Genomic DNA, 144,179 nt, shown 5'->3' on the forward strand with positions numbered 1-144,179 from the left:
GAATCTAGAATACATACAAAGTAGGCCAGAGCTAGGTCAGAAGAGTTTTGAATGTCAGATAAAGAAATTTGTATTTTATCCAAGAGATAATTGGTGCTTACCATTTCAGGGAGAGGAGAGGGAAGAAAGGGAAGGAGAGAAGAATAGAATTGGAACTCAAAACTGTTTTTAAAAAATTATTTTTTAAAAATTGTTTTTACATATAGTTGAGGGAAAATAAAATATTTTTAAAGGGATAATTGGGAGTCACTGGAGTTTCTCGAGCAGCAGACTGATATTGCTAGACCTCTGCTATAGGAATACCATTTTAGCAACTCAATGGAGGATGATTTGGAGATAGGAGGAACTCAAGGCAGGGAGACCAATCATTCAAGTAAGAAGTGATGGGAACACAAGCCAGGGTGGTTGTGGTGTGAGTACTGAGGAGAGATGGATGCAAGATGGAACTGGTGTGTTAATGCAAAGTTGGTGGAGCTGCTAACTGGTCTAGCCAGTTTGGAAAGCAACTTGGAACTGTGTTCAAAAATCAATTAAACTGGGCATGCCTTTGGCCCAGCAACACCATTACTAGGTCTGTATGCCCAGAGAGATCCAAGAAAAGGCCCACATGTATTACAGATTTATAGCAGCTCTTTTTTTGGTAACAAACACCTGGAAACCAGAATTTTTTCAGCCATTCCCCAACTGATGGGGAAATGACTGAACAAAGTGTGGTATTAGAACGCAATGGAATACTATTGTGCTGTAAGAAAAGGTGAAGGTGATGGTTTCAGAGAAACCTGGGAAGACTTATAAAAAGAGATGCAGAGTGAAGCAAGCAGAACCAAGAGGATGATTTATACAACAACAATATTATAGACAATTTAGCAATTCTGATCAACACAAAGGTCAACCATGATACCAGAAGCATGCTACCCACCTCCTGATAGAGTACAGGTTGAGGCACACGCGTGTGCGCACACACACACAGTCACACACACAATTGGACATGGCCAATGTAGGAATTTGTTTTGTTTGACTATCAACACTTGTCACAAAGATTTTGGTTTTCCTTCTTTCTCAGTTTGGGTATAGGTGAGGAGATGGAAGAGAAGGCAGATTTTCATTGACTGAAAAAAATAAGACATATCATATTTGTTGAGTTGATGAGACTTGACAATTTATTGGCTACGAGAGGTGAAGGAGAGTGAAGGATGGGTGAGTGGAAGGATGGTGGTGCTATCTATGTGTATGTGTATATATATATATATATATATATATATATATAGATAGATAGAGAGAGAGAGAGAGAGAGAGAGAGAGAGAGAGAGAGAGAGACAGAGAGAGAGGGAGACAGAGACAGAGAGAGAGAGAGAGAGAAAGCGGATACAGGGTGAGTTGAAGATGAAGGGAAGATACCTAAAAGAAATAAAATCAAATTAAGGGATGAAAGAGGAACATATTGAGAGAGGGAGATAGGGAGAGATAGAATGGGGTGGATTATCTCGAATAAAGGTGGCAAGAGGAAGCAGTTCTGTGGGAGGAGGGGAGAGGGCAGGTGAGGGGGGAATGAGTGAATCTTGCTCTCGTCAGATTGGACCTGAGGAGGGAATACCATACATACCCAATTGGGTATCTTAACCCATAGGAAAGAAGAGGGAAGAAGATAAAAAAGTGGGGGGATGATGGAGGGGAGGGCAGATGGGGGTGGAAGTAATCAAAAACAAACACTTTCGAAAGGGGACAGGGTCAAAGGAGAAAATTCAATAAAGGGGGATGGGTTGGGAAGGAGCAAAATATAGTTAGTCTTTCACAACATGAGTATTGTGGAAGGGTTATACATAATGATACACATGTGGCCTATGTTGTATTGCTTGACTTCTTGGGGAGGGTGGGTGGGAAGGGAAGAGGGGAGAGAATTTGGAACTCAAAGTTTTTAAAAACAGACGTTCAAAAACCAAAAAAAAAAAGTTTTTTGCATGCAACTAGAAAATAAGATACACAGGCAATGGGGAGTAGAAATTTAGCTTGCCCTACAAAAAAGCAAGGGAAAAGGGGATAGGAGGGGAGTGGGGTGACAGAAGGGAGGGCTGACTGGGGAACAGGGCAACCAGAATATATGCCATCTTGGAGTGGGGGGGAGGGTAGAAATGGGGAGAAAATTTGTAATTCAAACTCTTGTGAAAACCAATGCTGAAAACTAAATATGTTAAATAAATAAATTAAATTTAAAAAAAAAGAAATTGTGAAGTTAGGAATGGGGAAGGTTTTGGAGGAAAAATAATAAATTCTGTTTTGGATGTGTCATTAAGATGTTTAAAGGATGCTGTCTGGTAAGCGCTTAAAAATGTTTGTTGACTGACTGATAACCTGTTAGAAATGTCTAATAGTTGGTGATTTGGATTAGAGGTTAAGAGAGAAACTAGGGCTGGATATCTATCTATACAGACATGTATGTATGTATGTATGTACGTATGTATGTATGTAAATATAGTACATATATATATATATAACTATATATAAAAACAATCACTAGCATGTAGATAGCGCCTTAAGGCTTGCAAATCATTTTACATATATTCTCATTTTCTCTGGGAATTATCATGCTTAGAGATGACAGTTGGGTCTATGGAAGTTCTTTTTTAAAAACTTATTTTATTTGTTTATTCATTTTTGGTTTTCAACATTTGCTTTTATAAGATTTTGAGTTCCAAATTTTTCACCCTCCCTCTCCTCCCTCCCCAAGACAGCATGCAATCTGATATAGGCTATACATGTATAATCATGTTAAACACATTTCCACATTAGTCATATTGTGAAGGAATCAGAACAAAAGGGAAAAAAGAAGAGAAAGAAAACAAAAGAGAAAATAGTATGTTTCAATCTGCATTCAGACTCCATAGTTCTTTCTCTGGATGTGGATAGCATTTTTCATTATGAGTCTTCTGGAATTGTCTTAGATCATTGTACTGCTGGGAAAGTTTAGTCTATCAAAGTTGGTCATTGTCCAGTGTTGTTCCTGTGTATGATGTTCTCCTGGTTCTGTTCACTTCACTCAACATTAGTTCATGTAAGTCTTTTCAGGCTTTTCTGCAATCCATCTGCTCATCATTTCTTACAGAACAACAGCTTGTTCAGCCATTCCCCAATTGATTGGCATCCCTAAATTTCCAATTCTTGGACACCACAAAAAGAGCTGCTGAAATACTTTTGTACCTGTGGGTCTTTCCCCTTTTTTATGATTTCTTTGGGATACAGACCTAGTAGTGTTATTGCTGGATCAAAGGATATGCACAGCTTTGTAGCCCTTTGGGCATAGTTTATGGAAGCTCTTAATGTCAGCAAGATAGATAGATAGAAAGATAAAGCACTTATTAAGCACTTATTATGTTCCAGGTACCATGCTAAGTATACAAATACAAGCAAGACAAGTCCTCTGACCTCAAAGAATTTACATTCTAATGAGGAAGACAACACATATAGGGGAGCTAGAAAGGGGGTTTGGAGGGCATGTACCCCTATAAGTGAAAGTGTCCATGGACAAGAGAAGGCCTAGGACAAAGTCCTGGGGTATACTTTTACTTATTGGATGGAATATGGGTGATGATTCAACAAAGAGTGGCCAAGAAGGTTGGAAAAACAAGCGGGAGCAGTGCAGAGATGTTAGGAAGATCCAGAGGAAAGAGAATCCAGCAAGGAGTGGTCAGCAGTCAAATTGTGCAGAGAAGTCAAGAAGGATGAGGACTGAGAAGATTGCCATTTGGATCTGGCAATAGAGAGATCAGTGGTAACCTCGGAGCCAAAAGCTTCAGATGACTGGTGAAGTATGGTGCCAGATTGCAAAGGGTTATGAAATGAGAGAGGAGAGGAAACGGAAGCAAGGAGTGTAGGGAACTGTTGCTGTAAGTTTGGCTGTGATAGAAAATAGAATGATAAGCAATAGCTTGAAGGAATAGTAGGGTCAAGTGAAGTTTTTTAAGGACGTTGGAGATTTGGACGTTTGTAGGTAGCAACAAGGAGTCGGTAGATAAGGAGAGATTGAAAATTAGAGGGGTTGCGGGGGTGGAGGGTGGGGATAAAGACAAGCTGCTAGAGCAGCAGGGAAGGAATGGGATCAAGGGCAAAAGTAGAGGGGGGTTGCCTTGGGTTGCTGTTCTTCCTTCCCTACACGCTGGAGCTGGCATAGGGACCATATGGTCTAGCCCAGGGAAAGGTCGGAGGGTCTTAGCAGGTAGGAGAATGAGTACCCGCTTTCCAGATGTCTCCGTTTGAAGAAGAATTAGTTCCAAGGAGCTGAAAACAGAGACTGACTTGTGGAGAGATGAGGGTGATGATTGACTCAAGTGAAGCCACCCCCTTCCCCATTCTTACAGTGAAGGTATCAACTCAACCTTTCCTTAGCTAGGCAGTCTAGCTAGGAGCTGCCCCTCCCCTACGAGTCAGTCCAGTGAGTCCTGAAAGGTGCTGAGACGTCTGACTTAGCTGCCTCTCTCCTGGCTCTCCCAGCTTAACTTTCCAATGTCTCTAGGGAGGGCCTTCCCACCTCCCCGACCCCCCTCCCCAGTGCCTACAACAGAGTGACAGTCAGGAGACCTGAGTTCTAGCCTTGGTCTGACTTTCTGTGACATTGAACAAGTCCCTTCCCACCCACTCCCCTTCTAGGCATCTTTCCTTCTGTCTAAAAATGAGGGGTTTGGGCTCTAAAGTCCCTTCAAGCTCTTCTACATCATACGATCTCCAGCTAACTAGGTCTGGGAGCAGCTGGAGAGGGGAGGAGCGAGCAGCTGGCGGAATAGCCAGTAGAACGCAGACCCAGGAACAGCCCCGCCTCGGAGGTAGCTGCAGCTGTAGAGGGAAGGCACTCCAGCTGATTCCGGTGCCGGGAGGTACAGGCTCTGTACTAGGCTCTGCGCTCCCGCGCTGCCGTCGAGGTTCGGACTGTGGATGGCCGCTGAGCAGATGCTTGGCTGGCTGGGGCAGAGAGCTACGGACCACTGGGCGGCAGACTAGAGGCGGGTAGCCTTCTCGTAGCCTGGCTACTTGAACAAAGTCGAGGGGTGGCTAGAGGTGTGATTGTGAGGGGACGAGGAGCCTCCGCACCCCAGATCATGAGCCTTCTCCAGTGAGACAACCCCCACTTCTGGCGCGAGCCCGAATCTTAGCTCGCCATGAAGAGGCAGAACGTGCGTACCGCGTCGCTCATCCTCTGCACCTTCTCTTATCTGCTGGTGGGTGCCGCGGTGTTCGACGCGCTTGAGTCGGAGACGGAGAGCGCCCGGAAGCGGCTCTTGGAGCAGAAGCGCAGCGAGTTTCGTAGGAAATACCGTTTCTCGCCCGAGGACTACCGCGAGCTGGAGCGCCTGGTGCTGCAGGCGGAGCCGCACCGTGCCGGCCGCCAGTGGAAGTTCGCGGGCTCCTTCTACTTCGCCATCACGGTCATTACCACCATCGGTGAGCGCAGCCCCGAAGCCCCCCTTAGTAGGCCTGGCCTCCTTCTCCTGCCCCTCAGGAGCCCAGCTCTCCCACCTCTGTGACCCGGCTTAAAGGCGCTGGAGTAGGAGTGGAACGGGAGGAGGGGGGCGTTGGAGGACCGAGTGTCCGAAATTATTTGCAAACCTTGGCCCCAACGCACATTGGTTTAGCCGAGAGTCCGAAGACCGGGATTTGAATACGGACTCCCATTTATCAAATGTGTATCCTCAGACTAGTCGTTTCCAGATTACACTAAATGAACATTAAGTTTCCCATCAGTGCTAAATACTATGGTTCCTGTATGAATGGGTCGGTTTTTTGTTTTGATTGAGGAAGGAGGAGTGTAAGGGTCTGGAACCTCTCCTTATCCCTTAGCTTCTTTCCTTTCACAGGGCTAAGACCGAACACCTTTGTAACTTCATTGCTATGCAGACCAGGGAAGCCCAACTCAGCTCAGGATGAACACCCAGCCACTCAGTAGTGACTGGAGAAGCTGGCGTGGGTAGAGTAGGGGTGGTGGGAGGTGGAAGACTTTCATTAGAGCCCAGCAGGAAGGCAAGGCACCTCTCCTCCCCATGCCTTCAGCCCTGGAAGTCCTGCCTCCTCTTGCCTCCCGCTCCAATCTATTCCTTGGAGAAAGTTTCCTTTTAAGGGCAGTCCCCGTACCCTGGGGTCGCACTTTGGATCCCAGTCAATACAGAGAGGACAGCTTCAGTCTTTACTCTTTCCTTCGGAGCCCTCTTCCAGCTTCAGCCCTCGGATGCCCTGTGCCAGTCAGTCTCCCTGAGTTCAAAAATCTTCCTGAGGATATGGACTCTGCAAACTTATTCCTGAAACCCAGGGCAGAATAATAGGATACTAGAGCTGGAGAAGACTATCTGGTCCAAACCCCTATTTTTACAAACAAGGAAACTGAGACCAAAGAGAAGAAATAACTTCTTTTATCCAAAGTAGCAAAAATTGGGATGTGAATCAAGCAAGGTCCTCTGATTCTAACTTCAGAGCTTTTTCCACCCAAAACTTTGTTCCAGGCTAATTTTGCCTATCCATTCCACGCCTTGTGGCCCTCCCTCCTTCACCTTGGTCAGTGTCATTGGCTTTACTCCTCACTAGCTTATCAACACCTCCTAATTACCCAGCCTCTGCTCTACCCCGAATACTTGAGATCCTGAGACCTTAGGGGTGTGTGTGTGTGTGTGTGTGTGTGTGTGTGTGTGTGTGTGTGTAGGCCTGTCAAATAATAGGGCCTAGCTAGGGTCTTAGAAAAGAGATAGATGGGGAGTGGCCCAAGTGAAATGGAGGCAGGAGGAATGTTCTGTCTTAGCTTACTGTGGACACTGGACATTTGCTAATGATCCTGTTGGCATCTAGCCCTTCCTAGGACTCTGCCCCCTTGGGAACCATGAGAGCCAACCATCCAGGCCAAGGGAACCCTGAAGGAACAAGTGTTCACAGATTTTTTTTTATTCTCAGTGGGATGAGGGAGGCATGGGGTGGGAACAGGGTGGGAAGGACATCTATAGAGACCAGAATTGTGAAAGGTCAACTTATTTATGAGGAAACACATCAATGACACTAGAAAAATGCTTTCTTGCCCATTAGCTGTTTTCTGTATGCTTATATCTGCCATATTGCACCCTCCCCAGCTCAATCCACCCTGTCTCCCTGTCAGGGCCTACCCCCTTTCCAATTTAATTCAAAGAAAATGTATTAAGTTCTTAGTTTGCTAAGGGCCCTGGGTTACAGGTTGGAGATATGAAGGAAAAATGACAGGCCCTTAAGGAGCTTTTTTTGGGGGGGCAGGGCAGTTGGGGTTAAGTGACTTTTCCAAGGTCACACAGCTACTACATGTGTCAAGTGTCTGAGGCAATTTGCTAAGTTGAAGTTGAACTCAGGTACTCCTGACTCCAGCGCTGGTGCTCTACTCACTGAGCCACCTAGCTGCCCCTCCTTGAAGAGCTTTAGATCTAATACAGTAACTATGCAAATTTAAAGAAAAGAGAGAGGTCAGATAGGCGTTCCACGGCATTTTGGAGTGGGACAGCACTTTTAGTTGGAGAAGAAGATTGGAAAACAGGATTTTTGAGCTAAAGGAGATTTCATTTAGTGTCACCCTTTTGTTTCACGGATGAGGAAAATGAGGTGACATGCCTGAAGGTACACTGTTAGTAAGTGGAAGGGTCTTATTGCACCTGGCTAATGTGACTCCGAAACTAGTTCGTTTTTCAGTACCGCCACTCAAGGTTTCATGGGATAGCACCTGGGCACCCTCATCACCATGCCCTCCTTTCCCTTCCTCATATTTGCCCCTCCCTCCAATTTCTCCACATATCCCCTCTTGTCTAGGTTTTTCTCTCCCTCCTCACCTCATCTTCCTCGCCTGACATTCCTAACCTTCACCCCCCCCCCCCAACCTCAAGTCACTCTTCCATTTCCTCTTTCCTTGCGCAGGGTACGGCCACGCGGCACCAGGCACGGACGCGGGTAAGATTTTCTGCATGTTCTATGCCATCCTGGGCATTCCCCTGACACTGGTCACGTTCCAGAGCCTGGGAGAGCGCATGAATGTGCTGGTCCGACGGCTGCTGCAGCGTCTGAAGCGCTGCGCGGGACTGCGAAAGACTCAGGTGTCCACAGAGAACATGGTGGTCGTGGGGCTGCTGTCGTGTGTGGGCACACTGGCCATGGGGGCCGCGGCCTTCTCCCACTTCGAAGGCTGGACCTTCTTCCACGCCTACTACTACTGCTTTATCACGCTCACTACCATCGGCTTCGGCGATTTCGTGGCTCTGCAGCGGGACGAGGCGCTGCACAAGCGGCCACCCTACGTAGCCTTCAGCTTCCTCTACATCCTCTTAGGCCTGACGGTCATCGGCGCCTTCCTCAACCTCGTGGTGCTGCGCTTCCTCACCCTCAATGCCGAGGACGAGCGACGAGACGCCGAGGGGCGGGCCTCTCTGCGCCGGGTCCGGCCAGGGGACCCCTTGAGACCATCGCAGGAGGGCTGCAGAGCCCTGCCTTCCTCGAATCCCACCCTGTACCCTTGCCTCAGGGCTCGGGGCTGCAGTCGGCTGAAGCTGATCCAGCCTCCCATTGAGGCGGTTTCTCCACCCAGTCTGCCTGCGCCCCAGAGCCCTCCTGAGACTCCTCCGCCGAGCTGTCATTCCAACCCCGTCTTTTGCAGCTCCATTTCCTATAGGATCGACCAGTTGGCCCTGGGTGCCAAGGATAACCTCGGCTTCTCGCCTCCTGGGAGCACCACGTCCTCGGGCAGTGCTGTGGGCCCGCTTCCGACCCGTCGGAAGTCAGTCTGAGCTGTGGGCGTTGAAAGGACCGCTGTATATTTGGAGGCGGCAGAAGTGTGTTGGAGTCTTACTCTGTGTGTGTCCTTGGGCGTCATGCTGAACTTGTTACCTCATCTATTAAAATGAGGGGGTTGTACTAAGGTCGTAAAACATATTTAGAACTACAAGAGACCTTAAAGGTGGTCAAGCGCAATGTCCGTATTTTATAGGTGAAGAAGGTGAGGCATATAGAGTTTAAGGAACTTGCCTCCGGTCACACAGTTATTTAGTAGCCTAGCAAGGATTCAGATCTAGGTCTTCTCACTCTAACATATATTTTATTCATTTATTTTAACATTTTAAAAAAATTCTCTCCTTCCCCCACCCATTGAGGACAGCAATACTATCAATTATACATGTGAAGCCATGCAAAACATTTTTAAAATACCTACTTTAACATTCATTAAAACTTTTTAATTGATCTCACTCTAAATTCAGTGTTCTTTCTACAATATAATGCTGACTAAGGTGCAGTCCAGTTCTAATATTGTATGTACTATACCTAGTAATTCATTCTGTCGTCTTTCAGACGTCACTACTCACTTTTTTTTTTTTTAAATCAGCCCATCCTCAGTTGAACCTGCCTTTTGACATTCTGCCTAGTGACTGTTTACTAGGCTATCTGGGCCCTGCTCAATCATCCCTGTGAGAATGGAGCTGGGCATCCTGCCAGTAGCATATCAGGCCCCAATTCAATTCAGCAAACACTTATTAAGCATGTGCTCTATGTGATGCATTGTGCTAGGTGTAAAGTAAAAAAATTAAAAACTGTCCTTGCCCTCAGGGAGCTTATATTTTACTTAGAGATGCAACAAGTAAGCAGATAAATAAATACAATTTGAGGAGGGAGATAGCCCTAACAACTAGGAGATCTGTATTTTAGGCACCAACCAACTACACTGAAGTTAGTGGTAATAGTGGAAATGGTATAGAAAAAAAGGCACGTTCTAGTTCTGGCTCCTGGCTCCTGGCCCCATGCTCCTGTGATCTTGGATGAGCTATTTCTCCTTTCTTGGAGTCAGTTTCCCTTTCAGTAAAATAAGCTTTTAGGACTATTAACCTCTACCATCAATTTCAGCACAAAGACTGGAGGATCATTAAGCAATCAGAAATCCTGGGTGCTTTGTTACTTTGGGTAAATCGCTTTGCTGTCTTTGAGCCTCAGTTACTTTAAACATCTACAAAAATGGAAAAAACGTCTGTAAATCACATCTCTCTCTGTTTCATTTTCCTCAGTTTTACTTGGACCGCTGTGAGGATCCAGTGACAGAATCATGGATGTAGAAGTTCTTTGTAAACTGGAGAGCTTTGTACAGATGGGAGAGAGTAGTCTCATTATTATACATTCATCTGGGGCCCTAGGGAGCCAGTGGGGAGGTTTGGAGGAGGATTTGGGGGCAGAGAGAAGGGGGAGCCAAAGTATTTGGATTGATGGTGAGTAGGTGGCTGGTTAGCTGGCAGGGAAAAGGATGGATATATCTCAGATTTAATGTGGCAGGGAGCCTGCCATCTGGTGATGATGATGTCACTGATACATGCCCCTTGGGAGGGGTGACAGGGAATGAGGGTGCAGATCAGGCTTCTGAGATCTTATTCTCTGCTTAGTCCTGGGCTCTGCTCTTCCCAGATTCCTGAACTGTTTTAATTTTTCCTTGGGTTGAGTTTCTAGGGATATTTCCTCCCTCTCTTTGCCACATCTAAGGTTCAGCTCCCACTGTCGATGCAAAGGAGCCCTGCTGGCATAGACAAGAGGCCAAGGCTGGCCTTGTGTGCCATAAGATGGATTATGCCTTAGAGAAGTAAGACTTGAATGAATGGAAGGGAAACTTAACTGGAGATGGAGGGGAAATGCTTTAGAGAGTAGAAGAAATGGATTGAATTTTTGGATAGGGCCCTTCAAAGAGTATGTGGACTATGCCAGAGGCTAGACATGGAGAGTGGGGTCCTAAATATCAAGGCATTATTTCATGGAAAAAGCACTGGGCTGGAAATCAGACAAGGAGCCTAGGTTTTCGGACTGGCTCTGTCACTAACTTGCTCTGTGACCTTGGGTAAGTACTTTTCCCTCTCTGGACTTCTGTATGATGAGGGTAGATGGTCCCTAAGATTGAGTCCAGCTCTAAAATTTTATTATACTACTCAGCACATAGTCTGGGGGCTCAGGCCACTCCCTCTTCACTTGAAAGTGTAATCCAGTTCCTAATACCCTTGAGGGGAAACCACATTGATCTGCCTGATGAGAATCCTACTGGGGAACTTTCGTTATGCTTTGTAATTTATAGAGGAGAGGCCAGGGTATCTCCTTGCAAAGGAGACACTAGGAGGTTTGCCTGGCCTCTCCCATGTTATCCCTTAGGGCTCGTAGGCAACATTCATTTATTAATCTTCTCCTATGTACTCAGCACTGTGCTAAGGACTCAGGGATACAAAGAGAGACATTATCAGTCCCTGCCCTCATGGAGCTCACTATCTAATGGGGGAGACAACATGCAAACCACTGTGTACAGACAAGACATGTGCAGGATGACTTTGATGGTGTCTCAGAGAGAAGGCACTAGCATTAAGGAAAGCCAAGAAAAGCTTCCTGTGGAAGGTGGGATTTGAAGGCTTGAAGGAAGCAGGAGGTGGCATCAGGGCAAGAATTCCAGGCATGGGGGTTGGGCAGTGAAAATGGAGTCAAGAGATAAAATGTCACCACCAAGGAACAGCAAGATCAGTGTTGCTGGATCGAAGACTACTTGGAGGTAAGGTATAAGAACACAGGAAAAGTAGGAGGGGCCAAGTTATGAAGGGTATCAAAGGCCAAACAGAGGATTTTATATTTGATCCAGGGGGTGATAGGGAACCTGTGGTGTAGAACCCTGGGCCCAAAGCAGGTGGGGTTGGGATGCTGATATTCTGTCTCATCCCCCTTGAGCCAGAAACTGAAAACAAGTCTTTCCAGCTATAACCTTGATCTGGTGCTCCCAGGCTGTCAACTCTTAAAGTATGAGATCCTGATCAGACTGTAGGATGTAAAATGTTCCAGCAAGAAGGCGCTCTATAGACTATGCAGTGCCCGCCCTGTTCTTGCCTCCCATTTTACTGCTAAGGAAACCAAAGCCTTGAGAGGGGAATGGTTTGCCTGAAGTCATGTGGCAAGTTAGAGGCAAAGCCAGGGCTGAAATGAAGTCTCCTGATTGTGGGTCAGGCCTCCTCCCACCGACTCACTACACCAGGCTGAACAACGTTTTGTTTGGAAACACCATGTTCAAGTGCAGTATGTGGGGAGAGGTGTTAATATATGCCTGGAATGTCACCCACCTTTCTCTCCCTTTTACAATTATTCAAGTCTCACCTTCACCATCCCCCACCCCCCTCAGCACTCCTTGATCATCACAGGGATCACTCTTTCCTTCAAGTTCCTTTGACATTTTATAGCTAGTACCTTAGAGTTCAGGGCAGCTAAGTGGCTCAGTAGATAGAGTACCAGGCCAGGAAGATAAAGACTCATCTTCCTGAGTTCAAGTTTGGCCTCACACACTTACTAGTTGTGTGACCCTGGACAAGTCACTTCACCCAATTTGCCATGGTTTCCTCATCTGTAAAATGAGTTGGAGAAAGAAATGGCAAACCACTCCAGTATCTTTGCCAAGAAAGTCCCCAGAAGGGGTCACAAAGAGACAGACATGACTGAAATAACGAAATAGCAACAACCTTAGAGTTTACTACTCAAATGTAACGGATGGATGTTCTCAGTTGGACCTTTCCCACTCCTGCTGCTTTGGATTGTGGGCTCCTTGAGGGCCAGGCCTATTCATGACTTGTGAAGGACACCTGAGGGAGGTTAGCCCTGGCTTCCTCCAGGTTATCCCTTAGGGTGACAAGTATTTATGAGTCATCTCCTACAAAAAGAGCCTTGGAATCTTAGCAAATTGGGTTTTCAGTTGAAAGAACTGGGGATATTTCCTGTGGAGAAAAGACTCAGGTGGCATATGACGGCTGTCTTCAGGTATTTGAAGGATTGCCACATGGAGGGATTAGACTTGTTCTGTTTGGCTCCAGAGGACACAATTAAAATTAATGGAAAGGGCATTTTAATGGACTTCCATATTGTTCCATTCACCATTTTCATGACTTCCCAGATAATAATTTGTGTTAAAGCATTAAAATTTCAAAATATGGGGGAAAAAGCAATGGGTCAAAGTGGCAAAAAGACAAACTTAGGCCTAATATCAGAAAACCCTTTCTAGCCATTAGAGTTGTCCAAAAATGGAAAGGGCCACTTTGAGAGGAGATGGCAACCTCTTCATGGGGGGCCTCAAGCAGAGAGTAGATGGCCATTTGTTGGGCGTGTATCATAAGGATTCCTTTCCTGTATGGGCTTGAAGTAGATGGCTACTGAGATCCCTTCCGTATCTTAAATTCTGTGATTCTGGCCTCTTTGTAAAGGTCTCCAGAATAATGGCAGGTCCTATCATTTTCACCAGTGATTTCTGAGGTTAACGCATCACATGCATATGAAGACAAGTTGAAGGAGTTGTCAATGTTTAGCCTAGAGACCTTTCATCTGGTATATGGTGGAGGGTTCATTCTCATTCATGTATGCATTGGACTAAATGGCCTCTGAGGTGAGACAGAAGGCCTGAGTTTGAATCCCAGCTTTGCCCCTTTCTAGCTTTGTGACCTTGGGCAAGTCTGAGCCTCATTTCCTCCAGCTGTAAAATGAGAAGGTTGGACAAGATGATTTCTGTGGTAGTCTTTTATGCTTCTTAAACAAGGCCTCAGTAAGTACTTGAGGGATAAGCTGTGGGAGCTTGGCTCCAGGGAAGACAAAGAAGGAGGGATGAAATCCTCAGGGACACAGACAAGCCTGTCTCAGGCTTAGGAACAATCATGAGCATTACATTGAGTTCTGAGCTTTGCTGGGCCAGGCCAGGCCATTGCTGAATTCCAGAGAAGCTGAGCTGCTTTTAGGGTCCAGGGTAATTGTAATGGTGTGATCTGGGAATGGCTTGAGCTGACTTTTTTAACCTCAGTGGGGGCCTCACTGGTGGAATCCTGGATGAAGCCTGCTTAGTAACCATGGACAAGTGACTTAATTTTGTTGATCCTCAGTTTCGTTAGCTACAAAATGGAGATGATTACACCTGCCCTGCCCACCTCACAGGGTTATGATGAGGTTCAAATGAGAACGTGTTAAGTATTTTGTAAACTCTAAAGTATCATACAAATGTGTGAGCAATTATTATCTTCCAAGTTCCCAACACATATCTCTATGTTGGGCTGGGGGGAGGTGAGTGAAATCTGTGCGTACATCTTCTTTCTCTCTAGAGATCACAGCACACTTCTGCCTCGTGCCAAGGATTTGGTGGCAAGCGTTCTGTACTGGGAGTCAGGAGTACTTGGGTTCCGGCCCAGCTCTGCCTGTAAGGTACTGTGGTACCCCTGTATGGGGCTCAATTCCCCCATGTAAAATGAGTGTGATAACAGTTACCCAACACCTCAAGGGAATGAGCTGAGAATGGAATGCATTGTGGGTGCAAAGATTTCTGGGCTTTTAAGAGCAGTAAAGACTCTTTGTTTGAAAAGTCCCCAGACCTGAAGTCTGGTAACTGCCACATGGTGTTGGCTGATACTCACGGCATAGCCCTGTGATAAACCACCCCGTGGTCATAACATAAGAGATGAGGGACAGGGCTTTGGCCCTTTGACCCTTCTGATTTATGCTGTGTCTTCATTCCTAGTAGAAGCAGCACAATGTAGATTGGACTGAGAATCAGGAGAGATTTACTGTGTGACCTTGGCAAGTTCCTTCCCTTCTCTGGTCCTCACTTTCCTTCCCTGGAAAAAGGGTGGCTGGACTAAGTAATCTCTAAAGTCTCTTTCTATAGGTCTGGTGCTGGAATAGCTTCTGGACATAGTGACCCATTGAAAGAAGTAGCCGGGGTTTATTTTAGAGAATCAAGCTGGAAGAGCAAGGAGGCCTCCCATGCTTTTACTCCTATGACTAGTTCTGGGGACTGGCTTGAGCTCCTGTTGCTAGGTGACATTGAGGATACTGATATGGTGGTCACTGGTTGCTTAGCAACACCCCCAAACCAGTCCAATGGTGATGTCTTTAGATGCCATAGTTGTGTAAGTAGGCTGTTTCAGCCTCAGGACTGGGGGCTACAGGATACTGTGGTATACACACACACACACACACACACACACACACACACACCCACTCCATAACAGTTCCCTTCAGGGTTCTAGATCTGATTTAGGCCTGACCAAGGATACATGAGTGCCAGAGGTTGTTAAAAGTGGAAGGGACCTTTGAGGTTCATCTAGTCACCTCGTTTAACAGAAAGGGACACTGAAGATCAGAGGAGTGATGTCATTTACCCAGGATCACAGAACTGGTGACTGCTAGAGCTGATCCTTGAGCCCAGGTCATTAGACATTCTGTCCAATTTTTTTTTTCCCATTAGACACCCTCCAGGGCTTCCCCTGAGACTTCTGGGCTTACCTGGGGATTAAGTCCCAAAGGATCCTCCACCAAGTCCACCCTGTCCTAGGCTTCCTCGGCAAAGGGTTATCTCCCCGGGGCCAGGCTGAGTAAAAGGTGCTCCCCAGGAAGCATGTGGTGGGGGGGCAGAGGGGATGGAGTAGACACTGCCATGAGCATAGGACCAAGGGGAAGAGATTTAAATCAATAAGCAGACATTTAGAAAAAAACAAAAACATGTTTTTAATTTTTCACATGATTTACATGAGCTCAACATAAGACACTCCAACCCCGGGGCCTGGGCCCCATTCTGAAACCCTTGCCATTTGGCCTAGCTTTACCTGACAGAGAAACTTCCCAGCAGGTCCTCACCACCCCATGACCAAAGGCACCCCTGCTCCCAAGGAGTGAAGTGGAGGCATGGCAAGGGTGGGGATTACCCCATCTGCTGAAAACCTTCCAACTTAGGGACCCAGGCATCTACAGATTGGCAACAAAGCTTCCTCAGGGTTCCAAGGAAGTGTGTCAGGAGCCAGTGGGCTGCCAGGAAGTGGGGAACATGGGGAAGGGTAGCACAGTGTCAGATTCAATAAATAAATGCAGGTGGACCTTGCTTTATGCAACAACTGTGCTTTTGTAGAGAGTGTGTAAAAGAGCTTTGTGAATGGAATGGCATCTAGGAGATCTCAACAGTGAGCTGAACCAGTGAAGACTCCTTCACGTGAGGGGCAGAATCATTCCTTAATTTGTCAGGGGATCTGGGTTTGAGCCCCAGCTCTGCCACTAACTTTGCATGACTATGGGTAAGTCAGGCCCTTTCTCTGGCCCTTGGTTTCCTCAGCTATAAGATAAGTGTGATCACTGAGAGAAAATGGATTTGATTAAAATCTCGAAGCCAAGAGATAATTCATTTTTCATCAATTCAGATTATTCATCAGGCTAGATGTTTGTTTAAAGTGAGGAACTCCCAAAGCGGTGCTATGATGGGGAGGGGGTTCTATAGAATCAAATTGAGCTGAATGGAATCTTTGAGGCCATCTCTGAGGCCAACCCACTTTTACAGATGAGGAAACTGAGGCCCAAAGTTGTTAAGTAATTTGCACAAGGTCACCCAGGTTAAGTGGCAGAACTGAAATTAAAACTCAGGTGCTCCAGCTCCCAGCAGGGCACTCTTGATGACCCTGCCGATTCAGGGTTCATTTGTTCAAATGCTCCCCTCTTCCAGCTCACTTTGATATATCCTGCTGGCCTTAACCTGCCTGGCTTAGAGAGCCCCCTCATACCTGAGGGGTCAGCTCTACAGGGCAGGAAGGGTGACCTGGCCCCAGTCCCATGTGGTGAGTAACAGCATCTGATCCCTCAGATGGGGTGAACAGAGCTTCAATGGGAGCCAGCTGAACCTGGTCCAGCAAGGTGATGATGGAGCTTCCCTGTGAGATGCTTTGAGGAAGATGCCAGGCTTTTAATCTGGGCTACTTACCTGTATGTGTGTGTGCCCCACTCAGGGTGACTTGGTCCAATCCCACCCAATACCTATTGGTGCTGACTGGATTTTTTTCTACCCTTATTAGATTTCTGCTACTATGGGGCCTGTGGGGGTGGGGCAAAAGGAGCCGGCCAAGCAACTACCCAGCGGCCTTCCAGCCTGGGCGAAATGAAAATGGTCAACATGCCCAAATGCTGGCACCCCCAGGGGGTACAGGTAGTACTGCCACCAGTCCAAGGGACCTGGATGCAATTTCACAGAGCCCTGCACAGTTTTGACTTGGGGAATCATGGGATTTGGAGCTAGTCCAACCTGCTAATTTTACAGATGGGGAAACTGAGACCCAAAGAGGTTAAAGTGATTGCCCAAGGTCATATAGGTAATAAGTAACACAGTTGATATTCAAACCCAGTTCACGGAGGGTCTCCGACCCAGAGCTGAAAGGGTCCTTAGAGGACCTATAGGTTTTCTGACTAAGTCTAAATCACAACAATGAATTGTAACAGTGTGGCCTGAGGGGGTAGCTGCTTTGGCCTGGCCTTTAGTATTCAGAAATCCTTATTGCCTATGCTTGGATGCTTCCCCCAGGCCTTCACTCAACACGGCATCTGTTCTATATGTATGATGCGTAAGACCGAGTCCTTGTCCTGGCTCCGACACTGACTGGCTTATATAACATTGATTTACTTTAATCTCTCTGGGACTCAGTTTCCCTCTTTGTAAAAATGGAGATAATTCCTAACATACGGTTAAGGATCACACAAGAATAAATGGGAAACTGCTTTGAAAAGTTTAAAGTGCTGTACAAATGTGAGGAAAGATTAGCATTTCCAGACCCAACTGAAGGTACCTTCTCCTGTCCTCTGCAGGCTCAGTTGGAGGCAACTCCTGGGCAAGAGAGTTCACTCCAAAGCTAATTGGTGTTCTTTCTATAGCCTGAGAAGATTCTTGTACCTGATTCCTTCTGGCCAGAGATCCCAGTCTCCACCAAGGGAAAATCCCTAAGAGACAAGATGGAGCACAAATATCTCCTGGTCTGGCTTTCTGGGGGCCCCAGCAGGTCTGCAGATTAAGTGGGGGAAGACCTGGGGACATCATCGCACCCAGGGGCTCTGACTCGGCCTCCTTGCTAAGCCCAGAAGACCTAGGTGTCAACTCTGCTCTATCTGGGTGACCTGCTTTGTCGTGTTGTCTCTCTGAGACTCAGTTTCCTCATCTGTAAAACTGGGATCACTGTTACTTGAACTACCTAGCTCACAGGGTTATGTAGATCAGATGAGATAATGGATGTAATGCGCTTGGTAAATTAGAAAGTGCTATAGAAATGTCAACTATTGTTATTAATTACTCTTATTACTAGGATTATTCTCTTCAATGTAGAGAAGCCACATTCTATTTAGTCCCCACTTGGGGCCTGGCCCAGACAACTGGGAGAAGTCTGCCCAGCTCTGTGGGGACAGAGTTCATCCCACCCTAGGGGACCAGTCTCTTCCTACTGCCAAGCATCAGAAGGATAGACAGACAGGACATGACAGGTGGGTGGCAGCCAGAACCTCCTTGGGTCCCAAGTAGGAGCCAAGTTCATACAGAGTCTCTCCCAAGCTACAGTTTAACAAAAAGTTTACTACCCCACCCCACCCCTACATACACCCCAGCACAGAACACACTCAGGACACACTGACAGGAATGGACCGTTAATAGTGGGAATGAGGGGACAGGAGATAAGAATATAACTCAAGACCCCACCAGGAGGCCACTTATTTCACAGAAGTAACAAGAAAAGCAGCGGGAGGAGGGGGTCCTGAGGCCATGGCCCCCACCCCACCTCTGGATGGATTATTGCTTCGTACCCAGTCTCTTTCACAAAACAGACCTTTGCTGGAGACAGGAGGGAGGAGAAATTGGCCAAGTCATTTTCATCAACACGAGGTCTGGAGGGGAAAGTGATGAGACCATCTCACTACTCCCCAGGAATCCCCTTCACACAGCTCTCCTCTGCCTCTACCCCCTTCTCAGCCTGGGGGTGGGAGGAGGAGAACATCTGGTGCTCCAGGGAAGGACTTGGCCCAACAGCAGCCTCAGGACACCTTTCCTACTGGCAGCCCCAAGAGCTCTTCTCTTCCTAAGAACAAATGGCCACGATCTATAAATGAAGCACATGGTTCTAAGAGAAGTCTCTTGGTTCCAACAGTTGCTATTTCAATACATCAGGGGTTGATGATAATTCTGCTCCTGCCAGGGACTACAGCATACAGCCTCCCTTTACAGCTGTGTCTTTGCAAATTGCTGTTGTCTGAAACTTCTCCCTATGGCTAGGCCAGTCCTGAGACCACAGATACATTCTGTCCCCGGTCTTTGATCTGCCCTTGAAGCCCTACCTGCTAGGGCCAGTCAGCCAGCAAAGCCTTCAAGACCCCAAGGCCACCTCCAGCCCAGGATGAGGGGGTATCAACTATTAACACTAAGTAATAAACAAATGAGAAAGAAATCTTTTTTTTCACAAGAATCTCAGACTCCTACTATACCCAACCCTCTCCTGATCTTGTCCCCTCTCCTATGAAAGCACCTGCAATGACACACCCATCTCAGAAGATATCCTGGGGGAAGTGCTGAAGGCTCCTTCCCCAATCTCGGGGACTAGACAGTCCCCTTCCATCTCTGCCCCCAAAGGCCCAAGGCTGGAAAATTCTCTTACCTCTCCCTCCTACCCCAATCTGGCTAGAGGGCTGAACCAGGAGAAGCTAGAAACCCTTAGAGCACTGGGTTTGGGAAGCCCAGCTCCACCGGCTTTGGTATTAAGAGAATGGGGCTTTAGACCCAAACCTCAGGCCCAAGGCCTCATAGCCTAGGTCTGACTTTCCCTTCCTGCTCCAACTGCAGGAGTTCCCCAAACCTGACTGACCAGAGAGAGCCATAGGGTCTGAGATTTGGTGGGAGGAAACTTAGAGACCACATAGTCCAACTCTTGCATTTTACAGAAGGGGAAACGGAGGCCCAATAGTATGAGTCGTCTCCATTACTTCCCCCAGTCCAATTTAAAAGGATTCCTTGAACTTTTCACCCAATCTCCCCAAAAAGACTTGGTTTGGAACTCGTGTCCTGAGTGCCCTGGTCGGTCCTTGGCCAGGCACCAGGGCCCAAACACAGCCCAATGGCCCAAGAGGGCTTTGTAAATGTGTAATCATAAGAAGAGTATCAACAAGGATAAATAACACTATGTAATTCTGTGCCCCCAGCTAAAGCCTCTTTGGGCTGAGGGAGAGAGAGGGAAGAAGCCAGAAGGGCAAACCCCACCCCACTCCCCCCAAAAAAGGGACCAGCCCCAGCAGCCACACCCAGAGGCCACGGATTTTCTCAAGACCTCCCCAGACCCCTTTCACTCCTCAAAGTTCTGGAGGTAAAGACAGGCCAGCTGCCTCTGGGGCCCTCAGGGAGAAAAGAAGAGGGTTAGAGAATTTGGTCTAACCTTTCCCTGTCAGGCCCATCTGGCCCATCATCCTCACTCTCCATGCATACACACACCTGGGATGGATTTTATGTTTCCCCTCCTTGCCTTTATAAATATGAGAGGTTTAGGGGAAAACCCTGCTCAAGATTACTCCCTCTATGCCAGGGATGGGGGAGGTGAGGAGGGACCAGCCTCAGCACTGAGGTGGTGCTGGGGAGACAAGGGAAGAGGAGGGGCCCCTCCCTGCAGAAGGAGGCAGAAATGTGCTTCATTAAAGAGAGTTCCTACCCAGTATGCAACAGTTTGCCTGAAATTACCCCATGGCTAGGGTCAGGGATCAGGCCAGTGAGCCAGACCTGGAGCTAGAAGCCCCAGGACACAGAGCCAAACCAACATGCAGCTGGAGATAGGGGAAAGGAAGGGAAGAGGGAAGGAAAGGGAGAGAGAGAAGGAAAACACTCATTAGTTTGACCCTTTCTCTTTTTCTCCCATCCATTCTATTTGCTTTCCTAGAGTCCATATAAAATGACTCTTTTGCATTCAGTTTACCTATTTCAAGATGCTGCTTTGTGTGTGTGTGTGTGTGTGTGTGTGTTTTAAAGTAAAACCGAGGTTCTCTGTCCTTAGAGACCCAAGAAGAGGGTAGATTCCCATCTGCCCAGAGGCAGCAGGCTGGACTAGATGACTTATGGAGTCCAAGGGCATCAAGCAGAGAGAGGTTCTCCTCCTAACAGACTATCCCAGGTCCCTGGGACAGAGTCCATGACTGGCATGGAATGCCCTAGCCACACTTCCACCCCTGGCTCCTCCCAATTCTGCCTTCCTTGACATCCTGGCTTAGCCCACTCAGGCCCATCTGGGGACTGACAAGGCTTGTGGCAACACAGGCTGGGAGACCTTAGGAGATCTAGCAAGCTCAACCCAGCTCTCCTTGTCCACTGCCAGGGGCAGGGTGGGGAGACAGAGTTCCCTTAGAGTCTCAGTTGCTTCCACCTGCCTCTGAGCTGCTGAGACAAGCATCCCCAGGATCCGGAGGTGAGGGGCCGGGCAGCAACAGCCCCTTTGGGCACTAAATAAAGGCATCCTCGATTCCTACAATGGAATGTCTTTGAGTTCATCTAATCTAAACCCCTCATTTTTAAAGTAGAAAACAGATCCAAAGAAGGGAAGTGATGTGTTGGGATCACACAGAGCTAATGAGTGACTAAGTCAGGACTGAGGCCTTTGCCTCCTAGCTCCCAGGTGAGAGATCTTTTCCTTGTAGAAAGGAGGCACCATCTGCATCCTGAGTCATCACGGGTCAGGCCTGACATCCAAAGAGCTGTGCGAACAACTTGTGGCGGCCGAGGAGGACACATGCCTAGAAGGAGGTACTTAGTCAAGAGAAGGTGAAGCCCCTGATGACTGACAGGCAGACTCTCCAGGCTGCCTCAATGTTCTGGAGCCTCTCCGGGATGCAGATGGCCTTGACTAATGGCTGGCCCCACCATCCTCTTGGAAACTCCCCGGGCTCCTCTCAAACTGGCTGCAGGCAGAGTATACAGCCGCTGGAGCCAAGTGCCACAAGAAAGACACTTGCTGGTAGATCGGCACTATAGGGAAGGCAGGCCCCTGGCCTAGGATAGTGGAGACAGCTCCAGGCAACTAGCTCCCAGGAGGACACAAAAAGGGGAGAGGTTGAACAATAGGCCCACTCCCAAATCTGGGGGGCCTGGAAATAACCGAGTCAAAGGTAAAGCCAATTGCTCTAGGAGAGGGAAGGCCTCAGGGTGGGGAAGGGGGCCAAACAGGGGATGGGGAGGAGCCCACAGGGTAGGTCTCCCCTCCTTGGGAGGGAGCCCTGTCTGCTTCCATCTGAATGAAGTGCCAGGAGTTCCAGATCCAGGCATTGTCCCTGGGCAACCCCTCCCCAAGTTCAGCCACTATGAGCGCTCCCCACAGGGCCCCACGGTGCTCTCCAGGGACAGCTGAGAGGACTGGCGGAGTAGTGGGCCAGTGGCAGGATCCACCATGGATGATGTGGGGAAGAGCTTGTACCAACCCACGGCCAGGGTGGTCAAGTCCAGCTCCTCCAGAAGCACCCTTGCCACACCCATGAAGTGTTTGCGTTCCATCCGTCCATAGTTGCCCCACACGATCACCTGCAAAACGGAGATACAGAAGGCTTGAGCGTGTGTATCTTCTCCCCCACACCCTCAGAGTGATCACTGTTTATGAGTCCTTCCAGACATTCCTGGTCTTCTCCACCAGAGGTCTACCCCATGAGCCAGACTGGACTTGAAAGACCATCCAACCCCTGCATTTGATAGAGGGAGAAATGAAGTTCAGTGACTTATCTAAGGTCACATGGCTAGTAAGTGGCAGAGCGAAGACTCCAACTCATGTCTTCTGATTCCAAGTCCATTGAAGACTTAAACTGAGGCCTGGAGAAGGTCAGTGACTTGACCAAGGTCAAACAGGGGATAAGCAGAATAGAGCTAGAATCCGAGTCCAGATAATCTGAGTAACTTCTCTGGCCTTCAGTTTCCTTGTCTGCAAAATGGGTCTAATATTTGGATTACCTCTCTCTCTGAAGATTTTTATGAGAAAAGTGCTTTATGAACTGTAAGGTGCCACCTAGTCCTGACATTATATATTCTGGGATTCTAGGTGTGGATACAGAAAGGGGAGCTGTTTTAGTTATTATTGGGCTGGGAGTTAGAGCCGGCTTCTAACTGAGTCCTGGCTCAGCTCAAATGAGTACATGGCACTGGCCAGGTTGCTTCCTCTCCCTCAGCCTCAGCATTTTTAACTGTGAAAGGAGAAAAGTAGCTTCTAGTCAATAGATGTCTCTGAGCCTGGGTGTCCTTATATGTAAAATGCAGATAAAATCTTTGTCCTGTTGAGCTCCAAGGGCTCTTGTGCAGCTCAGACAAGAATAGTTTGTGTTTCCATAGCACTTTCAGGTCCGCAAAATGCTTTACTCAAAACAGCTCTCAGAGGCAGTCGGTAGCTCAAGTATCATCACAGAGGAGAAGTAAGGCAGTGTGGTCCAGTAGGAAGGGCTGGTTTAGGGTCAAGGAACCTGGGTTCAAACCTGACCGTGACCTGCCTTACTATTTGTGTGACCTTAAAAAAAACCAGGTACCTTCTCTGGGCCTAAGTTTCCTCATCTGTGAAATGAGAGGGCTGATGAGATGACCTGTAAGGTTCCCAGCTCTAAATCTGATGCACTTTTTTTTTTGAGGGGGAAAGGGCCCAGATCAATTATTTCATTAAGGAAATTCCCTCTACCAATATGGATCTGCAGCTGTGTGATTTATAGTATTGGAGAATTGTCTAAAGCACGGACACCTCAAGTGACCCATTTTTACCGATGAGAAAACCAAGGTACGGAGAAAGGAAGAGAGTTTCTCAAGGTCACAGAGCTAGGAAGAATGGAATCCTGATCTGTCCTTTACTCCACCCGAGACAATTCCACTCCTCAATCCTCTTCTTTTTTCTAATACAACTCTTTCCTTTCATAGTTCATAATTAAATTCATGCCTCTGAGGCCTATTGGGCATAGAAGAGCATCCCCTCTGCTGATCACCAATGACCCTCCCACCCTAGCCCAAGGAATCTATTTTCTTGGGAGAGGCATCACATTCATTAACAGAAAGCCCCAAGAGTTTCCAGACCGGTGTCATCCTGCCACAAGAGGGCGCAGAGCTCACTCAGTTCAACGGCTAGAGCAGGGGCCGGGGCATCTGGGAGAGCCCCAGCTCTACAACTGTCAGAGGTGGACAGGAAGGACCGTCAAAGCTGGAAAATAGCTTAGAAGAGCAAGGAACCTTAGAGATCATCAAATCCAGTCCTTTCATTTTACAAATAAGGATACTGAGTCTCTGGATTGGGGTTATGACTTTGCCAAAGTCACCCGGTAAATTAGTTTTGGAATTGAGATTAGAACTCTGTTCTTCTATCAGTTCAGTGCTCTTTCCAATATAAGGACATTTAAACTTGGCTGTGTAGGATTAAATAAATTATTCAATCTCTGGGAGAGGTCTCAGCTTCTTAATCCATAAAATGGGGCTGATTATGTACTCTTTTGTTTGTTTATTTTTGTTTTTGTTTTGTTTTATTTTGTTTTGTTTTTCACAGGTTTTTGTGAGTGTAGAATAAAATTTAAAAGGCAAACAGAAGTTGAGTAACTCGCCCAGGGTCATATGGCAAGTAGGTGTCTGAGGCTGCATTTGAACTCAGGTCTTCCAGACTCTAGGCCCAGTTCTTTATCTTCTGTGGCACCCAGTTGCCCCTAAAATGCCATTCACATGTGTAAAAATAGAGATGGGGACTGGACCTGTGATTTCATTGGCATACGGACTCTGGTGGAAAGGAAATTCTCACTACTTATGTAAATCAGCCCTTTCTCTGCCATTTACAACCCTAAAGAATTACCTAGAGCAGTGACTGAGAGGGTCAGTGACTTGCCAATATGTGTCAGGGGCAAGACTTGCACCCAGATCTTCCTGGTTTCAAGACCAGCTCTCTACCCACTACCCCACACTGCCTCTCACCCATATGTAAAGGATTCTTGACATCTTAACCACTGTTATTTCCTAAGCAGATCGAGGATGGTTTGAGAAATATGGAAATGGCGGGGGGGGGGGGGGGGCGGGGGTAGGACCAGGAGGGTTGGTCCTGAAGCTAGATATTAGGCTTAGCTGCTGACCTTTAATGCAGACTCAAATAGTTTGGGGACAAATTCCCTGCAGTATCTTGGGAGCTCCATGACAGGCTTTTGGGAAGTCTAAAAATTAGCCTAACAATTTACAGGAGATGTCAGCCCAAAAGGGCTGGAGTGCTCTTTAGAACAGAATGTACAAGACACACACAAAGGAAAGCAATTCCAATGAGGATAAAAAAAGGGAGTTATCTAAAGAGACCCATTTAAATGTATAGATCAGCAGCTGCCTTAAATTTTTAAAGGATATTAAGAGAAGATGGAAGCAAGGGTAGGTAAATAGAGGCAAATACAAAAGTGTGGAGAAGTCCTGTAAAAAGAATGTCTAATCTACAGGTTGTTCCTAAAGTCTGGACATGTAGGTGAAAATGCATATTTTTAAGAAATGAAATGATTGAAATTTTCCACAACATTTAATTTAATTGGAATATTAACAAATAACATCTTCAATATGATTTCCATCATTTGTGACACAAAGGTTGATGCGCTTTGCAAGATTCACTTGAACTCAATGTAATAACACCATATTGCCGTCAATTTTAGCACATTCACTCTTTATGCGTTCAATCAAGTGCATTTCATCTGTGATTTTCATTGAGTACACCTTCTCCTTCAGCACACCTCAGAAAAAGAAGTCAAGGGGGCTAAAGCCTGTTAATATTCCAAATATTTCCAAATATGCATTTTTGCCTATGTGTCCAGACTTTAGGGACACCCTGTAAGCGCACAATTAACTGAAGCTGGTTTAAAAAAAAAAGTGCCATCCAAAGAGTTTTTTAAATGCTGAAGACAAAGAGGATTTCTTTGATATGGTTCTATCAAAAATGATTAGGATCGCTGAACAGGGAGGATGAAATGATGTTCATGGATGATTGAGAGAAGACAGGGCTAGCCTCTTTTAATTTGCTTCTGGTTTCTCCGCTAAAGACAATGATCTTTAGACAGGAAAGGACAGAAAAAATGTGATTGATGGGGAGATGATACCTCAGATAAGTCAGGAGATAGCAAGGAGAGCACCTTGCTTCAGTGGTGGGATTCAAATAAATTAACAACCGGTTCTCCACGGAATGGAGCCAAGGCGCTGCCCAACTGCTATTGTGGTGGGCGCAGGCCCTGCTGACAACCTGTTTGGTGAGCCCAACCTAAAATTGGGTACTACCAAACCGGTGCAAACCAGCTGAATCCCACCACTGCCTTGCTTCTCCTGATAAATTCAAGTCACCAGACCTAGCTGAGTATTGAAAGACCCAGCAGAGTCAATTTCTGAGTCACTCAGTGGACTTCGAACGTTTAAGGAGAACTGAGGAGATACTTCAGGATGGGAGAAGGGCAAATGTCCCAAGATTTTCCCCCAAAATGGCAAAATCAAGGAACTGCAAACTACAGATTAATGACTTTGATTCCTGACAAAATATTATTAAGGGTGTGGTTAGTAAATGTGTAGAAAAGGAAGCCATGATCACAAAAAGCCAGCATGACTTCAAGGACAGGCCATGTCAAACTAACCTCATTTTTTTTAACAGGTTACTAGACTGTTGGAGTGGGGCAATGCTGTAGACATAGTTGACCTAGATTTCAGCAAAGTATTTGGCAAAGACTCGTGTTCTTCTTGCAGACAAGATGTGGTCTAGTTTGGTAGATTCAGAACTGGCTGAAGGGCAGGAATTAAATAGTAGTCATTAGTGGTTAGATGACAACTTGGGAAGATGGTTTCTAGACAAGTGCTATATAGGGGCCTAGGCTTGGTTCTGTGCTGCTTAATATATATATATTTTGCAGGGGGAGGGCAGGGCAATTGGGGTTAAGTGACTTGCCCAAGGTCACACAGCTAGTAAGTTTGTCAAATGTCTGAGGTCAGATTTAAACTCAGGTCCTCCTGACTCCAGGTCCAGTGCTCTACTCACTTCGCCACCCAGCTGCCCCGCTACTTAATATTTTTATTAATAAGAAACTTATACATACAAGGGTTTGCTGGTAAATATTTAACTACTAGCTCTCTGGAGGGGGAGAGATATATGTTTGACACACTTTTAAGTTTAATCTGCATTATTAACATTTTCTCCATCACTTTCTTAAGTCTAAACAGTCAACAAAACAATAAATCAAACCCTGATTTATAGTGTTTGCCAATTTCTGAGGTGTAAATGTTCACACTGAAAATTTAACAATCAGCTCTCAAGATTGTGTAGATGACTTATAGCTAGGAGGAAGAGCTAATAAATTCAGTGACATAGTTCCAATAGATGAAAGTTAATAAGATGAAATGGGATGAATAGAATATTACATTTGAGTTTAAAATGTGAGATAGTTGAGTGTTGTAGTGAATAGAACACTGGACCTGGAGTTAGGAAAACCTGAGTTCAAATTCTACCTCAGACCCTTACTAGCTGTGCGACCGTGGGCAGGTTGCTTAAATCGCTGCCTGCCTCAGTTTACTTATGTGTAAAATAGGAAAAACAATAGCACTCCTGTCCCAGGGGTTTTTTTTTTTCAGGACAAAATTAGTTAATATTTATAAAGTGCTTTTCAAACCTTGAAGTGCTACATAAATGCTAGCTATTATTATCGCTATTAAAAAACAATGTCATAAGTGCAACTTTGAGGAGGTACAGCTAGACAATTGTTTTTCTGTAAAAGATCTGGTGGTCCTAGTAGACTGCAAGCTTAAGATGAATCAATAGGGTGATATGGTGGCCCAGAAAGTTACTCTCAGTCATCATTAAGAAAAGCATAGTGTCCAGGACAAGGGAGGTCCTTGCTGAATTCTGGCCAGGTCAGCTCCCACCTAGAGCATTGTTCATCCATTCTGGGTACTCCATTTTAGGATGGACGTTGATTAGTTGGAGAGCAGCTGGAGGAGTGAGGACAAAATTGTGGATGACCTTGAGTAGATGCCTTTGAGGATGGGTTGGAGGAATTGGGGCGTTTAGTTTGGAAAAGAGGCTTTGGGAGCTGACAAGTTATTTGGAGGTCTGTCACACAGAGGGGGCTAAGATTGTCCTACTGGGCTTCAAGGGACAGAACTAGGAGTGATGGGGAACAGCAAAGAGCAGGGCTTATGGGTGATGTAGGTTAGAGCTTCCTAACAATCAGAGCCATGTCATAGTAGTCCTGGTTGAATCAGGAGGGGGTGGCTTCCCTCTCCCACAGGGAGGTCTCTGGGCTAAGCATGGGCAACCACTTATCAAGCATGTCGATCAGGGCATTCTTGGTTGTGTACTAGCTGGACTAGAGGGCCTCTGACCATCTGAGATTCCCCAGGCCTGGCTTTGACAAACTATGGCCCATGGGCCAAATCCAGTTCACTTCCAATTTTGGTAGAATGGTTTTTACATGCTAAGATTGGTCCTCAGGTTGTAGTTTGCCAACCCTTGGTCTAGGCAGTGGTGGACTCCCTTTGAGGGCAAGTGCCCATCCTGAGCATTTCCAGCCTTCTCAGTGAACTGCACTGGGTCAAATTTAGACTCTTCTGCCTGATATTCAAGGCCCACCTGGCACTACCCTATTATACCTCAAGGTGTCCTTTTCCACGTAACTAGATTCCTGCCAACTTTAGCCCAGGACTTGGAATGACATGGAAAATCCACCACAATCTAAACTTTCCCCCGTGGTAAACTTGAGGGTAGGGCCTGTCTATCAAATAAATTCTGTATTTCTTCTAGTGCTAAGCATAGGACTCGGCACACAGTAGTCATTTAGTAAATATTTGTTGTTGCTGACCACTGTACGTCAGCCTTGTTGACAATCATAAGCAGCGGTATAGTGGAAAGACCTGGAGTCAGGATGGAAGCTGGGATAAAGTCTCTACCCTGTGTTGCTGTATGACCACAGGCTTGTCTGATTTAACCTCTGAAAGCCTTGTTTTCCTCATTATTAAAATGGGACCAGGAGTATTTCTGGTACCTACCCCCCACGGCTATGGCGGTATCAAAGGTCATTCATGTAAAGCACTCTGTAACCCTCAAAAGTGCCCCAGAAATGTCAGCTGTTTTTTTAGTGTAAGCAATGACCTCAGGCTTGGGATGATGTCAGAGTGGGAGGAAAATGATCACCTTACCAGTAGAAGTGTTGTGTAATGGGGGCTGGGGAGACTAGAGCCTTGTATTCCTCTACAAGGCTGAGATTCCACCCTCTCTATGAAACTTTCCTCTATTATTCCCACCCAGATCCAGGGGTTTCATTTTTCCTAGATTCTCTCAGAACCTAAGAATTTTGTTAAGGCCTTTTAGACGCTGTTACCTCAAAGACCAGAGCCTCAGTTCTTCTAGCTGGGTCATCTTCCCAGCCCTCCAAAGTCCAGAGTCCAATCTTCCCCAAAGCCCAGATTCTTATGCCACCAAAGATCAAGTCCCCATCCCACCAAAGTCCAGGTCCTGGTCTTCCAAAGACCAGGCCCCCAATTCTTCCACAGGCTCAATTCCCATTCATTCAAAGACCAGGTATCCACTTATCCCATAGTCTAGGTTCTCATCTTACCCCAAAGACCAAGTGCCAGGTTCTCATCTACCTCCAGAATCCAGGTCCCCAGTTCTTCCATAGGCCAGATGCCCTTTCCCCAAAGGCTCTCCAAGCCCAGATTCTCCACCCCTCCCTACTCAAGACCAGGTGCTTATCCTGCAAAAGCTGAGTCCCCGGCCTCGAGCCATTCTCACCTGCAATACTTTGCCCTGAGGACTCTCAGGGAACAGGAGCACCTGGTTATACAGGGGATCCAGAGACTTTCGAGCTACTTTGGTCTTCTTCTTGGCAATGCACACACCATTTTCCAGCAGGTACGCCTTGATGTAGGCCGCTGGAAAAGAGCAGAAGGGCAGGAGGGTCTTATTGGGTTGCTTCCTGCTTCCCAGCTCTCACTGGCCTAGCCCAGGCTGAGGGTGTGGCCATGGTCAGGTATTAAAGGAAGGCCTAGGGTGAGGTATGAGAGTTTCATAAAGGCTAGAGGAATGATTGGGGATAGGAAATGACTGGGGTTGTAGTCAAGATTCGGAGGTATGGTCTGGGCTAGAGGCTGAGTTAGAAGGGTGCAGTAAACACTTGGGTCAAGCTTGGGTACAAGAACTGGAAATATGTTTAAGGTAGGGGTGTGGTCAAGGTCAGGCCTATAGTTTGGGCTGGGGATGTGACACTAACATGCCAGGGACCTAGCAGGGTGGGAACCTGCAGCCGCAGGGCCACGTGAGACCTGATTTGTTCTGTGAAGTTTGGATTCAGTCAAAGGACTGCACTTGAGGACCTAGAGGGCCACATGTGGTTTTGAGGCTGTAGGTTCCCCACCCTGACTGCTGTCTTGACTGGGTGGTGGTTAGAATCCAAACAGGAGAGGATGGACAGGTCAGGGCCTACACCAAGTCCTTGTGGGTCCCAAGTGAGAGGTTCTGTAATTCTCATGAGCCCCCTGCTTACCTGGAAGGGTCTTGGAGCCTGGCTTGGCTGTTAGACCTCGGGCTTGGATGATGTCCACTTCAAGCTGCCCATTCCTCTCTTGTAACCCGATCTCTACATCTCCTACAAGGTCCCCAAAGCAGAGAAAACAGATAGATTTAGGAGCATCCTTGGCCAAGGACAGGCCTCACTGTTCAGGTAGGTGTCTCCGAGGACAATGCCATCACTGTGCTAGACTTAGACTAAGGGCCTGCAGAGGGTAAGACAGGTATATACCGAACCTTATTTGAGAACTTCTAGCGGGAGTACTTTGGGGAAGACAAGGTAACTGTTGCCAGCGGTGTGAAGGGAAGGTTGAGGGGGCTAAGGAATGCAGTTTCAGGCCACAGGAGCTGCTACATCTGGACTTGGGGATGGACAAGGGAGCTCAGGATCCCGGCCAGCCTAGTCTGGCAAATTAGTCAGGGGATTCTCTTATTTGCTGGGCTGGCTTTCCATGGATCTCCCTGGGGTCTGAAGGTCACTCACCCATGGATGTGGTGGCTAAGGTTTGGCGCCCCACAAACTGCGCAGGCCCCATACTGCCCAGGAAGTCACTGAACTGAGCATCAGATGCGAGGCACACACCTCCGTAGGTAAGACTGGAAGAGGAAAGAACAAGGTTGAGAAGGGTCCCTTCAGCAGCCAAAGAGCCCTGATATTCCCAAGAACCAACCCAGCTGTCTGTCTCAGACTGTTTCTGCATTTTTTTTAGTCCTTGCTGTCTCTCTAATTAGATTTTGCCTCCCTATCAATCTGTGTTTCTGCTTCTTTATTTCACCTTTTGTCTGTCTGTCTGTCCATTGCTGTCTGTCTGTCTATCTATTACTGTCTGTCTGTGCTGTTGTTCTGTCACTGCTTCTGCCTCCCTGCTGGTCTCAGGCTATTGTTCTCTTCCCATCAGTCTCTGATGGTCTCTGCCTCTACCTTGGCCTTTCTCTCCATCAGCCTCCATCTCTCCGCCATCTTCCTCTATCCGTCAGCTTCAGTTCAATTCTACAAATACCTACCAGTTCTCCACTATGCACAACGCATTAAGGTACTCTGCTACGTGCTGGGGATACCGGGACAAAGATGAAACATAAGACCTGCCTTCAAGCATCAATTCTACTAGGGGTGGGTATACATGATATATACATATAAGTAAATATAAGATAAACTGAAGAGGGGAAAGAAAGCATTAACCAAAGGAATCGAGAGAGATTTCTAGGAGGTGACACATGAGCCAAGCCTTGAAGAAAGTGAAGGATTCTAAGAAGCAGAGTTGAGGAGAGAGGCATGGGAGAAAGCCTGTTAGGAGCTGTGGAGTGGGGCATTAGAATGACAAGTTTGGGAAATAGCTAGCAGTCCAGTCTAATTGAAACTTAGGTTTGGTGAAGGGGAAAAGAATGAAATTTGGCTGGAGATGTGAATGGCAGCCAGGTCATGGAGGGCCTTAAATGCCAAGCTGAGTGCTTTGTATTTTAGCCTCTATGCAATGGGGAACCACTGAAAGATTTTGAGGAGAGTACGAAGGTCCAACAAGATTATTTTGACTGCTGTATGGAGCTGGTCCATTAGACTGTAAACTCCTTGAGGGCAGGGACTATATTGTCTTTTGCTTTTTAAGAAATTCCTAGCACTTAGCACAGTGCCTGGCACTTAGTAAGTGAATAGTAAATATTTGTTGACTGTGCAACTGGAGTACAGATTGGAGGGAAAAGCTTGGAGGCAGGGAAATCTTAGGAAGATACTTTAGACAAGGGCTGATAGATGCCTGAACTAGGGTAGCGACCATGTGAGTGGCAAGAAGGCAGATTCAATTGATTTGGTGAAGGCAGAATCAACAAGTCTTGGCAACTGATGAAATATTTTGAGGAAAGGGAGAGAGAAGAGTTAGGAATGATGCAGAGCTTTCCAACCTGGGTGACTGGAAGGATGGTGGCACCCTCTCCAGAAACAGGAATGTTTGGAGGAAGGGTTGGTTTAGGGAAGAAGATCATTAGTTCTGGATTTGGACACTCTGCATTTGAGATTCTGATGGGATGTCCAGACAGAATTGTCCATCAGGCAGTTGGCAATGCTGGCCTGGAGTTCAGGAAAGCGATTAGGGCTGCATATATAGATTTGTGCATCTATATATAGATGATAATTGAGTCAAGCCTATGTCTCTGCCTGTCTCTCCACCAGCCCTTTCTCTGCCCCATTTGTCATTCTCTCCACCAACCTATCTCAACAGGTCTCTTTCAATTGGCTTTTTCTAGGACTCTGGACAGTCCTAAAATGTCAGCACCCTCTCCTTTGAGAGACTTGTGTACCTTGTTAGCCCTATCCCATCCTCAGACATCAGGAGCTCCTGCAGAGGGGATGGGAGTTGGGAGTCACAGCAAGTCCTTATACTACCCGAAAGGGGCTACCCTAACTACAAGGTCCCAATATCCTCACTACTACATTATTGCAACTCACAGGTCCCCAGGGGGAAAAAGCAGGATCAGAACCCAGTGTGGGTGACTCTCTGAGCACACCATTTCTGAGTCCTAGAATATCAGACCTGGAAGGGTTTTTACTGATCAGAGAGTCTGACCCCTTCAGATGATCAAGGTCTCACATGATTTGGTGGCAGAGTCCGAACTAGAACCCAGGTCTACTGACTCACAGCTCACTCTTTCTCCTCAAAAGACAGCAAAAAAGTGATACAGGTTTTTTTTAAGTAAAGAAAGAAATTTAGACTAGGAGCCAAAAAACTTGAGTTTAAATCCTGGCTCTTGAGTTTAAATCTGACTCCCTTTGGAATAAGTCATTTCACTTCTCTGAGCCTCAGTCTTCCCATCTGTAAAATGAGGATTTTGGTCTAGATGAACTTGAAGGTCACTTCCAACTCTAAACCTACAATTGTATGATTTGGCAACAAAAATTGTAAATACAATGATCATTTGGTGCTATAAGAGGTGAGAAGAGGGAGGGATCCTTAGGGACTATTCTGGTTAAGGAAGCCTTCCTGAGGAAGGAAGGAAATGGCACCAAGCGCTGTGCTGAGTACTTTATAAATCTTATTTAATCTGCACCACAACCCTGGGAGTTAGGTGCTATTATGGTCTCCATTTTATAGTTGAGTAAACTGAAGTTAAGGGACTCGCACAGCTAGTAGGTGTCTGAGTTTAGATCTGAGTTCAGGTCTCCTAGCTGTCTTCTAGGGGAGATGGGACTTGGGCTATCTAGGTATTGAAAGCAGTGTGGCATAATGAGGAGAGGATTAGATTTGGAGTTAGAGGCCCTGCGTGTGAATCTCAGTTCTGCTATTTATTACTTCTGTGACAATTGGCAAGTCCCTTCCCCTCCAGTACCCATTCCTTATTTGTAAAACCTAGAAGGTTGAACTCAACACTTTCTAAGATCTTTCAGCCCAAGATACTATGACTATACACTGCCCAGTTTATTGCCACTGAAGTGGCTCCACATGGAATCCCATCTGTTCCCCACTCCCCCTGCCTGGAGATTGCCTATTACCAAGCAATAGCCACCTGATGGCCCAGGGATAAAGCCAGAGTTTCAGAGATGTCCATTACTTGATATTCCTGGCTGCACAGATAATCATGATTATCTTAACAGCTAACAGTTATATAGCTCCTTAAGGTTTACAAAACCTCTTTACTTAAATTAGCTCATTTGATCCTTACAACAGCCCTATGAGGTGATTTGTAAAATCCTCATTTTACCAAAGTGGAAACGGAGGCTAAGAAGTTAAGGTACTTGCCCAGGGTTCCACAGTTAGTGTGTCAGGCAGAACTGGGACTCAGCTCTTGCTGACTTCAAGCTTAGAATCTTACACATTATGTTACTTTACTGCCCCATGAGCAGAGCTTGTCTTCCTCCATCCATCCACCCATCCATCCAGGGACGTGCTATAACCAGCTCTAATGGGCTCATGAGAGACAGGTGTTAAATTTTCACTGGGAGCATTTATACTTAGGAAATTGACAAACTCTACAGATCAGGGCTTGATTTATGGTTTGTTGATTTCTAGACTTAAAAAAGTAATGGAGGAAACGTTAATAATGCAGACTAAACTTTAAAATGTGCCAACCATACATTTTTTAGAGAGTTAGTTGTTAAACATTTACCAACACACCCCTGCATACATCTATCCATCTGTTCATCCATCCATCCATTCAACAACTTTTATTAACAAATGCTCGTTAAATAATGAAGCCCTTAGCTGGCTCAGGCTGATGTTTGATTGCCTTTTCTTTGCTTCCAAATCCAGGAACCATAAAAAATCACTTCAGAACTCTGGTTTTTATACCTGAGATCTGAATGAACAGGAAATATTCCTTCCACCCTACTACATCATAGAGCTTCTCTCTATCAGGGCACCATGGACTTAAAAAACACTTGGTCTGCTACTAGAAAAGGGCGTGTTGGGGCAGCTAGATGGCACAATGCATAGGATACCAGCCCTGGAGTTGGGAGGGCCTGAATTCAAATCTGGCCTCAGATACTTATTAGCTGTGTGACCCTGGGCAAGTCACTTAATCCCAATTACCTCAAGCAAGAAAGAATAGGTTATATCTATTATTAAGAAGAGGAGAGCAGGCAAGGGTCTCCAAAGATCATCATTCCCTTGCCTCTTGGAAGAACAGCTCATCTTTCAAGGTTCAGCTCAAATGCTCCTTCCTCCAAGAAACTTTCATCCACTAGAAATGATTTGTCTTTCCTCAGACCTCACTCAGTACCTCTCTTAAGCACAATATCATTCCCTTTTATTTCATAGTTATCTGGACCCATATCATGTGTCCTGGCTTAGGGCTTTTAAAAAAATCTTTATATCTCTAGTGCCAAAGAATATGGATAGATGCCTAGAAATCATCTGCTGGATTGAATTAGATTGAACAGTCTCCAAAGAAGGCAAGTTTGATTTGTTGGGGTCTAGAAGGCCTTCCTAATGCCCAAGCTAAATATTTTCTGCTATACAATTTAAATTCCTACTTCAATTCCATTAAGTTAGTATCAACTGAGCACTAAGCTTTTTGTGCAACCCTATGCTATGTGCTCTTGGGGAGGGACTTGAGGCAAGCCCCTTCCTTCTTTCTAAGTCTCACTTTTCCAATCAGAAAAATGGGGAGGTTGGACCAGACGATCTGAAAGGACTCATCTCGTATCAACCTTCTATGAATCTGTGGGTGCCACAACACAGCTTAGGAGCCCAACCCCATGCCCGCCCTTCTTGGGGACCCAAGAGAGGCTTTCAACATCCTGAAATTAGAAGTTTCCTCTAACATCCCCATTGTCTCTTCGCCAGCTCCCAGCAGGATCCTGAGGAGACAATGGTGATACTGACAGTGAGGTAATTATCTGTAATTGTTTGTGATGCCTAGCCTGCTGACTTATTTCCTATCATACAGCTGGTTCCTAGGGCCTCTCCTGCTGGGAAGGTCCCCCGGGTTGCAGCTCCAGAAAGTTATATAGTGAAGGACTTTAGGGGAGAGAAAAGAGGATGCTTCTTGAAGAAACCTGCCTCCAGAGGTCATAGCTCTCTTTCACTGAAGGTCTCCAACCAGGATGCTAGATGACCATTGGTCAGATATGTGGCAGTCTGTTATTCAATAATCTATGTACCAGCACTGTGCTAGAGCATGAGAGACACAGAGAGGCCAAAATTCCCTGCTTGGGACTTGAAGGAGCGTACACTCTAATATGAGAGACATATAACTAACTAGGACATACAAGATATGTACAGAGTATATCAAGGTAATTTGAAAGGGGAAGGCATTAGCAGATGGAAACAGGGGTGGAAAACCTGCGGTCTAGAGGCCACATGTGATCTAGGTCTTCTAGGACCTTTTGACTGAGTCCAAGTTTTATAGAAAAAAAATCCTTTAATTAAGGGGATTTGATCTGTGAAGTTTGGATTCAGTCAAAGGACCGCACTTGAGGACCCAGAGGGCCACATGTGACCTCAAGGCCGCAGGTTCCCCACCCCTGGACTAGGAATATCTCTTGCAGAGGGTAGGATTTGAGCAGAGGCTTGAAATAAGCCAGAGACATTAAGAGGCAGGCACCAGAGGAAGTCTTTTCAAGATAGTGGTTGGGTTAGATGGCATGGATTAATTCTAGAACTGAGTCTAGAACATATAACAAATAACATCAGAGTTGAGAGGGAGCTTAGAACATAGGACATAGAATCTCAGAGGTAGAAGGAAGTTTAGGACATATATCATAGAATGCCAGTCCTAGAAAGAACCTTAGAAAATAGGAAGCAAAACCTAGAAGGAACTTTAGACCAGAGAACACAAAGTGCTAGACTTGAAAAGTATCTTAAAACACAAAATATAAGATTTAGAAGTGATCTTAGAAGCCATTTTACTCTAATCCTCTCATAGTATAAGTAGGGAAACTGAGGCCCAGAGAGAGGAAGTATCTTGCCTGTAGTCACCCAGGGAGTTAATGACACTGCTTTATTTGTTCCCTCCTAATAAAGAAATGGAACATGCGCAGTCAGTTCTTCTCTGCACCAAATATGCATTTGAGATGGAGGTAGGAGTCCAGGCTTGGACAAAAATCCTTGCTTTCTTCTAAAAAATTACTGTAAAATGAAATTTCCTGCATTTCAAATCTTATGCGTTCTGCTCATTTATTTGAAACTCCTAGATGTTTTGATTAGCTTTTGGGATTGGGTTAGCTCTTAGATACACACTGTCCTCAATCATTAAAACAGCCAAGCTTCCATTCTACTTTCAAAATGTATTCGTTTCCTCAGTTTCACCCAGAATCTGGAAAATAAGTAGTATAGTGAGAACGTTGGCTTGTGAGTCAGAAGACCCGGAAGCTAGTCTTAGCTTTGCCACCAGCTAGGGACCTCAAGCAAGTCACCTTTTCCCCTCCTGTCTGCCTTCCCAGCCTCCATTTTCTCCTCTCCAGAATGAGGGAGGGGACTTGGACAACTTGATCCTACAAGTTAGTCCTATTTCAGATCCTATAATTCGAAGATGCTTGAGAGAGCCCTGGTCTTAATAGTGACCAATTTTAGTGCTGACAAACTTTGACTTAAACATTAGTCAGTCAATCAACAAACATTTATTATGTACAAAGATGTAAATAAAAAACCTAAGCAGTTTTGACCCCGTAATGTCCACATAGGCACACAACCATGCGTACATACACACATACATGTACACAGGCAGAGGCAGCACATGTGAAGTTAAGGGCAAAGAAAATACTCCATCCACCTGCACACATTAACTTGAAGTAATAGAACATAGAATGGCAGAGCTTTCAGGGAGCCTAGAACATAGTGTATTAGAGCTGGAAGGAATCTTAGAACACGGAAAATCAGAGCAGGGAGGGATCTTAGAACATAGAATGTGAGATGTGGAAAGGACCTTAGAATGTAGAAAGTCAGAGCTAGAAGGGAGCCTAGGACATAGGATGTTGAGAGCTGGAAGGAATCTCAGAACACAGAATGTGAGAAGTGAAAGGGATGTTACAATGTAGAAAGTCAGAGCTGACCCTTTGACTGCATCCCAAAGAGATCATACACATGGGAAAAGGATCCACATGTACAAAAATATTTATAGCAGCTCTTTTTATGGTGGCAAAGAATTGGAAATTGAGGGGATGTATATCAATTGGGGAATGGCTGAACAAGCTGTGGTATATGAATGCAATGAAATACTATTGTGCCATAAGAAATGATGAGCAGGTGGACTTCAGAAAAACCTGAAAAGACTTACATGAACTGATGTTGAGTGAGGGGAGCAGAACCAGGAGAATATTGTACACAGTTACAGCCACATTGTGTGATGACTGACTTGATAGACTTGGCTCTTCTCAGCAATGCAAGGTTCTAAGACAACTCCAAAAGGCTCATGATGGAAAATGCCATCCACACCCAGAGAATTACGAAGTCTGAATGTAGCAAGTTAGTGCCTGAGCTGGGGCTTAAACTTGCATTTCCCTGCTCTTAAACCTGTGCTCTTCCCTTTCAGCTTTGTTGCCTCCTGAGTCTGCCCAAGACAGGGGGCGGGGGTGGGGGGCAAGGCATAGGACTCCTTGCCACACTTGCTCATCCAGACCTATTCCTGCCTTTTCAGTATGTCTGTTTCCCCAGACAGCAGATGGTCTTGGAGGGGAGGGGGCCAGCCTGACACCTGCAGTCCTCAAGAGCTTGGTAGCCAGGCAGCAGGCTGTGCCAAGAAAACCTGGCCCTGGCCAGTCCAGGGCCAAGATGGTCTCTTGCTGCCAGCTCAGACCCTGCTGCTTTCCAAGGTAGAGAACACAGGAACCCAGCTGCCCAAGGATGAGAAAGGAGTGGAATGAAGTAGCAAAGGGAGGAAGGGACCAGAGCTTGGCTCTTTGACCTCTAGAGTGATGGCATTGTCGGCTGTAGACTTTGAGTCAAGGAAGAGACTTTAGGGAGAGATGAGGGGAAGAATGTTTGAGCCAGACATCAGATCACCCACCAGTGTGCAGACTGATGGCACTGGGCTGCCCAGGGACAACAGGCCACTGCAGAGAAGGGAGTCTCTTCCTCCAAGGGACAGAAGTGTCTGTGATCTGAACATCCTCTGTATCAAAGCCACGTGCCCTGACACTCTGCCGAATGGAAAGCAGGGGGGAACATACCCATCCTGTATACATGTATCCTACATACATATGCAGCTAGGTGGGACAGTGAATAAAATGCTAGGACTGGAATCAGGAAGACCTGAGTTCCAATCTAGCCTCAGATACTTGCTGGCTATGTGACCCTGGGCAAGTCACTTAATCACTGTTTGCCTCAGTAAAATTGGAATAATAATTATACCTACTTCCTAGAGTTGTTGTGAACATAAACAAGGGACGATATATGTAAAATGCTTTACAAACTTTAGTTACATATAAATGCTAACACTAGCTATTACCAGGTATGTATCCGATTGCACAGGTCAAATATAAACATATGTAAGCATATGCACAAACATAGGCACAGAATTGATCAACCTACCAATCTATCGACAACATTGCTACGTGCCAAACACAATGCAAGGGGCTGGCAACACAAAGGCAATGAATGCAGAAACAATGCCTATTCTTAAGGAGTTTACATTCTAAGAAAATTCACCTCCCCCTCCCCCGCATGTCCCATATTGCCAGTTAAATAATGCGTATTCAGAATAGAGATTCACATTCATAGAGATGCATACATATAGCTACACTCACACACACACACACACACAGGGAAATATATCTATGTGGAGACATATACATGTTAGAAGATGGATGGTACCAACCCCACTTCAGGTTGCTGAAGGGAGAACAAGACTATGGAAAGAAGCCGGGATGAGAGGCGTTGACAGTCCTCAGTATGTCCCTATCCCTGGCTTGCTACCTTAGAGACTTTGGGAAATTTCCCCTTGGCTGAAATCCGGGACTCTCTCTCTTAGCTGAGCTGTTACCTCCTCCCACTAGGAGAGCTCCTTCACTCTGTATTGTCTGGTATATGTTCTCCTATGTAGACTTTCTCTGATTTTTTTTTTTTTTTTTGCTATTGGTTTGGATAAAAGGGTTTCTTGGATAAGGGCTATGTATGGGTGTTCGTTGTTGAACTGGGATTTGGCAAGAAGGAAGTCGGGCCTTGAAAACTTGTGGTGTCCCTTTCCCCTTTAATGAATAGAGATCAGAAGTTTAGTTTGAACCTGAAAACTACATCCCCTGAACTAACGATATTTAAGGAAGACAAATAGATATCATTCTAACCCAGTACCCTCTCTCTAAGAAAAGCAGAGTGGCCAAGATTCCGGCCCTAACCTCCTGCATCCCTCCTACCAGGAAATCATCTCCCTTGGAGAAAGGTGGGAGTGGGAGGAGCAGAGGCTAGAGATGTTTATTCTGCCACCCTTTGAGCCATACAGTGATACCCCTGTGCTACATGGGGAGAAGAGCCACAAGACACCTGAAGACACTGAAGAGACTCTCTTTTCTCCATGCAAGCTTGGGGTGTTGATCTCCACCAATGAAGAGAAAGTCCCGTACCAATGGGCTTTGGGGCCCAGGGTACATTTATACACACACACACACACACACACACACATATGCATGTATTTGTATGTATGTGTACAGGCATAAGTGTATGATTGAGTGTACATGCATATATGTTGATCCAGTATATATACATGCAAACGTCTATATGCATAGGTATATGTATGTGCACTCAATCATGTACTTATGCCTGTATAGACATATATGCTCATACTCATGAAGATGTACATACACTGGCAATGCACTCACAAAGGCAAATACATAAATGTGCACACGCAGATGTACATAAACACACATTTACCTGCATACTCACCCAGGTAACATGTACACTCCTGCACATATATGTAAATGAGTGCACACACATACCCTCACTAGAAATGATTCAGTCAGGTGCCCTTCTGATATGTGGGCAGAGGGGTACCATTGACGGCTAGGCTGTCTAATGGGCAGGCAGGCACAGCTGTCTTCTGGGGTTGTTGGCTGCCCTGGGAAGTTCTGGCCCTCAGCCCAGAGGAGGAGCCTGGATGGTTCATTTCCGTCCTTCCCATCCCACAGAACCACATGGGCCTCTGTGGGTCTATTTTTAAGCCAAAGCTGAGCAATTTTCAGCCTGGTGCCATCACTCCTAGAGCTTGGAGAGGAGGTGGGAGAGAAGGGCGGAGTGGCTCCTTCCTCTCCGGGAGCTCTGACATCAGTCTGGAATCTGCAGGAGGTCAGCCATCCACCAGAATACCTGCTAATAACCAGGAGGAGGTGACCAGTAAAAGAAGTCTGTTAACACATCCTCACACTCCACCAGCATCTACCTCCCCCAGTCTGGGGGTAAGTCTGTCCCTTTGATCCACACTGATCATGGGCTCCTAGATATAGAACCAGAGAGGAGTGTGGACATTTTCCAGTCCAACAACCTCCTTTTTACCTTATGACCTTGAAAGTTCCTTTCTACTCCAAGTCTATGATCCTGAGGAAAGCTGAGTTTCTAACTCTCCACTTTACAGATGAGGAAGCTGAGGCCAAAGAGGGGCAATGACTTGCCCAAGGCCATACAGGTAGGAAGTCACAGAACTGGGATTGAAACCTGGGTCTTCTAATTCCAGACTCAGTATTCTTTCCTCTGTGATACATTGCTCTGCTCAGCATCTGCAGAGGTTCTTAACTGTTGCTCACAGACCCCCAAAGGAACCAGAGGTAGATCTCAGAGAGTCCATAAACTTGGATGAGGGGAACCCACATTTTTCTTTCCCCTAACCTCTAACCTACATTTAGCATTTCCTTCAATTACTTAAAAACCTCATTCTAAGAAGACCTCATCAGACTGCCAAAGGGGTTCATAGCACCAAAAAGGTTAAGCTCCTCTACTCTACGGAATGGAAGAAGCATCACCAGGACTTTATTCTGCTGGGAAGATGGCGTCAGAGTCAAAACATCACTCTTAAGAATGCCCTTAAACACTGGAGAATGGCTGAGTGAATTATGGTTGTGTAATGGATATAATGAGGAATAGTTAGGTGGCACAGTGGATAGAATGCCAGGCCTGGAGTCATTTTCTTGAGTTCAAATCCAGCCTCGGACACTAGCTGTGTGATCCTGGGCAAGTCGCTTAACCCTGTTTGCCTCAATTTCCTCATCTGAAAAGTGAGCTGGAGCAGGAAATGGCAAACCACTCCAGTAGTATCTTTGCCAAGAAAACCCTAAATGGGACCATGAAGAGTTGGACAGGACTGAACAAAACAATAGATAAAATGAACTACTTTTGTGTCAAAAGGGACCGGTTTTGAGAAACCTGGGAAGATTCATAGGAATTGATGCCAAGTAAAGCTAGCGGAGTAAGGAGAATGATTTATCCAACAACAACAGTATTGTAAAGACAAATAACTTTGCAAAACTCAAAAATGCTAGCCAATGTAATGACCAGACAGGATGCTAGAGAAAGCATGTTGCCCACTTCCTGGCAGAGAGGCAATAGATTCAAGAAGCGAAAGAACACATACATTTTTGGGACATCGACAATGTGGGAATTTGTCTTTGCTTGAGAGTTTTGTTTTTCTATTTTCCTTTTAAATTGGGGGTGGGTAGGAGGAAAGGAGAAGAAATAAATGCTTGTTAATAGAAAACGGAAACAAATGTCTCCGGAGGAACAAAAATCATGCCAGGAATCCTCGGGAAGAAGGTACATTCATTTCAAAAATTTCTTGGAATCTGGTAAAATAGAAAAAATGTTGGATTTGAAGAATGTTTGGTTTCAATCCTAGAGTATTAGAGGTCATCGAATGTAAGTCCCTCCTTTCGTAGGTAAGAAAACTGAGTCTCCAGAGAAGTTAAGGGACTGGCCAGAGGCCATAGAAGTAGGGGATAGCAGAGTCAGGATCATGTCTTAAGTAAATGGTAGAGCTCAGATCTGAACCCAGGTTCTCTGACTCCCAATGCAGTGTTCTCTCACTCCAAAATCATTGCAAGCACCACAAGGCCATCTTTCACAGGGGTGGCTAGTGAAGTTTAGTTAAAGAATTTTATTTATTAAGCACTTTCTATAGGCACTGAGGCAAGTGCTAGGAAGAAAAAGACAAAAAAAAAATTCTTGCCCTCAGTGAACTTACAGTCTATTGAGAGGAAACAATATGTGCACAGGTAAGTAAATGTTAAACATATGCAAAGTAATTTTAAGAGGAGACATCCAAACAAGTGGGGGTTCGGGAAAAGCCTCTTCTAGGGGGGACTCTTGAACTGAACCTAAAAGGGAGGTTGGGATTCCAAGAGGAAGAGGAGGGAGGGGGTGCATTCCAGGAGGAGGGGACAGCCTAAGGCACAAAGGTGGGAGGTGTGCATAAGGCAGGTAGGCCAGTTGGGTTGAAATGCACAATGCGTGAGGGGGGATGATGTGAGAACAATGTGGAAAGATAGGTTGGAGGCAGAGTGTGAAGGGCTTTAATTGAAAACAGGAGAATTTGCATTTTACCAAAGAGGGAAGAGGAAAACACTGAACTGACATGGTCAGACCTGGGCTTTCAGACTCTCAATTTGGCAGCTGTGTGGAAAATGGATTGGAGAGGAAAGAGGAGGCAGAGAGAGCCAATAGAAAGCTACTGCGGCAGTCTGAGTGAGAGGTGATTAGGATCTGAGTTAGGCTAGTAACTGAACAACAGGCAAGAAGTGTATGGATGTGAGAGATGTTGAGGCAAAACAAGGAAGTTCAGAAGAAGGGTAAGTTTGAGGGGAAAGATAATGAGTTCTGGATTGGATTGACTGAGATGCCTATGGAAACTCTGAGTGGAGGGAAGACAACAGGTAATTAGTGATGTGAGACTAGAGTTCATGATAAAGATGAGAACTATAAATGTAGATTTGGGGGGTCATCTGCATAGACATGATAATTTAACCCAAAGGAGCTGGTGAAATGGGGATGGGAAATAGAATGGAGGGAGAGAAAAGAGAGAAAGAGGAGAGAAGGAAGAGAGAGAAGGAGAAAGAAGGAGAGAGTAGGAGGGAGAGTAAGAAAGAGGGGAGGAGACAGGAGGGAGGAGAGGAGAGGAAAGAAGAGGAAAAGAGAAGAAGAGAGGAGAGGAGATGAGAGAAGAGGAGAGGAGAAAGAGGAGAGAAGAGAAGAGAAAGGAGGAGAGGAGAGAAGAGGAGAGATAATCTATAGAAAGAAAAGATGAGAATCTAGGACAGAACTTTTTTGAGGTGATTGGGGCTTTGAAGACCAGGACTCTGGTCTTTGAGCCTTCTACTTACTTGCCCTCGGAGCCATAACTGTTCATGCTGTCCTCAATGGACTCATGGCTGGCTTGACGCAAGGTCCGACTGGGCATCTCCACAGCCAGGCCAGTCTCTGTGCTTCGTTGGATGGCTCCTTTTAGTCTCCGGCCATCTCCATCTATTAAAGCAAGTGAAAGATAGACAAAAAAAGGAAGAGAGACATAAATACACATGGGGAGAAGAAAACTGTGGGAAGTTCTCATTACTCTCTCACCCATACATTGAACTAAAAGACCCTAAGACTATAGCTTCATGGAATACTGATCAAGAAGGGATTTTAGAGATCCACTAGTGTGACTCCTTCATGGGGTCAGCTAGGTGGCTCAGAGCATAAAGGGCTGACTTTGGAGTCAGAAGGACCTGAGTTCAGATCCTGCCACAGATACTATCTATGTGACCCTAGGCAAGTCACTTAACCTCTCTCTGACTCAGTTTTCAAATGTGTAAAATGAGGATAATAATAGCACCTACCTCATAGGGTTGTTGTGAGGGTCAAAATAACATATGTATGCCTCTTTGCCCACTTAAAGTGCTACAGAAATCCTAGCTCTCAAGAAGCAGCTAGGTGTGTTTCAGATAGAGTGCTAATCTTGGAGTCAGGAAGACCCAAGCTGCCTCAGGTGCTTGCGAGCTATGTCACTTATTCTCTCTGGGTATCAGTTTCCCCATCTGTAAAATGGGGATAATGATAGTACCCATCTCATAGAGTTGTGAGGATCAAATGAGATGTGTATGTGCATATTTTACAAATATGTAAAGCACTTTGAAAACCTAAAAGTGCTATGTAAATGCTGGTTATTATTATTTTATGGAGGAAAAACCCAAGGCCCAAAGAGGTTAAACTTGCTCAAGGTCACAGGAGTAATAAGGAGCAGAAGTGCAATTTGAATCCGAGTCATCTGACTTAGATCCCATGCTCACTCTACTAGATCTTACTGCCCTTAAGAATCCAATTGGAGATTGAGTCTTCCACCCATCACTTTCTAGGCATGGGATATTGACCAAATCATGGGTCCTCCTTGACCTCAGTTTCCTCCTGCATAAAGTGGGTATGATAACACTTGTACTATACAGCTCATAGGGTTGTGTGTTGTGACTGTATCACCTTCATGGGGGTGACACTCCATCAATTCCACTGGCTCCCTCTGGCCTCTAGGATCAGATACAAAATCATCTGTGTGATCTTTAAAGCTTTCCATAAAAGACTTACACGAACTGATGCAAAGTGAAATGAGCAGAACCAGGAGAACATTGTACACAGTAACAGCCACATTGTGTGATGACCAACTGTGAATGACTTAGATCTTCTTAGCAATGCAAAGATCCCAGACATTTCTGAAGGACTCATGATGGAAAATGCTATCCACCTCCAGAGAAAGAATTGATGGAGTCTGAATGCAGATAGAAGCATACTTTTTCTTTACTTTTAAAATTTTTCTTCGGTTTTTTGTCTGTGTTTTCTTTTACAACACGACTAACATGGAAATACGTTTCTCATAACTGTACATGTATAACCTATGTCCAATTGCCTGCCTTCTTAATGAGGGGGGGGAAAGGAGAGAGGGAAAGAATTTGGAACTCAACATTTAAAAAAACCAAATGTCAAAAATTGTTTTCACATGTAATTGGGGAAAAATGCTAAATGTAAAGCCTTCCATAACTTAGCCCCTTCCTACCTTTACAGTCTCCGCCCCCACATACTGTGTGTAGTCCAATGACAGCAGCCTCCTGGCTGGTCCTTAGGGAACACTCCATTTCCGGACTCTACATTTTCACTGACTGTCTCCTATGCCTGCAGTGCTTTCTCTTCTTGTCTATTTGTCTGCTTGGCTTCCCTGGCTTCTTTGAAGTCCCAGCTACAATCTCACCTTCGATACATTTTCCTTAATTCTAGTCACTCTAGTTGATTGTCTCCTACTGATCTGGTAAGCATCTTGTTTGTACATGATGGTTTGTATGTTGTCTTCTTCATTAGACTGTGAGCTCTTTGAGAGCAGGAACTGTTTTTATTTTAATCTTTGCATCTCTGGTGCTTAGCACAGTCAGTTCCTGGCACATAGTGTGTACTTAATAAATGCCTGTTGATCAAAACTATAAAATAGTATACAAATGTAAGCAGTTTATTGCCCCATTTGAAGTAGAGCATGCATTGACATCCTAGGGAAAGATACATAGAATTTTTTTCTGGTGTCTCTCTACCCTTTATCAATTCTTCCTTCCCCCAGATCTTTATAGTACCTCATGCTTCAGATAGCTCCCCTTCAAATAAAAAGGTAATTGTCCTGTCTTTTAAGGACTCTACTACTAGATAAGCACTAACTAATCAAAGAAGCTAGCCTCTGCTGCTGGTCCAGGAGACGTATCATGGTCGTCAGGTAATGGAAGAGCTATCATATCTGTCCTGTGGTAGGACAGAAAGGAGAGACTCGTTCTGACTGGTTCCCACAGGTAGAATTAGAAACAAAGGAGAAAAGTTACCAAAAGGTGGGTTTTGGCCCACAATAAAGGAGAACTTTCTAACAATTGGAGATGTTTAACAACATGAGGGAGTGTCGGGCACACAGTGAGTGAGACCCCTGTGTCTAGGAGTTCAACACAGACCAGATCATTCACAGACTCACTCTCACACAAACACACAAACACACACACACACACACAGAGAGAGAGAGAGAGAGAGAGAGAGAGAGAGAGAGAGAGAGAGATGAAGATTCATACACCCAGAAATAGGCAAGAGGAAAAAAGATCAACCCAGGCACATAAAGATGCACAGATGAACACACAGACACAAAAACAATTGTTACAAAGATACAAGTACACAGATATATGCACACAGAGACAGATATGCACATACTGATAGGCACACAAAGGTACACATAGATAGAAAGACACATCTATGCATACATACACACAGACACAGATGTACCCATATGCAGATAGTTATGCACAAGCAGACAAAAATATAGACACACAAACATATACAGACAATACATAAAGAGAGAGACACATAAATGGGTAGCTGGATGACACAGTGATAGAGTGCCAGGCCTGGAGTCAGGAAGATCTAAGTTCAAATCTGGCCTTAAACATTTACTATCTGTGTGACCCTGGGCAAGTTGCTTAACTGTATTTGCCTCAAGTTCTTCAACTGTAAAATGAGCTGGGGAAGGAAATGGCAAACCATTCCAGTATCTTTTCCAAGAAAACTTCAAATGCAGTCATGAAGAGTCAGACACAGCTGCAAAATGACTGAACTATGACAACAACAAAACATACAGATAGAACGATACAGAGACAGTCATGTCACCATACACAGATATACACTGATGGACAGGTGCCCAGAGACAAACGTACACAGAGGCACACAAAATTACTGATCTAAATAAAGGGAAAATAGACAAAAGCCATTATAGAGACAGACAAACAGATGAGAAGACCTCCTCCCTGCCCCGCACCAGGCACAATAGAAAGCTATACACAGACTCAGACAGAGACAGATGTCCACAGGAATAGAATCACACAGACCTGAAACTCTATACAAAGAAAAAGAGACCCACATAAGCACATATAGAAATGACACAGAAAGATGAACAGAAATAGATACAGAGACCCACATAATGGACACAAACACAGTAACACGAAGGTAATTCCATGTAGAGATGTGCAACTAGGAAGATATACACAGAAAGATAGAGGCACACACAGAAATACAGATACCACCACAGCCACCGAGATGACAACAACAACTAACATTTATGTAATGCCTACTATGTGCCAGACACTTTGCTAAGCACTTTAAAGTATTATCACATTTGATCCTCACAGCAACCCTGAGGAGTAGGGACTGCTATTATCCCCATTTTGCCAATAAGAGAACTGAGGCAAACAGGTGTTAAGTGACTTGTTCAGGGTCACACAGCTAGTCAGTATCCGAAGCTGGATTTGAATTCAGGTTTTCCTGATTCCAGTCCCAGCACTTTATTCACTGCATCGCCTAGCTGAGCCTTATAGATACATGCAACCAGAAGCAAACAAAAAGATACACATGGAGAAAGATAACTATCTCAGACACAGTCTCAAATCTCTCTCTCTATCTCCCTCTCTCCGTCTCTCTCTGTCTCTCTCTCCCCCCCCCCCCCCCGCCTCTCCCCCACCTCTGCTGGCCTTCATCGGGGGCAAACACTTGCTTTGAAAACTCACCCCGCCCCACTCCCTCCCACCCCACCATTTTGCAGAGCTAAGCAAGATTTCTTTCATTTTCTCTTTCTTCCTGCCAGGGCCTGACATATTTTTCCAGGAAGAAGAAAACTGGAATGATGACAGATAACTCTTGAAGCTGGAGCTGAGAGGGCACTTCTGTAGCTGCCCTTGGTTAGGGTGGAGGGGAGGCTTCTTGTACTTGATGGTGTGAGCCCGGGAATTGGCTCCCCACGAAGCCAAGATCCAGGAAGAACCTCAGAGACGGCTAGAATTGAAAGGGACTTCAGGATTCAATCATCTAGCACAAGCTCGTCATTTTACAGAAGAAGAAACTGAGGTAAACAGGCAGTGAGCGGCAGAGCCACCTCTGACCCCAAGTGCAAAGCATGCTTGCTTTCACTGTCCCTCACCACCTAGCCATCATACACCACAGAGATTTAGAATAAGCTAAAAGTCTTTCTTCTCCCCTTGCAGTGTCTACACCATGCTGTGGCAAACAAAAGGGACAGTGGATGAGGCACCAGACACAGGTAAAGACCCCTATAGGATGGAGTAGAACTGGCTTATGGGAGCAGCTGAATCAGGCCTTCTGCATTAAAGAGAGCACAAATGGAATGGATGGCCATTTGGGGGACAATGGGAAGGCCCTTGCCTCCGAATACCCATCCCCACCTCTCTAACTTATGGCTGAAATTCCCCTATTAATTCTTCATTCTTTTGGCCTGAGATTCTGTTCTCTGTTACAATGAAAATCCCTCTAAAAGGGGGTTAAATGTTCAGTCCTTATCAGCCACATACATTTGAGTGTAAGTTTATCAGGGGGTTTTCTGAGAGGACACAGCAAGAGCTAGATGGGGGGACCTGGGGTGAGGTGGTTTGGAAAATACAGATTTCGCAATTTTGTCTGACAGATAAGGATACTGGGTCTGCCAAAGCTCAAATAAGAGTCATAGAACTTTAGAGCCTACCTAATCTAAACCTTTCATTTTACAGAGAAGGAAACAGGTCCAGAAAGATCATCTCATTTCCCATCCAGCTACACTTCTCTGAACTTCAAGATCCAGGGTCCCTAGGTAGAGTATTGTCATCTGGATAGATAGATGGCCCATCCCCCTACTCCCCAGCCCAGATCCCAGCATATGAGATAATAATAGCTAGCATTTACGCAGCACCCTGTGAGGTAGGCAGTGAAAGTATTTTTATCCCCATTTTATAGCAGTGGAAACTGAGTCTCAAAGGAATAATGTGACTTCCCTAAGGCCACATAGTTAGGAAGGGGAAGATTTGTTTCTCCAACACACACCTTCCAGCTCAAAACCCAGAATTCCTTCCAGTACATCCTGCTGCCTTGTGTCCATGTTAAGCTAAGCCTTTTTGTTTGGCTGTCACTAGGGCTGGGTCCAGGCCTGAAGAGGAAGGGGAAATGACCAACCCCCTGCTGCCTCTTTTCTGTGGTCGATGTGCCTCTTGGCACCTCGGAGACAAAACCTTCTGAGGCGGCTGCCTCTCTTCTCCTCCCCACCCAGCTCATCATTCTCAGTCCCTGCTATTTCCAGCTGCTCCCGCCCTCACACGCCTCCCCCAGGCTCCTGCCAGCACTGGCTCTGACCCAGCCCTGTATGCTTTGGCCTGGGTGGAAACAGCCCTCCCCCATCTCAGTGGCCTCCCCCTTATGAGAGTCATTGCCTGACTCCCCAATTTTAGACTCCTCATGGTCTTAAAATCATAAAAATTTAAAATTTGACACAGAATATTAGAGAGGGACGGGTCCTATCTCGTGTATCTCCTATCTAGGATAATTCTTTCATTGGCAGAGGTGGAAACTGAGGCCTAAAAAATTAGCTGCCCAGCATCTCACACACACAGCAAATCTGTGACAGAATCAGGACTAGAACCCGGCGTAGTGTTGTCTCCACCATCCCTGCCTTTCAGCATCCTGAGTAGCCTGCTCCCTGGTCCTCTTAGCTTTGTCGCTTTGGGCCTTTTCTTTTGGGAATGGCGAGAATCGAATCTGGGTCTGGCTACAGCTGTTGCCTTCATTGAAATTAATTGATATTGACAAAATTGGGGCTAGTGATTAACTGAGGGGCTGAGCAGACAGCCAAGCATTGAAGTAAATGTAATGGGGTGGAGGGAGTACAAGCTACTCTGGGCTTTTACTGGGTCCAGATCAATTCAACCTGCCTGGCTGAGGCATACAGGCCCCTTTGCCCTCACACCTTTCCTCACCCCCAGACTGCCTTGGAAAAAAAGAGGTAGGTAGGGGCCTGAATCTCTGAGGGAGCAAAGCTGCTTTGGGTTGTTCCAATATAGATTCCTGCCTGCTCTTCAAGCTAGAAACCATTAGATGCATGAAGCATGGATTGTGAATCCACCCCTCCCCCAAGAAGACTCCTAAGAAGCAGGTTTTTGTGAGAAGAGGGCATGATGTAAAGCACTCTGGCTTTGGAGTCAGAAGATTTAGGTTCAAATATCAGTTCTACCTGTGTTATCCGGAGCCAATCACTGCCTATGCCACCCCACTCCCACCCCCACCCAGCATTTAGAAAGTACTTCACAATGTGCAAAGTGCTTTGCAAATATCTCATTTGATCCTCACAACAACCATTGGAGGCAAGTGCTATTATTATCCTCATCTTATAGATAAGGAAACTAAGACAGACCAAGGTTAAGTGACTTGCTCAGGGTCTGAGTCAGATCTGAGGCCATATTTGAACTCTGGCCTGTCCTGACTTCAGGTATAGCCCTCTATCCACTGCACCAACTATGAGCAACTTCCATTTGCATGGTAACTTAGAGTGTTAAGAGGACTTTCCTCACAATAATCCCATGAAATAGCTGGTACGAGTGCTATTATCCCGTTTTTCAGAGAAGCAGACTGATCCTCAGAGAGGAAGTGGCTTGTTAAGGGTCAGTATCTCAGAGCTGGAAGACACTTCAGAGCCCGCCAGCCCATACCTGAAACAGAATGCTCTCTGCAATGTGTGTCATGTCTCCCAGATGATCCTGCAGCCTTTGCTTGAAGACCTTCAGCAGCAGGGAGCCCACCAACTCCTGAGGTCACCCATCTCATTTTTAGATCCCTCTAATTGTTTGGAATTTTTTCCTTACATGAAAAAGAAATCTCTGCAACTTACATGCATTGATTCCAGTTCTGCCCTCTGGGGCCAGGCAAAATGAGTGCAATCCCTCTTCCAAATGACAGCTTTCCTATTACTTAAGATAAGACAGCTATCACCACCTCCCAATTGTCTCTTCGAATGAAGTCCTTTCCCCAATCCTTTGCTTAAAAAACATGAGCTTGAGGCCCTCAACTATCCTGCTTAATCTCCCCTGGATATTGTCCAGTACCAATTTCCTTCCTAAAATATGGTATCTAAATAAGAATATGGACTAGACTTGGGGTTTCATTGGTACAAGGAATTTCTGGGTAAGGAAACTCCTGTCAATGCTGACCAGCACCTTCTCGGCAATCTATCGAGCTGCCTAAAATACCAACACACACACACACACACACACACACACACTGAATAGGATTAACTTGGCATGACCAGTCATTGATAAAGTCATATTGACTCTTTCTGATCATCGCTTTTACAGACATTCACTAGCCAGCTGTTAAAATAATACATTTTAACATTTTGCCAGAAATTAAAGTGAAGCTCCCTGGCATCTAGCTTGCAGAATGCATCTTCCTCCCTTTTTTGAAGCATCTGTTTAGAGAGCCTTAGAGAGCTGCCCAGAGCATTGAGAGTTAAGTGACTCGTCTAGGGTGTCACAGCTTGTATCTATCAGAGATGGAACTTCAAGCTAACTCTCCTGGCTTCAAGGCCAGCCCTCTATCTTCTTCATGATTCTGCCTCTAGAGCTCAGCATAATATTTGAGATTAGTCTGCCCAGAGTAGGGGACAGGAATACAATATCTTTCAAGTCTTATTTTAATGTACCCTAAGATTACATCAGCTTTTGTTGGCTGCCACATCAGACTTTTGCCTCATCTTGAATTTGTGGTCCTCAAAACCCTCCAGATTGTTTTTTTGAAACAAACTCCTATCTAGCCATACTTCCTTGTCTTGTTCTGTGGAACTGACTTTTGAGCCCAAGTGTAGGACTTTACTTTTAACTTAACTTTGTTATTGTTTAGCTGTTTAGTTGTGTCTGACTCTTCGTGACCCCATTTGGGATTTTCTTTGCAAAGATACTAGAGTAGTTTGTCATTTCCTTCTCCAGTTCATTTTATAGATAAGGAAAATGAGGCAAACAGGGTTAAGTGACTTGCCCAGGGTCACATAGCTAGTAAGTATCTAAGGCCAGATTTGAACTCAAGTCTTCCTGACTCAAGGCCTGGTGCTCTATTCGCTGTGCCCCTAGCTGCCCCAGCAACTTAATTCAACTTTGCGTTTAATTTTTATTGTTAAGTTTCACTTACTCAATTCAGTATTCTAGATTGTCAAGACCCTTTTGGAGCTTCCTCTGCTATCCAGTGCATTAGCTAACCCTCCTTCCTGCAAATTTGAATGTTTAAATGCCATATATCCCTTTAACCACATTCTTGATAAAATATTAACTCACACAAGGCCAACAATGGATACCAGAGACACTTCACTGGAGACTTTCTTCCAAGTTGACATCAAGCCATGAATGGCTTTCCTTTGTGTCCAGCAATCCAAGAACTTCCAACTCTACCTGAGCATGTCATCATCTAGCCCACTTATTTCTGTCTTGCCCACAAGAAGAGCAAAAGACACTTTCTCAAATACTTTGAGGTGAACTACGTCCATGCTATTCCCTTGATCTATCAGTCTAATGGCCCTGTCCAAATCAAAAAAATGGATGAATAGGATTAACCTGAAATGACCAATTCTTGATGAAGTCATATTTGCTTTTGGTGATCACCACTTTTCTAGACATTCATTAGCCAGCCTTTAATAATGTATTCAAATATTCTGCCAGAAATGAAAATGAAGCTCCCTGGCTTCTAGTTTTTAGAATCCATCTTTATCCTTTTTTTGGAGCATCACGCAGCAAGCACATGTAAGAATTGTGACTGAAATCTATTTCCTCTAAGGATAGGACTCTTTCCTCTCCATTATGCAGCTTCTACTTATCTCCTGTGTCATCTTGAGCAAGTCAAGCAAGCAGCACCTTGCTGCTCTGACCCTGAGTTTCCTTATTTCTAAAATGAGGACATCAGGTTGGATGGTGCATAAGAATAATACAAAATGCAATAGGACAGATGAGGGTAGGATCACTCCAGGCAATTGTTGCTTGTTTATGAGAACTCACTGTATGTAGGGTCCTGAGTGGGAGGAGGGAGGAGTCCTAGGGGTTAGGGGGTGGATCAGTAGGAGATTTAATCTCTAACCTTGTGGAAAGTAGCTTGGTACAGTGGAAAGAAGATAGGATTTGCAGTAAGAGGATCTAGATTTGAATCCTGACTCTATTACTTACTCACATGGGACTTTAGGCAGAGAAGGGATTTCCCCTCTCTGTGCTTCAGTTTCCTTATCTGTAAAATGAAGAGGAAGGGGAGATAGTGTGGACCAAATAATGGCTAAGCTGCCTTCCAGCTCAGACGTTTTACATTCTAATGCCCCTTCAAGTTCAAATGGTTAAGGAGCTCAGAGTCTATTGCTAGCAATCGGGAGGTGCTTGCCCCTGTCCTCAGTGCTGAATAGAACTGAAAGGGAACCTCATCTTACTCCACTGTGAGGATGGGGATGGGGAAGAGGGGCATATCATAGGACCAGGACCAAATGTATCTTTTCGTTGGTAGGAGTATGATTTCAGAGATCCTAGAGATAGAAACCTGATGAGTCAGATCACTTTGTCCAAAGGGACAATGAGACTGTAATGCCTCTCGGGTGATGACTTTTACTGGCTTTGAAGTCTTCAAAAAATTATTTCATTTCTCTGAGTTTCAGTTTGCTTATCTGTAAAATGGGAATAATGATCTTTGCATTGTGTGTATATATATATACATATATATATATACATATATATGCATATATATATATATATCTTCACAGGGTTGTTGTGAGTGGAAAAATTGTAAATTGCTATAGAAATGAGTTTGGCAGGGGGCTGCTTTGGCACAGGACTAGACTCCTGCTAGCCAAAACATCTTCCTGAAGCCCAGAAGGAAAAGGACTCAAAGTGAAGGTTGTAAAAGAATCACCTGTTTGGGCTAAAGAAACCATGTGGATTCAGTCTCAGACCTGGAAAGTTCTCAAGGCCCAAGCTGTCAAGGCTCACAAGAACATAAGTAATAGAAAGAGCCCTGGGCTGGGTATCAGGACGCTTGGACTCTATTCCCCAGCTCAAAAGCTCGTACATATAGAATTGGAAGAGGATTTAGAAGTCACGAAGCCAAAGCCCTCCCATTTTACAGATGAAGAAACTGAGGCCTTGAACAATATGTTCTCTGGGTTTCAGCTTTCCCATCTGCAAAATTAAGGAAATAAGTCTTTAAGGGCCCTTCTAGCTCCAAAATTCTCTGATTTGGTGAGGGCATTATGTGTTCATGAGTACAGATGTGTGTATAAACTGAGGCAGCTAAATGGCAATGTGGATAGAATGTTAGGCTAAGACCCAAGTTCAAATCTTGCTTCAGCTATTCACTAGCCACATGACCCAGGGCAAGTCACTTATTGCTTCTCATCCTCAGTTTCCTCAATTGAAAAATGGGGGGGGGGAGCAGCTAGGTGGCACAGTGAGTAGAGCACTGGCCCTGGAATCAGGAGGACCTGAGTTCAAATCCGACCTCAGACACCTGATACACTCACTAGCTGTGTGACCTTGGGCAAGTCACTTAACCCCAATTGCCCTGCCTTCTTCCTGCAAAAAAAAAAAAATGTAAAAGAAAAAAGAAAAGAAAAATGGGGATGATAATAGCACCTACCTTGTAAGGTTTGGGGAACAATCAAATAAGGTAACATGTCAAGTGCTTTGCAAATCTTAAAGTACAGTGTGAAAGCTAGCTATTATAAATATGTACAAAGTGACAGCATAGCATCATGGAAAAAGCACTGGACCTGGAATCAAGAGGGATCTGGGTTTGAATCCTAGCTCTACCACTTACTAGCTGTATGTCTCTTTGAGCCTCAGTTTTCTCATCTATGAAATGGGGGAAATAAAATCTTAGATTGCTTCCTTCATAGGATTATTTTGAAAAAATGCTCTGCAAAACTGGAAGCATTTGAGAAACATGAGCTACACGTGTGTAGGTTGTGTGTCCACATGTTCTGAGGTCCTCCATCACAGCCTCAAGCCCTTCCTTCCCTGAAAGTTTCCAACTCTTTGCTTTGCTCCCAGTGACCATCTTGGCCTGAACAGAAGAAGGCTCTTGTCAGCTCCCTCCCAGGACAGCCTGGAGCCAAGAGGAACCAGCTGGAACCAGCTGGTCTCACAGTCACAGAGCGTATCGGAAGCCAACATTGCCTCAGATGAGCTGCCCTCGGATGGGGAGGCTGACAGAAGATGCCTGGGAATGGCAGATTCCCACCCCTTCCACTGGGTTCTCTGAATTCAACAGAGAGAAGACCTTCTCATGTCTCTCAGACATCTTGTTTGCTGAGCTTCAATGGGGACTAGCTCACCATGTTGTGTGCATCTCCTGATACTTTCGGATGAGAGGTGGCACGTTGTCGATGCCTACCTATTACTACAAAGGGAAGCCTTGTAGGTCTTGTAGATTATCCTGGTGATGATGAAGAGGATGATGAAGATGAAGAAAAAAGAAGAAATTCTACTATTTGTCAAAGAGAGAAAAACTTGAGTAATAATTATGGCAACTGCCTAAGATCACTTCCTCTACTAAACGCCCCTCCCTCCTCCCGCAAAAAGATCCACAACAAAGCATCAGTCTCTTGTGAATGACCGACATAGATCAGTCTTATACATTTGGCTTTCTGCTAATCAAAATAGCAAAATCAAAATTTTCAAAATTAAGGCAATAAGCAGAAGGAGGGGGAAATTATACATTTAGGAGAAAGACTTAAGCCTTTGAGTTTTCCAGCTTGGACTACACATTTCCCTTTTCTCAGGGAAGGAAATGGAAACAAACAAACAAAAAAGCCAACAGGGCAGGAGTCTTGTTAGTGGCATCTAGAAGGTGCTTAATAAATGCCTGTTGATTGACAGTAGACAGAGGCATTGAACTTAGAGTAAGAAACCTAGATTTCATATTCTGGCTCTTTTCTGAGCTATGTGGCCGTAGGTTAGTCACTTCATCTCTATGGATGTCAATGTCCTTATCCAAAAAAATGAAGGAGACCAATGCTTGCCCTGCCAACCTCACTGGGCTATTGAAAAGAAGGCGCTCTTTCAAAACCTTAAAATGCCCTAGAAATATGAGTTATTATTATTATTGTTGTTGTTTATGAGTGTGCATGTAGCAAAATCAGCTTCTTCCTCCATCCTCCATCTTCCATACTGCAAAAGGGCAGTAGCCTTCCCATCTACCCCCAACAAACTCATAAAGATTTTTGAGGAAAAAGACACCCACACAACAACATTGTCCCCTGACATTCCAGAGTCTCATTGCCCATAGACTAGAAGAACTAATGTATCTAACCTGATTCTGTCTTCATGAAATATAAACTTACACTTCCTTCTGGCGTGACTTAGCAGAGAGGGAAAGCAGCAGGCTGGTCACTGTCCTCGATACCTCCTCTCTTGGCAGCATGATTGAGTGGAAGGTGCTTTGGGGGTAGGGATGCGGAAGGCAGGAGAGACACATGTTCCCGATTTGCCACAAATTCACCCTAGTGACCTTGGGCAAGTCATTCCCCATCCTCTGAACTTCAGATTCTGCCCATGTTATTACATTATTTATTATTATTATTATTTATTATTATTATTACATTATTACATTATTACATGTTATTACATTATTAAGGAGGTTAGAATAGATGATCCCTAAGGGCCATTTCTCTTCTAACATTCTGTGTTCTAAACCCCTTCCAGTTCCATTCTATGACACTTTAGGAACTCTAATAAAGAAATGCTTCCTCTTTGTCCACTAACAAAAACAAAGGCTGACATTTTTACAAATTGTATATTTTATCTCTTGACACAGCAATCTCATGAGGTAGGTGCTCCATTTTGCAAGTGGAGAAACTGAGGCCTGGATAGCTTAAATGACTTGGTAAAAAGCTGCACAACTAGTATGTGATGAATGTGGTATTTGAATCCAGGTCAGCCATTCAATGCCCTATCCACCATACTACCTTTTATGAGCCCATCCTTCACAGATGCTCAAGCCAATCATTTCACTACTTTCTTCTTAGTGGATCCCATGAACTAGTTCTGGAGAGAGGGATGTGTTCGGAAGTGAGCTGAGTTGGGTTCGGGGAAAGGTGCACTCTTCCTCATGAGGTTAGGAAGGGAGATTTCTTTGAACTATCAGCTTCTCAGCCTTTCTCTCCTCTTCCCCCACCCCCTCACCAGCATCCTCACCCCCTCACTGAGAAGCCCCAGCTCAATGACGGAGGGGCAGGGCAACGTGCCCTTGTCCTTTTCTCCTGGGTTATTTTTAACTCCAAGGACATGAATCAAATATGAAGGGAGGGACTGTAGCAGGGACAGCTATCTTTGGAGGAAAGAGAAGGAAAAAAAATCAGTCTTGGGAAGCAAGATGAAGCTAAAACTAACTGGTCTTCTCCATCTCTGTTCCCTCTTCTCATTGGGCCTCCTGGCCCGAGGGCTTTTTTCACAACAGCTTTCATTGTTGGAATGGACTTTTGTTCCCATATCTCCATCTGTTGAAATTTCTCCCTTCCTTCAAGGGACAGTGCCACCACCTCTATGAAGGCTTTCCTGGTGACATCTTATCCCTCTAGGTAAAAGAGACCTCTCAATTTTCCCATAAATCTAGATCTCTCCAGTGCACGTACTTTCCTCTCCCTTGCATCTCACTTCATTGTATGCTTGCCCTTCTCCACATTAGATTGTAACTTCCTGGACAGGAAGACCTATGTTCCCATCTTTGTATACCAAATGCAAAGAATAGAGGTTTGCATAAGGTTGATGTTTAATGAATGTTTGATGATGGAATCAGTGAATAGACCATGATACCGGGTTAACCAGGAGGAAGAGGCTGCCTAATTTTAGGAGCTGGGATGAAATTAACACAGGAGAGGACTTACTTGGAGTCTGGGACCTTTCTGCACTGTTGTCTCCTGGATCAGTCTACCCAAAAAAGGTAACTGGGCATTTACTCAAAGCCATTTGGGAGAACCTGTACGTGTTACTCTGTTAACTGAGTACAGAAGAGGAATGTAAGAACATCAGAACTGACTTTTGGGTGACAGAGCCTAGTGTGGCTCTGACGGAGACACAGAAGACCAAAGGAGAAGTTGGGGAATGAGCAAAGTTGTCCTTTCTGAAGTCCAAGTTCAGAGATAAGAGCCAAAGACACCTTTGGGCAAAGTTATATGACAAAGGCCCGCTTGTCTCTTCCAAGGATCCTGGAAAGGAATGTCAAGTAGTACACCTTCCCCTTTCCTATCAATCACATTCTAGCATTTTCCAAACCTTATTTTCAAGAAATTCTTCTGTGTGACCTCAGTCTATCCTAGGTATAGACAGTGTGAGAAGAGGAAGATCAATACAGGGGGAGGCTAGTTAGAGAAGGATCTGGCTGAGTGGAAAAAGCTCTCTGGGCATATCCCCCTCTCCGGACATAATTTCCTCTCCTATAAAAGGAGAGGGTTGGATTTGATGATCTTTGAGGTTAGTCCATGATTCTAAGCAGTTAAAGTTTGTTTCCCTAATCAGCCCCTAATCTCCACTTGCAAAATCCCCAAATCACCAAAACACTGGATCGAGTTGGTGGGGCTGCATCCCCATCCTTTCATTCTTTCACTCTCTTCTTCACACACCACCCAGGAAATTTCTTTTATGCTGCAGCTCTGGGCCTTTTCTTCCTCTCCAAGCTGCCCTTGGTACTCTAGGTAAACTTGACTTCACCTTTCTAACCTGACCACATTAGGAAGCGCAGCTGAGGTGGAAGTTTTTGTATCTGGATCATACTTCTTGTTAGCTGTGTGATGTTGAGAAAGTCACTGACTTCTCCAAACCCCAGTTTCCTCCACTATACAATGATGGGGTGGCTTTGGTTGGGGGAGTGTCCCTGATCTCAACGCCACTCACTGGAAACACTCTCTACAAAAGGTTAAAACATGGATGTAAAAACAAAAAAAGACTTTTGGTTTTCCTTCTGGCCTGTGTCTTTAGCTTCTTATAGGTTAACTCTTTCATACATTGGTACCATTTATTAGGTTTTAAAAAATCAATTTCTTTCAATAAGCATTTTTTTCTTCCTTCCATCTCCTACCCCACAACCCCTTACTGAGAAAAAAGAAAAAAACAAAACCCTTGCAACAAATAAACATAATCAAGCAAAACATATCTCTATATGGGTCATGTCTAAAAATGTGTGTCTTATTCTATTGGTACCATTTAGAAAAAAATCTGATGCTATTGTATATTCCAATCAACCTATTATTTTCCATGCCTCAAAGGAGGGGCACCTTGACATGCTCCTCGTCCATATTCTTCCCCTCCCACCCCTCCCAACCAGGATGGAAGGAGGGGAGGAAGAAGGAAGCAGAAGAAGGACAAACTAGGGCTGCAAGGGGTGGGGTTGGGGATAAATAGACCTCAGACCATGGAGATAGCAATGACCTACTCTATGCTCTTTGTTCTGTTACTTTTCTCCTTAATTACCCAAATAAAATTGTTCTCTAACTCAGCTCCCTTGCAGACAAAATAAAATGAAAAAAGTTGAATTAAATAATCTTGAAGATACTAAAGGTGAACTGTTTTGTTGACGTTCCTAAATGGAAAGATGACGAGTATGATTCATGAGACCTCAGTATTAGGGTAGCTGAAGGGAATATGTATACATATATGTTTATGTATATATATGGGTGAATGTGTATGTATGTATATATCTATATGTGTGTGTGTGTGTGTGTGTATATATATATATATATATATATATATATATATATATATATACAGAGAGAGAGAGAGAGAGAGAGAGAACACAGGGTGAGTTGAAGATGAAGGGAAGATATCTAAAAGAAATAAAATCAAATTAAGGGATGAGAGAGGAACATACTGAGACAGGGAGATAAGGAGAGATAGAATGGGGTGGATTATCTTGCATAAAGGAGGCAAGAGCAAGCAGTTCTGTGGGAGGAGGGGAGAGGGCGGATGAGGGGGGGAATGAGTGAACATTGCTCTCATCAGATTTGGTCTAAGGAGGGAATACCATACATACCCAATTGGGAATCTTACCCCACAGGAAAGAAGAGGGAAGAAGATAAAAATAAATGGGGGGGATGATGGAGGGGAGGGCAGATGGGGGTGGAGGTAATCAAAAACAAACACTTTGGAAAGGGGACAGGGTCAAGGGAGAAAATTCAATAAAGGGGGATGGGTTGGGAAGGAGCAAAATATAGTCTTTCACAACATGAGTATTGTGGAAGGGTTATACATAATGATACACATGTGGCCTATGTTGAATTGCTTGACTTCTTAGGGAGGGTGGGTGGGAAGGGAAGAGGGGAGAGAATTTGGAACTCAAAGTTTTAAAAACAGATGTTCAAAAACAAACAAAAATGTTTTTGCATGCAACTAGAAAATAAGATACACAGACAATGGGGTGTAGAAATTTATCTTGCCCTACAAGAAAGGAAGGGAAAAGGGGATGGGAGGGGAGTGGGGTGACAGAGGGGAGCGCTGACTGGGGAACAGGGCAACAAGAATATACGCCATCTTGGAGTGGGTGGGAGGGTAGAAATGGGGAGAAAATTTGTAATTCAAACTATTGTGAAAATCAATGCTGAAAACTAAATATGTTAAATAAATTTAAAAAAAATAAGTAAAAAAAAAGAAAAAAAAAGAAAAAAAAATAATCTTGAAGATCCCTGGTAGTTCTCAACTCCTATGGCCCTGCTCAGCAACACCCACCCTAAGATCTATCCAAGAGGAATGACTCAGTATCCTTGAAGGAATCTCAAATGAGGAGATTGGACTAAGTCATCTCCAAGTTCCCCTTCAGCTCAATAAGCCAATGATTCCATGAATCCCTCACTTTCTTTTGCATGTGTGTTCCTGACATCCCCTGTGACTGGAATCCCTTCCCATCCACCCCAGCCTGTTGAAGTCATCTGCATCCTCTGAGACCCATCTCCCATGCCACTTCCTCCAGGAATCTTTCCTTTGACTCGACCAGTCAGTGGTACCATGGAAAGAGATATTGTTTCCAGAATCAATGGACCTGTATTCAAATCTTACTTCAGACATTTGCTACCTGCATGACCTTGGGCAAGTCACTTAGCCTCCATGTGCCTTAGTTTATCTATAAAATGGGCCTCTGAGGTTCCTTCCAACTCTAAATCATCTGAGGGGCAGCTAGGTGGCACAGTGAGTAGAGCACTTGCCCTGGAGTCAGGAAGACCTGAGTTCAAGTCCAGCCTCAGACACTTGACACACTTACTAGCTGTGTGACCTTGGACAAGTCACTTAACCCCAATTGCCTTGCCCTCCCCCCTCCATTAAAAAAAAAAGAAAACAACTCTAAATCATCTGACCTCATGTTTGTACCTCTTTTCAACCTAAGATTACAGGGACTTATGTATGTGCCATATGACACTATTTGACTATTAGCTCCATGAGAGCAGGAATCCTGTCTTAGTTTCTTTTCCCAGTGCCCTGCATAAAGGATCATAATATTTAGAACTAGAAGAAATCTTATAGATCATCTGGCCCAACACTCTCATTTTGTAATTGGAATAATGCTGCTCAGGAAGGGTAAGTGTAAGATTCAAAGTATGAGTAAGAATTTGAATCCAGGTTTTCTGACTCCAAATCCCTAGATGGCAGATGCTTAGAAAATGTTTTTTGAATTAAAGGATGTGTAGATTTGGGGGTGAGGATGGGAAATAGGGGATTCAGAGTATGATTTGGTCCATCCCTTCCCCTCCCCCATCCCTCAGAGAAAGCCTTATGTGTGGTCCTCAAGCCCTGAGGACTTTGGATGTTAAGCCAATTCTGTTCAACAAATCTTTACTAAGTAACGTCCATGTACCAGGTCCTGACCTGGATGATGGTAGCTTCAGAGATGAAGACCTAGTTCCTGTTCTCAGAGAGGTTAGCATGGAGGAAATTAGACCAATCTACTCCATGAACCCCGGAGGTGTTGTTCAGAGTCATGTAATTTCACAGTCCCTCCCTCCTTCACTTCATTCATTCTTTCAATAAATCAATCGATCGGTCTGTACTGAGGAGATCACATACCCAGCCCTATTCATAGGACTTAGCAGATGACTGTTCCTCTCAATATAGTCAGGGAGACATGATGAATTTCATTTGAAGGTCACATACCTCTACCAGGCAGCCTATTACATTCACTGTCCTTTGATTGGTGCAAACAGGGCTGTAGGAGCTCAGGAAAGTGGGGGTTGGGGGACAGAACTCTTCAAACTGGGGTGGTCAAGGAAGGCTTCCCAGAGAAAGAAGGACCTAGGCTGTGCCTTTAAGGTTGGGGAGGGTTTAGTTCCACAGAAAGGGAAGAAGAAGGCATCAGATGCAAGGATTAATCCAGGTCACCAGGTTGGGAAGAGAGACAACTTGCAAATTCACACTGATGCTGCCTTAGAAGCTGCTTGGGATATAAATAGCTCCTCTAGACACCCTCCTTGTGATGGGAGGCCTTCTGCTTCTCGTATTTAAATTAAGGGCCAGGCTGGGAATGAATCCTGGGGAGCTTTGAATCTTTGAAGGCTGTGGCTAGCAGGAAAAAACGTGAATTGCACTCTAATACTGCTGAACCTCCTTGTGTCAGGTTGCTGGGCAAACTTGGGGTAGGATAATGGTCTCTCGATTTACACCTGCATCTAACCAAGCCACGTGAGGCTGAGAGGACTGCTGCAAGGAAAAGCATCATTGGATTTGGACCTGGGTCCAAATCCAAGCTTTTGGTGACTGTTGGCTAGTCACTGCTTCCCCTCTGCACCTTAGTCTCCTTCCTCTGGAAGGTGGGAGGGTTGACCTAGTTCATCACAAAGGTCCCTCCCAGTTTGAAATCACATGAGAAAATGTGAGATACCAGATTAGGACCTGGGGCTACAGGCTTTTCATGGGACAGTCGAGGTTCAAGGACAAACCAAGGCCAAGAGGAGAGATAGACCCATAAGTCCTCGTGCCTGTTCTCAGAGAGGTTAGCACACAGGAAATTAGACCAAATCTAATTGGTTCAAACAGAAGCATTAACCCCATTGGTGGGGACAAGGTAGGGAGAGGATCTAGAAGCACCGCCATAAAGAAAGGGGTATCCTAGACCAGAAGTTCAAAGAGTCAGATTCTAGTCCTAACTTTGCTTCAAACCATGAGTGACTTTTGGCAAGACATTTCCCATCTATAAGACTCAGTTTCCTCTTCTCTAAACTGGAAATAATAATAGGCATCCTTTCAAGACTTACTAAACCAATGTGTGTGAAAGAATGAGTCCCCATTATCATTCCTACCACCATCTTCTCAGGGTACGCATGATCTGTGCATTCTCCTAATGTTATCTCATCCACTCCTTCAGGGAACTTCCAGCCATTGCCCTCAATGTCGATTCCCCTCCCCAAGCCTCCGTTTTCTCATCTGTAAAATGGGAGTAACCGCATCTGCTCTACCTTCCTCATAGGGTTGCTGTGAGGATTAAATGAGATAACGGTTGTGAAAGCATTTTACAAATGCCAGATGTTTGTAGCATCTACAAAAACAGGAGCACTGATTATTGTTATTTTTATTATTAGCATCATCCTTATCTTTATTACGTGCCTAAAGCAAAATATACCAATTAATGAGTATACTCATAAAAAAATAGAGAAAGGCTGGCTTGAATCACTTTCATTTAAGCCTGAAGCCTTATTTCTTGGGGACCCAGTGGCTGGTTGTTCTGAGACCAAGGCACGTGTCCATTTACAAATTGCTGAAGGGCAGACAGGCTTGTGGCTCACTGTCATAGAGAAGAGGCTGCCAACCTTCTCTCTTTCCCAACAGATCCCAGATTTGGGTTTTTTGGTTTCCATGGCAACCTCCAGGGACATCCTCCTGTTCCTCAGCTCTCCTTTAGGAGGTGGTCTGAGGTTAGGGAAGGAAGAAGACAATTTAATTCCAGATGTGGCCAAGAGCAGGAATACCCCATTTTGTCCAGAGATAGGTTCTACCCTTTCAAAGCCAACTTTAACCCAAGAAAGGTTTCTCTTTTTTATTTTATTTTATTTTTAAAAGAGATTTAGAAATCCACCTCTAGAGAGAAATTAAGGGTTTCAAGAGACCTTGACAAAGAGTTTCATTCCCTAAATGTAAAGCTCCCATTTTAAATTTGCTTCTTATTCAGTGCTGGAAAGCATTAGAATGAAGATTACAAATTTAATAATGTAACGCAGCTGGAATTGGCCCAGCCTTGACTCTAGGAGAGTAATTTGTTTCTGCCTCCAAACCAGTTCTCTCCAGCCCCACAGCCACCGGTCAAGTCTAATGACAAATTCTCTGCTTTCTCTGCCTGCAGCAGCTCAGACCCAAGCAGCCATTCTCGGTGCTGAGATGGGCTCACTCCCTATACTGGGAAGTAAAACCTGACCTGAATGGAAGCACTCGGAACAAAGGGGCAGCAGGGTGTGTTCCCTGCAAAGTATGTTGCATGAAGGAAGCTCTTAACAAATGCTTTATTCATCCATCTATTCATTTATTCAAATGCACTGCCTAGGAGTCAGGGGCCTGGGTTCTGGTAACTGATTTATCAATCACTGGGGCACCTGAGCCTCAGATCTCCCCTTTATGAAATAAGGGGGTGGTACTAGGTGGTCTTTAAGGCCTCCCAGCTCAGACCTTCTAAGCTCTGTGTTCTAAAATTCCTTCCACCTCTGATAGTTTCTGTTCTAAGCCCCTTTTCAGCTTCCACAGTCTCTGTTCTAAAGCCTCATTTAGTCCTGACTTTCTGTGTTCTATTTCCTCAAGTCATTTCAGTTCTAACAACAAAGAAAGTCTAGGGCAAGAGTTCTCCACCTCTTTTGTGACAACCCCCTTTGACCATCTGGTGAAGCCTGTGGATCCCTCCTCAGAAGATTTTTTTTAATGCATTAAGTAAAATACACAAGATTTCTTTTTACTGCATAAAGTAAAATACACAAGGTTACAAAGGAACGATATTGAAATAAAAGCATAATTTTTCCCATCCAAGTTCACAGACCTCCCTGAAATTTATCCATGAACCCCTTGGGGGCCCACAGACCTTTAGTCTGGGACTTTTCTGAACCAAAGGACTAAGCAAAAGGAAAGAGTTCAGTGCTGATGAGAAAGATGTTTCCCTCCTGGAATAGAGAAAGTCTCCTTCACAATTAGGGAGAAGGATAGAATATTTGCCCCATCAACTAACATTGCTGCATGTCCAATCCCCTCCCTTCTCAATGTCAGCCCTCTAACACCCCCCAGCCAGAGCTGTCCAGACCACAGCCTATCTTTGTTTGGATTAGGCTGCTTTGCCCATGAATGCACACCCTAGGGCCTAACTAGACAAGTCTCCCCCTTTCATAGCTACTTTTTTGCACCCTGGACATACTCAGAACATTTTCATTACCCCCTCTGAACCTTTGCTCATGCTTTCTCCCAGCCACCTGTAACTGGTTCCAACAAAGCTTACATTCATGCCTCTTTTACTCCTCACACCAATTCTGCACAATCCCTAGAACAGTATATGATATACCCATTTTATAGGAGAGGGCACTGAGACTCAGATTATAAAATCATAGGCAGGGACTTTAGAGGTCATCTAGACACAGGATTGGCACTGAAAGGCCTCCTAGAGGTCATCTAGTTCAATCCCTTCTTTTTATAGGTGACAAGAGGCCCATAGAGATTAAATGACTTGCACAAGGTTACATAGGTAAGTTAAAGAGGCTAAATTTGAACTCAGGTCCTGTGACTTCAAGTTCAGTGCCCTTTCTAAACCCTTCATCTAATGTATGAGGAAACTGAGATTCAAAGAGTTGTGAATGGCCCCCGGGTCACTCAGGCAGTAAATAGCGAGCTGAGAATGGAACCCATGTCCTCGGACTCCAAATCCATCACTTTTTCAATTAATCATTAACCTGTGATCAAAGGATTACAAGATCCTTTGATTTCTAAGATCCCTTTCATCTCTAACTCCTAGCACTCTAAGGCAAGTTCAATCTATCATCAGCTATAAACAACTTAGCAAGCAATCAGATACATGAATCATCGTCACCACTTTGGAGAGCAGATGGCAAGCTGTTAAAAGGATGGGTGACTTTTCAGGGAGAGGGCAGAGTATGAAGGGTTCATAGAAGGGGGCTTTCATGAAGACCCTGAACATTCAGGGCATCCCTTAAAACTCTGGGTAGCTGGGGCTAGCAGCAGTAGGCTCCAAATGGGGAAACAGCAAAAGAAGAAGAATGGGTTGAAATCTTGGGTGATTCCCCTCCTCAACTGCTCTTGCTTTCTCTCCTGATATTTGGTATTTAGCTACTAGAAGACCTGAGTTCAAATTAGGCTTCAGACACTTACTGGCGGTGTGACCCCGGGCAAGTCACTTAACCTTGTTTGCCTCAGTTTCCTCATTTATAAAATGAGCTGGAGAAGGAAATGGCAAACTAGGGTCTTTGCCAAGAAAACTCCAAATGGGGTCATGGAGACTCAGACAGGACTGAAATGACTGAGAAACAACAATAATACAGCTGTATTTATTCACTTTACATCGATGCTATATTTTAAAATGTACTTGTGTCTCTCTTGTTAGAACATAAGCTCCTTGAGGGAAGAGATTATTTCATTCTTGACACTTGTATCCTAGCACAGTGGCTGGCACATAGGCGCTTTATGAATATTTGCTGATTGAGATTTTTGTTGCCAAGCCCTGAGGTTCTCTCATTCCAAGAACTAGGAGGAGTTCAGAGAATATTTTGTTTTTAAAAATTCCTAGCAATTAATCAATTAGCTCATCACCCATCCGCTCATCCCGTAAGCATTTATTAAGTGTCTACTGTTTGCAAACCACTGTACTAGGCACTGGGAAATTACAAAGTTTAGCTAAGATGGGATCCTTGGAGGAGAAGACACAGACCCAGGAAACGACACAGGTACTTCAGAACAGTGGAGGAGACATGCATTAGCGTGGTAGAAAACAATGTACTACATAACATCCATGGGAACAGATCACTACCATTTGGGGCAGGGAAGCGGAATCAGGGCATCGGGGGAGACTTCTGGAAGGAGGTAGGTAGCATTGGATTAATAGGAATTCAACAGGTCAAGAGGGGGAAAATCACAAATTCCCAACAACTTCTAATCCTACACACACACACACACACACACACACACACACACACACACACACGTACCCTGAAGCTTCTCCACCTTCAGGAGCCTTCTGATTAGTCCTAAGGACTGTCTGGAGGGGACCCTTGCCCCAAATAGTGACACCCCTTCCCAGGGCCAGATGGTTTGGGGGAGGGTAGCCTGGGAGGCAACCAGCCCAAGCTGTGCTCTAGGCTCCACCAGAGACATTGCTTTGCGAACTAATTAATTTCCCATTACGGGCCCCAATTAGTGACACATCCTCCCACATGCTCCTAGGGTAATGCCAGGCGGAAACTAGCAATCTCTGGGAGACACCAAGCAGAGCAAGAGCTCCCGGGGTGGGGATCGGAGAGAATGTTCAAAGATTCATCTGAGGACAGGGTTCTTATCTTTGATTTTTGTTTTCCATGGGGCTGAGGCACACAGTAGGTAGTCTCCAAATGACTGGTAATTGATTGGAGTCTCTGGTACATCTCAATTACTGGGGGCCTCAGTTTCTCCGTGTGTAAAACAAGAGAGTAGATGATTTCTAAGGTCCCTGCTAGCTATGACATTCTATATCCTAAGGGTGCTTTCAGCTCTGAAGCTTTGGTATATATCTATAAATGTATATGTTGTTTCCCTTGATAGACTATAAGCTCCTTGAGGGCAGAGACTGTTCCTTTTTTGTCTTTGTATCTGGCACGTAGTAGGTGCTTAATAAATACTTGTTGATTGATTCTTTGTTTTAAGGTCCCATCCAGCTCTGACATTTTGTTTTCTGTAAACCCTCTCAGCTCTGACAACCTAAATCTCCTTCAGGGAGTTTTATCTAAATCTGTCACCTTTGTGATGGACAGCATCCTTTCCCCAAGAATTTCACATGCTAAGCCTTTCTTCTTCCCCTCTAGTCACAGAGGATACATGAGGAGCCAGCCTCCTGCTGGATGGACTGAACAGAGGGTGGAAGAAATGCATGAATGCCCTATAATTTGCTAGGACACCAGGGGTCCCTCCCTTTGGCTAGCTCCAAAACAAACTCCCTAATTGCTAATAACTGTGGAAGGGAAAGAGTAGAAATGGAACCTCCTTATGATACTCTATAGACACAGTGGAGGACAGAGGGCTCTGAAATGTGCTTCTCAGCCAGGAGACACTGGAATAGATGTGAGACAAAGGCTCTGACCCCAGGATGCTAAAGTGAGAAGGGATCTCTGTAATTGTGCATTCTCTTTGTGCTTCATTTATTAAGCCAGCAGTCAACAAGTAATTATGGAACACCCACTAGAGGTAATATGGCCCAGTGCAAAGAGCACTGCACTTAGAGTCCAAAGACATGGGTTCAAGTCTCCCATGGATAGATCAGTTCTCTAAAAACCTCTCTTTTCCCATCTATAAATTGGGGCCAATAATACTAGCACTAACAGAGCTGTTGACAGGAATACATGAGATAATGGATATAAAAAATGTTTTGTTTTTTTTTTTTTACCTCAGAGTCCTATATAAATGGGAGCCATCTTTGTTACCTTTCAAATACTTTATTGGTGATCTATCATGGAGTCGGCTCATGCAATTCTGAAGGATTTAAATTTCTCTCAGAGAAAGCAAGATATGAGATAGTCACAATGAATTATGTCTCAAATGATAAGCAAAGAATTGTGGGAATTATTTATGCCAAGGTCCGAAATGCTAGGATGTGAATCATGGATTCCTGTGTTGTTAGAGTAGGGAAAGACCTTCAGATCATCTTGTTGAATCTTCTCATGCTGTAGATGAGGACACTGGAGCACCAAGAACGGAAGGGACAACTTGAAAGTCACATGGGGAGCTTATTGGCAAGCCAGGACCAGAACCTTGGTCCTCAGATCATTAATTTAGTGTTCTTTCCACACTGGGGGATGTGATTGAGCCCTTTTCCCTGGAGGGGGCTCTGGAGTGGGAAGCCCCAGGCTCTGCTATTCATTAGCTGTATGACCTCAGACAAGTTCCTTCCATATTCTGAGTCTGTGTTATGAGTGTTTGATTAGATATTCTCTAAGACAATTCCACTTCAAAGTTCAATGAAAAGAGTCCAGATATAATTCCATTTGTTTATGATGTTTACTTTCATATAAAGTTGTGTATCCATTTGGAATGTGTCTTGGCATGTGGTATGAGGTGTTTGTCAAGACCTAATTTTGCTGGCTTACTTTCCAGTTTCCCTAGTACTTTTTTGTCGAATGCTGAGTACTCGAATACTCCGTTGCCTCAGTTCTTTGTATTTATTAATCACGATGCTACTGTATTTGTTTTGCTTCTGTATGTTTTATACTTAACATATTCTACTGTTTAATGTCTTTATTTTAATGATTGCCAAATTTTTAGAGAATTACTGCTTTGGAGTATTGCTTCAGATATGGAACTGCTAGCTTCTTGTCTCCTCTCCCCCTCTTAAAATATATTTCCCTTAAGATTCTAGAAGAAGAAGAAGAAGAAGAAGAAGAAGAAGAAGAAGCCGCCCTGGCTTTGGAATCACAAGACATGGGTTCAAATCTCACCTGTGATGCTTACTACCTGTATGACCTGGATGGGTCACTTAACTACCTTGAGCCTCAGGGTCCTCATGTATAAAATGGTGGGGTTGGACTATATGGCCTCTGAGGTCTTTTTCAGCTCTGGTAGGTGATTCTATCATTTTAATAGCCTGAGAATGTGAGTCTAAGCATTAGCGATGACACTTATTAAGGTTGCGACCAGAGAAATCACTGTACCCCAATTTCCTCAGCCATAAAGTGAGATAATACCTGCAGAACTCATTTTTCTAGATTGTTGCTCCCCAAAAAGCACTTATTTGAAAGTGCTATAGAAATGGAAATTTATAAATATTTCTAAGAAAGTGGTAATAATTGCTATTATTTAGAGACTCCGGGATCAGATAGGCAGGGCTCAATGACCTTCCAAACTCAGGCTTCTGAAAGCAAGGACAATTTTCAGAATAGGTCTGACTAACACCGTCTAACACATCCCAGGCACCAAGGGAATCTCTTCATCCCAAAGAGCCCCTTTTATGAAGGCGTCTAGTGCCATAGTAAGAAGACCAGGCCAGGATTTAAGGACACGGGTTCTAGCCCTGACTGCCACGATTCAATGCGTGAGTTTGTACAAGTCACTTCCATCTTTTAGTTTGTTTCTTTATCTGTAAAATGAGGAATTTAGACATGTCTTTACCCTACTCTCTCCATCCCTTCACCTCTTTTCTTCCCTATGAGGGACCCAGCACAAGATCTCTTTAGGGACATCTCACTCCTGTGCTGTTTCCAAAACTGTTAATGAAGTGCGCTGCTAAATGCAGTTACAATCCTGGGGGCTAAGAATACAGCTGACATCAGCCTTGTCAGTTTCCGAATGAATCAGAGCCCAGCTTGGGGGGAGGAGGGAGGTGGTAGGGAGGGGGGACTGGAGAGAGAATGTTCCCTAGTTGTCAAGTAAAAAACAAAGCCTCTAATATAATCCAAACCTGGTCTTCACGGGTCCAGGGAGGTAGGGAGATGGAGGTACATTCCCTGGAAAGCCAGAAGAGGATACCAGAGAGGGGACAGCAGAGGCTTGGACTGCAGCTATCTAAGACACTCAAAATAGAGGATTTGGGAAAGAAAGCTGCCTCGACAGGTGTCAAGTGGAGTGCAGCTGCCAGTGAGAGGGAGGTCAAACATGGTCATATGTGGAGTAGCCATGGGGTCCTAGAAAGAGCTCTGGACTGAGAGTCAGGAAGCCAAGATTTCTGGTCTTGGCTCTGCCACTAATTCACTGTGTGACTTCAGGTATCTCATCTCACCTCTCTTGGCCTCAATAAAATGAGACAGGTTGGACTAGATGGTCTCTAAGGTTCCTTCCATCTGTATAGGTGCTCTCATTAGATGCCCTCAGAATACTCTTCTCTGGTGCCTTTCCTATCTCAAACAAGGACTTGTCCCTCGCCCCCAAATTTTTTTCCCTATACATTTAACTCACCACATTTATTCAACTAACTAACATTCATTAAGTACCTGGTATTCACAGAGCACCATGCCAGTCATTGGGAGTGTGGGTAGGGAAGGGAAGGGAGAATAGAGGAAGCAATACAAAGTTTGAATGTCTTGCCCCTGCCCCCATGGAACTTAGAATCTGTGGAATGTGACTCTACCTGCCTCTATGTCCAAAATGAGGATCAGGGATGCTAATAATTGCTACCAAAGGGACCAGGGATCAAGCCAATACCAGAGAGCTCAGATCAAAAAGTCGAAAAAGAAGCAACAAACAGTGAGTCTTTTTAGCACCAAGGCAGCTGAGTTAGACAAAAAAATTTTGGATTTTGGAGGAGGGGTGTGGAGGTAGAGGAAGGGTGAGGGAAGGGCATTTTTGTCTATATCATCCCAGGAACATAATCAGACTTGGAAATCCCTTTAGGACAACTTAAGTGAAACATGTTTTTTTATTCTTTATTGAATTAACTGGATAATTGGTCCAATTCCCTGCTTCACTTTGGCTATAGAAGTCCCAAAGGGGTTCTTGGATTTTCCCAGGCAATAGCCAAAAATGGGTTATATTGTGAAATCCTTCATTAGTACTTCATAAATTTTCCTTGCAACAGCCCTGTGAAGTGTTCTAAATATTGTCGACATGATTTACCCCATTTTACAGATAAGGAAAGAAAGGCCTAGAGAAATTGTGACTTTCCCAGGTTTACTAAGTAGAGGAGCAAAAAATAGAACCCAAATCTTCTGACTCCAGATCCTTTTTCCATTATACTACTGTAATCCTCATTTTACAGATGAGGAAATTAGGACACAGAGAGAAAGTGTCACAGGGTCACACAGTTAATAAATGGACTTATTAGATCCGGAACTGGAAAACAGATCTCCTGACACTAAGCCCAATGTCCTTCCCACCATATTATGTTACCATGAAAACAGCTAGGACTTTAGGGGAGGCAACAGGGGCTCAATCAACTTTAGGGAGAGAATGAGACAGGAGAAACCCCCTCCCCTGGATTAACAGGGATCAGGACCCGTCATACACTTAGACCAGGGGTTTTACAAGGACAGGGTACTTTTTCACCTCCAGGAGGTTGTAGATAGTTTTTCTTTCCCATCAGGTCACATTTCAAGGACAGAAGGGAACACTAGTTCTGGGAAAGAAACTCTGCCAAGACAGGAAGAAAAAGGTCAAAGAAGCAGGGGCAGGGGTGGGGAACAGAGAGATACAGAAGGCATTCCCAGGGGTGTCTGGAACCATGGCAGTGAAAGAGAAAAGGACCCAGAGTGGCGCGGTTCTGACTCTAGTCCCTACCCTTGCCCGGATTAGAGCCCAGAGGACCCATTTCTTCGGGTAGTGTGGTACAGCGGAAAGATCACTGGGCAAGGAGTAGAAGATCTGGGTTTGAATCCTTTCTCTGCTACTTCCCAGCTGTATGACCTCAGGCAAGTGACAGTTTCTCTGGTCCTTACCTCTCTCCTTGGAAAAATGGAGAAAATCCCTGCCTGGCTCTCTTCAGATGTTGTGAAGATCCAAGGAGACAATATATCTAAAGTACTTATAGAAGTGTAAGTGTGACTCTTAGTGATAACTAAGTTTCCCTTGATCATACACAAACCTATACACAAACCAGGAGACTAGAGCAGCAGCTGCAACACTGGCCTTCTGTTCAGAAGACCTGCAATGGAACGTTGACTCTGCTACCTGCTCACCTAGACCTTAGAAAAGATGCATTCCAGGCAGCATTCCAGCCTCTCTAAAAATAGGGAGAATAACTCCTGTGCTCCATCTTTTCAGGACTAAGGTTTTTTAAGAGACTGAACCTGTGATGCCATTGGTACAAAGGTGCTTCAGGGTCAAGGAACTTCCTTTATCAGTGCAGATCAACATCTCTCCTTCAATTTATAGTCTTATCAGGGGTGGGGAACCTGTGGCCTCGAGGCTAGGCGTGGCCCTCTAGGTCTTCAAGTTCGGCTGCTGCAGGACCTAGAGAACCTAGAGGGCCACACATGGCCTCGAGGCTGCACATTCCCCACCCACCCACCCAAGGCACTGAAAAGTGAAATGACTGCCTTAGGGTCAGACAATTAGCATTTATCAGACCTGGATTTGAACCCGGGTTTGCCTGACTCAGAAGTCATATTGCTTATTGATCTATTTCTGTCTCAGCTTGTCTTTGTCTCTGTCTCTCCCTCTTTGTCTCTATCTCTGACTCTGTCTCTCTGTCTGTCTCTGTCTGTCTCTCCATCAGTCTCTCTCTGTCTGCTCCCCATATGTTTTTTTTTTTAGTGCAAGAATTATATACAACAACGCTCTGAGGAAAATAGTACAAGGACACATAGATACAGATGGAAGAACTAGAGCACCATGTACATTTTACACATACTGAAAACTGTGTGTGGCCTTAAAGTGTTACAGAAATGTGAAGTATGGTGATAAGAATAAATCTGCCCACTGGTTTTGAAAAGCTGACTCCCCAAGTCTAGGAGAGCTCTAGATCTGGGCGGTATCTTTCTAGGCTCTGGGACCCAGGTGAGGGTGTTTTACAGGAACTGCAGCCTAAACCCCGGATCCAGAGGAAACTCATCCTTTAGGCTGAAGGAAAGGGGAGGGGTGGGAAGGAGGAGAAGGGAGCTGGTCTGGTCTGTGGGCGCCTGAGGAAACTTCTATCCCGAAGACACTGGCCGGGCTCCGCCGGGAGAGGACCGCTGCTGACGGGCTGTTGCCATGGAAACCTCTTCCCTTCCCTCTCGGCGCTCACAGCATCCTGGCGCCGCTCCTGCAGCTGCGGGGGCCAGAGCCGAATGGAGAGACGGCGGCTAGGCTAGGTTCTATTTCCCCACTACCTCCTCCGTCACCGCCCAGGGTAAGGGTGTAGCCTCCGGGGGACCGAATTGAAAAAGTACCTGTTGAAAGCTACGAAAGGTCTGGCTGGGGCGGAGTGGGGGGGGGGGGGGCAGGGGGGGAGGGGTGTCACTCGTCGCGCCCCCCTCCCATCTTTCTCTCCCGCCAATCCCATTCCAGAATTTCCATGGGCTGCCAATCTGCTACCCAAGCTAAAGGGCTCGACAACCTGGAACTGGGTTCCTAGATCCACCTCCCTAAATGCAGCAAAAATTGAGAAGGAAACAGGAGAAGCGGGTTTAAGCTGGGACAATCACCACGTGGATCTTCCTGCCCCTCCCCCATCCCCATGATACACTGCTTCCAGGGGTGCCCTCGGCTGCAGCGACGAAATCCTAGCAAACGATCAGATTAGCAGATGAAAGGGACCTCGGAAGAAACATAGATCCCCTTCCTCATTTTATGAGTGAGGGAAACGAGGCCCACAAAAGTGAAGTGATTTGTCCCAAGATGGACAATAAAGTTCTAATCATCTGAAGTGGAATTTGGGTCTCTATATCACAGTCTCTCAGTAGGGGTAATGAAATAAGACTGAATAACTGAATTTAACACAAGAAGCAGCCCACAACTTTTGGCAGACAGAGAAGAGTGGCTCAAAAGACAGGTCTAGAGCTATATACCTCAATCCGAATCATAAACTGTTGAAAGGAGTCGTGGTATAATAGAAAAGTTATTAGATTGGGAGTCAGAGAACCTGGGTTCGAGTTCTGGCTGTCCTTGTGACCTTGGACAAGTCATTTAACCTTGCTGAGTTTTCTTTCTTCGATCCAGCTTTGCTGGGTCCCAGCTGTGTGACCGTGGACAAGTCACTTCCCTTTCTGGGATTTTTAGCTTCATCTTCCACACATTGAAAGACGAGCTCTTGGGTCACTCTTGGATATAAAGATGTATTCTTCCTTCTGGGAGCTGGCGGTGGCAGTGTAGGGAGTATTAGATTTTTAAAAAAAAATTATTAATGACTTTTTTTTTTACACCTCACTCATGTTCCAATAACCTCTCCAATACCTACTTCCTAATAACAGTATGCCCAAACAACGGTTTAGCAAGTTTAAAAAAAAACCAATAACACTATAATTTCATCAATTTTGAGCCTCAGATCATCTGATATGTCTCCTGGGAAACATTTCCATTCGGATGGATTCTCAGTATTCTAGGCCGGATGCTGGCTTCTTAAGGAGGAGCTTGCTGCCCTTATGCAAAGGTACTGAAGAGGCTGTAAAAGACCTTTCTTAGCGATGGGCGTGGGAAGCCAGGCCCAAGAGGAATTGGGGCAATAAACCAGAACGCAAGGACACCTCCGAGTTCTCTTCACCTTTTTCGGGTTCTACTAGATGAAGTTGGAACTTAGTGATAAGACAGTGACAGTAAACTCCTGCTCCCAGCATTTGTTCCAACTAAGGCTGATAGCTATCGAAAGAGACGCCCCCCTCGCATCGCCACGGCCGTGGCCACAGCCAGAGCTACACATGCATCTCGCGCGCGCGCACACACACCCAGCTGGCGGGCCCGGCCTCCCTCCCCAGCCCCGCCAGGCTGAAGCGAAGCTTTTTCACCCTGGAAACGATTTCCAGTTTGATCCATTCCGTGGAGCCGCTCCTTGCGCCGTGACTCAGAAGGGGGCTCGCCTCACCGGAAGCGCGGTCAGGGACACAGTCTTCTTTCTCAGGAAGGGGGAACCGCGGGGGAAAGGAAGGAGATGTAGTGGATTTCAGAGGGGAGGAGGGAGAGGCGAAATAGGGCTAAACCATTTCTGAAAGCTTCCGAAGCAATGTGAGAAAGATCCCTGGCAGAGAGCCAGGAGGCTCGGGCTCGACCCCGGCTCCACCACTCACTAACCGTGTGAACATCCCTTCTCCGAATGGGATTAATAACTCCTGCTTTGCTTCCCCTACCAGGGAGAATTTGAGCTAGAGACGGTAAAATCAAGCACTATCCATAGGTGAGGTATTAAACTGAAAACAGATGGACGGCCAAGGTGTTACATTTGCGCCCTGGAAACCTTTAAAAGGACCAGAGAAAGGCCTACCGCCCACTGGCTTTATGGACGAGTGGTGAACAGACACGGACGAGAATGACATAGGATAAGAAAGCTTGAGGAGTCGGAGAGTGGTTGCGATCTGCATAGGTGGAGGGGTCGCAGATCCATGAGACCACGGATCCACTGAGGATATTTTGAGAGTAGAGTCTTGCCCTTATCCCAAGATAAAACAGTCTCTTTTAGAAACTAGCAGAGCAAAATGCAACTGGTTATCATTGTCAGCAGAAGTGAGAAGGAAAAGTTAAAAATGGGGTTTTTTTTTAAATTTTCCCCCAGAAGAGAAATGAACCATACAGATAGCATTCTGCTTCTGATTTTCTAATGAAAATCTTTGGAGGTGAAGCTCTGGTCTCATTCTCCTAGAAGGTCCAAGCTGTGCCCCACCCCTATCACCACGGCAGCCCAGGCACTAAAGCAGTAAGGCCCTGAGCAAAGGCTTTTGTGAACTGATGCTTCACCCCCAAACTTTTCTAGACCCCAGGCCGCTTTTCCACAGTCATGTTTCTTACTATCATACTCCTGACCTGAAAAGGAACAAGTTAGAGAAACATGTGGTAGACCCTGTCCCGACCTGATGACATCAAACTATGGGGCTTCCCATTCCTAGTTGGAGAACAGGTGCAAAGTCCTTCCCCTAGGATGCCTGGCATTGTCCTCTAAGAGTCGACCTCTGTTTAAGAAGGGGAATGTTGAAGTGAAGATATAGATTGGGGTGGGTGTAGGGAGTAGAGAGAAAAAGGAAGGGATTTGCTTCACCTCTCTAGTCCTCAATAGATGGGCCCTAGGGTGAAGTTAAATGCTGACATTCAGTTATCTTTCTTAGAACAATAAATGTCAACTGTTCCTTTCTAGCCCTGAAGTTCTGTAATATCTTCTTAGAAGGCATTTTTTTTCTCTCTTCACTGTCTGGTGGGGGGGGGCAGGGAGAGAGACATCATTCAAAATGGCAACGGTTGGCATTTGAGCAGACAACTACATGGGGAAGGGTAAGGAAGGGAATGGGGGTGACTTTGCCCCTCAGTCTGGCTTCAGGGAATTGTTCTTCCTCCCCCTCCCACTCCCAAGCCTCCAAATCAGCTTTTCAAATCAGTCAGTCTGGGTAGTCTGGTTCCACACAGAATCCTTGAAATTCTTTCAGACTTAAATAGGATCATAGATCCAGAGCTGGAAGGGACTTCAGAGGCCATCTAGTCCAACCCCCTCATTTCACAAATAAGGAAACTGAATGGCCCAGGAAGGATAAATGACTTGTCCAACATCACACAGACAGCATGCAGCAGACCTGAGATTTAAATCGAGGTGCTCTGACTCCACTGCTCTGACTCCTCTCTGGCTATTCCGCTTCTCTCTGGTTACACCAGGAAGGCAGACAAAATAAGCCTCTTCCCCCTTCCAAAGCATATAAAGATCAATCTGTTTTTTATTCTACTACCCTCCCCACAAGTGCCTACTGCTAACCAGATTTTGGTCTTAGCACAGAAGGCTTTCAGAGAATGGTTCTAAATCTCCCCTCCTAGCCTTGAGAGGCAGGCAGCATGGTGTAGTAGCACATAGAGCACTGGATTTGTCCTGTCACAGACATTTGCTGTGTGGCGCTGGGCAAGTCACTTAACCTCTCTGTGCTTCAGGTTACTCATCTGTAAAATGGAAGAGGGCAGAAGTCTTTTAAGTCCCTTACAGCTCTAAATCTATGATCCTATGATCCTTGCATTTGGTCCCCTTTTTGGCCCAGCCAGCAACTACAGTTGCAATGGAGCCAAAGCTGATATTACTAGATAGTTTTCTCTCTCTCTCTCTCTCTCTCTCTCTCTCTCTCTCTCTCTCTCGGGCACACGCGGGCACACACACACACACACATACATAGCTCAATCCAAGATAGCTCCCTAGAAGCCATCTTTTACTTAAATGAAATAAAGCACCAAAAGAAAGTTCATCCCCTTCCTCACACAACCCCATCAGACTTGCCTGTTTTGTTTGGTCCCAAACTGGAAGCCTCAGAGTTTCTTCTTCCTTAATATCCTAAGACCTTACACTCTCCCTTCTCTTTCTCTGGATAAGGGTTAACAAACGTGTGGCACCAGCACCCTAAGTGTCCTTCTGGCCTGCTAGATGATGCCAAGTCCAATCTATTCCCCAACCAGCCATATAGAGGCTTGTCCCTGGGGACACTCCCCCATGGAAAGCCACCCTTTTTGATCAAAAAAGCCCAAAGTCAGGATCCCTGTTTAAGTCCTAGATCTTCCCCAGGTGGAATTGATAGAGAGATTTGTCTGCACTGTTCCCTTCCCATTCTGCCCCAATGTCCGTTCGGCCAAGAGCTCTGACGAGGAAGGCGTGGGGTGGGGGTGGGGTGGGGTCCTTGGGGCCTTGGGCAAGCTCCTTCCCTAGAAATTGGAGAGGGGTGAGGGTGGCGCAGGGCGCCGAAGATACGTGTTGAGTACAAGCAAGAGGTCTCAATCCAGGATTCTGCTCCTAGAGCTCCCCAGGGACTGCCTAAAAAACCAGACTACGCCCCGGGGACCATCTCGTGGGGAAGGGCATGTATCCTATCCCAGAGCCCTCAGTCAAAGGCCACTTCGGGTGGCGAGGCCAGCGGTGCGGTTTCTATTGCCGCTTATTTCCCCCCAGTCCATATCTTCTCAGCCCTCCGAGCCCCATCCCTGGGGGCCAGCCTTTATCACTTCGTCCGCTCACCTCCACCGAGGCCTCTCCAGAATCCCAGCTCCCGCCTCCCCCCGCGCCCACCCCTCCACCCCTGCCTCCCGAGCCCCCCACCCCGTCTCCACCAGCCCGCTGGCCTCCCTCCCCCACCATCCTCCATCCTCTTCCCGGCTCTCACCAGCGTCCTCTTCATCGAAGGAGTTCATGCAGGGGAAGTAGATGGCGAGCGCCTCGAAGGAGGCGGACAGGCTGAGGCGGCTCTGAGAGCGCTCCATGTAGAGCCCAGGACCGGCCCCGGGCGCCTCGGCCGCCGGCGGCTTGGCCAGCTTAGCCGCCCCATTTTTGACCCGAAGCACCGCGCGCGGCGTCTTGGCGGCTTGGCTGGGGCTCCGAAGGAAGAAGGGAAGGAGCCGCTGGGGCTCGGGCTCGGGCTACTGGGCTGCGGGGCCCACACCCAGGGCGCTGCGCTGAGCTCTGGGCTTAGGCAGCTGCGCCTGGACCGCTGGGAGTGGATAGGTTAGGACCGGTCAGAGTGGGGCAGGGCCGGGCCGGGCCGGGCCGGGCCGCACCAAGGTGAGGCGCGCGGAACCGAGGGACAGCCTGCTTTCCAGTCTGCGGCGCAGACCTGACTGGCGCTTCATTCCCCCAGCCCAGGGCGGGCTCTAGAGTGAAGTCATCGGCTCAGCCAATCGGCGCAGCCCGCGGAGGGAGGGGGCTCCCGGGGAGCCGGGGAATTGGGGGGCTCGACGTTAAAGGGGAAGTGGGCTTGAGGCGGGCGGGGCCCCGAACTGGGGGAACCATCCTCCAGGGACGCTGGACAGCGCTCGACTAGCTTCCGAGTCAGACAGAAATGTAAAGCCAAGGAGCAGGTGTCTCTGACAGTGGTGAGAATGGAGAGCGACAAGTGGGGAGGTGCTGGTTAGAGAAGCAGAGGTCTTAGAGCTGGAAGGGGCCTTCAACGTGGTCTAATTTTAGGAGCAGAATATTTAGAATCAGAAGATCCTGTAATTTAAATCCAGCCCTCGAATTTTACAGGGGGAAAAATGAGGCCCAGAGAGGGATTGGAACTTGCCCAAGGTCATACAGATATTTAAGCAGAAGATCCAGGATTTGAGCTCAGGTCTTCTGACTCCAAATGCTCAGGTCTTCCGACTCTCTTCCCCATGCATCCTGCTTCCCAAAGTTCTATATCCCTTTCTTTCCTTTCCCCTTTGTCTCAGTGTGCCTACCTTTACTCGTTCCCTGGCTGGGCATATAGGTAAGGGAATCGGTCAAATTGGATCACATGATCCCCACTCTCCTTAGTCTCCCTCTCTTTTGTATTTGTAACTCACTTTTTCAATGTTATCCCTTTTGGCGGAGGAGTGTCCCAGATAGATTTCGCCCTTTTCCCACCAGAGGAAACATATGCAAAGGTAGGATCTGGAAGTGTGGATGGAAGGGAGGGTTACTCTGGCTCCCTTGGGTGGGGTGGAGAAGGCAGGGAAATCTGGATTCAAACTCAGATATTGGGAGTCTCCAGTTTCCTGTGAATGAAGTTTTACAGAGTCATCTGCTTATAAAAGCCCAAGGAAATAAGTAAGGTTTGTGTGTGTCCAGAGAGTGTGAGTTGGATACTGCCAAAGAAAATGAGACAGGCATGGCTTTTGGGAAGAATTAGGTTGATCAATGCTTGGTCTGGAGGAGTCAATCAGTAGGCCTGGGTTTCAGTTCAGCACAGCCACTAACTCACTGTGTGGCCCCATTCGAGATGGTTAAAATGCTGGGCTTGGAATCAACAACACCTGGGTCCAAATCTTGCTTCAGTCTCTGACTAATTATATGACCCTGGGCAAATCAACTAACCTCTCTGAGCCTCAGTTTCTTCATCTATAATATGGGGCTAATATTAGCACTCACCTTACAGGATTATTATGAGGCTCAGATGAAATATCCTTATAAAGTATGTTGCAAACCTTGAAGTGCTATATAAGTGTTTACCATTATCATTATTACAAGTTATTTTCCATCTCTTGGTCTCAATTTTTCCATCTTCAAAATGGGAAGGTTGAGCTAGATGATCCCCAATGTCTCTTCCATGGTTGACATTCTAAGTCCTAAGATCCCTTCCATTTCTATTCTGCAGTAGTGAAATCTTGTCTTCCTCCTAAGGCTGTCCTAAAGATAAAATATCTTTGTCAATGGAAAACCTTTTTGAAAATTTCCAAGCCCTGTATGAAAGGGGAGATTTGATTATTATGGATGGGAGACCTATCGGTTGGGGTAGGGCAGAATCCCCTTAACTGGAATGGGATTTAAGGAGGGTCCTCTCCTAGCCCCAGTCTCTCAATGCCCCTGACTTTTCACTCTTAGTGAAGTAGGGGACTTTCTCAAACATTCAAAGACTAGAAGGAATTACTAAAACTATTCAACAGATTTGCTTAGGATGGAGGCAGCCTTCAGATACTAACTCTTTCCTAAGGGTCTATGGGGAGGCATGCTTCAGAACCAACTAAGGTATAGAGTCTAGATAAATCATTCCCTTGGACATTCCTGGAATCCACAAGATCAGATCCCCAGGCCCAACCTATGGTCACCATAGAGAAAAGAAGGATTAGATTGCTCCCCTTAGTCCTAGAAGGCAAAACTAGCAATGAGAGTGGAAGAAATTATAGGAAGGCAAGTTTTAGATAGTTATAAGGAAGAAGTTCTTCATAATTGGAGCTGTCCTGATCAAATGGGCTGCCTTGAAAGGTAAGTTCTCCATCACTGAAGGTGTTTAAGCAGAGGTTGGACTGCCACTTATTTGGATGTTGTAGAGGATATTTCTGTTCTAGGTAGGGCTCGGGCTAGATCAATCAATAAGCATTTATTAAACACCCACTACTACTAAGCATCCACGATATGCTTCCTGGAGAGGCACATAGAAACTATCTGTAGTGCTTTGCCTGAATGTCCCAAGAGGGGAGTCCATGGACAATGCCATTCTTGAACTCATATGCTAGGTGCTAAGGATACAAAGATGCAAAACAGTCATTGTCCCCTAGGTGTTTATATTCTGTCAGAGAACATAGTACATACATGAGTAGGAATACCTCAGAGACATTTTGGGTTTGGTTCCAGCTTACTGCAATACAGTAAATACAGCAATAAAACAAGTCAGATGGATTTTTTGGTTTCTCAGTGCATATAAAAGTTATGTTTACACTATACTGTAGCTTATTAACTATGCAATAGTATTATTGGTCTAAAAATTATTATATAAAATATATAAATTATATAAAAATTATTACATAAAAATATTATTATAGGTCTAAAAACCTTAATCAAAAGTACTTTATTGCTAAAAAAAATGCTAACCATCATCTGAGCCTTCAACAAGTCATATTCTTTTTGTTGGTAGAAGGTCTTGTCTAGATGGTGATGGCTGTTGACTGATCAGGGTGTTGTTTTCTTCAGTATATTTTTCAGTATTTTTTTTGGGTCTCCTTTAGCAAGTCATTGACTTGTTTTTCATGGTTTTCTCGCATCCTTCTCATTTCTCTTCCCAATTTTTCCTCTACTTCTCTAACTTGCTTTTCCAAATCCTTTTTGAGCTCTTCCATGGCCTGAGACCAGTTCATATTTTTCTTGGAGGCTTTTGTTGTAGGTTCTTTGACTTTGTTGACTTCTTCTGGCTGTATGCTTTGGTCTTCTTTGTCACCAAAGAAAGATTCCAGAGTCTGAGACTGAATCTGGGTGCGTTTTGCCGCCTGGCCGTATTCCCAGCCAACTAACTTGACCCTTGAGTTTTTCAGTGGGGTATGACTGCTTGTAGGCTAAAGAGTTCTATGTTTCACACTTGGGGGGATGTGCCAGCTCTGCCACACCAGCACTCCTCCTTCCCCAAGAACCCCCAACCCGGACTGGACTTAGATCTTCAGCAGGCTCTTCACTTCTGCTCTGATCTGCCTCTTAATTCCTCCCACCAGGTGGGCCTGAGGCTGGAAGCAACTGCAGCTGTACTTCTGTAGCTGCCCTACTCCACTGCCCCCGGAGCGAACTCCTTCCACTCCTGCAGCTTTTCCCACTAACCTTCTCTGTTGTCTTTGGCGTTTGTGGGTTGAGAAGTCTGGTAACTGCTGCAGCTCACTGATTCAGGGCGCTAGGGCACGCTCCGCCCGGCTCCTGGTCTGGTTGGTCCGCACCGCTCACACTGGGCTCTGCTCTGCTCCCAGTTCCATGTGGGATAGACCTCACCCAGAGACCATCCAGGCTCTCCTGGGCTGGAGCCCTGCTTCCCTCTGCTGTTTTGTGGCTTCTGTAGTTCTAGAATTGGTTCAGAGCCATTTTTTACAGGTTTTTGGAGGGACTCGGCGGGGAGCTCACGCTAGTCCCTGCTTTCCAGCTGCCATCTTGGCCCAAACCTTTAATTTGTAGAAAAAAAAAAGCAATATCTGCAAAGCACAACAAAATGAAGGATGAAAACAATGTCAGTAAACAAAAATATATAAAGTAACTTTTTGGTCAAGGGCAAGGAAGAGGCAATAGCACCTGAAGAGGTCAGAAAAAACCTCATGACATTGAGCAAAGATTTTAATGTAAGGAAGATAGGGGTTCAAAGATACATAGGTGAGAAGGAGTGCATTCCAGACATCAGAGCACAACCCATGCAAGGGCACAGATATGAGAAATGTATTGTTGCATAGGAAGTGCAGCAAGTATATAAGTCCAGTTTGGTTGGACTGCAGACGCATGAAAGGGACCAGCGTATGATGTCTGGAAAGCTGAGCTGAAGGTCTTCAAATGCCAAATGGAGGAGTTTGTATTTTTAACCCAGAGGCAATTGGAGCCACTAGAACTTCTTGAGCAGGGGGAGGGACATGGTCAGAACTCTCTTTTCAGAATATCACTTTGGCAGCTGTGTGGAGGAAAGATTAGAGATAAGAGAGACTGGAGTCAGGGGGACCAGCTATGAGGTCATTGTAATAATCCAGGTCAAAGGTGATGAAGGCCTGAACTAAGGTGATAGCTGTGTGAGTGAAGATAAGGGGATAGATGTAAGGGATTCTGTGAAGGTAGAATCAACGAGATTTGGCAACTGATTGGATAAGGATGAGTTGAGAATGATTCCTAGGTTGCAGCCTAGGTAATTGAAGGAAGAATGGAGTTACCCTTAACAGAATTAGGGAAGATTGGGAGGATAGGGTTGGGTGGGGAAGGCAACGAGTTCTGTTTAGAATTGCTTCCATCTTTGGGAACATGAGAAGTGGCCAGAAAAGCAGAAGAAGAATCATGAGAGAGCTATGTCATGAGAAGAGAAATTATCATAGAGGAGAGGATGGTCAATCAGAGAATACAGAGAGATGAAGAAAGCTGAGGACTAAGAAAGATCATTGAACTTGCCAATTAAGAGATAACTGGTAACCTTAGAGATAGTAGTTTTGGCTGAGTAATGATGCTGGAAGAAAGATTACAAAGGATGAGAAATGAATTTGAAGACAGGAAACTAAGGTCATGAGTATAGGCAGCTTTTTTCTAGGAATTTGGCTGGGAAAGGGAAGAGAGGTATAGCTTTATCAAGATATTAGGAGACATCCTTAGATGCCTAAGGCCCAGAAAACAGGCTGTGCCCTGAGCTTGGCATAACAACAATCCTTTGCACTCACCCTCTAAATGATCTTCCCTTCTGCTGAAATCACATAATTACTGTATTGCTTTAACCAGCACCAGGTGTTATCTGAACTTGGACAAGCAAGTTCTGGTCATGAAGTCCTGCTATGAATCAAACTTGTCACACAATTGCTGTTACCCCTCATTGTCAGGGCTTCAGCTCACTGTTCAGTCATTGGTATAAATACTGAGATTTGTCCACGCTGCCTTGGGTCCCCAAACTAGGTGGCAGGACCCTGGCACATGTGTCTAATCTGCCTCCTTGCTTGCAAGCCATTTCCCTCACTTTGAAATTAAACTTCTGTTTGATTCTTGACTCTTCTGTCTCTAGCCTGCTTTGTTGGCCTCTGGCCACCCATGGATTCGAGGCCAGTTCGGTCCAGCCTAAAAAAATGGGAAAATCAAGTGCGGGGCAGGGGGTAGGAATGGCAGTGACCTGGACACACTTCAAATCCTTTAAAGTTTTCTGATTCTGACATTCTATGACTAAGACAGAGTCCCCAAGGCAGCTTTGTGAAGCCCTAGAGTCAGACAACCTGTTTGGGAACAGTGATTCTGCTATATACTACCTGTGTGACCTTAAGCAAGTCACTAAAACTCTCTGGACCTTGTTTTCCTCACTCTTAAAGTAAGGGCATTAGACCGAACTTCTTTAAGGTGCCTTCCAATTTTCAATCTTGTGATCCCTCATAGTCATATTAGAAGAGACAACTATTACAAAAACACATGGAAAAAAGTTTGGGGAAGTGGCATGTGGTGAGCGTGGGTTCACAGCATGTGTGAGATCCTCAGTTCTTTGTTCATAGTATCATAGGTGTACAGGTGGAGATATTTTAGAGATCACCTAGTTCAACTCCCTCATTTTACAGATAAGGAAACTGAGGCCCGGATAAGTGATATGACTCAGATGTCATGGAATGTTTGTGTGACAAAAAGGAAAATTTGAATTCAGTTCTGACTGGTAACCAGCACTCCTTCCTCTTACCCACCCTTCTTTGCCCTCTCCATATTAGTTAAGCCAGAGCCGCTTCCTTGAGTAACTGAGGAGAAAGGGAGAAGGGAGCAAGTATTTATTAAGCACAAGTTAGGAATTGTGCTAATCGATTTACAAATATTATCTCATTTGACCTGTGGACACAGTTGGCTTACTCTGTGAACTCTAAGTTGGTGCAGACGAATTTCATGTAAATGGAATAGAACATTATCATCGGAGTAGCTGGAGTTGGCATAGTAGCCCCCAGAGGGTCGGGGACCTAATTATTCTAGCATCCAGCTGTCTCAGACATGATTGATGTTCTTTGCCTCGCCTAGCTTTGATAGGACACTGGACTTAAAGTCACGAAGATCTGAGTTCAAATCCAGCCATAAACACTAACTGTGCAAACTCTGGGCAAGTCACTTAAACTCTTAGCCTCAGTATGCTCATATTTAAACTGAAAGAGTTAGACAAGATGGCTTCTGAGGTCCCTTACAGCTCTAAATCTAAGATCCTATGATGCTGTGACTTTGATGCTAAGACTGGAACCTTTCCTGCTAGAATATTCTATGTTCTGTGGTATGACCCTGGTACATCCTTGCCTGTGTATCAGTGGGGGAAAACCAAGCCGACCCATCTGGGGGAGATTTCTTCCCTGTAAGAGCTGAAGCCCGGGCTTCTCTGAGATGCTGAGTGACAATGAGCTTGGTGTAATGACAGGCTAAATACCGGAGGCAGCCTCTCCAAGCATCATCTTGGGTATCTTCTTCCTATTGCCAAGGCTAGAAAACTGCCTACCTAAAACTCTGGCAATATCCATGGTTGTTTCTCCAACTCCACCCTTCCCACTTCCATTTTGAAGGTATTACCTTCTGTTGCTCCACTGGGGATAGAGGTGGGGAAATGGGCTGCTCAGTGTCATTCCTTCCTTGCTCTTCTATGCCCTTCTTGTTGTTTAGTCTTTTTGAGTTGTGACTGACTCTTTGTGACCCCATTTGGGGTTTTCTTGGCAGAGATACGGGAGTAGTTTTCCATTTCCCTCTCCCGCTCATTTTACAGATGAGGAAACTGAGGCAAATAGTGACTTACCTGGAGTCACATAACTAATAAGCATCTGAGGCCATATTTGAACTTGGGTTTTCCCGACTCCAGGTCTGGCCCTCTATCCATTGCACCACCTATGCTTCTAGTCTTTGGTATCTCCAGTTAAATTACACAGTCTCTCTCTCCATCCCCACACACTTCTGTGATTTCACTGGTATAGAGAGCTCTTTGAAACAAATAATTTTTAGAACTACCTAGGGAACTGAGAGATTAAATGATTTGCCTAAGGTCACACTGCTAGCATATGGCATAGGAGGGTCTTGAACCCAGGCTTTCCTGATTCTCTTCAAGGATAGCTCTATCCAGGAGACCACTGGCCTTCCCTTAAACACACTAAATATAAGCCTATTGCTTTAAGCTGGTATATTTCTTCCACAAAGCCCTCTTTGAGTCTCAGAGCTATTGCAATTCACTGACACAGTGGCCAAGGCAGCAGCCAGGCGGTGGTGGAGTATCCTGGAAAAGTAGATAGAAGTACACATGCTTGTCCGTGTGTGGCCCAAGAGGGGATTCTAAGGATAATGTCATTCCCTAATTCCTGCCTCCTGGTAAGAGGAGGGGGATTTCTTAGGCGGCATATATAGCCTTCTAGTTAAAAACAGGTGATTTCTTAGCAGCACCAAACTTGGGGGTTTCTGTAACAGTATCACAAATTCAAGATCTGGCCTTCTAGAGAGAGAAGGGCTTGAGCATTGTGCCTCACAACAACCTGAGAGGTAGGTGCTATTATCATCCCCACTTTACAGTTGAGGAAACTGAGGCAACCAGAAATTAAATGACTTGCCCAGGGTCACACAGTTAGTGTCTGAGTTCACATTTGAACTTAGGTCTTCCTGACTCCAGGTCGAGAGCTCTCTACCCAACTAGAGACTATAAGAGACTAAGCTACAATATGAGGGAACAGAAGCTCTGTTCTTTGCTCACCTCATTTCCATGAGTTATTCGTATAATTCAGGCTTGATAGGAAGGTGTTTGCCTGTTTAGTAGATCCAGAATATGCTTCCATTCCAAGGGGAGTTCAAACCATGGGGTGATGACTCTATGAGTCTAGGAGTGGGGGTGAACTTTTCCAGTGAGAAAAGAGGGATATACAAGAATGTTCAGTATTGCTCCCACTGAAAACCTGAAGCTCATTTCCCTTTCAAGAGGAATCTAACACACAGGGTGGCACTGAGTAGAAAGACTTTGGGACCACGATTTGAAGGCAAGAACCACAGAAAAGGGAAAAGAAATATGTTGATTGTTTGCAAGCTATTGTGGATCCCTTTTTATATTTTTTGCATTTGTTTATGGGCTCCTGTGATTCCTTTGGGGTTCATACATTCTCTGTATGATGAAATAAAGGCTATTCTGTATACATTACCATTGTTACCTCAAATTTCTGTACAGGGACAGATACAGGTACTCACATTTATGGTGGCCTAGAATCAGTCTCATGGCCTATTCTCAAGGGCAGCCTAGAAGGATTAGAGGTGGCTTTATACCTTTCCAGAACAGGCTCAGATCCTCAGATGATAGTGTTGAAGGAAAAGAGCACTAAGAAAGAAGAGACAACCCAGAGTTCTCATCCATTTGTATAGGCTATGCGTTACTTTATACAAATAGTTTCATTTACATGAAGCAATCTTTAGCATACACAAGCACTTATAATTTCAAAGAATATGTAACATATTAGCATATACCAACACTTCCATTTACATAGTAGACATTTCATTACATACAAACATTTCCATTTATCTAGAATGCAAATCATCACTTGAAGAATTTTTATTTTCATAGGAAAGACGTGAACAAGAATGTCACCACCCTGAACTTCAGAGAAAATACAAACGGAAATTACAAGCAGAAATTATATAAACAGAGCAAATACAAACAGCAAAGACCAATAGACAGAGCTTCCAACTGTTTGACCAAAAGCAATACATACATAGTTACCAGAAAGAAGCACCAACATCTGGGTTTTTCAAAGCAGGGGGTGGGGAGGGCCCTCCTTAATGGCTACCTAGAGTCTCATCTGGATAAATCTTCCAATTAGTGAGCACCAAAGCAAAATGCAAACCTTAGAGTATATATACCCTTCTTCAAGGCCAAAGCGCATCACAATCCTCATGACCCAGGCTCATGTGACTCGGGCTTCTATGTGACTCAGGTTCAAAGCAGGTCACATAGGCCTATTAAGGGGCAGGGAAAATCTTCAAATTGTATTAACATTATAGTCACTTACATGAAGCATGTGGGCATGTACTAGCACTAACATTTGAGAACCCAGTACAGACAGTCACAGTTACATGAAAGCCAATACACACAATCACAATACATGCATTCGCAAAGAGTGTAAGAAATTCCTCCAATTTACATGAAATATATCAGTTATACGATCATTGTCATTTACATGGAACATATCAGAGCATACAGTCACTGACTTTTACACAGAATACATTGGTATCCATGATCCTTGCTACCTATATGGTCCATACAAGCACATGCAACCATTGGCACATACATGGAATTCATAGAATTCTTTTCTCTTTGTTTTAGGAGGTGCCTTCTAGGAAGAGGGAGAGGGGAGGAATAAAAGGAGAAAATCAGGTGGTGTAGAAACAAAAGATACCAATTGTATTTTTGACTAGTACAAAACCTATGCGTATGTCCTGGATGTGGTGGGAGTGCCTTTATAGAGAGCTCAGAACTTTCTAGGTAATCCTTCATCTTCCATCAGCAACTCTACTTGGTTTCTATTCCAGAAACTGTCATACCCCTGTCCCTACCCAACCCCCAAACCCCTGCTTCCTTTTGCATGTTGCCTTCTCTCCTTAGATTATAAATTTCTTGAGGCCAGGGATTGTCTTTTTTTTCTTATTTGTATCCCCAATGCTTAGCACAGTGCCTGGCACATAGTAGGTGCTTAATTAATGTTCATCAAATTGAATCGGGCAGGAGCTATTTAGAACTAGGCTAGGTAACACCCAGGAGAACTGGTTCTGGGGGGCACAATTATTCCTGACCTTCCTGGTGCCGTGACACTATATTGTTTGATTTCACAATACCCCTTCCTGTCCCTAAAATTGGAATGGGTAGTAGGATGGGAAGAGAACAAGCATTTATTGAGTACTCACTATATGCCAGACGCTGTGTTAAACTTTACAAATATTATCTCATTATTAATGTTGCTGGCAAATGTATATAATAAAAGGAGGAATGTGAGCCAAGAGGATGGAGGGCAATGACCTTGCCTTCTTCACTTTTTTTTAATTATTGCTCAATTTCATTTGCATGACAATCAAAGAGGACTTAGGGAGAAAAGTAGACGCTGTAGTTGCCATTGCCACACAAACCTGAGGAACACACACAAACACACACATGAAGAGAATCCCTGGTTTTTTACAGGGGTACAGAATCTTCAACAGGTATTAAATGGATATTATAAAGAATTTTCTAACCCTAAGTTAGATGTTGTCTGAGATCATTGACCTCAAGTTAGCACCTGACATGGGTAGTAAAAATAATATACTTAACTGGAGACAGAAAAGTGGCATAGTGGATGAGTGTTGGACCCGGAATCAGAAAAACCTGAATTCAAATCTAGCCTCTGACACAATAGCTAAGTGCTCCTGGGTAAGTCACTTAGCCTACATTTGCTTCAGTTTCTTCAAATGTAAAATGGGTATAGTAATAGCACCTACCTCCCAGGTTTGTTGTGAAGGTCAAATGTGATCATGTTTGCAAAGTGCTGTATAAACTTCAAAGTACTATATAAATATTAGCTTTTGTTAATATCAGCCTGGGGCACTCAAGCTGATTTTCTTGGCTGTCTGATTAGGTGTGTTGGCTCACAGTTCTGATGGTTATACACTTAGAGAGTTCAACATACCCTTGTAATGGAGAGGATTTCTGGTTTCTACAGCTTAGGAAATAGGAACAGAGAAAGGGTAGATGACTCTTAAGAGATGAAACCTAGCAGAGAGTGGTTTAGGGATGCCCAGTAGCTATGTGACACCCAGCAGAGACATGCTCTGTGGAGAATAGAGGTGTGACGCCCATGAGGAAGCAAAGTAATGACAGAATAAGGGGACACTGACACCGCTGCCACATCATAGCTGGATATCACTCTAGCCACATGTGTCCCTTGGCTACACATGTTCCCAATTTGTGCATTCTCCATATGTATTCCTTGGCTTTATGGATGCTGTCAGCATGTGTGCTGTCCTCTACCAGTGGTATGGAAGCCTGCAAGACAGTGTGTATCATTTGTGCATGGGTGAAATTTTTTCCCACTTTATTGACTATACTATTTGATTAAATACCTTTTTTTCTGAACTGATGTGTCTTATGCCTGACTGATAAAAGTGAAGATACTGGTGGGGGCTTGTGAGCTACAATTTTTGAGCAAGTGCTGGCTTATATCAGGATTTTAATTTGGCATAGCTTTTTGGAAGGGCACACTTGTGTTGGGGCACCTGAGGTGTAACACACGGAAAAGTCCCTCCTATAGTTTATAACAGAATCACAAAATCTAGAGTTGGAAAGAAACTTAGGAATTATCTATTCCAACTCCTTTATCTGACAAAGGAGGAAACTAAAGCCCAAAGAAGCCAAGTGACTTCCCCGAAGTCACAGGGCAAGTTTTTAGCAGAGTTAAGGCTACAAACAAGGTCACCCAACTCTCGAAATGGTGCTCTTGCTATGATATCTCATGACTTTTTAGCATCCCATGTGAATGGTAACCTTCTTCCTGGTCCAGTCTAGCTTAGTTTGGGTCTTCCCCTTGGGGTCCTTTTTCCTTTTACTACCATCTTTTGTTTTCATATCACTTCATTTTCATTTCTCAGTATAATATCTCTCTTCTCCTAACCAGTAATCCATCTCTTGTCACAAAGAATAGGGAAAAAAAGAGGAAAAAACATTGGCTCAGCTACCTCAACCAACACATCAGCCAAATGGGTCTGCTATTACATGCAATATTCCACACTCATAGATCATTCCACTTCTTCAAAACAAGAGAAGAAAATCCATTTTCCTCACTTTTTTCCAGGACCAAGCCTGGTGACTGACTACTCAGATTTCCATCTCTTTTGCACTTTCCTTTTATACCGTTGCAGTCATGGTGGGTATTGTTTCTCCTGGTTCTGCTTAATTTACTCTGTATCAGCTCATACAAGTCTTCTCATGCTGTTGGCTCTTGAGTCGATTCTGGGTCTTTAGCTGCAGCTACTATCTCCTCTGAAATTAGTTGGTATTGACAAAGTTGCCGATCAGCTAAGAGACTGAGCAGACAGTCAAGCAGTGAAAAATAATGTAATGGAAACGGTGTGCAGCACATTTCTGGGCTTTACAACCCAGAACAATGACATTGTCCTGATTGAGGTCTCTTTCTTCCCCACCCTCCACCTCAGCCCCACCTCACCACCAGGGGAGATCAGAGTGCAGGCTTGAATCCTATTGAGGGAACAATGCTACTTTGGGGAGTTTCAGTAAAGACCTCTGCCTGTAAGCTACAGACCACAAGATACAGAGTCCAGCTTCCTACTCTCTTCCCCCTAGATTTTTCTGTGAAGCATGTTTTGAAATGAGTAAGTATGATGTCCCTGGAATCAGAGGTCCTGGGTTCAAATCCTGACTTAGTTTCTTAATAGCTGTGTTACTTTGAGTAAGCCACTGTCCATTGAGCCTTGTTTCTTTCTTGGTGAGTCAGTCAATAAGTATTAAGCACCTACTATGCACTAGGCACTGTGCTAAGCACTGGGAATACAAGGAAAGGCAAAAACATAGTCCCTGTTCTCTAGGTCCCAATCTAATGGGGGAGATAACACACAAGCATATGCAACCATGCACAAACAAAATATAGACAGGGTAAATTAGAGATAATATCCAAGGGAAGGCACTAGTTCTAAGGGGAGCTGGGAAAGGCTTCCTGTAGTAGGTAGGATTTTAACTGGGACTTGAAGGAAGACAGAAACCTGAGATGTGGGGGAGAGAATTCCAGGCATGAGGAGCAGCCAGGGAAAATGCCCAGAGTCAGGAGAGAGGCCGGTGTCTGGATTGCAGAGTACTTGTGGGAGTGGGGATTGGGGTGGGGGGTTGCAGAGGGAAGTGGGGGGTAAGGTTTAAGAAAACCGGACGGGAAGAAGTGGGCTAGATTATGAAGGTTTTGAATGCCAGAGGATTTTATATTTGATCCTGTAGGTGATAGTCAACTGGAGTTTATTGAAGAGGTGAGATGACATGGTCAGATCTGTACTTTAGGAAAATTAATTTACCAGCTGAGTGGAGGATGGACTGGAGTGGGGAGAGACTTGAAGCAGTAAGAATCCCACAGTGTAGGCATGAGATGATGAGAGCTTGCTACAGTGTCAGGGGAGAGGAGGGGATCATATACTAGAGATGTTGAAAATGGAAAATCAAGAGGAATCAGCAACAGATTGGATCTAAGGGGTAGGAGAGAGTGACGATTTAAAGATGACTCCTAGGTTTCAAGATAAGAATAGATTGTCTTTCCACCTCGAAGGTCTATAAAAATCACTTTGATGATACTATTAATAGATTTCTACAGTAATTCATGGCTTAGAAATCACTTTTCTTGAAATTATTTTATGAAGTGGATAAAAGAATAATAGCTAAGAGCCAGATAGCACTTTAACGTTTGCAAGGCACTGTACATGTGATCTCAGTGGATTCTCAGAATAACCCTGGGAGGTGGGTGCTATTTTTATCTACATTTTACAGATGAGGAAACTGAGGTTGAGAGAGATTAAAGGGTTTGTCCAGTATCACATAGCTAGTAAGGGTCTGAGGTGGAATTTGAACTCAGTTCTTCCTGACTTGAAGTCAGCATTTTTACCCAGTGATGCCCATTATTTTTTCCAGAGGAAACTGAAGTTAAGAGAGAATGTAATTTGCTAGGGGTCAGAATTTTAGAATCTTAGAGTTGGAAGAAACTTCAGAGGCCACCTGGTCCAATATGTGCCTAAACAAAAATTTTTTCCATCACATTTCTGTGACAAGTAGTCACACCTCCCTTCACTTAGTTGGTTGCCAAGTCTGGTTGAGTCTACAAATATATCCCTACCTCCAAGGACACTGTAACCATCCTAGTCTGTCCCATCATTATCTTTAACTTGGACTATTATAATAAGCTATATTATATATTGTATATTAGATATACACATATATATATAAAAATTATGCTTACATACATGTATACATGCACACATATTTCACTGTTTCCCAATTACACATAAAAAATTTTTTGACAATCATTTTAAAAAATTTTGAGTTTCAAATTCTTTCTGTCCCTTCTGTCCTTTCCCCCTCCTTGAGAATGCAAGCAATTTGATATCAACTATACATGTGAAGTCATGCAAAACACATTTCCATATTAACCATGTTGCAAAAGAAAATACAAACAAAAATAAAACAAGAAAAATAAAGTTTAAAAAATATGCTTTAATCTGCATTTAGAGTTCACCTGTTCTCTCTCTGGAGGTGGATAGCATTTTTCATCATGGGTCCTTTGGCATTGTCTTGGATCATTGTCTTGATCAGAGTAGTTAAGTCTTGCACAGTTGATCATCCTTACAGTATTGCTGTTACTGTATACAGTGTTCTCCAGGTTCTGCTCACTTCACCTTGTATAAGTTCATATAGGTCTTTCTGCTTGTCATTTCTTACAGCACAATAGTATTCCATCACAATCATATGCCACGATTTATTCAGCCATTCCTCAGCTGATGGGCATCCCTTCAATTTCCAATTCTTTGCCATCACAAAAAAGAACTGCTATAAGTATTTTTGTACATATGGGTCCTTTTCCCTTTTCTTTGCTATCTATGGGATTCAGACCTAGTAGTGTTATTGCTGGGTCAAAGGGTATGTCCAGTTTTATGACTCTTTGGATGTAGTTCCAAATTGTTCTCTGGAATGGTTGGACTAGTTGTCAAGTCCACCAACAGTGCATTAGTGCCCCAATTTTCCGACATCCCCTCCAACATATGTCATTTTCTTTTTCTGTCATGTTAGCCAATCTGATAGATGTGAGGTAGCATGTCAAAGTTGCTCTAATTTGCATTTCTCTAATCAGTAGTGATTTAGAGAATTTTTTTCATATGACTATTGATAGCTTTGATATTTTTTTCTTCTAAAGACTACTTGTTCATATCCTATGACCATTTATCAACTGGGAAATAGTATTTTTTTTAATAAAGTTGGCTAAATTCCCTATATGTTTGAGAAATAAAGCTTTTATCAGAGAAACATGTTGTAAATTACTCCCCCCTTGGTTTCCTGCTTTTCTTCTAATTTTGGCTGCATTAGTTTTGTTTGTGCAAAAGTTTTTTAATTTCATGTAATCAAAATTATCTATTTTACTTCCAATGATCTTCTCTATTTTTTATTTGGTCATAAACTCTTACCTTATCCACAGCTCTGACAGGTCCATTTTTCCATGCTCTTCTAATTTACCTTTGATACCACCTTTTATGTCTAAATCACATATTTATTTTTACCTTATCTTGCTTTATGGTGTGAGATGTTGGTCTATGCTGAGTTTCTGCCAAACTGCTTCCCAGTTTTCCCAGCAATTTTTTGTCAAATGATGAGTTCTTACCTCAAAAGCTTGGATCTTATCAAACACTAGATTGCTATGGTCATTTTCTATTGTATATTGTGTACCTAATCTATTCCATTGATCCACCACTTTCTTTCTTTGTTGTTGTTGTTGAATTTTTTCAGTGATGTCCAATTCTTCATGATCCCATTTTGGGGGTTTTCTTGGCAAAGAGACTGAAGTGGCTTACCATTTCCTTCTCCAGCTCAGTCTATTGATGAGGAAATTGAGGTTAACAGGGTGAAGTGATTTTCCCAGGGTCACAAACTAGTAAGTGTCTGAGGCTGGATTTGAGCTCAGGTCTTCCTGACTCCAGGTCCAGCACTCTATCCATTGTGCCACCTGGCTGCTCATCAAGGATTTATTAAGCACCTACCATGTGTAGACTGTGCATGTGCCAGGCACTGTGCTAAGAGCCTTACAAATATTATCTCATTTGATGCTCACAACAACCTGTATCAGTAAGGCAAGATTCATTACCTCAAGGATGACCATTAACATGCCTGAATGGTTTGGAATCACAAAGTATAAGAAAAGCAGAGGAAATATAACATTTATTTAGACACAAGGGAATACAATTCCAGGACCAGTAATTCCAATTCCATATAATAGCAATAATATTCCAAAGCCAGTAAGCCTACCTCAATGTAGCAACAAGAAAATTATAACACAATATTATAGCAAGGAGCCAAGTCATCTTGTAACCTTCCTCCCTGCTAGGGTCTTCCTGCAAACAATCACTCACCAATCCTAACTCTCTGCTCAGCATTCTCTTCTACAGCTCTGTAGACTCTGAGTTCCTGCTCCTTCTCCTTGGGCTGAATTCCAACATCAGTGTCCTTTTGATGTCTGCTTCTGAATCCTGCTGCTCTCAATTTTGCTGCTCTCTGTTCTGGGCTCTCTTTTTATACAGTCCTAGCCTGCATCTGATTGACTAGAACTCAGTGCATACATCATTGGCTCTGGTTTTAGCAACTCTCCTTAGGGCTCTGAGGGCTCCCCGCCCATAATGGATTAACTAGCAAAAGGTTGTGGGCCTGGGGCCTCAGATCTAGTTAGTGAAAGGATGTGGGCCTGCCTCTAATCAGGCCTCCCTTTGTTGGCCCCACCTGAGGCCTATTCAATGGGTGAGAAAGATCTTTCACTTACTGATTGGCCTTACCCAACTCCAGGAGATATTATTATCCTTATTTTACAGATGAGGAAACTGAGGCAGACAGTTGTTAAACAATTTGCCCAAGGTCACACAGATAGCCAGTGTCTGAGACCAAATTTAAACTCAGGTCTTTCTGACTCTAATCCAACCCCCTAGCCACAGCACCATCTAGCTGCTTCTGAACCAGGAAGACCTGGATTTAAATCCCACTTTTGATATATAATGGCTGTATGACCATGTCTTAGTGTTCTAGGCAACAGTCTAAGGTGCTCTGACCTCCATAAGTAGAGGGAGTTTGTCACTTGAGAGTTCCCACTATAAATGAAGTCAATGGTCCAGCACCTCTGCCCTCAGCGCTTAGCCAGTGCCTATCACACAGTAGGCATGTTGATGGACCCTTGTTAAATTTATATTTTATTTCAGCCCACTATTCTGGCCTGTGAAGATCTTTTTGGATCTCAGAATCTGTCATCCAAACTGTTAGCCAAGGGAGTATGGCGTAATGTATAGGCTAGGGGACCAATAGCAAGAACAATCTGGGTTCGAATATCTCCTCAGATGCTCACCAGTGAGGTGATTCATTTAAGCTGTCAGCTGCAGTTTTGTCATTTGTAAAAGGGTGACATCGTCTGCTTCACAGAGTTGTTTTGAGGGTCAAATCAGATAAAATATGTATAGCCCTGTATAAATGACAGCTATTCAATGCTGCTACTAGGTCCATGCCCCAAGGAGATCAAAGAAAAAGGAAAAGGATCCATGTGTACAAGAATATTTATAGCAGCTCTTTTTGTGGTGGCAAAGAACTGAAAATGAGGAAATGTTCTTCAGTTGGGAATAGCTGAACGAGCTATAGTATATGATTTTGATGGAATACTATTGTGCAATAAAAATGAAGGAGATGATTTCAGAAAAATCTAGGAAGATTTATATGAACTGACAGAAAGTGAAGCAAACTGAACTAGAAGAAGGCTGCCTACTAACAGCGATATTGTTAATGATAATCAGCTGTAAACAACTAATAACTCTGATCAATACGAAGATCCACCATAAGTCCAAAGGACTCATTATGTAAAAAAAAAAAATGCTGGTACCTCCAGATAGGGGCAGCTAGGTGGCACAGTAGATGTAGATAGAGCTCTGGGCTTGGAATCAGGAAGAGCTGAGTTCAAATCCAGCCTCGAATGCTTACTAGCTTTGTGACCCTGGGCTAATCACTTAACCCTGTTTGCCTCAGTTTCCTCATCTGTAAAATGAGCTGGAGAAGGAAATGGCAAACCATTTCAGTATCTTTGCCAAGAAAACCCAAAATGGGGTCACAGAGAGTAGGACATGAGTGAACAACAGCAACACCACCTCCAGATAGAGAATTGATGGACTCAGTGCAGATTGAAGCATATTTTTCCCTTTATTTCTCTTGCTTTTTTTTTTTGAATGTGGCTAATGGGGAAATATGTTTTGTATGACTTCATATGTATAATGTATAATGAATATATAATTTTGCCTTCTCAACGGGGGGGGAGCTGGAGGGAAAGAATTTGGAACTGAAAATAAAAATAAAATTTTGAAAGAGTTGACTTATTATTAATATGCCTTCCATATTTGTATCACCTGTAAATTTGATAAGCATGCCATCTATATACCTTTATCCAAATCACTGATTAAAAAGTTAAATAGTATAAGTCAGAGTACAGATCCTTGGGGCACTTCACTAGGGACCTCCTTCCAAAGTGATATCAAAACTCTCTTCCAGTCTAGACATTCAATTTTCAATTCACCTAACTATGCTTATACATGGCTTACATAGCTCCCTCTTTTCTTTTTCAAAAAGAAATTGTGTGTGTGTGTGTGTGTGTGTGTGTGTGTGTGTGTGTGTGTGTGTATGGCAGTTGGGGTTAAGAGACTTGTCCAGGATCACACAGCTAATAGATGTCAAGTATCTGAGGCTGGATTTGAACTCAGATCCTCCTCACTTCAGGACCAGCACTCTATCCACTGTGCCACCTAGCTACTCCCTCCCCTCTTTCTACAAGAATAACATTTCTCAAATGTTTTGCTAGAATCCGGAAAATTTTGCCTGTAGCATTCTCCTGAACTACCATTCTAGTAACCCTGTCAAAAGAGGAAATCAGGTTAGCCTGGAGCCGACTCTCTGAAGTCACGCTGGTTCTTTGTGATCACTGCTTTCCTTTGGACACATTCACTAACCGTATCTTTACCAAACATTCTAGAGTCGTTCTAGGAATCAAAGTTAGGTTCACTGGGCTTTAATTTGCAGACACCATTTTCTTTTCTCCCTTTTTGTTCTGAGGGATCTTATAGTTCATTAATGTCAGAGCTGAGAATGAAATCCATTTCTTATGAATCCAGAACTCAGAAATAGGAAATGACTTGCCCATGGTCACCCAGATGGCACAGCTAGGATTTAAACCCCAGTCCAATGAAGATGAGGGCAGATTGGATTTATATGGCTCTTAATAGGTGTAAAGTGCTCTACAAATATTTTCTTATTTAGGCTTTACAAAAACCGTGGGAGGTTGGTGCTATTATTGTCCCCACTTTACAGATAGGTAAACTGAGGCAAACAAAGGTTTAAGTGACTTGCCCAAGATCACACAGTTCGTAAGTGTTTTGAGGCCAGATTTTGATTCAGGCTTTCCGGACTCCAGACCCAGTGCTCTGTGCACCATGGCGCTACCTTGCTGCCGCCGATGCTTTTGCCCACTATATTACACTGCCACGGCAAGTGTCATGACTCCATGCTCTTCCTAGACATCCATCACATCAGAGGGACCCTGACTCCATGTGGGTGGGACTTTTTATGCCCTTGTGTGACCAAGATACTGTCAAAATAAATAGGGGCCAATCAGGTGGGAGGGGGCAGGTTTGTCTCTTTTTAGAGAAAACTAATCCCTGTTGTGGGGGGAAGGAGATTCTAGTAGATATTGGTCCTATCACAGATGTGGATTCAGAGCCAGGAAATTGGAGGCCAAACCTAGCTCTGCCATTTATTATGAGTGATAATGTTTGGTTTTGTTCAGACCTGGGATTTCACTGATATAAAGAACTCCTCAGTGAAGAAACTCCCACCAAGGAGAGCAACAGCTTCTCTGCAATTAGACTATCTTAGATAAATTTAGATAATCTTTGTGCCTGGGGCACGGAAAAATGAAGCAACTTGCCCAATGTAATGTAGCCAGTGCAACAGAATGTATTTGAACCCAAGTCTTCTGGCTCTAAACCTGGTTCTCTATGTTGTTGTTATTCAGTTGTTTCAGTTATATCCGACTCTTCGTGACTCCATTGGGGGTTTTCTTGGCAATGATACTGGAGTGGTTTGCCATTTCCTTCTTCAGCCCATTTTACAGGTGAGGAAACTGAGGCAAACAGCATTAAACGACTTGCTCAGGGTCCCACAGATAGTGTCTGAGGCCAGATTTGAACTCAGGAAGATGAGTCTTCTTGGCTCCAGGTAAAGCACTCTATCCATTGTACCCCCTAGCTGCCCAGTCTGTATGATAATAATGATATTTACAATAGCTTCCATTGGGCATAGCCTTGAAGGACACATTCTTCACAATTCTGTTGTGATTTGACCAAGAGAAAAAAAAACAGACAGTTGACTCCAAAAGAGAAGAATCTTGTTGTTGTTTTTTTTTTAACATCATGTGAAGCCTGGGTTCAAATTCCACCCTTTTTACCTACTAGATATGTGTCTGAGCCTTAGTTTTCTTGTCTACAGAATGGCAATCGTGATTTTTGCACTATTGGACTTATAGGAATGCTGTATGTATGAAATGGGAGGGATGGACGGATGCACGGATGCATGAACGGATGCATTTTGGATCATGTATTTTGAACTGGAAGGAACCTTGGAGGCCATCTGACCCAATCTCCTCATTCTCTAGAGGAAGAAACTGAGGCCCAGAGGAAGAAAGTTGCTCGCTCAAGTAGTAGCAGCACCAGGATTCAAGCCTGGGTCCTCTGCTTACCAGCCCAATAGAGAATTCTGTGACTGTAAAAATGCTCTGGAAATGGGAGCACTTATCATTATTATTGTAACCTGTGGCCCCCCGGATTCTCATGGACATCAGAATTTGGCTAGCATCTAGGTCTCTATGGAAAAGGCAGAGGGCTTCCACCGATTAGCCAAGCATTCATGTTTGGAAATATAAAAGAACAGTATTTATTATCCACTTGACAAAAAAGAGCAAAGAACTCAAGCCCACAAGGAACCATGACTCTCTTTCCCTCTCCAATGGGCCTTCCCCTCCCCCCAGGTAGTATTACTAGGAACCTGAGAGTCCTCCATAAGGGGACAAGACTTAAGATTACTAGATAGTCACACAATCCTCCTCTTCCCGCCCCCCCCCTCCCAATTGCACTCCGCCATAAATCTTATCCTCTTCCTCTAGTGGTAGCACCATTAGCAGACCTCTCTGGACTCTCTGCCTAAGAAATGGGGGTGTGCAGGAGAGATTTCTCAGCTCAGAAACCAAAGATTTGGGATTCCTTGTCGTTGTTCTGACTTCATCTGAACTTAGGGATGCATTGGGAGACCAGGGTGGGAGCTGGGAGCCTGCCCAAAGCCATGGTGTTACCATACATCTTAGCTTTAGTGGTGGAAGGAACCTTAGAGGTCGTCTAGTATAAACCCCTCTACCCACTTCCTTTACCGATGAGGAAAATGAGATCCAGAGGGCGTCAATCAACTGGTCAGGCATTCAACGAGCAGTTGTTTTCTGCTATATAATAATCTCGGGGACTATCTGAGATGCTGGGTATGCAAACACAAAAGGAAGCTAATCCCTCTTCCCAAGAACCTTACATTCCATTGGGGCGAGACAACACGTACATATATAAATATATACAGAACAAATGCCAGGTTGTTGGCTAGGAAGGGCACTTGCATTTGGCAGGGGAGGGGGACCCAAAAAGGCTTTTTGCAGAAGGTGGTACCTGAGCTGCCAACTGATGAGTCAGAAGCCCCTCTGAGGACAGCCCCCCCTGTGCAGGCTCGTGCTAACTGTCTTCAGCCTTGGCTCATTTTACTTTTTCCCCCCATCGCTGTCTCTCTCACTTTGTTTCTGTCTGTCTCACCCAATCTCACTGCATCAATGTCTTCTGACTCTTTACCCCTTTGGCCACTGTTTCTGGGCTGGGAGGCCTTACTCATCTCCCTGAAGAGAGATTCCTCCTGCTCTGGGTCAGGATGACTCAGTCTTTCCCTTCACAGGGGCTGCTTTCTCCCCTCCCTTACCTGCCAGGCTTTTCTCTTTGTCTTTAAAGTAATAGAATTATAGTTTTTAGATTGAGAAGAATCTTAACTATCATTTAGCCTAACTCTCATTTGACAGAAAAGGAAACTGAGAGGGGAAGAGGGAATAGACATTTATTAAGTAACTACTGTGGGCTGGGCACTGTGGGAAGCACTTTACAAATATTATCTTTCTATCTCATAACAACCTTCTGAGCCAAATGCTATTATTATTCCAGTTTTTTTTCAGTTGAGGAAACTGAGGCAGATTGGGATTAAGTGAGTTGCCTAGGGTTACACAGCTAGTAAGTGTCTGAGTGCTCTATCCCTGAGCTATGTAGCTGGTTCTAAATACCCGAGGGGATGTGGCTTGCCCATGGTCACACAGGTAATACCCAGCTGGTGTTCTTGGGAACAGCCCCTTGTAGGTTCTTCCACTTCCTGGTCCAGAAGCAGGTATGGGAGCTCAGCCAGGCCCTATCTGAAACATTAATTTTCTTTCTCCAGGGACAGAGCCAGGGATTTGCCCCTCCAGATCCTATCCCACACATGAATGAAAAGCCTGACCTATGCCAAAGTCATCCACAGTGCCTAGGAAATTGAAAATGTCACTGTGATAGTGGTCTCAAGTGTAGGAGGAGCCTTGAGTAGATTGAGCACTGAGGAGAGGAGATCCTGGCCATAGAGAAGGTAGGGCAGGTGGAAAAGGAGGTTAGGGGGCCAAGGAAATAGGGACAGAGCAGCAGGGGAAGCCTGTAGGGTTAGGAAGATTGAAAGAGGAAAGGAAAGAATTATCTCTGGGAAATGAGCTAGTCCCAAAGGCTTCAGCCTGAAACTCCTTGGGAGCAGGAGCAGGGAATAGAGTAGGATTTCTACCCAGCAGCTTGGGAGGTGGGACAGATCCCCTGGGCCCACTCAGCTTCTCTGGCTGGTATGAATCCTACCTTCATCAACTTCAGCAAAGTCAGGAAAGTAGCTGCCCTCTGAGGCCAGTATAACATGACTGATTCCCCTACTTCTAAGCCAATGTGAAAAGGATCTACAAAGCTAGGCATTTCCCTCCCCTTCCCAAACACTGTAGGGCATATGAGGGAAGGTCTTCATGTCCCAAGAGACAGATATAAAATCTCTAAGCTCAGTCAGTCTCTCAAACTCCAGCATTCACCTGTTCTTTCTATTCAGAATCTCTACCAATTCAGCCCAAAGTAGCCTCTGCCCTTGACCTCTCTCCACCTCGGGCAAAAAAAACAAAAAAACCAAAAAACCAACTCTGCCCGTAACTTCAATCTGGGTGACCTTTTCACAAGTTCTCTGTCCCAAGCAAAGTCAAGAACACTTGGCCCATTTCAAGGACACTTCCACGTGGAGACATCCTCCCCTCAGTTAATTATAAAATGTCAAAGAAGGCAATGAAATGGAATGGAAAGAATACGGAAATTTGAGTCACATGACCTGGGTTTGACTCCCAACTCAGCTTCTTACTACCAGACAGCCTCGGCTTTTTTGGATATAGAATGAGGAGGTAAGACTAGAGGATTTCAAAGGTCTTTTCCAGCTCGAAATCCTATGAAACATATGAAACACTAGGCTCCCTTCAAAGGATTGCCTAGTGTCCAACTTTTTTTTTGGAGCAGTGGTACCCGCTGACTTAAGCCCTGGACCTTTTTCTTGTATTAAATCATTTGGTATACCTTGTCCCCTCTGACTGGCTAGATGAAGTGTCAATCAGTAGTTAAGGTTTTATTTGATTAAACCCTCATTGGTGATTGACAACTAAGTCATCCAATGACATTGACAACTACACAAAGGGGGTGGGGAGAGTTTTTTCCCTACAGTTTCATATTGTAATGAGAGTGCTGATGCAATCTCCTATGTTAAAGAGGCCGAAGATTGGGTTTCTATGAAAGCATGATGGTGTTTAATGGACGTGTATAGGAGAGATTTGGAGTACACATTCTGTAATTTGTTCTAGTTAGCTAGCTCTGTGGTGAAGAGGAGTCTTTTTGATTGACTATGGAGCTAGAACTAGGGTGCATTCAAAAGATGCCAGTCAGCTAAGGTCAGTCCATTCCTAATTTTTCCTAACTGGATACATTCAGGTGAGATCGTGGTGGAAGGTGAACAAAACACCAGGAGATCTGGGAGTGGATTTTTGAGCCAACTAGTCAGGAACTGAAGCCTTGAGGAACTACTTTCAGGATCCAACCCAGATCCCAGTTGAGATCAGGACCCATGACTATCATTTGAGTGTGAACTTGGTAGGATCGATGCTACATAGAAACTACATTTAGTCTTAGCTCACTTTCCCCAGGGACTGAGGTGATATAGAGAGGAAGGTGTTTCCCCAAAGTGGTGAGGAAAAATATTTGTATTTCTCTTCTTGCTATATCTTTGAAGTAAAAATCTCTTTGTAAAAGCTATTGATCTTAAATATATGGAATTGGGAGGGGAGAGTGCTAACAATTGGAGATTAAAAGTATAGAGAACACATTGGAATGGTAGTTTGAGCTAATGGAACTAGAGAGTTTTCTGATCCCTCATGGGATCCCTGAAGGGGAGATGTCGTCAGCTTCATCATGGAAGAGTGAGTTCAGAGCATGATCCATAGCTGTTTCTGGAGCCTACTGGTCCAAAGTCCCTTCAAGAAATACCATTTTAAAAATTAACCAAAAACTTCTTACCTAGATATCAATAGAGTGTAATACCTTTCCAATTTATTCATAATTGTTGAGATTCTTGGGCTTAGGACACTCTGTCTCTGTTCCACCATCCACTATATTGAACATGAGGAATTGGGGCAGTGGGGTTGAAGGAGGGTGTGTGTGTGTGTGTGTGTGTGTGTGTGTGTGTGTGTGTGTGTGTGTGTGTGTTGTGGTTCTTATCTGGCTTTGCTTCCTTAGATCAGACTGACTCCTATTGATGTACTGGGGCCGGGCTTGGATTCTTGGAGGGTAGACATCTTTCTCTACCTACAGGACTCTATGTGTGAAGTTAAGGTGCCTGTGGGAGTGACTAGCCTCTCTCACAGCCCAGGCCTGTCACCAATAACTCCTAGAGGAGACTCCTTTCTCCTCCTTCTCTGTATTGCCCACAGTTGAGCTATGAGAGCATAGCATACTCACAGAACTGAGGACAGAGTGCTCAGAGTTTAGGTGCTCTGTAAACCCTCATTGGCTTGGATGTGAGAATGAACTAGACTCTCCTTCACTGGCCAACAATGAAGGGAGACAGACACTTGCTCCTCCCCCACTCCAGACCATCAGAGGTTGGCCCTTGAACTGAGACTAGCCGCCTCAACTGGTCTAGCCCACCAGAGAGAGACCAATCCTACCTGGGGCCAATGAGGAGAGTCACGGACCCTTTCCTAAACAACTCTCGTTGCTCCATTGATCAATTACCACCAGATGCAGGACATCCACTGTCAGCTAAATGCTGATCTCCACATCTTTACCTTTGCTGGAGATATCCCATAGTCCCACTTCACTCTGACCCTGGAATCTACTACCCTTTGGGTAAGGGACCATCTGCCCCATTATTTGTCTTGCCCAAGTGCTACCTGGCCTTTCCATCACTCAGGAACTGAACGTTAACATGGTCCCTCTCTTATTTATTGTTTCCCCCAATAAGAGTGTGAGATGCTTAAGAACAGAGACTGTCCCAATTTTCTATTTGTATCCCCAGGGCTTAGCACAGCCCTATAATAAGTGCTTAATAATGCTTTTTTTCATTCCATTCCTCAACATTTCTGATTTCTGCGGTTCATGGATTCCAATCTAAAGGGGTCAGGGAGGCATTCAAAGACTGGCCCATCCCTAGGAGGCCAAGTGACAGTAGAGAGTCAGAGGACTCAAGTCCCTGTTGTTCCCTCAGGGGAGGGGCTGTCTGTGGTATACTGACAAGAGTCCTGAATTTGGAGCTACAGGACCTGAGTTCAGATCCCAACTTTACCATTTACTATGTGTGTGACCTTGGGCAAGTTATTTAACCTCTCTGAGTCTCAGTTTCCTCATCTATAAATAGTACCTGGTATATCCTCCCCTTGGTGAATGGAGTCCTTAGAAAAGTCACTGATTCCTGTAATGGAATTAAGCAAGAGGGGGTAATGACCAGGAATTAGACTTGTTATACTTGGACCTGGTGAACCTGCATGGCGAAGTGGATAGTGTTCAGCCTGGAGTCAGAAAGACTCATCTTTTTTAATTCAAATCCAGCCTCAGACATTTAATTGCTGTGTGACCCTGGGCAAGTCACTTGACCTTGTTTGCCCCAGTTTCCTCAACCTTAAAATGAGTTAGAGAAGAAAATGGCAAACAACACCAGGATCTCTGTTAAGAAAACTCCAAATGGGGTCACAAAGAGTCGGACATGACTGAACAACAACTTGCCCCCAGAGAGAAGAAGCAGAAGTGATGGGTAGAAGCTGTTGCTAAGAGGTCAAATTAGGCTCAATGTCAGTGGTGAAGGAGGGACTTGCAACTTCCATTAGTGCTATCCCGAAGTCAAATGAGCTGCCTGGACAGTGTTCAGAGAATGGCCAACCACTTGTCAGTATGTTATGGAGAGGGGTTCCTTTCAGGTATGGGTCAGATGAGATGGCAACTGAGATCCATCTCTCAGATTCTGTGATTCTATGATTCCCTTCTCCTAGGCACCTCAATGGGCAGGACAGAGAGGAAGTATGTTCCCACCTCCTCCCAAATAGCCTTCATTTCTCTTCATTCTCTAGTCAGCCCTCAGGGGGAGTCACACTCTGGTTGTTTAATAAAAAGTATATTGAATGAATAGCGAATGAATGGGATGCCAGAATAAGCCAGTGACTGAGTTCCGACGCCGCCCCCCCCCACCCCCTCCCAACTGAGGGAACTTCATTGACTCCACAGTGGCAATCTTAGACCTTGGTCATATATCAAAGACGCCATGATCATCCACTGTAGCCTGGGCCATTACCAGGGGTCTTGACTTTTGCCTTGCTACTGGACCTTGATGACTCTGGAAAAGAAAGTGAGTCTGACAACTTTGTACAACTCTGCCTTACTTAAATCCAATTCATGTGCAAGTCAAGTCATCACCCCTTGATGGCATTGGTCCTCTTCATAAAAAAAGGACCACCACCACCACCACCACCAACAACAACAACCCACCCAACTCTCCTCTCTGAGCTATCTCCACCTCCCCATCTTATAGGATGACAGATTTATAGAATTTAGAGCTGAAAGATACCTTTGAGGTCATTTGGTTTAACCCACTAGTTTAAAAGATGAGGAAATTGAGATACAAAGAGATGGCACAGGGCGTAATGGAAAGAGGACAGGATTTAGACTTCCAGAATCTGAATGCAAATCATGACTGGACCAATTAGTACTTGTATGATCTTAGTCAAGTCATTTAACTCCTTTGGGCCTATTTTTCAACTGTATGACTCTGGGTGAGTCAAATAGGGATACTTATGGCACCTATCCCATGGAGTTGTTGTGAGAATCAAGTGAGATCATATATATAAAGCACTTTGCAAACCTTAAAGCACTATATATCCTGAGCCTCAAAGTCCATGTGTATGGGACTCTCCTTATTTACTGGTGGAGGCTGATGACTCAATGCTTCACACCTGGGTGAGGGACAGAGTAAGGGAGAGCTAGAAAGAAGAGAAATCCTGTCTTTGGGCTTCCAACAGAAGGATCTAGAATTCAGATCTCCTGATTCTAAGAAAGTGCTTTCTACTACATACAACTCACAAGGCTTATAAAGGAGTCACTGAACTTTACAATCATCAAGAAGGGGATTAGAAATCAAAGAAGAGAATGAACTTGTGAAAGGTCATATGATAAGGTCAAGTAAGTGGCCATGCTGAGAACCCATGAACACTCATGCTGGAAAAACAGGGAGAAGGGTGACTGACAGAGAAAGAGTCAAACTTCTACAGGCCATTAGGCTGTTAATTGCATAATGTGACTTCTGTAATTCTCCTTCTCCAACCTCTTTCCCTCTCCATCTGCTTGCTACAATCTAAAATTTTATTATAGCTTACTTGTTCTTTTTGGTTCAAGGCTTTCCATGAAAATTTAAGGTTAAATGAAGGACAGAAAAATTAAATGCAATATTCAATTAAAAAAAAACATTTATTAAGCACCTACTATGTGCCAGGCACTGTGCTAAGCACTGGGGATACAAAAAGTGGCAAAAAAAAAAAAAAACCAAACAGACCAATCCCTGCCCTCAAGGAGCTTACAATCTAATGGGGGAGACAACATGAAAAAAAAATATACTAAGCAAGCTAAAAATAGGATAAATAGGAAGGAATGAACAAAGGAAAGAAATTGGAATTAAGGGGTTGAGGAAGGATTCCTGTAGGAGGTGGGATTTTAGTTGGGGCATAAAGAAAGCCAGGGAGGTCAGTAGTTAGATGGGAGGAGGGAAGAACATTTCACATATGGGGGGATAGCCAGAAAGAATGTTCCAAGCCAAGAGCTGGAGTGTATTGCAAACCCATTTAACTGGGAACTTGGAGTCAAGGAAAGAAAGCAGCAGGGCACAAGGTCCCAGAGAGGGAAAGAAGAAAAGGAAAGCCCAAACTGGATTTTTTTACAATTTTTCTAGTTTTAGCCCTGGAGGGAGAACTTTGAATACTAGTCAAGTGGGCGGTGTGCTGCTTAGCAGTGCTGGTGGGCCAGATAACCCATTTCCCTCTTCTTCCTACTTGTCTCTACTTTTGTGTGGCCAAAAGCTACTTCTCCTTAAAGGTGCCCCTCTCTAGCCAATCCCTCAGGTCTTCCCCTACTTGGAAGAGTGGTCTTCCTCTAGATCTGAGGAGGAGGGAAAGGGGGAAGGAAAATGGCAAAAACCTCACTTCAGTACCAGTCTAGCCCTAATCAAGCCACTACTTCTCACTCATAGGCTAGAGGGGTCCTCTGTCCACTTTCTTGCTTTGCACAGGGAAGTCATAAAGTAAATCAATACTTCCCTTTTCCAAGGTCCCAACCATGAGTCACTGGCATAAAAAGGGCTACCACCACCACCACCACAACAGCACAGTTCTAAATCTCTTTCTCTCCTCCCAAGCTCTCCCCAGTTGCTCCTTTCTCCCGCATATGCACAGTGACCAAATTTGGCTTTCTTTGTATCCCAAAGGATCAGCATAGTACCTGACACATCGTAAACATGTCATAAATGCTTGGTGACTGACTTGACCAATGGCATAAATTAATCAAGAAATGGTTAACCTCCTTTATCAAAATTGCCAGTTTGAGATAAAGATTTAAAAAAAAAAAAGCTTTTAAGTATAACCTGGGCTTTCAACCTGGTACATTTGCATAAGACTCCTCATTACCTGGGATAGTGATCACTGGATGCTCTGTGCTTGAATGAGGGGCACAGGGGATCTCTGTCTTTTAGCTTCCAGTTTCAAGAGAACACACACGCATTTCGCCAAAGCAGAATCAGCCCAGACATGGCACAGGTGACCTCATCCCAGAAGCCCCCCTTCACTGCTATGCCAACTGCTTTGCTCTATTTCTTTCTAACAGCTCAATGGGCCTTCTTCTTTCCCTGCTTTCACAGCTTCTCCCTAACCCTTTCCAGAATGTTCTTTCTCAAAGTCACTGTCTTCCCTTTCCCCAATTTCCTTGTCAGTCAGTCCACTCAATCAGTTAATCCCAGGAACAGGACAGACTCCTAGGGAGACCCAGGAAGGGAAGCTGGAGTCATTTCTGCCTGAAATCAACAGGTATCCATCTCCAGGGTCCTATCTCCTTAGGTACACTGTTTAGGATTTGGAGTCAGAAGAAATGGGTGAACTCATGTCACGTATGAGCTGTATGACCTTGGCTGTGTCACTTAGCCTCTGACCTTTAATTTTCTCCCTTGTAGGAGAAGGTAATACAAGGTAATAACACTTGTTCTCTTTACCGTGGAGGGATAATGTGAAATGGAGTGTGGGAAATATGAGATGAGAATATTGATAGAAAGTGCCCTATAACTGTAAAACACTATAGAAAGCTTAGCTATCATTGTTAGATGTGCTGGGTAATTAGGAATCAGCAGAATATTCTTAAGGGGAACAGTATGATAAAGCTGAAGTTTGAGAAAAATGTGGGCAGGATGGGCTAGAAAGGACTGGGCACAGGGAAGCTGATGGATTGAACTAATTGAGAATCACAGGATGTTATAGCTAGAAGGGACATTGGAAATGATCAAATTCAAGGGAGGGAGGACCGAAAAATAGCTGTAGGAAAGGTAAGAAAGAGTGGTATGAGAAAGATTTATCTGAGCTATGGTAAGAACTGGTGTAGTGGGAAGAAGAAAGTAAACGAGCAACAAGTCTATGCAGGCACTGTGTTAAGCACATTTTTCAAATATCTCATTTGGTCCTCACCACAACCCTGCAAGATCGGTGCTATCATTTACTCCATTTTAGAGATGAGGCAGACAGACGTTAAGTGACTTGCCCAGGGTCACACAAGTAATAAGTGCCTGAAGGTTGATTTGAACTCAGGTCTTCATGACTTCAGGCCTAGCACTCAATCCATCGCACCACAAGCTGCCAAGCACACTTGACTGGGAGCCAGGAAACTCAGGTTATAAATCCTAGTTCTTCTACCAACTGGTTGTGTGACCTTGGAAAAATCACTTATCCCTTCTGGGTCTCAGTTTCCCACTCTGTAAAATAAGGAAATTTGACTGTCCTCTAAGATCTCTTGCAGCTCTGGCATTCTATTCTGTGTTCAAGAGTCTGTCCCACCTCTGTCATTCTATATTATCTCAGTTTTTGCTCATTTCACTCTTCATTATTTCATGCAAGTCTTTCCATGTTTTTCTGAGATTGTTGAGCTCACCATTTTTTTTTTGGAGGGAAGAAGGCAGGGCAATTGAGGTAAAGTGACTTGCCCAAGGTCACACAGCTAGTGTGTCAAGTGTCTCAGATCAAATTTGAACTCAGGTCCTCCTGACTCCAGGGCTGATGCTCTACTCACTGTGCCACCTAGCTGCCCCCAAGCTCACCATTTCTTATAGCACAGCAATATTCCATCACAATCATATGCTACAACTTGTTCATCCCTTCCCCAGTTGATGGGTATCCCCACAGTTTCCATCTCTTTTCCACCACAAAGAGAGCTACTATAAACATTTTAGAACATACAGGTTTTTTCCCTAATCATCTTTGGGAATAGACGTAGTAGTGATATTTCCGGGTCAAAGAGTCCAGGCAATTTAATAAGTCTTTGGGCATAATTCCAGATTGCTCTCCAAAATGGTTGAATCAGTTCACCATTTTACCAACAGTGAATCAGTGTCTCAATTTTTCCACATCCCCTCCAACGTTTGTTGCTTTCCCTTTCAATCACTTTAGCTAATCTGATAGGTATAAAATGATATTTCAAGGTTGTTTTAATTTGTATTTCTCTAATCAATAATGACGTAGAGCATTTTTTTCGTATTACTATTAATTGTTTTGATTTCTTCATTGGAAAACTTTCTGTTCATATTCTTTGGCCATGTGCAATCATTTTTTAAAATTGTACTATGTTATGGAAATGCTTGTTTTAACCCAAAAGTTAAAATTTAAATAAATAAAACATTTTAAGAATTGTCCCAGCTCTACAAATCTATATTCCTCCCTCTACAGTAGGAGTTCCCAACCTTTTTTGGTACCCGTATCTAGGAAAGCCTTTCCATGCCTCCCCTTCAATACGAAAAAGTAGTTTCTAAGGTTTACCATGCACACACACTTAAGAAATAAAGTAGATTAGTTTTTCCACAAAGAAAATCTTCTTAACACTTTAATATCAGAGTTATTTAATATTTGTCAATTTATCCAATCCTTAATTTTTTTCACCAACACTTTTGGGAATTTTAATATTCAAAAAAGATATTATTTTGTGCTCAATATTCCCTATGCTCTCTTGGCAAGCTTCTCTTAATCCCTCGGGTATGAATATCCCAGGTTGGAAGCCCTTGTTTTAAGATCTCTTCCACCTGGACATTTCTATGTTCTTTGTTCAAAAGTCCCCATTACTTCTAACAGTCTGAGTCTGTGTTGACTGATTGCATGAGTGAGTGGGATGAATCAGAGCTATTTCAACAATTTTGTGATTGTGGGTCTCTTCCTCCAACTCCCACCATAGTTGTGGGGCACATAAAAATTTAAGTGAGACCTCCAAATACTTCAATGCTCCCAAATGACACTTTGATTTTTACTTTGGGAGGAGTCAAAGATAAAAAATGTTTCAAGGATCAAATTCAACCAACAAATATAGCTTGAACCGTTATTAAATGCAAGGAAGTTCTGTGCTACTAACCTCTCTAGCAAAGCATCAGCATTAGAGTGAGACATCCAAGGGTGATGCTAATGTTTGAGAGTGTCTGTGTGTAAAGGCTGGTGAAATGTAAGAAAACCAGAAAAAGGCAGCTGTCAACCCAGAGGCTCCTCCCATATGGGAAAATGAAACTGGGGTGGAAAATATCTGCTAAACAATACTGACAATCCCTGGTTTGCTATTCGGGTGTGTGTGTGTGTGTGTGTGTGTGTGTGTGTGTGAGAGAGAGAGAGAGAGAGAGAGAGAGAGAAACAGACACAGACACAGAGAGACAGACAGACAGAGAGAGACAAAGAGACAGAGACAGAGACACAGAGACAGAGAGAGAAAGAAGAGAGAGAAAATGAGAGAGGAAGGGGAAGAGAAAGAGTGGAAGGAGGGAGGGAGAGACAGGGTGGGAGAGAGAGAAAGAAGAAGAAGAAGAAGAAGAAGAAGAAGAAGAAGAAGAAGAAGAAGAAGAAGAAGAAGAAGAAGAAGAAGAGGTGAAGAAGAAGGAGAAGAAGAAGAAGAAGAAGAAGAAGAAGAAGAAGAAGAAGAAGAAGAAGAAGAAGAAGAAGAAGGTGAAGAAGAAGAAGAAGAAGAAGAAGAAGAAGAAGAAGAAGAAGAAGAAGAAGAAGAAGAAGAAGAAGAAGAAGAAGAAGAAGAAGAAGGTCTTTGTGTGTCCTTGTCTTTATAGAATGGAATCAGCTTAAGATCTAGGGCTGGAAAGGAGCTTGGAGATTCAGAGGGGGATTTCAGAGGGGACTTCAGAGAGAGAAACTGAGGTCCGGAGAGGAAAAGAGGCTTGCCCAAGGTCACACAGAAAGTAAGTAGCACATTTCCTCATTGAAGGTCAGAGCTGGAAGGGACATAGGAGACATCATTGTTATGTGCTCATTATTCCCTATGCCCTCTTGGGAAGCTTCCCTTACTCCCTGGGGTATGAATATCTCAGATATAGGAGCTCATCAATTCTAATTGCCTCATGTTATAGATAAGGAAAGAGAACCTCAAAGAGGAGAAGAGGTTGGCTTGGTATTTCACAGATGACTGCCGTCATATAGGACAAGAAGCCAGGTTGTCTGACTCCCAACCTAGAGTCCTTTCCATTATGTTATTTCCTCCCTAGTCTCCCAACTCTGTTTATGTAAACAAGGCTTCATTATAAGATAAAACTGGAGGGCGTCTTAGAACATAGCATTTTAAGACAGGTAAGGATCTCAGTGATAATCCCACTGCGCAGCATGGAACCCGAGTCCTAGAGAGGACAAGTGGTCCGCCCAAGGTTCCACAGCCAGTCATTGCAGATTGGGACCAGAACCCAGCTTGCCTGACTTCCAACCCACTGCTTACTCCACTACCACAGACCACCTCCCTTTCCTTCATCTGTACCCTAGAGTGTCAGTGAATGAGCAATGAGCGCTCTGTGAATTGGCTGGGAAATTACATAATGTTAGAACTGCCTTCTTCCCTTTGTTCCACGAATAGCTGCCTCTTGTTTGTAAATAAGAATTGCGGGGGGTGGGGGTGGGGAGGGGGGAGGGAAAGAGGTGAGGGGGGAAGTGGGTGCCTGTTAGCTGTTTGTTTTGTTCTGTCCTGTCCTCCCACCTCTTCCCTAAAAGACAGAGAGGGGAGGGGAAGGCAGGGGAAAGGAGGAGAAACAGAAAGAAAGAGGAAATAGCAGGCGGAGACCAAGAACAATGGGAAAATAGAGAAAGGGAGAGAAGAGCAGGAGAGATGGAAAAGGAGAGAGACACAAAGAGAAGGGAATAAAGAGAGAAGAAAGTGAGAGAAAAAAAGAGAAGGGAAGGGAGAGAGACAGAAAAGAGAGATGGTGAAACAGAAAGAAAATGTGCCTTTTGCTCATATTAGGGATGGGAACTAGAGTAGAAACCGCTAGACAGCTGATGCCTCTGAAGGAGCACATAGCACACACAGACAGACAGACAGACACACACACACACACACACATACAGACAAACACACACACATACACTCACACACACATACACACACACACACACACACACACACACACTCCACTCTCACCCATTTGCTACAGCCAGGCCCCTGACAGTCCAGGTGCCTGACTGTTATATTGCAAGGATCTGATTCAGCTTCTTTGGACTCTAGATTCCTGTTAGGATCAGTTGATAAGGGAGAGCAACTGCCCCCTCAGTAGGGAGGAGGAAGAGTATGGGAAAAGGCAGTGCAGTAGGCTTGTGCACTGGTGTCAAGTATGTCCATTGACAAGACTGACTCTCACTCTCTCTCTCTCTCTCTCTCTCTCTCTCTCTCTCTCTCTCTCTCTTTCTCTCACTCTCTCTCTCTTTCTCTTTTTCTCTCCCCCCTCTCCCCACCTTTCTATCTCTCTCTGTCTCTCCCCCTCCCTATTTCTTTCCTCCTCTTCCTCCTCCTCCTCCTCCTCCTCCTCCTCCCTCCTCCTCCTCTCCTCCTCCTTCTTCTTCTTCTTCTTCTTCGTCTTCTTCTTCTTCTTCTTCTTCTTCTTCTACTCCTCCTCCTCCTATTCCTCCTCCTTCTTCTCCTCCTCCTTCTCCTCCTCCTCCTCCTATTCCTCCTCCTCCTCCTCCTCCTCCTTCTATTCCTCCTCCTCCTCCTATTCCTCCTCCTTCTTCTTCTTCTCCTCCTCCTCCTCCTCCTCCTCCTTCTTCTTCTTCTTCTTCTTCTTCTTCTTCTTCTTCTTCTTCTTCTCTTCTTCTTCTTCTTCTTCTTCTTCTTCTTCCTCCGAACTCTCTTCCTTCCTTCCTCTACCTCCTCTTTCTGTTTCTTCTTCTCTTCCCCTTCTTTTTCTTTCTCTCCCCCTCCCTCCTCCTCTCCTCTCTCTTTTTCTTACTTCCTCTCCCCCTTCACTCTCCCCCTTTTGTTCTCTTCCCCTTCCCCTTCTTTTCCTCTCCCCTTCCACTTTCTCTTTCTTTCTTTTTCTCCCCTCCCCCTCTCTCTCCACCTCCTTCCTCTTTTTTCTATCTCTCCCTCCCTCTCCCTCTTTCTCTTTGCCTCAGTTTCCCCCCTCTGTAAAATGGGGATAAAAGCACCTATCTGACCTAGCACAAAGGGGGAGGAATGTAGTTGAAAGGGTATAATAAAGTGTTGGATGATACTTGGAAGACAATATGAAGACTGAGGCCCGCTAACGAGCTATGTGACTGGGCAAGAGAATTGTCCTTTTGAGTCAATGTTTCCTACTCTATAAAACAGGGGCAACTCCTGTGTAGGTATATAGGAAAGTGCTTTGTAAATTGTAAAGCACCAAAGGAATGTGATCTTTTATATCTTTTATAGCACAGTGTTGGGCACAGAGGGCTGCTTAATAAAAACCTGGTACTTGCTCAGAAGAGTCAGAAGGGGCCTCTGGGCCAGGGTTACATTCTATTGCAATAAGAAACTGAGACATAGTGATAAAGTGGCCAGAACCCACCTGGCAGGGCCCTCCTGGGATCTGGGAAGTAGGCCATGTTGCCAAAAATAACCTCCTGCCATCCTTAGAGCTACCACCTGCATTCCAGAGCCAAGGGAGGTAGTGGGGAAGAGTGGTGGGGTGGGAAAGTGGGATTTGTTGCCAAGGGTTCTTATACCTTCTTCCAGGCAGCAACCCATCCCCCGAACTCCTTGCAGCCTCGACCTTCTGAACCACTGGTGATTCTGATCAACCCAGACCAAATGGTGAACTAAGGAGAAGCATTATAGAGAAGGTAGTCAGAAACTGGAGGTCTGGGTACAGGGCCTGGCTCTTCCACAAAATTGAACCATGACCTTCATCAAGGTCATTTCCCTTCCTTAGGACTCAGTTTTCCTATCTATGAGATAATAGGATAAAAAATTGGGTCTACCTGTGTGACCTTGGGTAAGTTAGTTTCCCTGGGTCACAGGTTTCTAATCTGTAAGATGAGGGGGTTGGATTAGTTGGCTGTGGAGGTCCCTTCTGGTTCCAGATCAACGATCCCATGTTCCTATGATGGACATCTAACTCCCCCTCCAGCTTTGATGTTCTGTATTCCAATCTTCTTCCTTCCCTAGCTCTAATATTTTCTGTTTTCTGTTCTAAGGTCCCATCCAGTCCTAACATTCTATGTTCTAAGGTCCCATGGAGCTCTGATATTCTATGATCCATGATCCATGACATTCTAGATGTCACAGGGCAAAGTCCCTGAAAGGGTCTGTCTCGGTGAGAAGTCTCGGGCACTGGGTGACTTGGTAGAAGGGGGTGCTGAGAACAACATCCGGAAAACCACCACCTCCAACTTTTTTGTCAAGGTTCGGCTCCATATGGATATAGTGTCATTGTTCAGCCATCAGTCAAACACCAAATTATTCATGGGATGACATCACATCCAGGATGAACAAACACTCTTGTCAATCAAAAGCTGTTTCAGGCAGTAGTGAAGGATGCAGCTCTCCCTTCCTCCGCCTCCTTTCCCTTTTAAACTGACAGGTTTTGCTGATTAGCTGCTGTTCAGTGGAAAGAGGCTCAAGGCCAGGGGTTGCAGATACTTTTAGTTTTCCCTTCAAATCTGAAGGGTCAAAAATCTCTGAATCAGTGAGAAGATACAAGGCACTACCAAGCTTAGGGACAATTCATTGCAGTAAACAGAGCACTGACTTTGGAGTGAAGACACCCAAGCTTTGATCCCCACATAGTCTAGTCACTTCTCTTGTCCTGATTTTAAATGGCTATTTAGTTAAATGAGAGGATTGGACGATATAATTCCTGAAGTCTCTTCTAAAATCCCTTCCAGCTCTAACATTCTATTTTCTATATTCTAAGGTCCCTCCCTGTTATGACACACCAGTCTCCTGTCATTTCCAATGGAATCTTAAAGGTTTCTGTAGATTTGCGGGGGTGGGGGGCAGAAGGAGAGGACATCCAAATCTATGAGTTCACTGGTGTGGGAGACACCTTCTAGTGCGGAAATTCCCTCTACTCATGTACATCAGCAAGGCATTTATAATTTCTGGTTTTAGAGATTACTCAGAGGCCCTGCAACCGAGAGTTTAAGTGGCTTAGACCATGATCGCATAGCAAGTATATGTCAGAAGCAGGACTCAAGCCCAGGTTTTCCTGACTGCAAGGCCACACCATTAACCACTGTACTATGATGCCTCTCAGAAATAGACACATGGAATTTCCACCAAAGATAAGGTGAAAGGCATTTTTCCTCCCACAGGGCTCTATGCAGGCCTCCTTAATTCCACAGTTTTTTGAGTAGCAGGATTATTGCGTTTGTCCTTTGTTTCCAAAGACAACCATGACATCAGGAAAATGATGACATGACTTGCAGTTGACTTTGATTTGAGTGAGGGAGGGCTGTGCAAGGTCACCAGCCTCACTTTCTCCTCCAGAGCCATCTGGGTCCAGTGGCCAGATATTCATCAGGACAACTGGAGATTGCGCAGGATGCAATGGGAGACCTTGGCTGTTTTAGGTTCCTTAGACCTTGGCCTTTTCAGGTTCTCACTTTGAGTGAGAATTCAATTCAATAAATAGGTCTCTTTAAGAAGTGAGTCAAGGGATAGCCCCTCTAAATAGAAAAAAGAAAAAAAACCAAACTGGGAAGGGAAGACCCTCAGGGTTGCTAATCAAGAGAGAAATAGTTACCATTGACATTCACTCTGAGCTAGGAGGGCCCAAAATATAGCCATTAAGTGGAGCTTGGGCAGGGATCCTATTGAGGTCCAATCTATGAGCTTCAGAGTGAACTATGTTTAAGGTTTGGTCTGTGAGAAAAAGAGAGACAGAAAGAAAGAAACAAAGTGGTGGTGGTGGGAGGGGGGAAGGAAGATAGGAAGGCAGGGATCTAGCCAGAAAGAGTGGCAGGATAGATAGTGGTAGTACAAACAGGGTTAATCTTCAATCTTAATTTGGGTTTCAACCTTTGACCCTCAATGGATTGAAACAAGCAAAGGGGAAATCTTATTCTATGGGAAGGGAGAGTTAGGATGTGGCCTTAAGAGAAAGGCAATGGGTTTCCGGGGATAAAGTCAATTTCCAAGAGCCCAATTCCTCAATATTTTCTTTCTTTCCTTTCAGATGCAATTTCAAGAAGGAGCCATATGGATAGGGCATTTGGCTTGTGAATCCCATCATTCCTTAGCTAAACACATCCTAGTTAATAGATTACTCCAGTTTTGTATCTGAAATCAGGTCTGGCAGAGAGGCTGGGCAACCAAGATTTCCATCCCCACCTCCACCCCCTTGCTACTGCCAAAGGGCAGAGAAGCCTGGCACAGGCCTATCTCACTTTGATTTTTTTCTCCCACTTGAGGGGTATTCAGTTGCATTCCCCAGAAATCCGCATTTCTTCCTAGTACAGCTGCAGGTCAGTGCAGTGGGAAATGGGGAGAACATGCAGAGGCGGCCAAAAAAATAGTCAAACCAGGTGAGACTTAAAGCTCCGGGAAGTCTCTTATGTCGGGATCCTCTGGCTTCTGGCCCTGGTACTCCTATAATATCTGAAATAAGAGTTGAGGACAGAACTCAGAAAGGGCTGTAAAAGACAAAGCCAGCAGTAACCCTGGGACACACTATCATCAATGCCCAAACCCTCTGGTGTAGATGTGCCTGAATAAACAAAAACATTTATTAAGTACTTAATATGTGCCAAGTACTGTGTTATGCTCTGGGGATGCAAATAGAAAAATTGAGACAGTCCCTGCCCTTGAGGAGTTCCCACTTTAATTAGGTAAGATAACATATAAAAGAGAATCCAGCTTTAGGCAGATTGTTGTGTTTGTCCTTCCTTCCTGAAGAGGACCATGACATCAGGGAAATGACAACATGACTTGCAGTTGACTTTGATTTGAGTGAGGGAGGGCTGTGCAAGGTGACTAACCTCACTTTCTCCTCCAGAGCCATCTGGGTCCAGTGGCCTGGTATTCATCAGGATGACTGGAGATGGCCCAGGATGCATTGGGAGACCCTGGTCCTTTCAAGCTAAAGTCTTTTCAGGTACTCTCTGTGAGTGAAGTAACGCCCATTCAGTGAAGAGGCCTCTTTAAGAAGTGAATCAAGGAATGGCCCCTTTAATCAAAACTCAAAAAATAAAAATAAAACTGGGAGGAGAAAGAAGACCCTCAGGGTTCCTGGCCAAAAGAGAAACAGTTACTATTTACTATTTAGTATTTAGGCAGATGGAAAGGTCCTAAAGACCTAAGGAAAATATGGTAGAGCAAGTTACAATGTCTGGAGGTCCTTAGGCTACATATGAAGCCAGATGACTGCCAGGGGACTGAAGGGTGTGCAGGCCGGGCAAATGTAAGGTCTGAAGGTCCTTAGGGCAATGCAGGGCAGATGGTAAAGTCTGGTGGCACTCCATCTCCTGAGAGGAAACAGAGTTGCTGATTCCCTTCTATTCCAAATCTTGTGAGTAGCCAAGCTGCCCAGGTAAAGGGGAAAAGGCAAAGAGGGAGCTTGCCTCGGGTGATGGTGAATCTTTTGTCAGCCCAGCCATCCCAGTTGGATAATGGGATGGCCATGGGGAGATGGAGCAGTTGAGGGGAAAATGGAAAAGGGATAGGGCCCCTACTAGTTACCTCCAACATCCTGAAATATACTCCACTGTAGTTGCAAACAACACAAGAAAGCACAAACATGAGGAAAGCCATCCAAGTCCCCAGACTTCCCAGAGCTGCATCTTGGACAACCAAAGTCTCACCTGACTCTCGTTCTTCCTACTAAAAGCACAAGCAGCTAGCTCTGCACTGTGAAGGCCAGTTTAAAAACACTCTTAGAACCCTGGACTAGTTCTGATGTCACAAGGTTTCTATAGGCAACTTCAAAGGAAAAGAGAGGCTGGTCTCTTCTTCAGGGTAGTTGGCAACATCCACTGCCTTCTTGTTCTAAAGAATAATTATGTCCCCTTCTTGATTATGGTAACATTTTGTCACCAAAGCATCTTATCCAGAGTTCTATGACTGTTGCTTGAAATATCACCATTAATGATTCATTCTATTGGTTTAACTCTTGCCTTCTAGGCTTCCTTTAAAGCGCACATATGCTATTGTCAACCCTTTTCCAGTGTTTTAACTGGTTTTACTGATATTTGTCTTTTCATCCTCTCTTTCTTTTCCTTAAAGAATATCATTTGTTATATGGGATGAATTTCTGGGAGTGGAAGGAAGAGATAAAAAAATGCACATATGCTTAGGAGAGACACATTCAAACCCCAATATGGCAGTATGGGTGGTTACATAACCACAACAACAGCCTAAGGACAAGGGTTGAGAAGAAATAGAAGGAAGAAGGATTAGAAGTAGGGGAAAGGGTGAAGATTGAAGACAAGGAGAAGTCCCAAATGTATTCATAGGTTTACAATATGTTAGACCTGGAAAGGACTTCGAAGTTCATCTTTCCCAATTCCTTTATTTGACAGTTGTGGAAAACAAGGTCTACAAAGCTAAAAAACAGACTCACGCAACTAGCTTATGATTGACAGGGACTGGAACCTAGGTCACCTGACTCTCAATCCCAACACAAGAAGGAAGGTACCAAGATACTCCCAATAGCCCTAACAAGGTGGGACCAGCTTTCCTTTGAGATGGCTTATGGGCAACTCATCCAAGTCCAAGGCACTTATCCCATGACTGCAGAGTTGGTTGAGAGAGGGAAGGAGAACAGTGGCAGCACCGCTGCATCTCTGGGGAGCATGCTTCCCTGGGTAGGTGTCTTATGTGTCTATGCTTGGGTTCACAGAATCACAGTCACAGGATTAGAAGGGTCTCAGGAGCTGCCTAGTTTAAGCCATGCTTTAGCAACCTCTCTAAGTGATGCTTATCCAGGCTTTGTTTAAAGACTTCTCGTCTAGTAGGAAGCCTCTGTCCAAGGTAGCCTATTTCACTCTGGGCCAGTGCTCATTGTTAAACTTTCCCTTGCATCAAGCCTGAATCTTTACTTCTAGTTACTGCCCTCTGAAGCTTAGTAAAATAAGTCTAATCTTCCTTACAAAGGATAGACCTTCAAATGCTTCAAGAAACTGTATCTTCCCCCTAAGTCATAGGAGCACAGATTTAGACTGTAGAGGCAATCTAATATAACCTTCTCATTTTAAAGATGAGGAAAATGAGGTACAGAGAGATTGACTAAGTGGCCCATGGTCGCACAGACAGTGTGAGGCAGCTAGGTGGCACAATGGATAGAGAACAAGACCTGGACTAAAGAAAACCTGAGTTCAAATCCAGACCCAGACACTTACTAGCTATGTGACCCTGAGCAAGTCACTTAACCTCTGTTTGCTTCAGTTCCTCATCTGTAAGATAGGGGTCTGCCTCCCAGGGTTATTGTGAGAATGAAATGAGAAAAATAATTGTGCTCAGTCCCGTGCCCGGCACATAGTAAGTGCTGTATTAATGGGAGCTATTTTATTAGTATTATTTTCTTCTCCGGACTGAACGTTAACAGATCCTTCCAACAATCCTCATGTGGTGCAATATCAAGATCCTTCACCATTTTGGTTGTCTCCCTCTGGGCATTTATTAATGTCCTTCCTAAACTGTGGCACCCAAAGTGAGCACCGTGCTCCCCTCCATGAGATCTGTCCAGGAAAGAGGACAGCTGGCTATCGGCTCTTGAGTTCCAGACACTATTCCTCCCCAAATATAGACTGAGATGGCATTCACTTTTTTGGCTGCCATAGTCCAAATGTGACTCATACCAAACTTGCATTTCACTGAAGCCTGCAGATCTCTTCCAGACAAACGGCAATTAGGTCATGCCTCCCTCATCTTGGGAAGCTGATTTTTTTAAACCCAAGTATGGGACTTTACATTTATCTCTATCACATTTAATTTCACTAGTTTTGGCCCAATGTTCTCGCCTTTTGAGATATTTTTGGATCCTGACTCCGTCATTTAGTGTATTAACTATTTATTTCTCCTGACTTTAGGACATCTGAAGATTTGCTGATGAATGAGAAAGCATTGATTTAGTGCTTCATATTGAGTTGCAGACCTTGTCTGAAGCTCTGGATATACAAAAACAAAAGACAATATCTACCCTCAAAGAACTTGCATTCTAGTAGGGGAGTGGTGGCCAGAGAAGGATATTTTGGTTTGGAAAGTTACAGAATATGTGAGTGGAGCCACAGGAGAGTAGAGGGATATACTCTTTCCAGAGGTGGGGACAATATTGATTTCATTATGGTTCTAGAATTGGAAAGTGGAGAAGGGAGGTAGTACTTACTCCTTTCTTGGGTCTGTCCATTCAATAGCTTTTGAATCCATCTATCTCTACTATTTTCACTATTATTTTCATGTTTTCCACAAAAATAGGATGAAAACCTTTGTCGAAAGCTTAGCTGTGATCCAGAAAAGCTATCATCTATAGCATCCTCTTACTCTAGCCATCTGGTAATCTTATCAAAATAGGAAATGACTCGTTCTTGACAAAGCCATGCTGGTTCTTTATGAACACCTCTTCCTGTTCCACATTTTTACCATTGAGAACCATCCCTTGAATAATATGCCTTAGAATTTTGCCAGGAATCAAAGTCAAGCTCAGTGGTCTGTAATCTGTAGCCTTTACTCTCTTCTCTCTCTCTCCCTTTCTCTCTCTCTCTCTTTCTCTCTCTCTCTCCTCTTCTCTTTTTTCACAAATCAGGACAATATTTGCTTTTCTGAAGTCCTGTGGTACATTTTCCATTCTCCAAGATCTTTCAAAGGCCTCTGACAATAGCTCACACAGTCCTATTTGCTACTTGTCTCTGTGTCCTGGCATGTCGTTCATTTGGGCCTGATGACTTGAACTCATCAAGCCTGGGGAATCACTCTCTTATGATTTTCCCTACTTGTCTTAGGCTATTATATTATATTGGACTATTATAAATGTCTATTAGGCATTTTTGTCCTCTCTCTTCTACCCAAAGATCATTCCCCTTGGCAGAGAAAATAGGATCAAAATAAGGCAGCTCAGTATTCTCTCTGTTCTCCATTATCATGGTCCTGTCTACTCCAAGCAGTGGTTCAAGCCTAACTTTGATCTTCTTACTGCCCCGCCCTCAGTATACCTAACCTTTTCCTTTTCCCCCCTCACCTTTCCAAAACTTTTCCTTTATTGTTGTTTTTCCTCATGAAATGAGCTCATTTCCTTGGCTCATCCTGAGATTTACCTTCCACGACACTTCTTACAGGGCTCACCATGCCTTGTATCCTTTCACACTTAACTGCCTTTGCTTCCATTTTCTGTGTCTTTTAAAAATCTAAGTTGATCGATGAGCTCCCTGTGCAACAAGATTGGTCTTTTTAGACAATTGCGACATTTTTTTCCTCATCAGAATTGTTTCTCTTTGTGTTTATTCTTAAAAATTTTTATTTTTGGTTTTTGGAGGGGGGAAGGCAGGGCAATTGGGGTTAAGTGACTTGCTCAGGGTTACACAGTGAGTAAGTGTGTCAAGTGTCTGAGGCTGGATTTGAACTCAGGTTCTCCTGATTCCAGGGCCGGTGCTCTACTCACTGTGCCACATAGCTGCCCCTCTTTGTGTTTATTCTTGAGAGCTTGTCATCCATACTGGGTTAAATCCTCCTGTAGATTTTAATGTGGCAAGACCCTACCCACCCTTCCTCTGAAGCATTTGAAATCTACCAAAATTCAGGCAGCATTTCAGACTACATACCCAGCTTTCTTCTCCTTCTTCGTCACAAAGTTTAAGAGGGTCAAGTTTGTCTCTTGGCATTAGGCTCTCTAGTTCATCTTGCTCCTCATTTATGTTTTGGGAATTGGTATATAAACATTTGAGGCTCCTCTCCTTGATGTTTGTCTTATGTGGATTTCTGGGCACCGTGACCAGCTCCTCTCAGTGGTATGTAGCTTGGTGGATTCATCTAAGCCAGAAACATGGGATCATAGATCTAGAGCTGGGAGGAGCATTAGAGGTCATATGGCTCAGCCCCCTCATTTTACAGATGAAGAAACTGAGGCCCAAAGAACTTGTAACTTGCCCAGGATCCAAATGCTAGTAAGTGGCAGAGCTGGGATTAGAACTCATGTCCTATGACTCTGAATCCAGCATTTTTCTTTCCTGCTGCATCATGCAGTTTTCTCTCTCCATTTCTTTTTTTTTTTTAATTTCAAACCCTTTGATTAGATTTTTGTTGTTGTTCGGTCATTTCAGTCATGTTGACTCTTTGTGACTCTATTTGGCTTTTCTTGGCAGAGACACTACAGGGGTCTGCCATTTTGTTTTCCAGCTCATTTTACAGATGAGGAAATTGAGGCAAACAGGGTTAAGCGACTAGCCCAGGGTCACACAGCTAGTTGTCTGAGGCCAGATTTGAACTCAGGTTTTCCTGACTCCAGGCCTGGTACTCTAACCACTTTGCTGCCTAGCTGCCTGATTAGATTTATGACCCTAAGTTAAATATAGTTTTACCAGCCTTTATTAGATAGACTATCACTGACAAAGAATGCATCATTCCAATATTTTAAATTATGATTCACGAATTTCATTCTCATTCTCCAGCACCATTTTTTTCATCTACTGATTTGCTTTGCATTCAACCCTGGGTGGTGATGGGAGTGGGAAGAGAATGTCTTGGGTTGTGCTATAAATATTCTCATGTTTTGGACAAAGAAGACACTAAAAGTTGGTCAGGGATGATACTATGTCATGAGATGAATGACCGGAATATCTTTTGAACCTTTTCCCATTCTAGTCAGTCCGGGGGTTAGAGAAGACAACAGGCAGTGGTGTATAGTAAGGAGAGCACTGGATTTGTCGGTCAGAGGCCCTGGATTCAAATTCTACATTTGCTAATAACTATCTATATGACTCAAGGCAAGGCATTTCATAGAGACATATGATTTAGAGATCACTTTGACCAATTTCTTCTTTCTACAAAGAAGGAAACTGAGACCCAGAGAGATTATGTGACTTGCCAAGATTACATAGGTAGCTAGAAGCAAATCTGGGATTTGAACTCTGGTTCTCTAATTCCAAAACTAGGGCACTGAACCTATGCTAACTGTCTGACCAAAGTTTCCTCATCTGGAAAATCAGGGAGTTGAACTAGAAGATCTCATCTCTACGATCCTTTCCGGTTCTAAATATCATGGTTCTGTGTCCCTTTGCTATAACAAGAAGGCTTCTTAGAGGAGTTGTTGTTTGATTCGGGCACTGAAAGACAGAGAGTATGTTAATAGCCAGGGGCATGTGTGAGGAGATAGTATTGTAGGCAGAGAGACTGACATGAGCGAAGCCATGGTTGGAGGTGAAGAAGCATGAGTACCTGAGACAGTCTAAAAAAAAAAATCCTCCTGAACCTCGAAAGCTTGGCAAACAAGGGACTTCTGATCTCCCTTGTGTTCTATGACTCTTGCCCCTCTTCTAAGTACTAAGATCCTAGAAATAGTTTCTACCATTCAGCAATGGGGCTCTGGCTGCAATTTAGCAGATTCAGCAAAACTTCCCCCCCCCCAGCTCTATTTAAATCGAGACTCCCAGATAGTGTTGTTACAGCCTCCCGTGCCCTGCACCCAAGGAGAGCAATAATTAACAGCGCCTTTGTTCGGAGCAAAAACGGAGCATGTGATGGCTCAGCTAATTTCAAATCACAACTGAGTTTCCATCTGGCCCCCAAGTCTATTTATACTTCAGTTGGTTCTAATTAACTTTTAGAAGCTGGGGGCCACAGGTGATGGGGAAACACTTCTGGGGAACATGATTTTAAAAAAAAATATTATTTGGTACTATAACAAACCTCTAAAGAGCAAGGCCAGATTCCTTTTTCGGACATGAGAGAAAGTTCAAGGCTTACAGGCAGAATATGGAAAAGGGAAAACATTGGCAGGTCAGATAGAGAGCAGAGGGCAAAGGGATTATTTCAGTCCTTTTGTAGGGTGGCAATAGGTTTGGACTAAGTATTTACAGTAAGAGTTCCCACTATTTCTCTATCCTCATGCAAGAATAAGCTATGCAGAAAGTCACAAAGCAGTGCTACCTACTGCTGAATCTTCAGCCGTGGAGTAACAGAAAGAATCCTGCATTTAGAGCCAAAAGACCCGAGTTCAAGTCTCAGTTCTACCACTAACTCGCTCTGTGATCTTGGCCAAGTCAATCTTGAGTCTTCATTTTGCTCACCTGGAAAACGTAAAGTTTGTGCTTTCTCAATCATGGAACTAATGAATTGAATGAGGAAAAATGTTTTGTAATCTATAAAATGCTACAGAAGAACCAGTGATTTTTGTCATTACCCTACCAGAAGCCTCCTCTGATGCCTTGTCATGGCCAGGAGGTGACTATGGCTTCTCAAAAGCTATGCCAGTGAAATATAAACCTGAAGATCTTACCAAGTTGGACAGCATGAGTACAAATTCAGTGATGGAGTGTTTCTATCATCCAAGCACCAGGTTAACTGTCTGGAGAAGTTCATCCCAGAAAGGTGGGTGACTTTTTTTCAGCCTTAGAAAATCAAGCATACCACCAACTAAGGCATGAAAAGATCTGTGTGGGCACTCTCTTCATTTTCCACCAGACTTCACTCCTCTCGATTTCTCCACCTTGCCCTGCAACCACTTCATCCTGGAAGATCCCAGGCCAACCTTCTCCTCATTTCCCACCAGCCTTCATTCCTCTAGACTTCTCCACCTTGCCCTGCAGCCACTTCATCCTGGAAGATCTCTTCAATATTGGCACTCACAACTTGGAAGTACCCTCTGCCCCTGGCCCCCTCCTTCTGATTGGATGGCTCCTCCTAGAACCCCCATGGAAGGAGGGCTCCCAGGCCAGCCGTCTCCTCATTTTCCATTAGGCTGAACTTTTCATCATGCCTCCTGGGGCAGGGGATTTTTTCCCCCTCTATCCTTCTCCACCCTTTATATGTTATCTTCCCGCATTAGAATATAAGATCCTTGAGGGCAGGGACTATCTTTCTTTTTGCTTATATTTGTTTTCTCAGTAATCAGCACAGTGCCTGGCACTCAATAAAGAGTAGGTACTTAATAAATGCCTGCCAATTGACCCTGTGTCAATAGCACCCAAACTCAGTAAATTACTGATCTTGAGCATTACTGCAGAAGCATTATTGCTGTTGTGGTTAGAGCCAGTTATTCATTAAATATTAATATCACGTCAAGAAGTAGGCCTGGAGATGGCACTTTGAAAATTTGTAGAGATCAATTCTCAAACTATGGTGTAGGTGGCAAAGAAACAGAACTGGCCAGGAGATGCCAAGATCAGTGACAGCAATCAGGAACTTTATGTGGTTTTGAATCTACCTATGCAACCAAATGGGGGAGCTCTGAGACACCTGACTCCTGAGGACAGCCATCAGATCATAAACAGAACTAGAAGGAACCTCACATACCATGTAGTCCAACTCCTTCATTTGATAGATAAGGAAAATGAGTTCCTGAGAAGTGGAGTGAGCTGCCCAGTTATTAAGCACCTACTGTGTGCCAGGCACTGTGCACTTTACAAATATCTCATTTAGTGCTCACAAAAACCCTGGGAAGTAGATGTTATCATTATTATTATTTTATACACTACTATATACTATTATTAATAATACACTATTATCATCTATTATGACTATTAATAATATACTATTACTATCCCGATTTTACAGTTGAGGACATTGAGGCCAACAAGGGTTAAGTAATTTTTCCAGGGTCACACAGCTTGTAAGTGTCTGAGGCTCAACTCAGATCTTTCTGACTCCAGACCCAGCACTCCATCTACTGTACACTCTAGCTACCTCTAGTCAGAGAAGAGTTAGGATGTTAACCCAGATCTTCTGACTCCAAATACAGATTCTTTATACTCTACCAAAATGCCTCACCAAAAAGGTCCCACAAATATCACAATAAAGCAGTGTATCCCATTTTACAGATGGGAAAACTGAGTGCCAGAGAAGTGACTTGTCCAAGCAGACAAACTAAGTTTATATCAAATCAGGGATTCACAGGAAGGTCTTTGGACTTCAAGTTCAATGTTCATTCATACCACCTACTTTATTGAAGGACTGAGCTAGGCACAGAAGACATAGAGATAAAATTCATATCAATACCTTGTAGAGCTTACATTCAACCTGGGTGGGAGAGGAGGTAGAAAAGGACAGAGATATAGTATGTACACAAATAAGCATAATAAAAGGTGGGGACTGATAGGGGTAAAGGAAGCATCCACATAAAATAATTCCGGGAAAATTTAGGAGGTGAAGGCAACATGGAAGAGGTGATAGCTGAGCTGAACCTTGAAGGAAGATAAAGATTCCAAAGACAGAGATAAGAAGCAAATGCATTTAAGGCATTAAGGATAGCTTGCACTAATGCACCAAAGTAAAAGATAGCAGCCGGAGAACTGTCTATTTAGTAGTCAAGCTTGGCCATAATAGAATGCATGAAGAGGAATAATGTGAAATGAGGCTGTAAAAGTACATCGAAGCCAGATTGTGGAAGGCTCTAAGGGCTTCATAAATGAGTTTGTATTTGATCTTAGAGGGAATAGGAGACACTGAGGGATTTTAAGCAAGGAAGTGACACCCTGACAGCTGTGAGAAGCAAGGAGGTCAAGTGGGAGGCTCTTATTATAGTCCAGGTAAGAGGTCAGGAGATATGTGCTAGACTGGTGGCTAGGTGAGTGGACAGATACAAGCAATATTGTGGGAGAAGAAGCTGCCAGATTTGACAACTGGCCGGTGAGAAAAGGAAGAATCAAAGATGACAGAAGTTTTGAACATGTGTGAAAGAGAATGAGGGCATCCTCCACAGAAATAGGGAAGTGTAGAGGAGGGGCAAGTGTAGGGGGTAAGATGATGAACTTGGTTATGGATATCTTGAGTTTGAGGTACCAGAATTCACTAGATGAATGGAGGCAGGAAGACAAGTTCAAATCTAGTTTCAGATACTCCCTAATTGTGTGACCCTGAGCAAGCTACTTAACCTCTGTTTGCCTTTGGTTACTTCACCTGTAAAATAATAAAAAAATAGCTGTTACTTCCCAGGATTATTGTGATGATAAAATGAGATGATATTTGTAAAGCATTTTGCAAATCTTAAGGCGCTACATAAATGTTCGCTATTATACCATTATTATAGTCTGCATGGTGATGTTCTAGCAGGTAGCTGTAGATTCAGGATTTGACTTTAGGAGAAATAGTAGGTCTGGATATATAGATTTGGGAATTGTCTTTGAAGAGTTGGTAATTGAACTAATGGAAAAGATTGAGAATGCTAAGGAAGACAATATTTGGACAAGAGAAAATGGTGTCCAGGACACATCCTTGGGGGCACACACATTTTGAGGGCAGGAGAAGTTTAATGAACCTTATAGAAAGAAGGTTAATGAATCAAGGAGGATATAGTGTAATGAAAGTATCCAGAAGGAAGGGATAGTCAACTATGTCAAAATCTGCAAAAAGTCAAGGAGGGTGAGGATGCAAGAAAAGACTTAAATTTAGCAATTAAGAGATCATTGGCAAACAGAGGGAAGATTCAGTTGAGTGGCGGGATAGGAAGCCAGATTTCAAAGGATTGATCAGTGAGTGGGTTGTTTAGGAAATGGAAACAGTGAAGCTCATTCTTTCTAGGAGTTTAGTGATGAAAGAGAAGAGAAACATAGGATGAAAATTTGAGGGAATGGGAGTGTCAAGGGAAGATTTTGGAAGGATAAGGAAGAGACCTAAGTATGCAGGCAATGGGAAAGGAACTACTTAGTGGAGATTGGATATGAAAGAATGAAAACTCATTGATGGGATAAGCTTCTGGAGAAGGGAAGTAGTGGGATCCAAAAATACAAAAGTAGATGTTGGGCTTGGAAAGAAGGGTCACCTCATCTCCTGAGACAGGATCAAAGACAGAAAAGATAAAGTAAATCAATTTTGAAGTGTGGAACAAAGGAGACTAGGGAGTTCAAAAGGGATAACCTCATTTTCTCAAAAGTAGGAGGTGGGCTTATCTGCTGAGAGGAAGTGGGGTAGAGGTGGAGATGGGGGCTTGGAGACAGAGGATCAGGGGAACCATGACTTGAGCTGAAAAATTCAGCACCTTTGCAGGAGGAAGAAAGAAGTCAGGAGAGTTGGTACGGATGATTCAAGGTTGAACCTTTTCAGGAAATCAACAATGAAAGGACAAGGGGGGAAGGGATTTGGTGACAGAATACAGTGCTTTGTTGAGCTGTTCAACTAGTCACCAGTATTTTGAAGGGAAGAAAATGAGACCAGAATAGAAGCGATAGACTGGAGAAATGGGGTGACAACTGAGAGACTGGAAATAATGACGAGGATGGAAGAATAGGCTTAGAATGAGTGAGGTCATGGGAGAGGCGAAGGAGAAGAGTTTGTGATCAGAGAGCGGAATTTCAGAGTTTACAGTTTGGAGGAAGAAGAGTTTGGAATGATGGTCTAATTACCTGATAGATGTTTGAGATAGGGTGGAGACTGAGTTCATGAGAGCTCAGGAGCCAAGTTAAGTCAAATCATTAACCTGTTATTAAGTGCCTACTATGTGCTAAAGGATGAGGAAACAAAGAAGGAAAAAAACAGTCCCTGCCCTCAAGAAGCTCACACTCTAATGGAGCTGATGAACTGAGAAGCATGGGTTCTACGATGACCTAGAAAGGTCATCATTTCGAATACTAAAGTCTCTAAAGATGAGAGAAGGGATTGGTTTTTCAAAGAATCACAAAATCTTAGAGTTGGAAGGTTCAGAAGTTATTTAGTCTAATATTTGAATGGTGATATTCTGAATAATGGTGAAAATCTGAATATAAATACACAGTAAAAAAAAAGATGAGAATGGGGAGATGGAGCCAAGATGGTGGCCGGAAAGCAGGAACTTGCCTAAAGCTCTCCCCCAGGACCCTCAAAACAACTATAAAAATGGCTCTGAACAAATTCTAGAGCTGCAGAACCCATGAAATAGCAAAGGGAAGCACGGCTCTAGCCCGGGACAGCCTGGAAGGTCTCTGGGTAGCTTCTATCACATGGAGCTGGGAGCAGAGCAGAACAGAGCCCAGTGTGAGCTGCGCCAGGACCAACCAGACCGCGAGCCCTGAATCATTGAGCTGTGGCAGTTACCAGACTTTTCAACCCACAAACGCCAAAGACAACAGAGAAGGTTAGTGGGAAAAGCTGCTGGGACAGAGTGAAAGGAGTTCGAGGTGGGTCACTGCCCCGGGGGGGCAGCAGAAGTGGTGAAGCTCTGAGGCTGCTTCCAGAGCTACAGCTGCAGTTTCTGGCCCCAGGCCCACCTGGTGGGAGGAATTAAGTGGCAGATTAGAGCGGAAGTGCAAAGCCTGCTTTGCCCTGTCTGGATCTGGGCTGCAATCCTGGTTGGTGGTTCTTGGGGGAGAAGGAGCACTGGTTCGGCCCAGCTTGCTGTGTAGAAGTAGCTCTGAAAATAGTAGCACAGCCCTTCAAGCTTGGGACAAAGTACTCTCTACTCTACAAGCAGTCATACCTTTACAAAAAGCTCAAGAGTCAAGTAGTTGGCTGGGAAAATGAACAGGCAGCGAAAATGGACTCAGATTCAGACTCAGACTTTGGAATCTTTATTTGGTGACAAAGAAGACCAAAACATACAGACAGAAGAAGTCAACAAAGTCAAAGAGCCTACATCAAAATCCTCTAAGAAAAATATGAATTAGTCTCAGGCCATGGAAGAGCTCAAAAAGGATTTGGAAAAGCAAGTAAGAGAAGTAGAGGAAAAATTGGGAAGAGAAATGAGAGTGATGTGAGAAAACCATGAAAAATAAGTCAACGACTTGCTAAAGGAGACCCCAAAAATACTGAAGAAAATAACACCTTAAAAAATAGGCTAACTCGGGAGCCAAGATGGCGGCTGGTAAGCAGGGACTAGAATGAGCTCCGTACTGAGTCCCTCCAAAAACCTATAAAAAATGGCTCTGAACCAGTTCTAGAATGGCAGAACCCACAGAACAGCAGAGGGAAGTAAGGCTCCAGCCCAGGACAGCCTGGATGGTCTCTGGGTGAGGTCTATTCCACACGGAGCTGGGAGCTGGGAGCTGGGAGCTGGGAACGGAATGAAGCAGAGCCCAGCCTGAGCGGCGTGGAACAACCAAACTTGGAGTCGGGCGGATGGGTCCTCTAGCACCCTGAACATGTGAGCTGCGGCAGTTACCAGACCCCTCAACCCACAAACACCAAAGACTGCGGAGAAGGTTAGTGGGAAAAGCTGCGGGGAGGGGAAGGAATTCGAGGTTCAGCTTCCAGCCCCGGGGGCAGCGGAGGCGGGGCAGCTACAGTTGCTGCTGCTGCTTCTGGCCCCAGGCCCACTTGGTGGGAGGAATTAAGTGGCAGATCAGAGCAGGAGTGAGGAGCCTGCTGAAGATCTAAGCCCAGTTCGGGCTGGGGGTTCTTGGGGAAGGAGGAGTGCTCGGGTGACAGAGCTGGCACCTCCCCCCCAAACGTGGAACATAGAACTCGTTAGTCTACAAGCAGTCATACCCCACTGAAAAACTCAAGGGTCAAGTTAGATGGTTGGGAATATGGCCAGGCAGTGAAAGCACACCCAGATTCAGTCTCAGACTTTGGATTCTTTCTTTGGTGACAAAGAACACCAAAACATACAGCCTAAAGAAGACAACAAAGTCATAGAGCCTACAACAAAAGCCTCCAAGAAAAACATGAACTGGTCCCAGGCCATGGAAGAGCTCAAAAAGGATTTGGAAAAGCAAGTTAGAGAAGTAGAGGAAAAATTGGGAAGAGAAATGAGAAGGATGCGAGAAAACCATGAAAAACAAGTCAATGACTTGCTAAAGGAGACCCAAAAAAATACTGAAAAATACACTGAAGAAAACAACACCTTAAAAATAGATTAACTCAAATGGCAAAAGAGCTCCAAAAAGCCAATGAGGAGAAGAATGCCTTGAAAGGCAGAATCAGCCAAATGGAAAAGGAGGTCCAAAGGACCAATGAAGAAAATACTACTTTAAAAATTAGATTGGAGCAAGTGGAAGCTAGTGACTTTATGAGAAATCAAGATACCAAAGGAATGAAAAAATGGAAGACAATGTGAAATATCTCCTTGGAAAAACCACTGACCTGGAAAATAGATCCAGGAGAGATAATTTAAAAATTATTGGACTACCTGAAAGCCATGATCAAAAAAAGAGTCCTAGATACCATCTTTCAAGAAATTATCAAGGAGACCTGCCCTGATATTCTAGAGCCAGAGGGTAAAATAGAAATTGAAAGAATCCACATGATCGCCTCCTTGAAAAAGATCCCAAAAAGAAATCTCCTAGGAATATTGTCACCAAATTCCAGAGCTCCCAGATCAAGGAGAAAATACTGTAAGCAGCCAGAAAGTAACAATTTGAGTATTGTGGAAACCCAATCAGAATAACCCAAGATCTAGCAGCTTCTACATTAAGAGATTGAAGGGCTTGGAATGCGATATTCCGGAGGTCAATGGAGCTAGGATTAAAACCTAGAATCACCTACCCAGCAAAACTGAGTATCATGTTCCAAGGCAAAATATGGACTTTCAATAAAATAGAGGACTTTCAAGCTTTCTCAGTGAAAAGATCAGAACTGAATAGAAAATTTGACTTTCAAACACAAGACTCAAGAGAAGCATGAAAAGGTAATCAAGAAACAGAAATTGCAAGGGACTTACTAAAGTTGAACTGTTTTGTTTACATTCCTACACGGAAAGATGATGTGTATGATTCATGAGACCTCAGTATTAGAGTAGATGAAGGGAATATGCATATGTATACATATATATATATATGTTTATGTATATATAGAAGTGAATGTGTATGTATGTATATATCTATGTGTATATGTATGTATGTGTATGTATGTATATATATGTGTGTGTGTGTGTGTGTGTATGTAAAAGAGAGAGCAGACACAGGGTGAGTTGAAGATGAAGGGAAGATATCTAAAAGAAATAAAATGAAATTAAGGGATGAGAGAGCAACATACTGAGAGAGGGAGATAGGGAGAGATAGAATGGGGTGGATTATCTCGCATAAAGGTGGCAAGAGGAAGCAGTTCTGTGGGAGGAGGGGAGAGGGCAGGTGAGGGGGGAATGAGTGAACCTTGCTCTCATCAGATTTGGCCTGAGGAGGGAATACCATACATACTCAGTTGGGTATCTTACCCCACAGGAAAGAAGAGGGAGGAAGATAAAAAAAAATAAAAGAGGGGGGGATGATGGAGGGGAGGGCAGATGGGGGTGGAGGTAATCAAAAAAACACTTTGGAAAGGAGACAGGGTCAAGGGAGAAAATTCAATAAAGCAGGATGGGTTGGGAAGGAGCAAAATGTAGTTAGTCTTTCACAACATGAGTATTGTGGAAGGGTTATACATAATGATACATGTGTGGCCTAGGTTGAATTGCTTGACTTCTTAGGGAGGGTGGGTGGGAAGGGAAGAGGGAAGAGAATTTGGAACTCAAAGTTTTAAAAACAGATGTTCAAAAACAACAACAACAAAAAAGTTTTTGCATGCAACTAAAAAATAAGATACACAGGCAATGGGGTGTAGAAATTTATCTTGCCCTACAAGAAAGGAAGGGAAAAGGGGATGAGAGGGGAGGACTGACTGGGGAACAGGGCAACCAGAATATATGCCATCTTGGAGTGGGGGGGGTAGAAATGGGGAGAAAATTTGTAATTCAAACTGTTGTGAAAATCAATGCTGAGAACCAAATATGTTAAATAAATAAATTTAAATTTAAAAAAAAATAAAAAAAAATCAAGGAAAAAAAAATAGGCTAACTCAAATGGCAAAAGAGCTCCAAAAAGCCAATGAGGAGAAGAATGCCTTAAAAGGCAGAATTAGTCAAATGGAAAAGGAGGTCCAAAAGACCACTGAAGAAAATACTACCTTAAAAATTAGATTGGACTAAGTAGAAGCTAGTGACTTTATGAGAAATCAGGATATTATAAAACAGAACCAAAGGAATGAAAAAATAGAAGACAATATGAAATATCTCATTGGAAAAACCACTGACCTGGAAAATAGATCCAGGAGAGATAATTTGAAAATTATTGGACTACCTGAAAGCCATGATCAAAAAAAGAGCCTAGATAATTTCAAGATATTATCAAGGAGAACTTCCCTGATATTCTAGAGCCAGAGAGTAAAATAGAAATTAAAAGAATCCACCAATAGCCTCCTGAAAAGATCCCAAAAAGAAAACTCCTAGGAATATTGTCACCAAATTCCAGAGCTCCCAGATCAAGGAGAAAATAATGTAAGCAGCCAGAAAGAAACAATTTGAGTATTGTGAAAACACAATCAGGATAGCACAAGGTCTAGCAGCTTCTACATTAAGGGATTGAAGGGCTTGGAATATGATATTCCAGAGGTCAATGGAGCTAGGATTAAAATTAAGAATCACCTACCCAGCAAAACTGAGTATCATGCTCCAAGGCAAAATATGGATTTTCAATAAAATAGAGGACTTTCAAGCTTTCTCAGTGAAAAGACCAGAGCTGAATAGAGAATTTGACTTTCAAACACAAGAATCAAGGGAAGCATGAAAAGGTAAACAAGAAACAGAAATCATAAGGGACTTACTAAAGTTGAACTGTTTTGTTTACATTCTTACATGGAAAAATGATGTGTGTAATTCATGAGGCCTTTTTCAGTATTAGGGTAGCTGAAAGGAATATTTATATATATATATATATACACATATATACATATATGTATATAGACAGAGGGCACAAGGTGAGTTGAATATGAAGGGATGATATCTAAAAAAACAAAATCGAATCAAATTAAGGGATGAGAGAGGAATATATTGAGAAAGGGAGAGATAGAATGGGGTATATTATCTCATATAAAGGTGGCAAGAAAAAGCAGTTCTGTTGGAATGGAAGAGGGGGCAGGTGAAAGGGAATGAGTGAATCTTGCACTCATCAGATTTGACCTGAGGAGGGAATAACATACACACTCAATTGGATATCTTACCCCACAGGAAAGAAGGAGGAAGGGGATAAAAAAGTGGGGGCGATAGAAGGGAAGTCAGATGGGGGGAGGAGGTAATCAAAAGCAAACACTTTGGAAAAGGGACAGGGTCAAGGGAGAAAATTGAATAAAGGGGGATAGGATAGGAAGGAGCAAAATATAGTTAGTCTTTCACAACATGAGTATTGTGGAAGGGTTTTACATAATGATACGCATGTGGCCTGTGTTGAATTGCTTGCCTTCTTAGGGAGGGTGAGTGGGGAGACAAGAGAGAAGAGAATTTGGAGCTCAAAGTTTTAAAAGCAGATGTTCAAAAGAAAAAGTTGTGTTTTCATGCAACTGGGAAATAAGATGTACAGGCAATGGGGCATAGAAATCTATCTTGCTCTATAGGAAAGTAAGGGAAAAGGGGATGGGGGGAGTGGGGTGACAGAAGGGAGGGCTGATTGGGGAACAGGGCAATCAGAATATATGCCATTTTTTAGTGTGGGGAGAAAATTTGTAATTCAAAATCTTGTGGAAATCAATGCTGTAAACTAAAAATATTAAATAAGTAATAATAACAAATAAAAGATGAGAACAGGGTCAAAACCAAATAACACATTTTTACAAAATAAATATTTTATTTATATATAATGCAATTATATATAAATATTATATATAAATAATATAATATAAAAATAAAATTAAAAATTAAATATTTTTGCAAAATAAAAAATTATTACTACTATCCTTTGGAATTTATGGATTTATATAATATCTGTCTCTTTTTATCACAATGTTTTGCTTTGTTGATGGAAGCAAAATTTATCATAAAACAACAACTTTCAAACAGGAAGAAGGAAAGCAGAAGAAGAATCTATGTAGATATTGCCCTGGACAAGTCCTAGAGAGTTTATCAGAGAGATGGAGTATCCAGCTGCTCCATTCATGTTTGTGGAACATCAGAGAAATATAGAACATGCAACTATAGAATTAGAACCTCAGACTCATAGAATCACAGATAGAAGAGACCACAGAGATCATAAAATTCAGTCTCCTTCTGAGACATGAATCCCTTCTACAAAATCCTTGATAAATGGTTATCCAGTTTCCAGTGGGTGACCATCACCAGTGATGGGGAAATCACTGCCATTGAATGCAGTCCATTATGGTGTCAGATAGCTCTAATTGGTTAAAAAAAAGTTCTGTATACTGAGCAGAAGTCTAGTTTCTTGTAATTTCCCTTATTATTTCTAGTTCTTCCCTCTGGGAACAAGCAGCAAATGCCTAATCTCTTTTCTTCATAATAGGCCTTCAAATACTTGGAGAGAGCTACTGTGTTGTCCCTAAGTCTCCTTCCAGTTTGGTTTGGAATCCCCTCTGCATCCTGGCCTCCTTAGATTTGGCTGAGATTCACACAAGGTTCTGAGGGATTGAGATGCAAGCTTGCCCCACTGTTTCCACCCCCAGAGTCAGGGGGCAGAACTGAGGAGTTGATTACAGCAGCATCATTGCTCTCTGGAAGAAGACGTGAGTGAGTATTAAAGATTAGGCCACCTGATAGTAGACAGAATAAAGTAATGGGACCACTTCTGAGTTCATCATAGCCTTAGTCAATTAATTTACCTCCCTGATTATTCCTATGAAAGATTAACCAACACTAATTTTTTATCAGAGGGTTTTATCTCATTCAATGGCATCATGGTATAGTGGAGCCCTGGAGAGAGAATCAGATAGATAGGAGAGAGGAAGAGGGAGAAGGAGAGGGAGAGAGAGGGAGTTACAGAGAGGGGGAGAGAGAGGGAGTTAGAGAGAGAGACAGAGAGAGAGAGAGAGAGAGAGAGAGAGAGAGAGAGAGAGAGACAGAGAGAGACAGAGACAGAGACAGAGACAGAGAAACAGAGAGAGATTAGAAAGAGGGAGATAGGGAAATAGATGATAGATGGAAAGACAGAGAGGTAGACAGAGTGATAGAGCATTTATTAAGCATTTACCTTGCTAGGTTCTAGGAATACAAATACAAGTAAAATAAAAGGATTCTTAAGGTACTTAAGGAGCTTACATTTCTATGGAGGAAGACAACACATGAAAAGGAGCTGAAATGGTTGGAGGAGAGTGTGAGGCACCTACAAACAGGGATTGGAAAGAGTCTAGAGCATCCAAACTGAACCAGATTTAGAATGAGAGTGGCTGGCATAGGTGCTTCCTCAAATGGAGGTTGAGGGATGAGCTGGTTCCTAGATCCAACTCTGCTTCTTGCGAGCTGTGTTACCTTAGGCAGATCACTTACCTTCTCCGGGCCTCAGTTTCTCAATATGTAAAATGAGGGAGTTGTAGTAGATAATCTCTAAGGTCCTCCCAACTATGACCAGCTCTGCTATTCTATAATTCAAAAGGTCTCTTCGATCCTGATAATCTGTGTTTTAACATTTTTTTGTTTTGAAGCCCCTTATAGGCCTAGCATTTTATGAGCTTCATTCCTCAAATTCTTTTTGCTCAGGTAAAAATTAAGAGCTGAGAAATGCAGTAAAAGAGCCAAAGGTTTTCCCAGGACAGCTACAAATGCATACTTTGGATGACTTGCAGGGCTAGAACCAACATCCTGATGAGCACAGCATTTCTTGCCAGGCACCCTTTCTCCCTTCTGTCTCCCTCCTGTCTCTTGTCTCTGGTCACCTGAGTGGAAGACAGCATACAAAAGAAGTCACCAGTCTTTTTCCATCAAGGATGTGGACTATAGCTAGAAAATGACCCTGAGACACCTAGTGGTGGATTAATGTACAGGAAGTTTGCCAGCAGAAATTTGTAGCTTTCTATCCTCATTTTCTAGAAGGCCCATGATGCATCTGTATTGGGTCTGAAATTAGAACTGTTGAAGACAATTGCAGGAGGAACCTACCTCTTCTCAGGCCTACTCTAGCCACATATTTCTGCTCTCTGGTTCTGAGCTAAAGTACATTTGATAGCAATGCAGCCGGCCTCTGGAGGATCCAGAGTTGTCTCAAACCTGGATGCAGAAGCAGCCTGCTTAAATTTGGTCCAGAGACAAAAGCCACCATGAAGGTAAGGAAATTCAGGATGAGGTTTTTAGAACTGGAACAGACTTAAGAGACCATATAACTCTCTGGACTTTGCCACTATGTCCCCACACTTTCTCACATGGAAATTTCCTCTGCCCCTGTGGCCCCCTTTGCTCATTGGTGAGTTTTCCCAGAACTTCTACTTGGAGAAAGGCCCAGACCAACTATCCTTCATTCCTCTGTATCTATGCTTCTTAACCTGTGGACTTTGTGATCATGACTCAGCACAAATACATTTTTCCCTCCTTCTTTTCATGTGTATTGTCATCCTCTATTAGAAAGTAAACTTAATAAATGCTTCTGGACTTGCTGACTTGAATTGACTTACAACTTAATGTGGTGAAGAGTCTTTCCTGAATCTGTAATCAGGAGAGCCTCAAGGTCAAAACTGATTCTGGAAGACGGTAGAATGGCTGGAAGCAGTGTGGCGACTTCCTGTCCACAGACTCCTCCAAACAAATCTAGAAAATGCACCAGACCACAAGGCCCTACAATCTAAAAAAAATTCATATACAAAACAAAATTGGGGGACTTGGGGAAAAAAATTACATTAAGTGAATCTTAAAAGCAGGAGTTGCAATCATGCTCTCTGACAAAGCAAAAATATTCAAAAAATAAAAAGGGGTAAACAAGGAGTCTGTATTATGTTAAAAGAAACCTTAAACAACAAATGATTATCTGAATAAACTTATAGGCTACAAATGCCTTACCATCCAAATTCACAAAGGAAACACTAATTGGTGTACAAGAAGACATAGACAGTAACACAATAGTAGAAGGAGACTTCAATATCCCCTCTCAGTTTTGGATATTTATAATAGAAAGATAAATAAAAGGGAAAAATATGGAACTGAACAAATTGCCAGAAAAACAAAGGAAAAAACAGTCCCTACCCTCAAGAAGATCACAGTCTAATGGAATTGATGAATTGAGAGGCATGGGTTCTAAGATGGCCTAAAAACGTCGTCAGTTTCAATGCAATAAAATGTCATTGGTCTAGGGACCGCAAATGAAAGACATAAACCCAAATGGAGACTTAACAATGAAAATCTAAATAAAGAGTGCGTCAAAGAATAACTCATAGAAACTATAATTATATGAAATTACATACTAAGATGTTTTAATATTAGGGAAACAATTTAATCATATTAAAACCCTAAACATCGCAAAACACATGAGCATATGAATAGGTACAGAAAAAGCCTTTGACAAAGTTTGGCGCTCTTTACTGCTCAAAACCTTACAAAGTGTAAGCATAAAGGGACTTTTTTAATATCATAAAAAAGATCTATCTAAACCAAAAGCAAGTATCATATGCAGTAGTGATCCACTAGCACTTTTTCCAGTACATTTAAGAGTGTAGTAAAGATACCTCTTCCTCCCACTATTTTTCCATATACTTTTGGAAATGCTAACAATAGCAATAAGACAGGAGAAAGAAATTAAAGGTATAAGATAGGTAAAGAGGAAATGAAACTAGCCCTATTTGCTGATGAGGTGATAGTATACTTGGAAAGTACTAGGGAATCAGCAAAGATATTAAAGCAATCTCTTCAGCAAAGTTTCAGGCTACAAAATAAAAAAAAAATAGCACATCCATATAATGATAATAAAACCCAAGAAGCAAAAATAGAAAGAGCAGTCCCATTCCAAATCACTACAAAATGCATAAAATATCTGGGGATCGACCTACCAAGGCACACAAAAGACTTGTTTAGTTTCAGTTAAAAATGCTCCTTAAAGAAATAAAGAATAACTAGAATAACTAGAGGAATATTCAGTACTTATGAATAGGCCATGTCAATATAATGAAAACGCCAATATTACCAAAGTTAATTTATGCTTTTAATGCTATAACTATCAAATTACCAAAGGGGTAATTTATAGAACTTGATAAAATAATAAGAAAATTCATTTGTAAAGACCAAAGGTCTAGAATATCAAGAGAAATGATGAAAAAAAAGGAATGAAGGTTGAATAGCTCTTCCAGACCTTAATTATGTTATAAAACTGCAGCCATCAGAACCATCTGCTATTGGTTAAAAATTAGAGAGACAGATCAGTGTAACAGATTAGAAAAGGGTCAATCAGAAACAATGGAACTCAATAACCCAGTGTTTAATAAAGTAGAAAATATCAATTACTTTGGAACAAACTCTTTATTTGATAAAAGACTGTGGAGAAAACTGGAAAACAGTCAGGCAGAAATTAGGCTTAAATCAGCAACTTACACCACACTCATTTTGTTGTTGTTCTTTAACTGTTTCAGCTGTATCTGAGTCTTTGTGAATCCATTTGGGGTTTTCTTGGCAAAGATACTAAAGTGGTTTGCCATTTCCTTTTCCAGCTCATTTTACAGAAGAGGAAACTGAGGAAAACAGGGTTAAGCGATTTGCCCGCGGTCACACAGCCAGTAAGTATCTGAGACCAGATTTGAACTCAGGAAGATGAGTCTTCCTGACTTCAGTCCCAACACTCTATCCACTGTGTCACCTATCTGCCCAACCACACTCTATAAGACCTTCTAAATGGATACACAACCTTAATATTAAAGACCATACTATGAAAAAAATGAGAAGAGAAGCTGATCATACGCCTCTGATCAGCTAATGGTAGGAGATATGTTCTTAACCAAACAAGAGATAAAAGCAATTACAAAAGATAAAATAGATAATTTTTATTAAATGAAACTGAAAAGCTTCTGCGCAAACAACATGAATACCTCTATGGTAAGACAAGAAATAGTTGAACAGGAAAAAAAATCTTTGTATCAAATTCCTCTGATAAGGGTTTCATGTCCAAGATGTACAAATAATTTAAATATATGTATGATCATATATAAACAATTTACATATATAGTCTTATATACACACATATAGTCATATATGACTAATAACTATTTTCCAACAAATAAGTGGTCAAAGGATATGAACAAATAGTTCTCAAAAGAAAAATTGTAAAGTATTCACAACCACATAAAAGAATGCTCCAAGTCTCTAACAAGAGAAATGCAAATCAAAACAACTCTGAAATTTTACCTCATACTCTACAAATTGACAAAAATGACAAAAAAATGGCAACAATCAATGTTGGAGGGGCTATACAATGATAGGCATACTAATATATTGTTGGTGGAGCTGTGAAATGGTATGAATATTTTGGAAAGCAATTTGGAATTATGCAAAGAAAAGTCCCCACATACTCAAATATATTTATGGCAGCTCTTTTTGTGAAAACTAAGAATTGGAAACAAAGTAGATGTTCATCAATTGGTGAAAGGCTAAACAATTGTGGTACATGAATGTAATGTAATTTTACTGTTCTGTAAGAAATGATGTGCATGATGAATGCAAAGAAGCATGGAAATATCTAGATAAACTGACCCATACCCAAGAAAATATATACAGTAATAATTGCTTTTTTTTGTCCTTCATTTTCGAAGAGGATCAATGATATTGCAGGGTGATGTCTTGATTTGCACACAAATTGGATCTAAGTGAGGCAGAGTTCCACAGATTCAGCCTCACTTTCTCTTCCAGAGTTATCAACAAGGTTCAGTGGCAAGACAAAGTCAGTCCAGCTGGCAGTAGATGACCTTGGAATCTTTGATGTCTTACCAAACTCTAAGCCCTTCACAGAACCTGCTTCAGCCTCCTTCACGGTCATTGGAACAAATTGTTCTCATCTGCCCATTCCACCAGAAGAAGGCTTCACGTGATTGGGGTAGACATCCCCCTAAGTTACCAATGAGTTTAAGTCCTGTCGGTTGCCCTCAACCTGGAGTAGCCCATCTCCTGAGATGGTTTTACTAGGGTGTAGCCACTGTGTATGCTATGGTTTCTTGAAGCCACAGGTAAGAGTTGGATGAAGATGGACACCAAAGGTAGATGAGAAGCCCTTGAAAGGGCTTATAAAGTCATCATATGAGATATATTAGTCCTCCCTGAATACCCCATATACCCCACATTTCTCAGATACACATTTAGTGTCATAATTAAAAGATATATATGTACATATATGATCAAAAGCCATTCTCCAATGGATAATGGTCAAAGGATAGGAACAAACAATTCTTAAAAGAATTGCAAACTATTAACAACCGTATGAAAATATTCTAAATATCTAATGATAAGAGAAATACAAATCCAAACAACCCTGAGGCTTCATCTCAAACCCTAATTGGCAAAAATGACAAAAGATGGGAATAGTCCATTCTAGAGGGATTGTAGGAAAACAGGCATACTAGTGAATTGTTGGTGGAACTATGAATCGGTTCAACCATTTTAGAAAGCAATTTGGAATTATATGTGTGACTAAATGTGACTAAAATGACTCAGAGAGTGCACTACTAGGTTTATACACCAACAAGGTCACTGATATGAAGAAAATTTCCATATACACCAAAATATTTATAGCAGCACTTTTTGTAGATAGCAATGAATTGGAAGCAAAATAGATGCCTATCTATTGGGGAGTGGCAAAGTAAATTGTGGTACGTGAATGTAATGAAACATTAATGTGCTGTAAGAAAAAATGAATGTGATAAGTACAAAGATGCATGGAAATATTTGCATGATCTGATTCAGAGTGAAGTAAACAGAGACAAGAAAACAATATATATAATGACTACAACAATGTAAGTGAGAAGAATAACCACAAGACAATCAAAAGTAAAAGTTGAAAAATTACAAAGAACAAGCTGTAATGGTAATATAAATTTGAAGATCTTCCCATCCATTAATAGGCCCATGTGACCTGCTTATGTCACAGGAAGCCTAAGTCACATGTGGTAGGAGGAGCTTGCTGAATGAGTAGAACAGGAAAGGGTGGAGCAGGAAGGAAGTACAGTCAGAGCAGTTAGAGCTAAGGGACAGAGTAGACACAGGCAAGCTAGTGGTGCTGTGATTGTGTTTGTGGGAAGGCCCCAGCGGGGCGGGGGGGTGGGGGAGGATGGCTTTGAAATGGAGTCATTCTCTACT

General features: G+C 43.9%; 2 protein-coding genes across 3 annotated transcripts; one reads left to right on the plus strand and one right to left on the minus strand.

The window, feature by feature from the left end:
- Positions 1-5,147: 5,147 nt before the first annotated feature.
- On the plus strand, positions 5,148-8,765 carry KCNK15 (potassium two pore domain channel subfamily K member 15). The gene is made up of 2 exons (XM_036752629.1): positions 5,148-5,430; positions 7,903-8,765. The coding sequence occupies exons 1-2, from the start codon at positions 5,148-5,150 to the stop codon at positions 8,763-8,765; spliced, it is 1,146 nt and encodes a 381-aa protein (XP_036608524.1).
- Positions 8,766-22,123: 13,358 nt separating this feature from the next.
- On the minus strand, positions 22,124-79,509 carry RIMS4 (regulating synaptic membrane exocytosis 4). Of its 2 annotated transcripts, none has more exons than XM_036752899.1 (6): positions 79,413-79,509; positions 44,056-44,191; positions 30,817-30,929; positions 30,310-30,411; positions 29,559-29,698; positions 22,124-22,342 (listed from the first exon to the last, which is right to left on the minus strand). In XM_036752899.1, exons 1-6 carry the CDS (start codon positions 79,507-79,509, stop codon positions 22,124-22,126), a joined length of 807 nt encoding a protein of 268 aa, XP_036608794.1. The 2 variants fall into 2 exon arrangements, with proteins under 2 accessions (XP_036608794.1, XP_036608793.1); XM_036752898.1 differs by having other exon boundaries at positions 44,056-44,197.
- Positions 79,510-144,179: the final 64,670 nt, after the last annotated feature.

The sequence above is a fragment of the Trichosurus vulpecula genome, chromosome 3 (assembly GCF_011100635.1).
Source record: "Trichosurus vulpecula isolate mTriVul1 chromosome 3, mTriVul1.pri, whole genome shotgun sequence".
Lineage (NCBI taxonomy): Eukaryota > Metazoa > Chordata > Mammalia > Diprotodontia > Phalangeridae > Trichosurus > Trichosurus vulpecula.

Bases quoted from the DNA above. Each gene is read 5' to 3' on its own strand.
- KCNK15 (XM_036752629.1), top strand. From the start codon at position 5,148: ATGAAGAGGCAGAACGTGCGTACCGCGTCGCTCATCCTCTGCACCTTC. The intron at 5,431-7,902 runs GTGAGCGCAGCC...TTCCTTGCGCAG, and splicing joins CACGGTCATTACCACCATCG to GGTACGGCCACGCGGCACCA.
- RIMS4 (XM_036752898.1), bottom strand. From the start codon at position 79,509: ATGGAGCGCTCTCAGAGCCGCCTCAGCCTGTCCGCCTCCTTCGAGGCG. The intron at 30,930-44,055 runs GTAAGTAGAAGG...TTCCTCTTCCAG, and splicing joins AGTTATGGCTCCGAGGGCAA to TCTTACCTACGGAGGTGTGT. The intron at 29,699-30,309 runs GTAAGCAGGGGG...GCTCTTTTCCAG, and splicing joins AGGCTCCAAGACCCTTCCAG to CGGCCTACATCAAGGCGTAC.